Raw genomic sequence first — 139,419 nt, forward strand, 5'->3', positions numbered from 1 at the left:
TTGGAATCCCTGGAATCCTGTGGCAGCAGTTCCGGGGTTTTCCCCCTAAGGATCAGGTTTTGGGAAAGGAGGATTGTCCGTCCTTAATTTCACAGGGAATGGTGGTGCTGAGGAAGGCGTGGGAAAGATGGAATTGTGTCACCTGTTCCTATGGGGACAGGATTGTGGGGGCAATGGGATCTCAGTGGAAGGATGGGATCACCAATTCCATGGAAAGATTGGGATCCCCAGTCCTATGGAAAGATTGGGATCACCAATCCAATGGAAAGTTCGAAATCACAAATCCTATGGAAAGATTTGGATCATCACATCCGATGGAAAGATTTGGATCCCCAATCCCATGGAAAGACTGGGATCCCCAATCCCATGGAAAGACTGGGATCACCAATCCTATGGAAAGATTTGGATCACCAATCCCATGGAAAGACTGGGATCACCAATCCCAGGGAAAGATTGGGATCACCAATCCCATGGAAAGATTTGGATCCCCAATCCCATGGAAAGATTTGGATCACCAATCCCATGGAAAGACTGGGATCACCAATCCCAGGGAAAGATTGGGATCACCAATCCCACCCTGCTCTTCCTGCATTCCCAGCCAGCCAGGTGGGAATTTTCCCAAGGATTTTTTGGAATTGTTCACATCCAGCCCGACAGCACCAGGAAATTAAATTCCAGGATAACCCCAGGGGAGGGATGAGGAAAAATGGAAAATTCTCCACGGTGAGCTCCTTATGCTGAGAGGGGGGAAAACAGGAAATTTTGGGAATGATTTCACTCCTTACTCCGGTTCAGACCCTGAATTTCTGTGGAATTCCGCTCATTCCAGGGGATGTTACCCCGCTGTACTCGCGGTGAATTTCCCATTCCCGGGATTTCCGCGGCGATTCCCGCCCGGCAGCGCCAGGAGAGGGAGCCCGAGGCGCTCCCGGATCCAGGAATTCTCCGCTCCACCGGGAGAATCCAGCGGGATCCGCTCTCCCCGTTCCCGGGACACGCTGGGGGCCGGGAATTCCAGCCGGGATTCTGCTCCACAGCTCCGGGAATGGGGAACCGGGATCCAGTCCTGCTGGGAATTCAGGGATGTTCCTGGGAATTCAGGCATCTCTGGTCCCGCTGGGAATTCAGGGATGCCGCTGGAAATTCAGGGATGTTCCTGGGAATTCAGGGATCTCTGGTCCTGCTGGAAATTCAGGAATACTGCTAGAAAAGCCCAGATCCTGCCCCAGGAGATTGGAACCCTTGGAATTTTTTCCAGGTGCTGAGCATCTCCCTTTCCCGGGATCTGCAGCAGGATCAGGGATGTTCTCCAGGAAAACAAATCCAGGTGGGAGCTTGGATGGGATCCCACCGAACATTCCAAACCTGAGGCACAAAATCCCTGTTTGGATCCCAAATGGACTAAAACCCTCCCTGGCATTCCCAAATCCGGGATTTGGGATTGCTGAGCTGTTCTGGTGGAGCCTGAGCTGTTTTATTTCTCATTCCAGAGGAATTCCCTCCAGGAAAGGAATTATCCCATCCTTGGCAGGACCAGCAATGCTGCAAATTCCCAAATTAATTCCCAAATTCCCTCCCCATTCCCCAGCTTTCCCAACTCCCAACCCCTTTCCCAAATTTCTGGGGCTCCTCCCCAGCTGCATTTGGGATTTGGGAGATGCTGGGATTTCCCCCACCGTGAAAAATCGGGATCCATCCAGCAGCAGATTCCCGGGATCCCCCCAGCTCCAGGCACCTCCCCCACCTTCCCCTTCCCAGTTTACCTTTCCCAGTTATCCCAGTTCAGTTTTTTTTCAATTTTTTTTCCAAGGATTCATTGGGATAATGAATTCCAGCAGCTCCAAGTGCTGCAGCCAGGACACGGAGCTGCTCCAAAGTTTTGGAAAAATCCGGGATTCTCCTCCTGGATATTCCCTGTCCTGAGCTCTGCTGCATTCCAAGCACCCTCCGGGATCCTTCGGATCCAGCCCAGCTCCCGGGAAAATGGGGATTTTTTGGGAAAAGGTCAGGGCTGGGTGGGTCGGGATTTAAGAGGTGGCTGATGTCATTAATTCCCCGTTAATTGCATTAACCTTTCCCACACTTTCCAGCCCAGCTCACGTGGGTTATCCTTAAAAATCGTTGATTTCCAAGGAATATCTGGGATTTTTTTCCTCCCTTTGTTATCAGATCTGTTGGGTTTTTACAGGGGAACTTGGCCCTGGAATAAAACTCATTTTCCATCGGGTTCTTGGTGGGATAATCTCCTTATAAAAGGGAAATCCGTGGATTTTGGGCTGTGTTTTTCTTCCAGGAGGGCTGGGAGTGCCTTTGGAATTGGCTTGGTGTTGTTTGAAATAAACAAAATTAATTGGAGGGAAAAATAAATAAAAAAGATATTTTAAAATTTTTATTTTTACAGTTGTAAATAGAATTAACATAAGCACATTAATAATAATAATAATAATAAACATAGTAATAATAATAACATTAATAATTATGATGATGATGATTAATAATAATAATAATAATTAATCCTGGAGAATTCCAGGCCTGGGCTGTAGCCTGGTTCCATTCCCCGGAAACAAGGAGATAAAATGTTGTTTCTTCCCTAAGTATTTATCCCCAAAATTCATCTGTGATTCCCAGAGATTTTGAAATGCTGAGAGAAAATTCCAAATATTTGGGATTTGGGGCATGCAAGGTGACACAGGCCATGGGTAGGAGGGATGTTCCTCAATTTAATTATTTAATTAGAATTCCCCAAATTTCTGCAAATGGATTTGGAATCCATGCCAAGGGGAGTGGGATTTCCTTGGTGGAGAGATCAAGAATTGGAATAAAATTCTCCAGAATTTCATCCTGGATTTTGGAGTTATTTGGAAACAACAGGGAACATTGATGTGCTAAATTTAAATTATTCTGAGTGTCACTTCCAGCTGGGCCTGGAAAATGGAGCAGCCAGCCCTGCTGGTGTCACTGTGCAGAATAAAAAAAGGGGGAAAAAAATGTCCTTTCCCACGTGGATGGATCCTTCTGGAAGCTGCAGCAGCCTGGAATATCCCAGAATATTGGAATATCCACGGGTTATTGGATTTCTATGGAGTTTCCATCCCCTTGGATTGCTGGAAGTGAAGCCAGGCCTGGGTGGGGTGGGATGGAATGGGATTTATGGGATGGGATCCATGGGATGGGATAATGGGATAATGAGATAATGGGATAATGGGTTGGGATGGAATGGGATGGGATGGGATGGGATGGGATGGGATGGGATGGGATGGGATGGGATGGGATGGGATGGGATGGGATGGGATGAATGGGAAGGGATTGATGGGATGGGATCTATGGGATGGGATGGGATCTATGGGATGGGATCGATGGGATGGGATGGGATGGGATGGGATGGGATGGGATGGGATCGATGGGATGGGATGGGATGGGATGGGATGGGATGGGATGGGATGGGATGGGATGGGATGGGATGGGATGGGATGGGATGGGATGGGATGGGATGGGTTGGGATGGGATGGGATGGGATGGGATGGGATGGGATCGATGGGATGGGATCGATGGGATGGGATGGGATCAATGGGATGGGATCGATGGGATGGGATGGGATGGGATGGGATGGGATCGATGGGATGGGATCGATGGGATGGGATGGGATGGGATGGGAAGGGATCGATGGGATGGGATCGATGGGATGGGATGGGATGGGATGGGATGGGATGGGTTTTAAGCTCCTTCCCAGCACAGCATTCCAGGATTTCCTGGCACTGTCGGGATGGGAGGGAGCCCAGACCATGTCGTGACAGCTCCCAAAGGGTTAAAGCTGAACCGGATCCGAACCGGGCTCGCCAAGGGTTAACCGGATTCGAACCGGGCTCGGCAAGGGTTAAGCGGAGCGGACACGGATCCGAACCGGGCTCGGCAAGGGTTAAGCGGATCCGAACCGGGCTCGGCAAGGGTTAACCGGATCCGAACCGGGCTCGGCAAGGGTTAACCGGAGTGGATCCGAACCGGCCTCGCCAAGGGTTAAGCGGATCCGAACCGGGCTCGGCAAGGGTTAAGCGGAGCGGACACGGATCCGAACCGGGCTCGGCAAGGGTTAAGCGGAGCGGCCCCCCCGCGGCCGGGCCGCTCCCCGGGGGCGGTGCGGGGCTGACATCACATCACATCGCATCGCGGCCCCGGAGCGCCGAGCCCCGGCCGAGCTGCGGGCAGCGCTGGGCGCGGGCAGCGGGCACACCCCACCCTCCTCCTCCTCCTCTTCCTCCTCCTCCTCCTCCGTCTCCTTCTCCTCCTTCCCCGCGGCTCCGCTGCTCCTCGCCGGCCGCCAGCCGCATGAGTGTCCCCAAGGTAAGGAAGGAGCTGCGCTCCGCCGCTCCCGGTGCCCGCAGGTGCCGCTCGGCCCGGCCGTGCCCCTCCCGGCCCAGCCTCCCGCTTTTCCTGCCCCCGATTCCCGGGATTCGATCGCGGCCGAGCCCCTCCCGCGGCCGCGGCCGCTCCGGCCCCGCAGCTCTGCTGCAGTTTTAACCCTTGGAGGGGGCGGTGGTGGAGGGGAGCATCCCCCGGGCAGCGGGGAAGCGCTGCGAGCGGCGCTGGGGTTCCAAAGGGAGCGGCTCCCGAAAAAACGGGCATCCCAAAAACCGAGCATCCGCCCCGAACTGCGCATCCTCCCCGAACTGCGCATCCCGAAAACCGAGCATCCACCCCGAACCGAGAATCCGCCCCAAACCGAGAATCCGCCCCAAACCGCGCATCCCCCATAAACCGTGGGTTCCCCGAACCGAGCATCGCCCCCCGAACCGAACCTCCCCCAAACCGCACATCCCATAACCCGAACATTTCCCTAACCGAGCATCCCCCCCGATCCGAGCATCCCAAAAAACCGAGCGTTCCCCAAACCGCACATTCCCCAAACCGAGCGTCCCCCAGGCCGAGCATCCCCCCCAAACTGCGCGTCCCAAAAACCGTGCATCCCCCAAAACGCAGCTCCAGCACCCCCGGGGGTCGCGCATTCCCCGGGACCCCTCCCAAAGGCTCTTCCCGATTTCCCGGATTTCTACAGGTGGCTGGAAGGGCGTGGAAAACCTCGGGAATGGCGCTGGGATTAATGGGGTGGGAGGGGGCAGGGGAGGCCCCAAATCCATCCCGGAGCAGCTCCCGGATTCCCGCGGGCAGGGAGGGGTTTGCTTCCCGAGGGTCGGTCCCGTCTTTTCCCATCCCAGGATCCCTGGGAGTTGATCCCACTTGTGCCCCTGGAATGATCCCAAACCTCTGGGTCCTGCTGGAATTGGAGCAAATGGGCCAATTCCAGGGGATCCCAGGGATTTGGGATCAGGGAGCTCCAAACCTGAGCCAATTCCAGACTGGGGAATCCCTGGGATTTGGGATCTGGGAGCTCCCTGAGCCAATTCCAGACTAAGGGATCCCTGGGATTTGGGATCAGGGAGCTCCAAGCCCGTCCCAGCCCGAGGGTGTGGCACAGCCATGACTCTGGGAGGTCACCACACATTCCAGGGAATTTTTGGGAAGAATCATGGAGTGGGATGGGTCTAGAATGACCTCAGTGGGCTCTGGGAATGGGATTGCTGATCCCATAAAAGCCACATGGATTGGGACAGGCTGGAATATTGGGAATGTCCAGATAACCCCAGTGAAAACAGGGAGGATCCCTCTTTCCCAGATTTTCCTTAGGATGTCACCAGTGTTGCCTTTGAGGTTGGGTATTTCCAGGTGGAATTCCCAGTCCATGCCAGAATCCCTGGAAAGGTGTGTTCGCAGCAATTCCAGAGAGGGATAGATGAGCAGGCCAGAATTTGGGATATAAATCCACAACTGGGCTCAAAGAACCCTGAATTCCCAGATATCCAGGGCTGCAGTTGGAAGGCAGGCTGGGAATTTGGAGTGCTCATTCCCACATTTTTATTTTGGAGTGGGCACAGATTTATTTGGGAAGCAGGTCCCAGGGAAAGCACCTGCAGCAAGATGGGGAATTTTCTGTTGATTTTCAGGAAATGGAAAAGTTTCCTGTCTTCTGTCCCAAAATTCCCTGTGTTCCATCCAAGCTCTCCCTATGGATTTTATCTCCTGGATAAAATGAAAATCCAAAGAAATTCCAGGAGCAGCTTCCTGACCTGGCACAGCATCGATCCCAGGGCTTTTCCAGGCAAAACTGGGCCATGGATCTGGGGAATGTCAGTGCCTGGATGTGGAGAGGGGAAAGGGAAGTGGGACAAGGAGCTGTGAGAGGATTTCCCGGGATGTTTGTGGCTCTCCAGGGTCAGGAAAAGCTCCAAAGCTGCAGGAAACGGTGGGATTTGGGGATGGGAATTGTTCCCACAGAAAAGCAGGAAAAGGGGGAGCCCCAGGGAATTCCTGGATCCACATCCTGCCCCAGCTGCTGTTGTTATCTGGGGCAGGAATTTGGGATTCTCCTGCAGCAACACCTCCCACGCTGGGGCCACTTCCCACGCAGAGCTGGAAACCTTGGATAAGCTTTTCCAAAGTTTGTAAATATTCCTGAGCAATTCCTCCTGCGAGGAAAATCCAGCTGAAAATCAGGAGCCATCCCAAGGAATCAGAGAGGGAGCACAAATTTGGGATTTGGAGGGGTGGGAAAAAGGCTTGGAGGGGGTTGGAATATTTCCTGGATCCATCCCTGTCCTGAGCCACCCCCTCCCTTCCCACAGGAAGGAGCAGCTGGAGCTGCAGCTTCTGGGGGAGTTTGGAACCAGGGAATTAAAAATAGGATGGATCCATGGGAATGCTGGGAGAGCCTTGCTCTGGGAGCTGCCCAAATTCCCTGCAATCATGGCATGGATACCATAGAATGGCCATTCCAGCTTTTTTTTTTTTCCCAGTTTCCAGAAGATCTGTAGGAATCTGGGATAATTCTTCCGTGCTGTGGAGTCTGGTTTGGTCTCTGTGCCTTGGAAAGGGAAAAGCATCCCAAATTTTGGGAATTTTTATCCCTCAGCCTGGGTGACTTCCCCAGGAAGCAGGAGGACCAGGAAGCTGCTGGAAGCAGGATTTGAGGGAGAGGGGATGTGAGGCAGGATGGGAGTGGAAATAGGAGGAAAGGAATTCCTTTGCCATGAAAATGGGAATGGAATCCTTGGGAATATCCAGGTGGGAATTCTGCAGTGAAGGAGGAGCTGGAGAATTTAACCTTGGCCCAGGTGCTCCCATTCCAGAGGCTGCTCCCAAATCCCAAATCAACAAATGACTGGGATCTGAGGGCGTGGCTATTTCAGGAAGATGGATTTGAAAATCTTGGAATTTTTCCCTGAAAGGAGAATGGTCCCAGGATGATCCCATGGCTCCTCTGGCTTGAATTGGCAAAATCATGGAGCTGGGATCCAAAGGAATGGGAACATCCAAAGAAATGGAGCCAAGATTCCAGAGAGAGGAAATTCCAATTATTCCCTCTCAGGATCAAATAAACGATGCCCTACAGAAGTTCTCCCTGGCTGGGAGGTTGGAACACTGGGATATTCCCAGTGGGAATTCTCAGTGTCCTCTGCTGCCTTGGAAGGGCAGATTCTGTGGCTGGAGCAAATGCTGATCCATGGAAAAGCTGATACTGGATCAATCCGTGATGGGATGGATGGGCTGGGCTGGCAGGGAATTGGGAGCTGGAGAACATGGATTGATTTCCTGGGAATGCAGGAGGAAGGCTTCTCTGGGAGGTTGCTAAAAATGGATTCGATGGAACAGCCTGTCCTTGAGAATTCCAAATATCCCAAAGGGGTCCAGGAGAGCTGGAGAGGGATTTGGGATAAGGGAAGGAGGGACAGGACACAGGGAATGGCTCCCAATGCCAGAGTGCAGGGATGGATGGGATATTGGGATGGAATTCCTGGCTGAGAGAGGCTGGGATGGAATTCCCAGAGAATTTGTGGCTGCCCCTGGATCCCTGGAATGTCCAAGGCCAAGCTGGACACCCTGGGATAGTGACAGAGAATCCATGGAATGTGGGAAGTGGGATGTTTCCTTCTCCTTTTTCCTTCTCCTTCTCCTTCTCCTTTTCCTTGTCCTTTTCCTTTTCCATCTCCTTTTCCTTTTCCTTTTCCTTTTCCTTTTCCTTTTCCTTTTCCTTTTCCTTTTCCTTTTCCTTTTCCTTTTCCTTTTCTTTTCCTTTTCCTTTTCCTTTTCCTTTTCCTTTTCCTTTTCCTTTTCCTTTTCCTTTCCTCCCCCATTCCCAAATTTTCCATAAAACCTGGGAAAAGCCCAGGTGGGATCACCAATCTGGTGGTTGGGAACAGGGATAAGGAGCTGTTGGAATCTGGAAGAGGAAAATCCCCGTTCCAATAAAAATTCCCCTCATCCAAAGCAACTCCAGCCCTCGGCTTTTTAATGAGCTTTAATTGGGATTCCGTGCAATTAATTGGGATTCCGTGCAATTAATTGGGACTCAATGGAATGAATTGGGGTCGTTAACGAGATCTCCAGGATCTGTAACTCACACCCATCCTGGCAGGCACATTCCCACCCCCCCTTCCTGCTTTTTTTCCATGGAATTTTATCAAACCGTGAATAGTCCCATTCATCCCCCTGCTCAATCCCGGATTCCTATCTCCCGAGTCATTCCCAAAATCTGGCAGTGGGGGGAAAAAAAAATTAAATCTCTGGATTTGGGAGGCAGCTGCTGCTGTGCCCCCCAAAATTCATGGATTATGGAGTTCCCGGAGCTGTGCCAAGCTGCTCCCAGAAATCCTGGGATCCTTTGTTCCTGCTGGGAAAAGCTCCCAGCACGGATCTCCAGCTGGAATGGGGATGGGAAAAGCTCCAGGAGTGGAATGACTGTGCCAGGGAAAGGCTGGAGCAGTCAAGGTGGTGTTGGAGCAGAAAAATTGGGATAAATAAATTGGGATCTGAGCCCAGATTGGGATCTGTGGGATGCAGGAGATTCCCAGTATGATGGGAAATTTGGGAATGCTGGGAATGGTGGCAGCCACATCCCTGTGTCCAAACTTAACATCCAAGTGGGTGTTGGAGCTGAAAAATTGGGATAAATAAATTGGGATAAATAAATTTGGATCTGAGCCAAGATCGGGATTTGTGGAATGTGGGAGATTCCCAATTTGATGGGAAATATGGGAATGCTGGGAGTGGTGGCAGCCACATCCCTGCATCCAAAGCTTTTCCAACCTCATCTTTTCCAAGCTCATCTAAAATCCAAGGAATTTTGGGATGGGAGCTGTGTCCACCCTCCCTATGGATCCAGAATTCTCATGGATGAGCCCTGGGCTCAGTCCAGCTCATTCCAAATTTTCCCCCTTTAAGTTAGGAAAAAGCCTGGAATATTTTTTTTCCCCTCAAGGAAACAGAATTCCATGGAGCTCAGCCCCATCCTGATGGGATTCCAACCGGGAATTTTCCTCTCTGGAAGTGCTGGTTTTTCCCAGCAACTCCTGCTCTGTAAATCCCAACAAATTATGCAAAATAATGATTGAAAAATATGGAAAAATTATGGGAAAAATCCACCAAAATCTTGGGAAGAGCGTGCTCCAACAAAATTCCCTGTGGTGCATCCTGGGAAGCTGCTGGGGATTTTTGGGATAGGGCACTGCCAGGAGCAGGGATCATTGTCATGGAGTTGATTCCATTTGGATTTGGGAATGGGAATGACTTAAAAGGCCGAGCCACATTCCAGGAATGTCCAAGGAAAGCTTGGATGGGGCTTGGAGCAATCTGGGATGAGGGAAGTCCCCATGGAATGGGGTGGGATTGAAGGTCCATTCCCACCCAACCTATTCCAGAATTCCATGATTTTCAGGGATACCAGCTGACCATTTGATCCCTGTGGATCCAACTCTTGGAATTCCACTGGGGGCTGGAGCAAATCCCAAAATCCTTCGGGTCGTTATTCCCGTTCCCCAATTCTGGCAATGCTGCGGTTTGGGATCCATCCCAGCTGGAAATTGGGATCCAAAGGGTTTCCTTCTTTTCCAGGCTCCTGGAGCAGCCCTGATTCCCTGAGCTCCGTGTCCATCCCGGGGATCCGGAGGCTTCTGACCAGTCCAGGATCAAGCAGGGCAGGTGAGGATCCCGAGGGATGGGAACATTCCCGGGATTCGGTGGGATATCCCAAATTTCTCCGCTGGAAACTGGGAATGTGGGGTTTTTTTAATCCATAGGACTGCTGCAGTTCCGTGGTTTTCCTCTCAGGATTTGACATCTTATCCTAAAAAATCAAATCTTTGCGGGAATGAGGATGAAGGAAATTAATTCAGGAAAAGTCCAAAATGTACGGAAAAATCAGCCTGGGATGAGAATTCCATGCAGGCTCATCCAGAGGGATCCCAGCTCCCAGTGGGATTATCCCAACCTCTGGAGAGGAGGGAACCCAAATTCCCCAAAAAAATCCAAAGAAAACTTGGGAAAAAAGTGGGATTTGAGGCACATTTTGGGGCAGGGGAGGGACATTGAGGCTGCTGCTCTGCCCAGGAAAACGAGGAAAACAAGGAAAACAAGGAAAACACAACAAGGCTCCCTTGCCTTGCTCCAGAGGGTTCAGCTCATCCCGGGAGCACAAGGAAAGGCTTGTCCAGGCTGGGATTCCTGGGATTGGGAAGGGGGGTTGGTGCCATTCCGTGACTTTCAGCCTCCCTGGAAACGGGAATGTGCAGCCTGGAATATCAGCTGGATCCTGCTTGTTTTCCTTCCTCTTTTCTGGATGGGATTCGGCGGTTGGAATTCCTTGATTTCTGCTGGGAAAGTCTGGGAAAAACTTCTCAAGAAATCCTTTTGGGTTTGGAGGCATCCCAGAGTGCTCGTTCTCGGGAATATTTGGAATTTTTTTGTGTGGAAAGGGAGAGCTGTCGGAGCTGTTCCCTGCTTTGGAAAAATCCCAGGAAAAATCAGTTTCCCAGGATAAATAAATAAATTTCCCTGTCCTATGCAAAGCTTGGGCTTGGAAAGGGAATTTTTCCAGCCTATCCCAAAGTTTCTGCTCCAGGTGGATTTTTCCTGGAATTTTTTTGTCTTCTCCTACCTGGCATCTCCCTAAGGAATTTTTTCCCCATGGGATCCCTTTTCCCTGACAATTCCATCCTTTTAATTTCCACTCTAAAGTGGCTTTCCCCCCTTTTTCCCATTAAAAATCTGACTTTGGGAATGATTGGATTGTTGGGATCTTCCCACCAGAGGATTTTCTTGGGGTAGATCCAAACTGCTGGATCCTGGCTGGAAAATCCCATTGGATCCAAGGATTTGGGATGGAATGCAAAAGAATTCTCATAGATGAATCCGTGGCTTACACTCATTCCAACGGGAAAAGCGACTTTTCCCCCTTCTCCAACTTCCTAAAAAAGTCGGGAAAAATCCTGGAATTTTTTTTCTCCTCAAGGAAATTCCAAGGAGCTGGAGGAGGGAAAATTCCTGGGGGTGGTGCCCCAGGGCAGCTCCAGGGGCTGGGAATGTTTTGTTCTCCATCCAGATCTTCCTGAGGTGGGAAGGATTTGGAAAACAGAGTGGGAGGACAACTGACCTTGTGTCTGGAATTTTTTCCAGAGGGAGAATTCTGGGATTGTCCTTGGCAGGTGGGGCCTGGGGAAGTTTGGGTTTCCTCCTTCAGAAGTTTTCCCAGATGGAAAACGATCCAGCCTCGGCTCCCTGAGAGTGCCAGGGGTGGTTTTTGCACCTTTCTGAGAATTCCATGAGATCCATGGGAATTTGGGAAGCAGCTCCATGAGCCAGGAGGGATGGGGATTCCTGGCCTCACTTGGAGCTTCTTCCCAGCATTTGGGAAGAGGAGAAGCCGTTCCCAGGATTTTGAGAAAGTCAAAATCCTTGAAAAGTCAAAATCTAAGAAAATCCCCAGCACTTCCAGGCTGGAAAAACCTCAGCTGGGAATCTCCCAGCTGGAATTGTCCCACCTCCCACATTCCATGGATTCTGTCGCTATCCCAGGCTGCTCCAAGCCCCATCCAACCTCACCTTGAACATTCCATGGATCCAGGGCCAGCCCTGGCTTCTCTGGGAATTCCAGCCCAGAGAATTCCTCCCCAACATCCCATAATCCTACTTTTTAAAACCATAAATCCATGATTTTCATGGAATTCTTTCATCCTCTGGAAGAGCTTTGGCAGCCATGTGGAATTCTCCAAAAGCAGGAGGAGGAAATGGGGTTGGAACCTCCAAAAATTCCCTGCTGGGGGCGGATCCCGGCCCTCCGGAGCAGCAGGAAGGGTTTGGGTGTTTTCCCTGGAATTCCTGGGAAATGAATGGAATTTTTTCCTTTCCCTTCTCTGCACAGAGCTCCATGAGGGACCTGCACAAGTCTGAGGTGCTGGGGAGCAAGCGTGGCCTGGTGAGTGTCTGGAGCTGGGAATTCCCACCTGGCTGCGACAGAATCCATGGAAAACTCATCCCACGCCATCCCAGAGCCTCCCTCGGGGCCAGATCCCCTCTGGAGATCCTCTGGAATGAAGGGAATTCATGGCATTCCCACCCCACATCCCACATTTCTTTGGGTTTTCCCTCTTGGGTTGAAGTGTCAAGATTGGATCAGGAATTCCAAACCCATGGTCGGGCTGGATTGGGAATTCCAAACCCATGGTCGGGTTGGATTGGGAATTCCAGCCCCATGGTGAGGTTGGATTGGGAATTCCAGCCCCATGGTGAGGTTGGATTGGGAATTCCAAACCCATGGTTGGGTTGGGTTGGAAATTCCAAACCCATCGTGAGGTTGGATTGGGAATTCCAAACTCATGGTGAGGTTGGATTGGGAATTCCAAACTCATGGTGAGGTTGGATTGGGAATTCCAATGGCTCAGGCTGGACTGGGAATTCCAGCCAGCTCCTGATCCCAAGTTTTCCCCTCCCAATGGAAAAAAATCCTGGATTGGGAGGGGAGGTGGCTCTCCCAGTGTGTTCTGAGGTTTTCCAGCCTGGATTTCACCCCTGGATATCAATCCCAAAAAATTCTAGGATATCAATCCCAAAATATCTCGTGGCTCCAGCTGGGCTGGATCTGGGATCACCCCAAATCCATTCCAACACAGACCAAATCCTTTGGGATTTCATCCCAAATCCCTCAGTCCTGATGCTCCCAGGTGCAGATTCCATGTGGAATCTGCTGGAAATTTGGGATCATGGCTCTATCCCAGGAATCCCCCCAGGAATGTGACACAGCAGCAAGTCCAGAGGGGATTTTTCCCCCCAAAAAATCCAAATTTTATCTTTTTCATCCCGTTTTCCACACAAGGGAATTGCAGGGTATCCATGGGGTGGGACTGGGCAGCTCCAGCTCCTTCCTGGTGATTCCAGATCCTTGATTTTCCTCTGGGAAAGCAGCTCCTGTTTGTGCCCAGCCTTAATGAGCCATTGATGCTGGAAATGTCAAACTCCAGCATTCCTGACCTTTCCCATGGAAAAAAACTTCCAGGGATGCGTCGGATCCGGAGGGAGGGAGGGAAAACAACCCCATCCCCAGAGCTGGGATCAGCTTGGATTTGGGATTTCTACAAAATCAAAAAAAAAAATCCTACAAAACTCAGCCTTGGTTTTATCCAGAAAATCCCAGACTGGGAATTTTGATCACAACAACAGGAAAACAGGGAATAGCAGGATTTGGGAAAAGCTCCATAGCCTGGATCCCCTTCCTGAAAACCCCAGAGTTTTCATGTTGGATTTTCTTTTCCTTCTTTTTTTTTTTCCCCCCCCACTACTCAACCAAATCCACCAGAAAAAACACCAGCAAATCCTGGAAAGATCCCTTTATTCCCACTGAAAACCCTCAGAACACCATGGTGACAACACAAAAGCTGCTGGAAGGGCACAATTCCAAGCGAGAAAAAAAGAAGCTGGAAGGGAGGAATTTTTGCTCCCCAAAAATTCCAGGTGAAGGCAGGGATGGATTTCTCCGTGAGCTCGGACGCTCAGGGCGGATTACCGGGAGCTATTTTTAGGATACCCAGGTTTTTTCAGGATTAGGGCTGGGGCTCTGCCTGTTGTTGTGGCCAGAGCTCCTCTCCTGATTTTTCCCTCGCTCCTGCTGTTTCCAAGACTCCCGAGGGATGAAAGGATCCTTTGAAAAGACAAACCCATGGAGACAAGAGCTGCTCCCGGGAAAGGCTGGAGCTGCCAGGAAAACAGGAAAATGTCCAAGCACGGCTGGGGGGTTGTTCCTGGGACCTTTTCCAGGTTTTCCAGGCATTGCTATTCCCAGGGAATGAGGGCAGAGCTGCTGGGGGGGTTCTTTCCTGGTTTTTCCAGGCATTGTTATCCCTAGGAAATGAGGGCAGAGCCGATGGATTTTTGCTCCTGGGATCTTTTCCCGGTTTTCCAGGCATTGCTATTCCCAGGAAATAAAAGCTGAGCTGGGTATTTCCTCCTGGGTCCTTTCCCACCAGGATCTTGTGGATCTTTGGGATCCCTGCTGGATCCTGGGCTGCTTCATGCAGGAAAACGTGGAATATTCCCAACTCTCCCTCCATCCCTGAGCGCTCCCATCCCGCCCCAATTCCCACTCTCCCGCCATCCATTTCCAAGCCATCACATTCCAAGCTGGAATTCCTTTGTCATGTGCACCCAGGCGTGTCCTGGATGAGCATTCTTGCTCCAAAGGGGAGCAGCTGGAATTCTGCAGCTCTCTGAGCCTTTGGGAGCCCTTGCAGCACTGGGGCGGTGCCGGAGATTTTTCGGGAATATTCATGTTGGAATGGGGTCACCCTGATGCTTCCACATCCCAGCAGGTAAAAAAAACAGGAGAGCAACCAGGAATGGTTTATTTGGGAATGCTGAGCTTTCTTTTTGAGCCTTCTGGAAGCCATTCCAGCCCTGGGAGAATTCTTTGGATTTTTTGGGAATGTTAATATCGGGATGTGCTCATCCCAATCCTTCCATGGTTAAAAATGCGAGAACAATGAGGAATGTGGGGATTTTTTGGGAATGCTGAGCTTTCTTTTAGAGCCTTTTGGGGGCCATTCCAACACTGGGAGAATTCTTTATATTTTTTGGGAATGTTCATGCCAGAATGGACCCATCCCGATGCTTCCACCAGTGGAATGACCGGGAATGCGTGGGTTTGGAATGTTTTGGGTTTTTTTGGGAATGCCGACCCCTGCGTCTCCCCCCAGATGTCATGGCGGCCGCAGTACCGCAGCTCCAAGTTCCGGAATGTTTACGGGAAGGCGGCGAGCCGGGAGCACTGCTTCGACGGGATCCCCATCACCAAGAACGTGCACGACAACCATTTCTGCGCCGTCAACGCGCGGTACCTGGCCATCGTCACCGAGAGCGCCGGCGGCGGCTCCTTCCTCGTCATCCCGCTGGAGCAGGTGAGATTCCCAACGGGAATTACCAAAAACGTGTCTAAATCTCTGATGGTATTCCTGGGGTTCCTTCCTCGTCATCCCGCTGGAGCAGGTGAGATTCCCAACGGGAATTACCAAAAACGTGTCTAAATCTCTGATGGTATTCCTGTCCTTCCTCGTCATCCCGCTGCAGCAGGTGAGATCCCTGATGGCAATTCCCAAAAATGTGTCCAAATTCCTGATGGTATTCCTGGGGTTCTTTCCTCGTCATCCTGCTGAAGCAGGTGAGATTCCCAACGGGAATTACCAAAAATGTGTCCAAATCCCTGATGGTATTCCTGGGGTTCCTCGTCATCCCGCTGGAGCAGGTGAGATTCCCAACGGGAATTACCAAAAACGTGTCTAAATCTCTGATGGTATTCCTGAGGTTCCTCGTCATCCCGCTGGAGCAGGTGAGATTCCCAACGGGAATTACCAAAAACGTGTCCAAATTCCTGATGGTATTCCTGGGGTTCTTTCCTCGCCATCTCGCTGGAGCAGGTAAGATTCCCAACGGGAATTACCAAAAATGTGTCCAAATTCCTGATGGTATTCCTGTCCTTCCTCGTCATCCTGCTGCAGCAGGTGAGATCCCCGATGGCAATTCCCAAAAACGTGTCCAAATCCCTGATGGTATTCCTGGGGTTCCTTCCTCGTCATCCCACTTGAGCAGGTGAGATTCCCAATGGGAGTTCCCAAAAAAATGTTCAAATTCCTGATGGTATTCCTGGGGTTCCTTCCTCGTCATCCCGCTGGAGCAGGTGAGATCCTCAACGGGAATTAAAAAAAAAGTGTCCAAATTCCTGATGGTATTCCTGTCCTTCCTCATCATTCCACTGGAGCAGGTGAGTTTCCCAATGGGAATTCCCAAAAAAGTGTCCAAATTGCTGATGGTCTTCCTGGTGTTTCCCAATGGGAATTCCCAAAAAAATGTTTAAATTACTGCTGCTCTTCCTGGGGTTCCTTCCTCATCATTCCGCTGGAGCAGGTGAGACTCCCAATGGAATACCTGAGGTATTGGAATGGGATAAAATCCCATTCCCGCCCAAACCATTCCAGGATTCTGGGATTCTTGGATTGCTCCCAAAATTCAGGCACTCCCTTGGGATATTCCTGCATTCCAAGCAGGAATTCACATCCCATCCACAGGCACCTGCAGCTCTGGGATGCTCCCAGCCTCATTCCCAGGAGGAATTTTGCCATGGAAGAGCTGCATTCCCAAATTCCCAGATGCCAGATTCCAGCTGGGAAGGGAAGCTGGGAGAAGCAGGAGCTCTCCCTGTTTTACTTCCCCCATCCCATCATTCCTTCAACCCTTTCCCTCTGCAACATTCCCGCCTCTCCCGAATTCCTCGTTCATTCCGGAGGCAGCTCCAGATGGAAGGAATTCTAATCAGGATTTAATTGCAGAGCACAGCTTGAGCCTCATTAATATTCCCAGATAAAAAAAAAACCCGGGAGCTTTGTCTGAGCACCCGGAGCGCTCCAGCTCCGGCCCCATCCCGGCTCCTTCCTCCCAGATCCCAGCTGGAATCTCCACCCACACTCCCTCCACCCTGAATCCTGAGGAACAACCCTGAATTCCCAGCAAATCCCACTTTTTTTCCTGGCAAAATCCCGTTGGGATAAAAGCAGGGATGGCATTTGCCACCTGTTCTGAAGGGATCCTTGAAATCCTGGGATATCCAGCTGATCAATCCCACCTGGAGCGGCCCTGGGTGCTGGAGGAGTTAATAAATTCCCAAATTTTTATTTTTTTTTATCCGGAGCCTGATTAGCTCGTTAAGGAGAGACTCATTTTCCTTGGAAACCAGCAGCTCCCTAATTAACTGGGATCCATAATTAGAAGCTAATGAAGGTAACCCGGATACGGCGGAGCCGCTCCGTGGATTTGCTGCCGTATTTTTGGATCTTTTCCCTGGATTTTGCCCTCAGCAAAGCTCCCGGAATCTGAGCCGGGCCATCTGCTCCTCCTGCTCATCCCAATCCACATCCCAGGATTTTCATGGGGTGATCCAAGGGATTGTGTGGGTTGGGAAGAGGGAGCTTTGTTCCTCCTTCCTCCCAGATTCCAGAGGCTCGGGCTTGGGAGTGAGTCTTGGGATGAAAATATCCCAAGGAAGTGGGTGAAGGATTGGGAAGAGCATGAGTGGCTCTGTAGGAACGGGAGAATCCCAAAATCCTGGAATGATTTGGATTGGAAAGAACATTAAAGCTTATCCCATTCCATGGATAGGACAGGGCTGGATTTGGGAAGGGAAAAAGGCTGGATTTGGGAAGGGAAAAAGGCTGGATTTGGGATGGGGAAAAGGCTGGATTTGAGAAGGGAAAAAGGCTGGATTTGGGAAGGGGAAAAGCTGGATTTGGGATAGGGAAAAAGCTGGATTTGGGAAGTGGAAAAGGCTGGAATTAGGATGGGAAAAGGGCTGGATTTGGGATAGGACAGGAACAATTCCCACCATCCAAGGATGCTCCAAGCCCTGCTCAACCTGGCCTTGAGGATTTGGTCCTGGAGACCCCTTGGAAAATATTCCTGTGTTTTGAGTCAGGGAACAAAATCCTTGGATGCTACAATTCCATGGGGAAGCAGCTCAGTGCCATTCTCCCAGAGCCAGGCTGGGAATGTTCCCCTGAAGAAGGGAAGGATCCAGGGAATCTCAGAGCCACTTCCAGGGCCCTAAGGAACTCTGGGAAAGCTGGGGAGGGATTTGGGATAAGGATTTTATTGGGATCACCATGGCTCCCTTTGCAGGGAATCACTTCCATGGAAACAGAGGGATTTTTGTTCCCTCTGGGAATGAGTTGTTTTCCAGAGGCAGCTGATGTTCTCTCCCAAAGGAAGTGGGAACGGGAAGGGGGAGCCTCTGTTTATCCGGAGGAAACTGAAATCCAAACTGCTGCTCCCGTCACTGCTGGGACTGTGGGAATGGCTGGAATTGGGATAGGGAAAAGGCTGGATTTGGAATGGGAAAATGGCTGGATTTGGGATGGGGAAAGGGCTGGATTTGGAATAGGAAAATGGCTGGATTTGGGATGGGGAAAGGGCTGGATTTGGAATGGGGAAAAGGCTGGATTTGGGATAGGAAAAAGACTGGATTTGGGATGGGGAAAGGGCTGGATTTGGGACAGAAAAAAAGATGGATTTGGGATAGAGAAAAGGCTGGATTTGGGATGAAACAGCGCTGGATTTGGAATAGAAGAAAGCATGGAATTCCCAAACCTCCCCGGGTTCCCTTCCATATTCCCTTGGGATTTTCCCTCCAGGAATGGGATGTGGAGGTGCTGCCCGACGGACGCTGCATCCATCCCTGAGATTTTCCATGTGGGATTAAAGGATGGAGCAGAATCCAGGGATTTCTCCACATTTGTGGAGCTTTCTAGGGAATGGGGAATTATTTTTCCAAATAATTTTCCCTTTTCCCAAAGGTTTTTCCCTTTTCCAAGCGCTTCAGCAAAGGGAGGGGCGGGAGCTGCCGGGAGATTTTCTCCTTCCAGCCTTTTCTGTGGAAAACCTCGGAGCTGACAGAGCTGGGAGAGCTCCAGGCTGTCCCTGTGGGGCTGGAATCTGGGTCACTGCGCTTCCCTCAGCCGGGGATCAGGGATCCAGGGATTAGGATTCACCTTGGATTAACTCCCAGCTGCCGGCAAGGTCCTGCTGAAAAACGGGAAAATGCAGCCGGAATCCTGGGGTTTTTTAGGGATTTTTCCCTTTTATTGCCTTTATTTTCCCTTTATCTTTTCCTTTTTGTTTTCCCTTTTCCCCACCTGGCACATTCCATGTCCTTTCCCCACTGTGTGCAACAAATTTTAATCAAAATTCCGGATTCCTTAGGAAGAAATGATCCCAAACGTGTCCCGAACTCAGTGTCGTCCTGATAAATTTTGGGGAAGATCCATCAAATCTTCTTGGAAAATGAATTTACTCGGCTGATTCCTCAAAATGAAAATGATGGAATTGGAATTTGTGCCGTTAAAAATTCTGTCCACCTGGAATTCCACGTTTTCTGCGGGAATTTCTGCTGCAGCCGGAGTGTGAATAAAGTCCTGGCTATGCAAATTGGAAATTTGGGAAAAACGGGATAAGCTGAGCCTTTGGATAAGCAATGGGGGCTGGAATATTTCCTATAACAGAGCTAAACCGGGAATTGTGTCCCAAGAATTCACTGGGAGGCAGAACTAAGGAATCACTGTCATTCCCTTGTTTCCTTTTCCTTTTCGCTCTGATCTTTGCGAATTTTCCTTCCTAAAATCCTCAGTGCAGCTGGAGGGAGAAAATGAATCCCAAGAAACCTTGGGACAGCTTTGGGGCCGTTCCTGGCCCTGATCCGAATTCCTGGAGCTGCCGAGGGCAGAATTCCCAGCACGTTCCTTTGTTCCTGATAAACAGAGCCAGGAGCTCGGCATGGGAAAAGTCAGGAAGGAAAATCCATGAAATATTCAGTGTCTGTGCCGAGCTGACCCAGTTATTCCGCACGCTCCGAGCGCGGCTCCGGCACGGAGCAGGGAAGGACACGGGGGTGGCACCCAGACAGGGAGATTCCTTGGGAATGGCAAGGATTCCTGCAGCCCATCCCAGTGGGAATCTTCCATAAAAGCTTTGGGAATTCCGCATGGAAAAGTCCCATCCTGTGGGGTCGCGGATTGAGGGTTAGCAGGAGCAGGTGATCCCAAAATTTTGGGGTTGTTTCCATGGAGGAGAACTTTGGAAAATGGTGATTCCAAAGTTTGGGAGGGGAATCCAGAATGTGGGAGGGAAATCCAAAATTTGGGAGTGAAATCCGAAGTTTGGGAGTGAAATCCGAAGTTTGGGAGAGAAATCGAAAATCTGGGAGGGAAATCCAAAATCTGGGAGGGAAATCCAAAATTTGGGAGGGAAATCCAAAATCTGGGAGTGAAATCCAAAGTTTAGGAAGGAAATCGAAACCTGGGAGGGAAATTCCAAATGCTCCAACTCCAGGCTGGGTTGGATGAGCTTGGAGCAAGCTGGGATAAGGGAAAGGGATCCTGGGCCATGGCAGGGACTGGGAATGGATTTCCTGGGAGATCTTCCCACCCAAATCCTTCTGGGATTCTGGGATCCAATGGCTGAGAGGCTCTGGAGCCTCTGGAGTCTCTTCCAGTCCTTTTGCCCATGGATTTAGTCATGAAAAGAGAGGTTTGGATATTGGGAAAATTCTCTCATGTCCCCATTCCTAGTGGATTGAAAATCCATGTGGATGTGGCCCCTTGGGACACAGATCAGTGATGGGAATGGTTGGACTCCATGATCTTGGAGCACTTTTCCAACCCCAGTATTCCATGATTCCATTAATTCCCACTGAGCCTGCCCCATGGAGTCTGGAGAAACCCAATCCCATCCATGGATTGGCCGGGAATACTGGGAATATTGGACAAACCCAATCCCTGGCTTGGCCCATCCCAAGATGAGCTGGATCTCCCCTCTCCAACAATTTCTCATCCCTGGAAACACCAATTTTTCCTGAAATCTGATGATTTTTCTGATGTTTTCCTTGATTTCCCATTCCAGACTGGCCGGATCGAGCCGAACTATCCCAAAATTTGTGGTCACCAGGGAAACGTGCTGGACATCAAATGGAATCCCTTCATTGAGAACATCATTGCCTCCTGCTCCGAGGACACCTCGGTGAGCTGGAATTCTGGGATGCAATTCCCAGATCCATCCATCCATCCTCCCAATCCCATTGATTCCCTGTTTTGATATTTCCATGGCATTTATTTTAGGAATGCTGAGAAACAAGAGATAAAAGCCAATCCCAAATTGGCTTTTTTCCACCTAATCCTGGCTCCTGGGCTGGAATTCCCTCCTGTTCTTTTTTTTCTGGACACAAATCCAGAGCTGGGGAAGGGTTCCAGATGGTAATTTCCATGAGGAGCAGCTGAGGAAGCTGCTGGGTTGATCCTGGAATTCCTGAAAGATTTTTTTTGGGAAAGAGCTTTGAAGGGCAGGAGTTGGGATCTCCAAACACCATTCCAGGTGCAGATCTATCTCAGTGGGATTTCCCCCAAGGATTCTTTATTTATCCTTGCGGAACCTTCAGCAGTAGGGTTGATCCTGGAATTCCTGAAAGCTTTTTTTCGGGAAAGAGCTTTCAGGGGCAGGAGTTGGGATGTCCAAACGCCGTTCCAGGTGCGGATCTGGGAGATTCCGGAGGGCGGGTTGAAGCGGAACATGACGGAGGCGGTGCTGGAGCTGTACGGACACAGCCGGCGCGTGGGGCTCGTGGAGTGGCACCCGACCACCAACAACATCCTCCTCAGCGCTGGCTACGACTACAAGGTCAGTGGCTTCCCTGGAATGCCCTTCCCAAGGGTTTTCCGGGATTTTGGCACCGCTGGGAGTCGCCTGTGGATGGCCGGAGTGGGATGGTGGGATGGTTTGGGTTGGAAGGAGCTTAAGGCTCATCTTGTTCTGTGTTTTTCATGGATCAGGGAGACATTCCATGGGTCAGAGAGAGCTTCCATAGGCCAGGGAGACATTCCATGGATCAGGAAGAGTTTGCATGGACCAGGGAGACATTCCGTGGATCAGGGAGACATTCCATGGGTCAGGGAGACATTCCATGGGCCAGGGAGACATTCCATGGGCCAGGGAGACATTCCATGGGTCAGAGAGAGTTTCCACAGACCAGGGAGACATTCCGTGGATCAGGGAGACATTCCATGGGCAGGGAGACATTCCATGGGTCAGAGAGTTTCCACAGACCAGGGAGACATTCCGTGGATCAGGGAGACATTCCATGGGTCAGGGAGACATTCCATGGGCCAGGGAAAGCTTCCATAGCCCAGGAACAGCTTCCACAGACTGGGGAGACATTCCATGGATCAGGCACAGCTTCAAAAAACCAGGAACAGCTTCCATAGATCAGGGATAGCTTCCGTAGATCAGGAACAACTTCATTGACCAGGGAGAACTTCCATTGACCAGGGAGACCTCCCAAAAACCAGGAACAGCTTCCGTTGACCAGGGAGACCTCCCAAAAACCAGGAACAGCTCTCATTGACCAGGAACAGCTTCCATTGACCAGGGAGACCTCCCAAAAACCAGGAAGAGCTCTCATTGACCAGGAACAGCTTCCATTGACCAGGGAGACCTCCCAAAAACCAGGAAGAGCTTCCACAGCCCAGGAGCACCCGCCACCATTCCCGGGTTGCTCCAAAGGCTCTTCCCACAGGTGATGATCTGGAACCTGGACATCGGCGAGCCGGTGAAGATGATCGACTGCCACGCAGACGTGATCCTCTGCATGTCCTTCAACACGGACGGCAGCCTCCTGGCCACCACCTGCAAGGACAAGAGGCTGCGCGTGCTGGAGCCGCGCTCCGGGAGGGTCCTGCAGGTGGGATGAGTCCTGCAGGTGGGATGAGTCCTGCATTTGGGATGAGTCCTGCAGGTGGGATGGGTCCTGCAGGTGGGATGAGTCCTGCATTTGGGATGAGTCCTGCAGGTGGGATGGGTCCTGCAGGTGGGATGGGTCCTGCAGGTGGGATGAGTCCTGCAGGTGGGATGAGTCCTGCAGGTGGGATGGGTCCTGCAGGTGGGATGAGTCCCACAGGTGGGATGAGTCCCGCAGGTGGGATGGGTCCTGCAGGTGGGATGGGTCCTGCAGGTGGGATGAGTCCTGCATTTGGGATGAGTCCTGCAGGTGGGATGGGTCCTGCAGGTGGGATGAGTCCCACAGGTGGGATGAGTCCTGCAGGTGGGATGGGTCCTGCAGGTGGGATGAGTCCTGCATTTGGGATGGGTTCTGCAGGTGGGATGAGTCCCACAGGTGGGATGAGTCCTGCAGGTGGGATGAGTCCTGCAGGTGGGATGAGTCCTGCAGGTGGGATGAGTCCTGCAGGTGGGATGGGTCCTGCTGGTGGGATGGGTCCTGCAGGTGGGATGAGTCCTGCAGGTGGGATGAGTCCTGCAGGTGGGATGGGTCCTGCAGGTGGGATGGGTCCTGCAGGTGGGATGAGTCCTGCAGGTGGGATGGGTCCTGCAGGTGGGATGAGTCCTGCCTGGAGTCAGATTTTGGGGAGGAATCCTGTGGAATGTTGGGGAAAAATATTCTTGAAGTGATGCAGGCGCTCCCGGCTCCCAGGGTGGTTGTGGAGGTGGTGGGAAGGGCTTGGACTCATCCTGAGCTGGAGGCTTTGATTCCGGTGTTAATCAATAATTTGTGGGAAATGTTGAGAATGAAGGGGAAGGTCCAGAGTTGGAGGCTTCAATTCCGGTGTTAATTGAGGATTTGTGAAATGTGGTGGGAATGAAGGGGAGGGCGTTCTCCTTGATCCTCGGGAAAATGGGAATTTTGGCTTGCCTGAAGTGCCAAGTGCCGAAGGACAGAGCTGGAATTTCCCCGGGATGAGGTGAGGGGAGCAAGGAAAGGTTTTCCCTGGGATGAGAGCTGGATCCAAGGGAATTCCAGAGCTCACTCCTGTCTTGCAGGAGGCCAGCTGCAAGAACCACCGCGTCAACCGTGTGGTTTTCCTGGGAAGCACCAAACGGCTCCTGACCACGGGAGTGTCCCGCTGGAACACCCGGCAGATCGCTCTCTGGGACCAGGTGGGTGCTGGGATCCTGCTGGGATTCCTGCTCCATCCCTGTTGGGATTCCTGCTCCATCCCTGTTGGAATTCCTGCTCCATCCCTGCTGGGATTCCTGCTCCATCCCTGCTGGGATTCCTGCTCCATCCTTGTTGGGATTCCTGCTCCATCCCTGTTGGAATTCCTGCTCCATCCCTGCTGGGATTCCTGCTCCATCCCTGCTGGGATTCCTGTTCCATCCCTACTGGGATTCCTGCTCCATCCCTGCCAGCATCCCGCTCTGTCCTTGCCAAAATTCCTGTTCCATATCCACTGGAATTCCTGCTCCATCCTTGCTCAGACCCCTGCTCCATCCCTGGCAGAATTCCAGCTCCAATCCCACCAGGATCCTGCTCCATCCCTGCCAAAATTCCTGCTCCATCCCTGCCAGAATTCCAGCTCCAATCCCACCAGGATCCTGCTCCATCCCTGCCAAAATTCCTGCTCCATCCCTGCCCAGATCTCTGCTCCATTCCTTATGGAATTCCTTCACCGCACTCGGGATCCCGCTCAGCACCACCATCGGGACACGGCTAACTCTGGAATTTTCCTGTTTTCCAGGAAGATTTATCCATGCCCCTGATTGAGGAGGAGATTGATGGGCTCTCGGGGCTCCTCTTCCCTTTCTACGACGCCGACACCCACATGCTGTACCTGGCTGGGAAGGTAGGGATGGATGCACGGAGCATCCCAGGAAATCCCCCAGCACTGCCCAGGGATTGGGGCTGGAATTTGTATCCTGGAATGGTTTGTTGTGGGAAGGGAGGTTCCAACTCCAGTTTCATGGATGTCCCTGCTGTGGGACACACATTCCATTATCCAGGGCTGCTCCAAGCTCTGTCCAACCCAGAACATTCCAGGGATCCAGCGGCAGCCACAGCTTCTCTGGGAATTCCAGCCCATCCTCTCCCCGCCCTCCCAGGGAACAATTACTTCCCAAAATCCCATTGATCCCTGCCTTCTAAATGCTCCTAATCTTGGCTTTTCCCAGTTTCTCATTTCCAAATCCATTCCCTTCCCTCTTCCCTGCTGCTCCAGGGTGATGGCAACATCCGGTACTACGAGATCAGCTCGGAAAAGCCCTACCTGAGTTATCTCATGGAATTCCGCTCGCCGGCTCCGCAGAAAGGGCTGGGTAAGGATGGAAAAGGTGGATGGGGAAGGTGATGGATTGAATGGCACAAGGGAAAGGGATTGGATTGGGATTGGATTGGGATTGGATTAGGTTTGGAATTGGATTGGATTGTGTTGGGTTTGGGTTGGGTTTGGATTGGATTAGATTGGATTGGGTTGAGTTGGGTTGGGTTGGGTTGGATTTGGTTTGGATTGGATTGGGTTTGGATTGGGATTGGATTGGACTGGTTTTGGATTGGATTGGATTGGACTTGATTTGGACTGGGTTTAGATTGGGTTTTGATTGGTTTTGAGATTGGATTGGATTGGATTGGGTTGGGTTGGGTTGGGTTGGGTTTGGAACGGGTTTGTGTTTAGATAGGTTATGAATTGGGTTTGGATAAAGTTCAGGTTTGGAATTTTCCATGCTGGAATTTCCTGGATGGCTGATCCCGGTGCTCTCTGGTTTGGGATTTTCCATGTTGGGAATTTCCCAGAAGGCTGATCCCGGTGCTCTCTTGTCTGGGATTTTCCATGTTGGGAATTTCCCGGATGGCTGATCCCGGTGCTCTCTGGTTTGGGATTTTCCATGTTGGGAATTTCCCGGATGGCTGATCCCGGTGCTCTCTGGTTTGGGATTTTCCATGTTGGGAATTTCCCGGATGGCTGATCCCGGTGCTCTCTGGTTTGGGATTTTCCATGTTGGGAATTTCCTGGATGGCTGATCCTGGTGCTCTCTGGTTTGGGATTTTCCATGTTGGGAATTTCCTGGATGGCTGATCCCGGTGCTCTCTTGTCTGGGATTTTCCATGTTGGGAATTTCCTGGATGGCTGATCCCGGTGCTCTCCGGTTTGGGATTTTCCATGTTGGGAATTTCCTGGATGGCTGATCCTGGTGCTCTCTGGTTTGGGATTTTCCATGCTGGAATTTCCTGGAAGGCTGATCCCGGTGCTGTCTGGTTTGGGATTTTCCATGTTGGGAATTTCCCGGATGGCTGATCCCGGTGCTCTCTGGTTTGGGATTTTCCATGCTGGAATTTCCCAGAAGGCTGATCCCAGTGCTCTCCGGTTTGGGATTTTTCCATGTTGGGAATTTCCCGGATGGCTGATCCCGGTGCTGTCTGGTTTGGGATTTTCCATGTTGGGAATTTCCTGGATGGCTGATCCTGGTGCTCTCTGGTTTGGGATTTTCCATGTTGGGAATTTCCCGGATGGCTGATCCCGGTGCTCTCTGGTTTGGGATTTTCCATGTTGGGAATTTCCCGGATGGCTGATCCCGGTGCTCTCCGCAGGGGTGATGCCGAAGCACGGCCTGGACGTCTCCGCCTGCGAAATTTTCCGGTTCTACAAACTCATCACCCTCAAGGGGCTCATCGAGCCCATCTCCATGATCGTCCCGAGGCGGGTGAGTCCTGGAATGTGGGAATGAGCAGGATCTGGAATGTCAGGGCAGGTCCAGAGCCGTGGACATGCCCCACTTTGGCCAATCCCATGTATGGCTCTGTTCCCACCATCCCTGGAGCTCTCCATCCTTACTCATCCCAGGGAATTTCACCCACAGTTTAATGGGAATGTTTTTAGGGTGTCTTTCTCCAAAGGGTTGGTCTCACCTGAGGTTTGGGACTTTTTGGGAAAATATCCCTTGCATTGGGGTTTTCTGGGAAGCAAATCCAGCTGCTGGCCAGGGCTGGATGGAGGATGCAATCCCAGGTTTTCTGCTCCAGCCAGCACTTCCCAAATTTCCTCCCTGTGCCCAGAGTTTCCCAACCATCCGGGTGTTTATTCCCTCTGTGGGGGAGGGAATTATTCCCCCGTGCCCAGGGAGTGGATTCCCAGATCCCATTGCTCTTCTCTTCCCGTTTTTCCAGTCGGAGACGTACCAGGAGGACATTTATCCCATGACTCCGGGCACAGAGCCGGCTCTGACCCCGGACGAGTGGCTCAGCGGGGTCAACAGAGGTAAAGCCACCAGGGGGGTATCCCAAAAATATCCAGGATGTGGGAAAGGGCCACCACTGATCCCGCTGATCCGCTGGCTGTCCCGCAGATCCCATCCTGATGTCGCTGAAGGAGGGATACAAGAGGAATGCCAAGATTGTCTTCAAGGCGCCGGTGAGGGAGAAGAAGAGTGTGGTGGTCAACGGGATCGATCTCCTGGAGAATGTCCCACCCCGCACGGAGAACGAGGTGGGACAGGCCTGGAGGGGCAGTGGGAATGGGAATGGGATCTGGGGGATGAACCTGGATAGGCACCGTGCATCCCAATGGAAGTGGGAGTGTGGGATCCCTCCAGGGAGGAGAGCCTGGGATCCATCCCATGGTCCTTTTCTGTGGTGGAAAACCAGGATCCATCCCACAGCTCTTTCCACAGTGGGATCCTGGGATCCATCCCATGACCCTTTCCCAAGGTGGAATCCCGGAATTCATCCCATGACCATTTCCATGGTGGGATCCTGGGATCCATCCCATGATCCTTTTCCATGGTGGGATCCTGGGATCCATCCCATGATCCTTTTCCATGGTGGGATCCTGGAATCCATCCCATGACCATTTCCATGGTGGAATCCCGGAATTCATCCCATGACCATTTCCATGGTGGGATCCTGGGATCCATCCCATGACCCTTTTCCATGGTGGGATCCTGGAATTCATCCCATGACCATTTCCATGGTGGGATCCTGGAATCCATCCCATGACCATTTCCATGGTGGGATCCTGGGATCAATCCCATGGCCATTTCCATGGTAGGAACCTGGGACTCTTCCCATGGTGGGATCCTAGGATTCATCCCATGACCCTTTCCCATGATGGACACCTTTTCCACAACACCTTCCATTATCCCTAGCTGCTCCAGCCTGGCCTTGGGCACTTCCAGGGATCCAGGAGCAGCCACATCTTCTCTGGGAATTCCAGCCCAGCCCCTCCCTACCCTCCCACCTGGGAATTCCTTCCCAAAATCCCATTCTTCTGTTCAAATCCATCGCTTGTCCCCAAGATCAGCCGAGTTCCAGCCCGTTCCCAGCACGGATCTGGCACGATCCTGGGATGAGCTGGTGTGATCCCACCAACTCCACCCCTTCATGTGCATCCTTGTTTTCCAGCTGCTCCGGGTGTTCTTCCGGCAGCAGGACGAGATCCGGCGGCTGAAGGACGAGCTCTCGCAGAAGGACATTCAGGTCCGGCAGCTGCAGCTGGAATTAAAGAACCTCCAGAACAACCCCAAGAAAAATTGACTCCAGGGACGTTTTCTAAAGAAATTCCTTTGTTTCTACTCCCGAATTCCTTGGATCCACTCACCCAGAACACAATTCCGGGATCCGCGGCTGCCGAGAGCCTGGAATCACGTCCTGCGCGTCTTGCCCGGCACTAATCCCGCTCTAACCTGATTCCTGGGAAAGCCTGGAGGCTCCCACTGAGGCAGAGCCGTGTCCTGTCCGTCGGGATGAGCCAGCCCGGGGCGGATTCCCGGGAAAGCGCCAAGCTTCCTTGCTATTAAATTTTTTTTTTTTTTTTTCCTATGCAAAAAATGTGACAGCGGGAGCAGAACTGGAAAAGGGGCGGGAAGTGGGAAGGGCTTGATCGTCAAAGGGGTGTCCAGGTGGGAATTCGGGATCCTTCCTGTGCTGGAAAATTGGGATCATTCCCGTGGGAGCAGGATAGGATCATTTCTGTGCTGGAAAATTGGGATCATTCCCATGGGAGGAGGACAGGATCCTTCCCATGCTGGAAAATTGGGATCATTCCCGTGGGAGCAGGATAGGATCCTTCCCGTGCTGGAAAATTGGGATCATTCCTGTGGGAGGAGGACAGGATCCTTCCCATGCTGGAAAATTGGGATCATTCCTGTGGGAGGAGGACAGGATCCTTCCTGTGCTGGAAAATTGGGATCATTCCTGTGGGAGCAGGACAGGATCCTTCCTGTGCTGGAAAACTGGGATCATTCCTGTGCTGGAAAATTAGGATCATTCCCATGGGAGCAGGACAGAATCCTTCCTGTGCTGGAAAATTGGGATCATTCCCGTGCTGGAAAATTTGGAATCATTCCCGTGGGAGGAGGACAGGATCCTTCCTGTGCTGGAAAATTGGGATCATTCCCATAGTGGGATCCCAGGATCCATCCCATGACCCTTTCCCATAGTGGGAACTTGGAACCATTCCCATGGGATCTTTCCCGTGATAGGAATTTGGGATCCTTCCTGTGGTGCAAAACCTGGAATTCTTCCTGAAGTTAGAGCCTGGGATTCATCCCAAGGTCCTTTCCCATGGTGGAAAACTGGGATCCTTCCCATGGTGGGATCTGGCTTCATTCCCATGGTGGGATCTTGGGATCATTCCTGTGGTGGGATCTGGGATCATTCCCATGGTGGGATCTTGGGATCATTCCCGTGGTGGGATCTGGGATCATTCCCGTGGTGGGATCTTGGGATCCTTCCCGTGGTGGGATCTGGGATCATTCCCGTGGTGGGATCTTGGGATCATTCCCATGGTGGGATCTGGCTTCATTCCCGTGGTGGGATCTGGGATCATTCCCTTGGTGGGATCTGGGATAATTCCCGTGGTGGGATCTGGGATCATTCCCGTGGTGGGATCTGGGATCATTCCCATGGTGGGATCTTGGGATCATTCCCGTGGTGGGATCTGGGATCATTCCTGGGGGATGCACCCGGAGCTTGCCGGGCTCAGCACGTTGGACAATCCCAGGGTTGCTGGAATTTGCCCGGAGCACAGGGACCAGCACCAGATCCCGTTGGTTTTTCCTGGAGATCCCAGTTCCTGGAATTCCCGGCGTTCCCAGTGCGGGTCAGTCCTGTCCCTGTCCCGCGTTCCCCGCTGTCATTCCTGATTATTTATGCTCCCACGGGATAGTGATGGAATAAAATCTTTTCAGGATACCAGAAATGTGTCCCCACTTTTCCTTCTCCATCCAGGGGCTCTGTGGGAGGGGGGAATTCCAAGGAAAATTCTGGATCAGGGAGGAGGGAGTAGCTGAAGATGGATCCAGGAATCCAGAATGGATCCTCATCCCAAAATTCCCATTTAGGATCCAACTCATTCCAGAGGGAGCTCCTTGTTCCCAGCCTGGCAAAACCAGGAGAGGATTTTCCAGAATTCTCCAGTTTTCCTGGGATAATCCCCCAGATCCTCCCCCATTCCCAAGGGAAAAAATATTCCAGGAGCTTCACTCAACCCAACCTCTCCCTGGGCTTCATCCAAAAGATTTTAAGGTGCTAAAAATCCAGGAATTCCTGGTTTTCCAGTGCTGCAATTCCTTCTTTTTAGGGAGCCAAAGGTGCTAAAAAGATCCAGGATTTCCCCACTTTTCCAGAGCTGCACTTCTTTGTTTTCCCAGAAAGAATTCCAGAGGCAGGATTTGTATCAAAAGCTTTATTGAAATTCCTCAAAGCCAAACAGACAAAAACTCCAAAGGTGGCTCTGCTGGGCCCCCAAATTCCCAAAAAAACCTGGAGCCGCTGGATTTCTACACACGGAAGCTTTCCTAGGAAATCCAAGTCACTTCCAAAGGGATTTTTTTCCTGCAGGATCTGTACATTCCCCAAGGATTTTCTGGGTTTTTTTTTGCCTCCCACAAGGTAAGAAAATACAATTTTCAGGAATTTCCATGGAATTTCAGGCATTTCTCCTGGAATTCCTGGTTTTCTGGGTGGAAAATTTGGGATTTTCCAAGCGGTTTTTCCTGGATTAGGGGTGGAAATTCCAAAGGGAGCTGATTGGGAAGGGAGGGGAGGAGTTGGTTTATTCCAAGGTTGGGCAATTTGGGATATTTTTTATAAAGATTCCCATTGTTTTTTTCATGCCTGCCATTTCCAGGGATTTGGCTGGGCTGGAGCCACGAAAATTCCCAAAGATTCCCCCCAAAAATTCCCCTAAAAACCCAAAAAATCCCCCCAAAAATAAAAAAGCAATTCCCAAAAAAACCTAAAATTCCCTCCCAAATTAAAGGAAAACTGGGAACACACAACACACAGGGATTGCAAAGTCACCAGCTCCGAACCCATCCCGAAAAATCCGACATTCCCAAAAAAAAAACCAATGTTTGGTCACTATTTACAAAGAGGGAATTCCCAAAGTTGGGAAAAGGGGCTGGAAATGGCAGCATTCCCACAAAAAAAAAAAAAAAAACAAAAAACAAACAACCCATGGAGCAAGGCACCATTGCCACCCCAGGGAGGAGGCCTGGCTGCCATTCCTGAAAAAAAATGTGGATTTGGGAATGGCAGAGGTGGGAAAATCCCGGCTCATCCATGGATTTCAACTCGGCTTTCTCCTTGTTTTGCTTCCAAGAATGTCCAAGCTCTGCTCCAAGAATTCCCAGCTCGGTTCCTACTCAACTCTCACAGTTGCAGGGATTCAAGGAAAAGGATCCAAGGAAAAAATTCCCAAAGAATCGGAGGAGGAGCGGCAGTAAAAATAGGATTTTATTCCCTTCCCACCCTCGCTGCTCCCGCTCGGTTCCCACAGCAACGTTACAATCCGGAAAAAAAAACCAAAAAAAAAAAAACCAAAAAAAAAACCAGGAAAAGAAAAGGAAATCCAAAGGGTCGGGAGTGGGAAAAGGGGGAATTCCGGGATAAAAACAGTCAAATCACAAGAGGGAATTTTTTCCAGGGAAAAGCTGCTCAGTCGTCCTCATCCCCCTCATCCTCAGGCTCTCGTTTCCTCTTCTGGCCCTGCTCTTCCTCTGGAAAAAAAAAAAAAAATAAAGAATTCCCATTATTCCAGGAGCCACATTCCTGCTTTTCTGGGAATTCCATTTTCCATGGAACTGAGGTGGTTTTTTCCTTAGGAAAAGTGGGATTGGTTCCATACCAGGCTCCTCCTCGTCCTCCTCGTCGTCCACCTCGCCGTCGTTGTAGCCTTCCTCATCCTCCTGGAATTCCAGGAAAAAACAGGATGGAAATCTGGGATCACACCAGGAGCTTTCCCAAGATCCCATTTTCCAAAGAGGGAATGTCCCTGGAATGTCCTCAGCAAGGATTTCCCAGTATTCCCAGTTTTTATGGAATAGCAGGAGCTGGCACTGAAATCCCAGGGAATGAATCCCCAGGAGCTGGGAATGGGGGAATGTGCCATTCCTGAATTTAGGAAAACTGGATTGGGATTTATGGGAGTGGGAAAAGCTGGATTGATCCAGAGCCTCCAAGGAGGACTGAGGAGGCTCAGGAACATTCCTGAGGGACAGGAGAGCATTTAGGGCTGGAGGAATGGCAAAACAAATTCCTAGAATCCCATTTTCCCTCTTCCAATTCCACTTTCCCCCCCTATAATCCCAGTTTTCCTTCCACAATCACATTTTCCTTCCTCCCATCCCACTTTCCCCTTTCCCATCCCTTTTTCCCTTCAAATCCCATTCTCCCCCCTATAATCCCATTTTTCCTCCAATCCCATTTTCCCCCCATAATCCCATTTCCCTTCAATCCCATTATCCCTTCCAATCCCATTTTTCCCCCCCTCAATCCCATTTTTCCCCTCCAATCCCATCCCCCCATTCCAGACTTCATCCGCCCCAGCACCAAATGAATCCTGGAATTCCTCAAATCCCAAATTTCCTGCCCAGCCCTTCCCAGCCAGATCCAGGAGATTCCCAGGGTGGAATTCCAAGGCTCACCTCCTCCTCTCCACTCACATCCTCCTCCTCCCCTTCCTCCTCCTCTTCCTCCTCCTCCTCATCCTCCACTACCTGAGCGTCGTCGTCGTATTCCTCCTCTGGGAAAACAAAATCCATGGAAAAAGTGGAGGTTTTTCTTTCAATAATTCCACCCAAAAGCTGGGAATCTGAGCAGGGAATTCCTTTGGGATAGCACTGGATTTGGGAGCTGGGGAATCCCAGCTTTTCCAGGAATGGACGAGGCAGAATTTTCCCATGGACACAAAATTCCAGCCTTTGGGGTGATTCCCAAAAGGAAAGCCCCTAAATCCAACCATTCCCAGGAGGCCCTGGAGTGTTTTCCATGTGTTTGGGAGTTTTTGGGAACCTTCCCAGAGTTCCCACTCAGCATTCCTGGGAAAAGTGCACATCCAGCTTTTCTGCTTCTGCTGTGCTGCTGGGATGGGAGAATCCAGCAAATTCCCTGGGATCAGGCAGATCCTCATCCTGGGATGGCTCTGGGGGCAGCCAGGGAAAGGTGGTGCCTACAGCACTGGCATTCCTGGAATTCCAGGCTGTTCCTTCCTCAGAGCTGGGAATTAACTGGAGCTCCCTGGTGTTCTCCATGCACTTCTTTCATGGGGCAGCTCCTGCTTTTTTTTCCATGCCCATGGAAACCCTTTTCCATGAGGATTTCCACAATTCCAGGACACTCCTTCTTATCCATGCTCACTCCTGCCCCCGTAATTCCTTCAGTCCCTTCCTGATCCCACCCCCTCCATTCCCAGATGGAGGAATGGGATTTTCCAGGCCCTGCCACCTCCTCCTCCCCTCATTCTTGCAGGATGCAGGAATTCCATGGAGCACATTCCCTCACCATCCTCATCCTCCTCCTCGTCATCCAGGCCCTCCACGTATCCCTCGATGTCGGAATCCAGCGCCTCCTTGTCGTCCCGCTCTTTCACTAGGGATAAAACTGAGCAAGTTGCTCCTTCAGGCCCTGCCCAGCTCCTTCCCCCCATTCCCTCATTTCTCTGGGACACTCAGATCCTTTCCCTCATTCCCTCAGGACACTGAGATCCTTTCCCTCATTCCTTTGGGACATGCAATTCCTCTCCTTGATTCCTTTCCCTCACTCCCTCAGGACACCGAGGTTCTTTCCCTTATTCCTTTCCCTGATTCCCTCAAAACACCCAGATCCTTCTCCCACCATTTTTTGGGACACTGAGATCCTTCCTCTCGTTCCCTCAGGTCCCTCATTCCCTTTCCCTCACCCCTCCATTCCCTCAGTGTCCTGAGCTCCCTTCCCTCATCAATTCCTCCCCCTCATTCCTTTGGGACACCAAGATCCTTCCCCTCATTCCCTCAGGCCCTTCCCTGATTCCCCCATTCCCTCATTCCTTCCCTCAATTCCTTTAGATCCTTTCCCTCATTCCCTCACAACACCCACGTCCTTCTCCCACCATTTTTTTGAGACACTGACGTCCTTTCTCTCATTCCCTCATTGCTCCAGGTCCTTCCCTTCATTCCCTCATCCCTCCCCTCAATTCCTTCATTGCTTCTCCTCAATTCCCTCAGGTCTTTCCCTCATTCCTTCTCAATTCCCTCAGGTCTTTCCCTCATTTCTTCTCCTCAATTCCCTCAGGTCCTTTCCCTCATTCCTTTGGGACACCAAGATCCTTCCCCCTCATTCCCTCAGGCCCTTCCCTGATTCCCCCATTCCCTCAGGATGCTGAGGCCCTTTCCCTCAGTTCCCTCAGGACACCCAGGTCCTTCTCCCACCATTTTTTGGGACACTGACATCCTTCCTCTCATTCCCTGATTGCTCCATGTCCTTCCCCTTATTCCCTCACTCCTCCCCACATCCCCTCACGTCTTTCCCTTATTCCTCCCCTCAATTCCTTCATTCCCTCCCCTCAATTCCCTTATTCCTTCCCCTCATTCCTCCCCCTCATGTCTTCCCCTCATTCCTCCCCTCAAATCCCTCATTCCTCCCCTCAAATCCCTCATTCCTTCCCCTCATTCCTCCCCTCAATTCCCTCATTCCTTCCCCTCATTCCTCCCTTCAATTCCTTCATTCTTTCCCCTCATTCCTTCCCCTCATTCCTCCCCTCAATTCCCTCATTCCTTCCCCTCATTCCTCCCTTCAATTCCTTCATTCTTTCCCCTCATTCCTTCCCCTCATTCTTCCCTTCAATTCCCTCATTCCTTCCCCTCATTCTTCCCTTCAATTCCTTCATTCCTTCCCCTCATTCTTCCCTTCAATTCCCTCATTCCTTCCCCTCATTCTTCCCTTCAATTCCTTCATTCCCTCCCCTCAATTCCCTCATTCCTTCCCCTCATTCCTCCCCTCAATTCCCTCATTCCTTCCCCTCATTCCCTCCCCTCAATTCCTCATTCCTCCCCCTCATTCCTCCCCTCAATTCCTTCATTCCTTCCCCCTCATTCCTCCCCTCAATTCCTTCATTCCTTCCCCCTCATTCCTCCCCTCAATTCCTTCATTCCTTCCCCCTCACTCCTTCCCCTCAATTCCCTCATTCCCTCCCCTCAATTCCCTCATTCCTTCCCCTCATTCCTCCCCTCAATTCCCTCATTCCTCCCCCTCATTCCCTCCCCTCAATTCCCTCATTCCTCCCCCTCATTCCTCCCCTCAATTCCTTCATTCCTTCCCCCTCATTCCTCCCCTCAATTCCTTCATTCCTTCCCCCTCACTCCTTCCCCTCAATTCCCTCATTCCCTCCCCTCAATTCCCTCATTCCTTCCCCTCATTCCTCCCCTCAATTCCCTCATTCCCTCCCTCATTCCCTCCCCCATTCCCTCCCCTCAATTCCCTCATTCCTTCCCCTCATCCCTCCCCTCAATTCCCTCATTCCTTCCCCTCACCCCCTCAGGTCTTCCCTCATTCCCTCCCCTCCATTCCCCCCATCCTGCCCTCACCATCCTCATCCTCCTCCTCGTCCTCCAGCCCCTCCACGTATCCCTCAGCGTCCGAGTCTGGCGCTTCCTTGTCGTCGCGGTCGTAGCCGTCCAGGTACGTCAGCTGCGGCAGCAGCTTGAACACGTTTTCTCTGTAATCGTTCAAGTTGGTCACCTCACAGTTGAACAGGTCTAAGCTCTTCAGGTTTTCCAACTTTTTCTGGGGGAAAAAAAAGGGATTCGAATGGTTTGATGGTGTAGGAATTCCCTACAAAGGTGAGGATGTCACGGGGAATGCGGTCAAGGGATTGCCGGGGGGGGTTTGGGCTCCCTGGAAATGGTAGGTATGGAAAAAAAAAATGGAATCGCTATAAAAAAATATCCCAAATTGTCTGATCTTGGAATAAATCAACTCCTCACCCCTTTTCCAATCAGCTCTCTCTGGAATTTCCACCCCTATTCCAGGAAAAACTGCTTGGAAAACCCCATTTTCATTTGGGATGGGAAAGGCTCTCCCTGGAGTTCTGCAGTTTCCAAATCCAAAGGAATAACTGATGGCCAGGGAATGATCCCAAAAGAATTCTTGCAGGAATGGAGCATTTGGACATAAGAACTTGGCTAAGAGAGGTTTAATCATGGAACTATTTTTGTTAGATTACGGAAAATGAAAAAAAACCACATGGAAATGGAATAGGAATTTCATTTCTGGTGGTTTTGTTGAATTTTTTTAGGGTGAAAAAGTCTGCAGTGCCCACAGAACTTGGAAACCCTAAAAATAAAATCCAAAAGAATTGAGAATTTGTATCAAGGCTTATCCATGAATAAGAACTATCAATCTTAGGAATATCCATTCAGGAAAAAGACCAGGATATGAGAAAACTGGGAGCACTTCTGCATGAGTTGAACAGCTCTGCCTTTTCCAGGTGCTGCTCCTGGAAGGCTTTAATGGGAATCGCTGTGGCTGGAGGTGGATCCGGAGCCTGTGGAATGCTGGGAATTCCCGCCGGGAATCGGGAGCCCGGCCCGGCAGCCACTAGAGGGAAGCAGCGGCTCACAGGGAACGGGACAGGGATCGGTTTGGGATGCAGCCCGATCCCGGAGCTGCCCGGGGTTTTGGGAAGGAATGAGGGGGAAAAGCTCCTCATCCCTGGAGTGACAGCGCCTGGAAATGCCCAAGGCCAGGCTTGGGACAATCTGGGATAGAGGAAGGAGTTACAAAGGTTTGGAAGAGGATGAATCTAATTCCTTGGAGCAAAGACTCCCCAGGATTTGGGATACAGGGAGCAGGAATAAGTGGGATTTTGGGAAGGAAGAATCTGGCACAGATTCCAAAAGTGACATTCCCTAGAAGTCCCCAAGGCCCAGCTTGGGACAACCTGGAATAGAGGAAGGAATTGTACAGGTTTGGAATGGGATGAATCCCATTTCTTGGAGCAAACCCCCCCCAGGATTTGGGATACAGGGAGCAGGAATAACTGGGATTTTGGGAAGGAAGAATCTGGCACAGATTCCAAAAGTGACATTCCCTGAAAGTGCCCAAGGTTGGGCTTAAAGCAACCTGGGATGGCAGAACAAATTCCAAGGGTTTGGAATGGGATAAATCCCATTCTTGGGAGCAAAAACTCCCCAGGATTTGGGATACAGGGGGCAGGAATAACTGGGATTTTGGGAAGGAAGAATCTGGCAGAGACTCCAGGAATGACATTGCCTGTAAGCACCCAAAGCCTGGCTTGGGACAACCAAGGAATTCCAAGGGTTTGGAATGGGATGAATCCCATTCCTGGGAGCAATCCCAACTCACCAGAGGTTCTATTGTCCCGAGATCTTTAATTTTGTTGCCACTTAGGTTTAGGTGCGTGAGGTTCGGACACTTCTCTGCCAACACTTCCAGGCCTCCTGAGATTCTGTTGTCGCTCAGCTCGAGCTGCAAAGGCCCAAAAAACACCCTCAAAAATCCCATCCCAAAAACTTCTCCACAGGTGGAGAAGGGGGAAAAAGGAGGGATTTACCTTCTTAAGTTTGTTTAACTTTGGTAAGTTTGCGACTGAGGTTAAGCCGACGTTGATTGTGCTGAGGAATTCCAGCTCCTCAAACTCATCCGTGAGGCCCTCGATTTTCCCTTCAAACGACCTGCAGTTGTCCAGAACGAGCTCTTTCACCTGGAAAGGGAAGAAATCCAGGGATAACATAAGGAATTCCAGGGAATTGGGAAGAATCAGGAGGTTTCCAGCAGAGAAATTCAGGAGTTTGGGGTTGGGTTGAGAAGAGAGTCAAGGTCGAGGCAGCTCCAACAAAATTCCCAAAATAAACTCCCAAACTGCACATTGGGGTGAAATTCAGATAAAAAACATCCCCAAAATAAGGAATATTAATGGATCTTTTCCCTCAATGCTGTTAAATGATCAGGATTCTCCAGAGGAGGCATTTGGGATAAATAGTTTTTCCCCTCATGATCTCCACACACACTCGGAGTTCCTGTCAAAAAAAAAAAAGTTGGAAAAATTGCAATGGAGGTGAATCCTCCTTTATCTGTGTCCCTGCTCTGTTATCCCATCCCAGCACCCCCAGACATGGAGCCAGGAGAGCTTGGGATCCTCACTGGGAAGCTCCAGGTGGGTTTTGCCTCAGAGGAATTTGGGAATTCCTCAGGGGAATGGGAATGGAACCAAGGGAATGGGCTCAGAGCTCACACTGAAGGACAAACAGCACAGCCCTGATCCAGGAGGTGGGATATCCCTGAAAAACAGGGAATTGGACAAAAAACCAGTGGATCAGACAAAAATTCCCTCAGGTGTAGAGCAGAGATTTAAGGCTGAGCTGGAAATAATCTTGGACATCAAGGAAAACTCTTTATCATGAAGGCAAATGACCCAACTGCCTGTTTTTCCCTTTTTTTTTAGAATCTTGGAATGTTTTGGGTTGGAAGGCACTTTAAAGATCATCAACTTCTCCATAGAATTTTTTAGGGAAGGTTTTTTCCTTCTTGCTCTTTAAGAAGTTTGGTGCACAAATGCCATATTCCCTTCTTCCCTGTTCCCAGCACTGGGAAAAGGCACAAATCCAACAAATCCATGGAAAAAAGCTCCTGGAATGCAAGAGGCTGAGTTTGGATGAGTTCAGAGATAGTTTGGGAAGAGCAGAGCACATTCCCAAGCCTTCCCAAGAGCAACATCATGTTGGTGGTAACTCCAGAATGGAAACAACAGCATTCCAAACAAAATTCCAGGATGGCTCCATGTCCTAGGAATGGCCAAGGAAATCCAGGCGTGCCAAAGGAGGAGGAAGTGGATTTGTGGGATTTTTCCCAACACCCCACAGCTCTCTGTCTTCCATGGCACATTCCCTTCCCATAAAATCTCAGAATTTCAAGGAGAAGCTTTGGGAGAGGCTTTCCACAGCACTTCTAACGGGGAACTTTTCCAAGGATTTGTCTCCCCAAAATTCCAACCGGAGATGAGAAATTCAGGGAATTCCTCATTCTAATCCCACCTGGAATGTGACCAACAGAATCTTGGATGAGCTTCCTACTCAATCCTGGGATTACCAGAGCAACTCCAATGAGCCAATTCCTGCTCCAAGATCATCCCCGAGCTCAAGAACCTCATTAAAATAATTAATTAATGACATTCCAATCAGTCCACGATCCAACCCCACAGCAGCTCCAAGCAATCCCATTCCCAGTGGGAAACAGGGAAGGATTCCATGGAATATCCCCCAGCAGCTGCTCTGGCCACAGCTCAGGAGCTGTTCCAGGTTTTTTTTTCCAGAGCCCTTGGAATTGTGCCCAGGGCAGGGAGGGCAGCAGGTGCCATGGCCTCTGGGGATTCCCATCCCATGGGATTCCCATTCCAGGGGGATCCTCACCTGCTGCTGCTGCTCAGGAATGAGGAGATGACCTGGAGCAGGATCCCATTCCACAGGGAAGGGAGAATTCCCAAGGTTTCCCATCCTTTCCCTGCCCTGGGATAAGCAGTGGATGGAATTCCTTGGGATTTGGGATATGGATAAAGCCCCCCAGGGTTTTTTTGGGAATATCCAATATGGGATTAAGTGATTCCTGAGGAAACCCACAATCCTTGGGAACACATTCTTTCACTCCAGCTCATCCTAAGTGGAATTCCCAACTGGAATCAAAGAATCCTTGGAAAACACCACTAAAGAACCCAGCCACTGATCCAATCCCATCACTTTTCCAGGGTTAAACCTTCCCTGGAAATACCAAATTCCCACTGGGAATATCTGAGATGGGATAAATTGATTTCCAACACCGAGTCATCCATGAGCATCTCCTGGCCAGGAAAGTGCTGGGAAGAGAATCCCAAAAATCCTGAGGAAGGGAGAGATGGTGCTGGAAAAGAGCCACAAAACAATTCCCAGGAAATCCAGCAGCCAAATTCCATGGAAATCCTGGGAATCATCCAGCCCAAAGAATCCCACAGCAGAGGCAGGGAAGGGTGTGATGAACATGGATACTGGCATCAGGATTCCATTAGCACAGATAGAAGCAAGCCCAGGAATTTTCTAGGATTTCTCCAAGCTCCAGTTTATGGGAATTCCCCCTATCCAAGAAATATTTTCCCTTCAACTGGACTCCAAACTCATCCTAAAAATCAGATCAGAATTCCACCTCTGCTGCAACTTCATTGGAAAAATCCCACCAAGAATTGAAAAATCCCGCCAAGAATTGAAATTTCCTTGGAAAAATCCCACCAAGAATTGAAATTTCCTTGGAAAAATCCCACCAAGAATTGAAATTTCCTTGGAAAAATCCCGCCAAGAATTGAAAAATCCCACCAAGAATTGAAATTTCCTTGGAAAAATCCCGCCAAGAATTGAAAAATCCCACCAAGAATTGAAATTTCCTTGGAAAAATCCCACCAAGAATTGAAAAATCCCACCAAGAATTTAAATTTCCTTGGAAAAATGCCACCAAGAATTGAAATTTCCTTGGAAAAATCCCACCAAGAATTGAAAAATCCCACCAAGAATTGAAATTTCCTTGGAAAAATCCCACCAAGAATTGAAATTTCCTTGGAAAAATGCCACCAAGAATTGAAATTTCCTTGGAAAAATCCCACCAAGAATTGAAAAATCCCACCAAGAATTGAAAAATCCCACCAAGAATTGAAATTTCCTTGGAAAAATCCCACCAAGAATTGAAACTTCCTTGGAAAAATCCCACCAAGAATTGAAATTTCCTTGGAAAAATCCCATCAAGAATTTAAATTTCCTTGGGAAAATCCCACCAAGAATTTAAATTTCCCTGGAAAAATCCCACCAAGAATTTAAATTTCCCTGGAAAAATCCCACCAAGAATTGAAAATCCCACCAAGAATTGAAATTTCCTTGGAAAAATCCCACCAAGAATTGAAACTTCCTTGGAAAAATCCCACCAAGAATTTAAATTTCCCTGGAAAAATCCCACCAAGAATTTAAATTTCCCTGGAAAAATCCCACCAAGAATTGAAACTTCCTTGGAAAAATCCCATCAAGAATTGAAAGTGTTTTTTTTTTCCCCATTTTTCCACTTTTTCGTTATTCTTTTAAGATTTGGGTTTTGCCTTCTGAGAATTCCTATTTTTTTTTTTTTTTTTTAATTCCAAAGTTTCTGGTGGAAATTGGGGCTGATCAAGGAATTTTTCCCATAATAAATCAAATTTTCAGCCTAATTTTAACCCCTCACCCACCCCTGCTTCCCAATATTTGGATTTTCCTCTGGATTTTCCCATGGGAATGAAGAGGAAAAGTGCCAAAACCTGCCCAGGTGAACACTTCCTGAAGGAAATTACCAGCAATTAATTAATTATAACTAAAATTATATTAATGAGAGAAATAAAATCATCATTTTGCTGTCATTCATAAATTTAATGAGATAAAAAGTGGGAATATCTGGGGGAAAAAAAGTCCAAAAACTCCCAATCTTACAGCATTAACATCCACATTATTCCTGACACTGAATTAATATAAATAATAAAGGGAAAATTAAGAAGTTAAACTACAGAAATGAGATTGAGGAAGGAATTTCTCCACAGAATCCACCTGAGGTTATTTTTAGGATGATTTATTAATCAGGATGTGACTTTCTGGGATTATCCAATAGAAAAGCCCAGAATTCCATGGAAAAAAAAAAAAAAAAAGAGATCCACGTGGAAATTATACCAAAGAAGCTCAGGAAAAAAAGCACAAAACTCCATCCACATCCAAAGATTTAATTCTGATTTCAGGAGAAATTAAATCAAAAAAGCAGCACAAAATTTAAAGAAATTCCCAAAACTCAGGGGGGTTTTCCCAGGATTTCTTGATATTCCACGTAAAATTGGGAAATAATACAGACACTCAAAAGTAACAATTCCCAAATTCATCCCGCCCACCCAAAAGTTCCTAAAATCCAGGAATAAATGACTTTGGCATCAATATTCCTTCCAAATCTCAATTCCGGAGGGTGGAATTAGCAGGATTTTCCTTTAATATTTTAAAGGAACAAAATCCATCCCACAAACTTCATTCCCTAAGAAACACGTGCACACAGCTGACAACACAACAACATTCCCAACTGGAATTTCCACCTCTCTGCCTAAAAGAAACGCTGGAAAATCGGGATTTAGAACATTTTGGGGGGACCAAAGCATCAAATTCCCTGAAAATTCCAAGGAAAATGAAGCAGAGAAAGGAAATTATCCCGATTTTCCAGCTCCTTGCTGCCCATTCCCAGCCCTGAGGAGCAGGGAATTCCCTCCAGCTCCGAGTTTTCCCAACTTTTTTTGGCGTCAGGCAAAAGTGAGCGAAAACAGCACAAAATCCAAGCATGGAAAAGAGGAGGAAATTGAGTTTATCCCTTTCGGAGGCTGTTTTGAAACAGCGTTTAAAATGGGGAAGAAACCTCCAGCAACGAGGGCGGTGAGGCGAAATGGGGGCAAAACCGAGCAAAAATAGAAAATTGTTTTTTTTTAAAAATCGTGAAAAAATAATGAAAAAAAAAAAAAAACCAACCAAAAACAAATGAGGGAAAACCAGGGGAAAAAATAGGATGAAAAGGAGCAAAACAGTTCCCAAGCCCATCGCTGCCTCCCCACAGGGCCCTGCCCAGGAAGGAGGCGGATTCCCCGCTCCGCACCCGGGGGAACCGCGGGGCTCCCCCGCCCTCCTTCGTACCTCCCTGAAAATTCACCAAAAGCCGATTTTTAGAAACGCTTTTTTAAAAAAAATATTTATGGGTTTTTTGGTTGTTTTTTTTTTTAACCCCAACGCGTCCCTCACGAATCTCCTCCCGCCCCGCGGCCGGCGACAAAATGGCAGCGCCGCCCGTCATGTCGGGAGGGCTCCGCCGCAACCTCCGCAGCGCCTCAGCCCCGGCGCCAGCGGGGCTCCCTCACGGCCCCGCGGGGCCGCCCGCGGCCGAGGCGGCGGCGGCGGCGGCGGGAGGAGGAGGAGGAGGAGGCGGCGGCCGTGAGGGGAAGGCGGGGAGGGGGGGGCAGCACAGAACATGGCGCCGCGTCCTACTTGCGCTGCGGCGCTGCCCCGCTCGCCTCACGGAGCCCCCCGGCCATGGCGGTTGCTCGCCGTTGAGTCTCCCCCCGCCACCTCCTCCCTTTCGCCGTCCTCCTCCTCCTCTTCCTCCTCCTGCTCGCCCAGGAGTTTTTAAACTTTAAAGCGCAGCTTCCGCCGCTCCGCGCCCGCCTTTGTCCCCCCCCCCCACCCGCCCCCCCGCCTCTCTCTTTCCCCGGAGCACACCGCGCTCGGTTCGGCCGCCGCGTCCCGCCGCGCTGCCCGCTGAGGTACGTTCGCCCCCAGCTCTCCCCCTTCCCGCAGCCTCCGGCGGCTCGGGCCACGCGGCGGGGCCGGGGCTCGGTGAAGCCTCCCCGGGCAGCGCTGAGGGCCCGGCGGGGCGGGGGGGAACGAGGGGAAGGGGCTTCCCCGCCGCGGGTTCGCGCCCCGCCTGCCCCCGGCCACCTCCCGCCCACTCTTTTTTGGGGTGGTTTTTCCTAATTTTCGTTTCTTTCCCTACCCTCCCCCTCGTTATTTTCTTGCTTGTTTCGGGGTTTTGTTGGGGTTTTTTGTTGATTTTTTTTTTTTTTTTTTTTTTTTTTTTTTGTCCTGCCAAAGTTTTTCGCCGTCCCCCGTTTATTCCGCCAGACGCGGAACAACAACCTGAAGTCCGGCCCCGGGGGAAGGAAGGGGGGGAAAAGGGGGAAGAAGGAAAAACACGCACACACATCCAGCCTTTTTGTGCGTGTGTGGGGATGGAGGGGGTGGAGAGTGCGTTGATTTCTTCCAATATTATTTTTTATTATTCTTATGATTATTAAGATTATTATTCAACGCTCGCGCTACCGGCAGCGATGCCCCATCGCCCGCAAAAGAAAAAAAAACAACAACAACAACAACAGGGGGGGAAAAAAAAAAACCCAAACCAAACCCAACCAACGCTAAGCGTCGGTTTCAAAATTCTTTCCTTTTATCTTCTCAGCATCTGGAGAGAGGGAGAGAGAGAGAGAAAGGGCGCGTTCATGAGGACTACAAAGTTACAAATATGGCTCCCCAGTCTCTCTTGCCTGATCACTGCAAAGAAATGAAGACGCACTTTAAACTAAACCATTCGCAACTCACTCGCAGTCCCTGCCTGCCTCTCCCTAGCCCAGCACCCTGCACAAATATTTGCCAACTAAACACGCCGAGAGAGAGAGCAGCGAGCAACTTATTTTTTATTTAATGCACGGCCAGCCCCTCTCCGAGGCATCGCAGCCCGGCACGGGCAGGAGCAGCCCCGGGGAGCCCCCGAGCGTCCCCGGAGCGCCCAAAGCGGGGGGCACAGCCCCCCACACACACAGGTAGGCACCTCAAGGGCAGCAGCGGCCCCGCCAACACCTGGCACGCTCCACCCCGCCAAAAAGGAAAAAAAAAAAAAAAAAAAAAAAAAAAATTAACCGTGGGATGCCTTTTTATTATTCTCGTCATTAGCGTTATTAGCATTAATTTTTTTTTTTTTTTTTTTTTTTTTTTGGGCATTGCATTGCTTACATCTGAGGGCGTCCTGTTCCGCAGCTCTAAGTGGATCCTTTTCTTCATGTCCATGTCCGTGGCTGGCGGCAGGCGCGGAGGGTGCGCGGCTCGGCTGGCGCAGTGACCCCGTGCAGAGCCCCCCGATCGCGGGGCGCGGAGGGACTCGGGCTCGCCCAGCGCCGCTCGGAAGCCCGAGCGCAGCACCGCGGCGCGCACTAACCTGATAACCGCGGGGGCGGGCGCTCCGGGGGCTCCGCCGGGATCGACAGCGCCATCGGCCAATCGCAGCGCCGCGCTGCCGCGTCTCAGCCAATCAGCGGCGCGAGGCGCGGCGGAAGCCAATGGGGGAGCGGCAGTGCCGGGCAGGGGGACAGCCCGGCGCCGAGCCCAGGCTCATTCCGCGCCGCCGCCTGATGGGGACGGAGCGACCGCGGCTTCGCCGCGCCGGGCACGGTGCGCGCTGCGCCCGCCGCCCGCCCGAGCCTGGGGGAGGCGTCGGCTCGGGGAGCGGCGGCCAAAGCGGAGCCGCCCGGCCAGGGGCGAGCAGCCAGGAGGGAGGGAAAGGTGCGGAGCGAGGCACGGCAATGGCGCGGGCAATGGCGCGGGCCCCGGCGGCGGGGGGCGGGCGGCGGGCGGAGCGAGCGAGGAATGGAGGGAGGGGCGGCGGCGCTGAGGGGAGGGAGAGCGGCCGGGCCGCCCTCACAGGGGTCCCCGCGGCCGGAGCCGCCTCAGCGGGCTGGGAGCGGCTCAGGAGGGGAATACCGGGAATACCGGGAATACCGGGAAGGGGCTGAGGGCACGGGGAGCTGCCGGGCCGCCCTCACAGGGATCCGCACGGCCGGGGCGAGCTCCGGAGGGGAAAGGAAAACGCAAAAGGAATGAAAGGAAAAAGCAAAGGCGGGAGGATCCCCGCGGGAAGGTCCCTGAGGGGCAACAGGGCCCAGCTGTGCTGAGGTGGAGCAAGGCCAGGAATCCTTCAGGTGCCAGGATTATTTTTTTGTTTTTCCTTGGAATGCCAGCACGAGGGGGATGGATTCAGGCTGGAAAAGAGCAGGGTGAGGTGGGATATGGGGAATTCCTGGAATTCCCAGAGAAACTGGGGCTGCTCCATCCGCAGGGGACAGCGGGGAGGTGTGGAAAGTCCTTTCCGATTCAAATCCCAGGAATTCTGAAGGAAAACGGGACACTCCAAGCACAGCAGAATAGGGATGGGAATGCTGGAGAAGAGAAGGATCTAAGGAATCCTCAGAGCTTTTTCCAGGAGAGCTGGGCAGGGATTGGGATTGGGATGGAGGGACAGGACACACATTCCCTGGAATTCCATCCCTGGAGGGATTGGAGCAGCCTGGGATAAAGGGAATGATCCCATCCCAAAGCATTCCCTGCTCTGCATTCTTTTCCAGCTGCTGCTGGGTGAGGATCCAAACCCTCTTTTCCAAGGATTTTGGGATTTCCAAACTCTTCCCATCAGCTGGAGCAGAACTCAGGTAAAAAGTGGTTTTATTCCTTCAAAAATTCCCATTTATCCCTTCCTGCTTTTCCTGGACTTGACCAGCTTTCCCTGGAAAATACAGGGCTGGAAAATCCCAAAGAGCTGTTGGAAAACGTCAAGGGAATGCTGAAAATCCTTCAAAAAAAAATCCTTGGAAAACTTGATTTTATCCACATGTTTTTACAGGGCAGGATGGAGATAAAGTCTCAGCTGTGAGCATGGAAAAATTCCAGGAATGTGGATGAAAACAGCAGGAATTCCATTGGGAATGGGATGGGAAAAGCTGGATCTAAATCGAGGTAAAAATTCCAATTTTAGGAAAATATTTGGATATTTGGGGTGGAATTTTGGGATTGGCTGAGAAATCCTTGATTGGAATGAATATTCCTTTTTTTTTTTAATATTTGGGATTTGGGAATGAGGCAAAATTTGATTTGAGCTCTGTTTAATTTCTCCTTTCCAGATGTGGCCAGAGGTGACTCCTGGGCTGAATCTTCAGGAATTTTTCATGGAATTTGTGCTCCTGGTGCTGCTGGAAACCTTTGGAAAAGAACTTTTCTCCTGGAAAAAAAAATTCCTGGGACAAGTTGGGATTCAAAAGGAATTTCTGGGAATCCAGAGCTGCTTTTATCTTTGTTTTTTTCCAAAGAAAAATGTGGATTTTGTTTGTGTGAAGGTGCTGAAAATTCCTTTTTCTTTCATTATTCAGTGAATTTATTTCCATTTCCAAGCTAAAATTCCATGTTTAAAGCTGTTTGTGCCTTTGTTTGTATTCCAAGAGGTTGGGAATTAAAGAAAAAAAAAAGGAATTATAATTTTGGGAATAAATTTAAAAGGATATTTTTCCAGGTTAAAACTTTCCCTCTGTGATTTTTAATTCCTGGGGTTTTTTTTTTCTGGTTTGTTTAAGGAATTTGGAATTTATAGGGTTGGTTTTTAATGGGAATTGTTGGGATTTTTCCTGGTTTGGTTTTATCAGGAATCTGGGATTTATGGGATTGGTTTTTAGCAGAAATTTGAGGTTTTTTTCCCTTGTTTTTAATAGGAATTTTTAATGGAATTCGTGGGATTTTCCCTGTTTATTTTTAAGAGGAATTTTAATTTGTGGGATTGGTTTTTTACCAGGAATTTTTAATGGAATTCCTGGGATTTTTCCTTGTTTATTATACCAGGAAATTTGAAATTAGTGGTATTTGTTTTTAAGGGGAATTTTTAATGGAATTTGTGGAATTTTTCCTTGTTTATTTTTACCAGGAATTTTGAATTTAGGGAATTATTCCTTGTTAATTTTTAACAGGAATTTCTGGAGTTTTTGTCTTTGTTAAATTTTTACCAAGAATTTCCAATTTCTGGGATTTTTTTTTCCTTGTTTCTTTTACCAGGAATTTTGAATTTATGGGATTAAGTTTTACCAGGAATTTTTAATGTAATTCTTGTGATTCTTCCTTGTTTATTTTTATCAGGAATTTTTAATTTGTGGGGTCATTTTTTTACCAGGAATTTTGAAATTCTTGAAATTTCTTTTTAATGGAATTTGTGGAATTTTTCTTGGCTGTTTTTTCAGGAATTTTGAATTCATGAGATTGGTTTTTACCAGGAATTTTGAATGGAATTCCTGATTTTTTTTTTCCTTGTTTATTTCACCATGAATTCTCAATTTCTGGGATATTTCCTTGCTTGTTTTTATTATGAATTAATTGATTTTTTAACAGGAATTTGGGGGATTTTTTCCTTGTTTATTTTTCCTTTCTTTTCCCAACATTCCTCCCTAAATTCCTTGGGAATTCTCCTTTTCCTGCCCCACATTCCCATGGAAAATCCCTGGGAAAACACCCTTGGCATTCCATAGGAATTTCCAATTTGTGGTTGAACCCCTTAAATTTGGAATTTTTGCAGCATTCCAAGGGAAAAAAAGTGGGAAAAAATCCCATTTAAAAAATGAGGAAAAGCTGATTTGAAGGTAAAAAATAAAGAAAAAAAATTCTGGGATGGCTCCAAAATTCCCTAAAATTAATATTATTTAAAAAATAATATTAAATGTAATTTTTTTTCCTGGGAAAATTAATGGGATAATTGGAATATTCCAAGATTTTATTGGCCTGGATCAATTGGTGAGTTTGGTAAAATTCCCCCAAAAAACACAGGATGAGTTAAAAATCCAAGGAATTCTGAGATAATCCAGAATTTAAGGAAAATGGGTGGGGAAATGGAATAATTTTGAGGTAGAACCCACAGTTTTTTGGGAATTAAATCAGTTTAGATGTGGGAAAGGCTGGAAAATCCTGAATTTTGGGGGAATTTTTGCAGAAATCCATGAGGGGGATGAGGAAAAAAAATGGGAAAAAAAAAAAAAAATTTACAGATCCCTGAAAAATTTGTGAGGAAAAATTTTTTTTGGGGGGATAAAATCTTCCAGGGAATTCCAGGAAATTGAAGGATAAAAAAGATTTTGGAAGTGAGCTGAGAAAAGGGAAAAACTGGGAATGGCAGAATTCCAAGGAATTTCCTGGAGGAGAATCCTTTTTTTTTTTTTTTTTTTTTTTTTTTTTAATTGATGAAGCCAAAATTCCCAAAAATTCAAAAAGATTCCAAGGGAACAAAAAATTTGGGAATTCTGCTCAAATCCTGGCAGTTTGGGATGGATCCAGAGGGTTTTGGTTTTTTTTTTTCTGGCTGTTTTTCCAGGAATTCCACTCTTGAGTTTTTCCTTTTGGGAAATTTCCCCATTCCCACCTTTTTTTCAGGGATAAATCCCATGGGAATGTTGGGATAAAGAAATGGAGATCCTGGGAAAAGGCTGGATTTGGGATGGAAAAAAATGGATTAGGGAGAAAAACTGGATTTGGGGTGAGGTAAAAAACTGGATTTGGGATGGGGAAAAACTGGATTTGGGGTGAGGTAAAAAACTGGATTTGGGATGGGGAAAAAACTGGATTTGGGATGGAAAAAACTGGATTTGGGATGGGGAAAAAACTGGATTTGAGATGGGACAGGGCTGGATTTGGGATGGAAAAAAGTGGATTAGGGATAGGGAGGAAAACTGAATTTGGGATGGGGAAAAAGCTGGATTTGGGGTGAGGAAAAAACTGGATTTGGGATGGAAAAAAAATGGATTAGGGATAGGGAGAAAAATTGGATTTGGGGTGAGGAAAAAGTTGAATTTAGGATTGGACAGGGCTGGATTTGGGATGGGGAAAAGATGGATTTGGGATGGGGAAAAACTGGATTTAGGATTGGACAGGGCTGGATTTGGAATGGGGGAAAAACTGGATTTGGGATGGGGAGAAAAACTGGATTTGGGGTGAGGAAAAAGTTGAATTTCAAATTGGACAGGGCTGGATTTGGGATGGAATAAAGGTGATTTTGGGATTCTAGGATTAGGGATAGGGAGCAAAGCTGGATTTGGGCTGGGACAGGGGTGAGGAAAAATCAGAATTTGGGATGGGACGGGGCTGGATTTAATCCAGTTTATCCCAAGATGCTGGGGATATTTGGAATTTTCGGGATCCAGTTTAGTGCTCCTCCCGGTTATTCCCAATGGGATCCGGGGGTCTGGCTGCTGCTGGAATGTGGGAATCAGGAATATTTCATCTGCTCCTGACATTCCCATGGCAACCCCATCCCAGCCAGATTTCCTCCAGAGGGAATAAAAGGCTGGAAGCTGGAAAAGACATTCCCGGCGTGTTCCTGACGGGCAGGAATTGGGGATCGGAGCCCGAGAGCGGCGGCTCCGGGTGGATTTGGCAGGAAAACAATTCCCGAGGGATGGATTGGCACAGGGAACTGCCAAAGGGATCAACAGCAGCTGGAAAAAACCAGCATTGGGATGGGCGGGATCTGGGAAAGCAGGGCCAATGGCAATCAGGTGGGAGGGGGGATTTGGGATTTATTCCAGAGGGAAATCCCGGCTGGATCCCTCAGAACGCCGAGGGTTGTCCCGGGATTTCCCTTTGGAGTCTCCACGGCTCCTTTGGAGGTGAATGGGAAAGGTGGGAGATGGGAAAAGGCTCCTGGAAGTTGCATTTTCCTTTGGATCCTGGGGAAATCTGGGATGTTGGGGAGTGCTGATGGATTTTATGGAGTCTGGGGGATTGGAGGGAACTTGGAGGGAATGGGATTGGGAATGGAGGGAATGAGAATGAGAGAAAGGGAATGGGAATGGGAGAGGAGGGAATGGGATTGGGAATTGAGGGAATGGGATTGGGAATTGAGGGAATGGGAATAGGAGAGGAGGGAATGGGATTGGAAATTGAGGGAATGAGAATGAGAGAAAGGGAATGGGATTGGGAATTGAGGGAATGGGATTGGGAATTGAGGGAATGGGATTGGGAATTAAGGGAATGGGAATAGGAGAGGAGGGAATGGGATTGGGAATGGAGGGAATGAGAATGAGAGGAGAGAAAGGGAATAGAAATGGGAGAGGAGGGAATAAAAATGGGAATGGAGGGAATGGGATTGGGAATGGAGGGAATGGGAATGAGAGGAGAGAAAGGGAATAGAAATGGGAGAGGAGGGAATCAAAATGGGAATGGAAATGGGAGAGGAGGGAATGGGATTGGGAATGGAGGGAATGGGAATGAGAGGAGAGAAAGGGAATAGAAATGGGAGAGGAGGGAATCAAAATGGGAATGGAAATGGGAGAGGAGGGAATGGGATTGGGAATGGAGGGAATGGGAATGGGAGAGGATCCCTGCTCAGCTTTTCTGGGAAAAAGGAATCCCCAGGGATGCTCCCAATGTGAGCCCCCTGATTATCCCAGATTTTGGGCTGGGCAGCTCCATGGAAATTTGGGATTCCACGGGCGGGCAGTGCTGCTGGAACCCAGCTGATCCCTGCAGGATCCAGCTTTGGGATGCTCCATGTGGGATGGGTGGGAGCTCCCCAAGGGCTTGTTGGGATTTAGGGATCGCTCCGGAGCCATGGGAGCGGCGGCGGACGCCGAGTGGCTGCGCTGGGTCAGCAAACAATTCGGGAATGTCGCTGGGAAGGAGAAGGAAATCAGCCTGGAAGAGTTCAAATCCGCCCTGCAGATCAAGGAGGTGCGGGATCCTGGGGAAAGGGATCCCTGGGGAAAGGAATTTCTGGGAAGGGGGGAAGGATCTGTAGGAAGAGGGAATGGGAAGAGAAGAGGAATCAGTGAGAATTCCCTGATCGATGGGAATTCCCTGATTCCCTGATCCACAGGGAACATTCCCTGATCCATGGAGAACATTCCCTGATTCCCCAGTTCCCTGCTCCATGGGGTAATTCCCCAATTCCCCAATTCCCTGATCCATGAAGAACATTCCCAATTCCCTGATCCATAGAGGGAGAATATTCCCAGATCCATAGAGAACATTCCCAATTCCCTGCTCTATGGGATCATTCCCTGATCCATGGAGGGAGAACATTCTCAATTCCCCAGTTCCCTGCTCCATGGGATCATTCCCAGTTCCCCAATTCCCTGATCCATGAAGAACATTCCCAATTCCCTGATCCATAGAGGGAGAATATTCCCAGATCCATAGAGAACATTCCCAGTTCCCTGCTCCATGGGATCATTCCCTGATCCATGGAGGGAGAACATTCCCAATTCCCCAATTCCCTGCTCCATGGGATCATTCCCAATTCCCCAATTCCCTGCTCCATGGGATCATTCCCAGTTCCCTGCTCCATGGGATCATTCCCAATTCCCCAATTCCCTGCTCCACGGGATCATTCCCAATTCCCTGCTCCACGGGATCATTCCCAATTCCCTGCTCCATGGGATCATTCCCAATTCTCCAATTCCCTGCTCCATGGGATCATTCCCAGTTCCCTGCTCCATGGGATCATTCCCAATTCTCCAATTCCCTGCTCAATGGGATCATTCCCAATTCCCCAATTCCCTGCTCAATGGGATCATTCCCAATTCCCCAATTCCCTGTTCCATGGGATCATTCCCAATTCCCCAATTCCCTGCTCCATGGAATCATTCCCAATTCCCCAATTCCCTGCTCCATGGGATCATTCCCAATTCCCTGCTCCATGGGATCATTCCCAATTCCCCAATTCCCTGCTCCATGGGATCATTCCCAATTCCCTGCTCCATGGGATCATTCCCAGTTCCCTGCTCCATGGGATCATTCCCAATTCCCCAATTCCCTGCTCCATGGGATCATTCCCAGTTCCCTGCTCCATGGGATCATTCCCAATTCCCCAGTTCCCTGCTCCACGGGATCATTCCCAATTCCCCAATTCCCTGCTCCTGGGATCATTCCCACTTTTCCCTCAGTCCTTCTTTGCCGAGAGGTTTTTCTCTCTCTTCGATTCCGACGGGAGTGGCTCCCTGAGCCGGGAGGAGCTGTTGGGATCTCTGCGCCGGCTGCTCCGCGGGAATCCCACGGAAAAGCTCCGGTTCCTCTTCCAGGTGTACGATGTGGATGGTGAGAGGAGAAAAATGGGATTAGTGGGGATTTTTTGGGGAGAAAATTGGGATTTGGTCTTCTCTGAGTATCCTGAGGTGAGGCTGCTGCCCTCGTTCCGTGTGGGAACGGGAAAATTCCAGCTGGAAGTCAAGGATTCCATTGGTCACACTTGAGGATTTCCCATCAGCCAGGATTCTGCTCCAATCCCAACTCCCATCCCACTTTGCCAAAACTGTGGGATTGTTCAGGTTGGAAAAGCCCTTGGAGATAGAATCCAATCATTCCCTGTCCCTTCCAATGCCACCCTTTCCATGAGTATTCCCAAATATCCAACCAGAGCCTCCCCTGAATGCCATTCCCATTATCCAATCATTTATTGCTGGGAACAAAGCCTGACCCATGCAGGATTTTCCTCCCTGCGAGGAAAATTCCTGGATTAGGACTGGCAAATTGGGATGGAGATGATTCTGTAGGACTGTGGGATGTTGGGATGGAGATGATTCCATGGGGCTCTGGGATATTGGGATGGAGATGACTCTGTAGGACTGGCAAATTGGGATGGAGATGATTCTGTAGGACTTTGGGATGGAGATGATTTTGTGGGGCTGTGGGATATTGGGATGGAGATGATTCTGTAGGGCTGTGGGATATTGGGATGGAGATGATTCCATGGGATATTGGGATGGAGATGACTCCATGGGGCTGTGGGATATTGGGATGGAGATGATTCCATAGGATATTGGGATGGAGATGATTCTGTAGGGCTGTGGAATATCAGGATGGAGATGACTCTGTAGGACTGTGGGATATTGGGATGGAGATGATTCCATGGGATATTGGGATGGAGATGACTCTGTAGGGCTGTGGAATATCAGGATGGAGATGACTCTGTAGGACTGTGGGATATTGGGATGGAGATGATTCCATGGGATATTGGGATGGAGATGACTCTGCAGGGCTGTGGAATATCAGGATGGAGATGATTCCATAGGATATCAGGATGGAGATGACTCCATGGGGCTGTGGGATATTGGGATGGAGATGATTCCATAGGATATCAGGATGGAGATGACTCCATGGGGCTGTGGGATATTGGGATGGAGATGATTCCATAGGATATCAGGATGGAGATGACTCCATGGGGCTGTGGGATATTGGGATTCTCCTTTTCCAGGCAGTGGCTCCATCGATGCCGAGGAGCTGCTGCTGGTGCTCCGGGGCTGTCTCCAGGAGAGTTCCCTGGCCCTTCCCGAGGAGCGGCTCGGAGCCCTGAGCCAGGCCCTGCTCCAGGCCCTGGACCGGGACCACAGCGGCTCCATCACCTTCCCCGAGCTCCAGGAGCAGCTGGAAGCCTTCCCAGAGCTCCTGGAGAACCTGAGCATCAGGTGGGGAGGGAACGCTGGGATTTCCAGGAAAGAATTCCATGGGGAGCCCTCAGTGGGGCTGGGAGCAGCTGGAGAGGGTTGGGATTGGATGAGGGATGGGTTAGGATGGGGCAGGGTTTGATTTTGGGATGAGGTTGGGATGGGACAGGGTTTGGATTTTGGGATTGGATGAGGGATGGAGCAGGGTTTGATTTTGGGATGAGGTTGGGAGGGGGAACAAGGTTTGAATGAGAGATGGTTTGGGATAGGGCTAGGTTTGGATTTTGGGATTGTGTAGGGATGGTTTGGGATGGACCAGGGTTTGGATTTTGGGATGAGGCAAAGGATGAGTGCAGGTGTGACTTGGGATGGGGTTGGAATGGGGACAGGGTGTGCATTTTGGGATGGGGCAGGGTTTGCATTTTGGGATGATTTAGGATGAGTGAAGGGTTTGGATTTTGGGATGGTTACAGGGATGCTGCCACTCTGGCTGTAGGGCTGGGTACCACCCCGGGCCCCAGCCCCCCATTCCCATCCAAACCCCCATTCCCATTTTCCCAGTGCCGCCAGCTGGTTGAAGCCTCCCAGTCCCAGCCCCGCTGAGCACTGGCTGTGCTGCTTTTCCCGGGAATCCCGCCGGGATCATGGGCCCGGGCTGTGCTGCTTTTCCCGGGAATCCCGCCGGGATCATGGGCCCGGGCTGTGCTGCTTTTCCCGGGAATCCCGCCGGGATCATGGGCCCGGGCTGTGCTGCCTGGGGCTCTGGCTCGCCCTCTCGGCGCTCCTGCTCGCCCTGGGGGCTCTGGGGCACCGCGATCGCGGCCCCGCGCTGGCGCTGGCCCGGGGCTGCGGGCAGAGCCTCAACCTCAACTGCGCCCTGCTGGCCGTGAGTGCCCCGCCACACCGGGGGGACACCGGTGGGACACCGGGGGACACGCTGGGAGGGAGCCGGGAAGGGTGGGAGGGTCCTGGGGTGTCCTGGAGGGATGCTCGCCCGAAATTTCCCCAGCGTTTTCCATGGTCCCTCAACATTTCCCATTCCCCCAGGAACTGCCAGTTCTCCTCCGACATTTCCCATTCCCTCTGGAATTTCCCATTGTCCTCCAACATTTCCCATTCCTCCTGGTATCTCCTTATTCCTCTCCCCCCCCCAATTCCATTTGCCCCCCGGTATCTCCGGTTGCCCTGGCCCATCCCCTCGCCCCCTGCTCGTCCCTGTCCTCATCGCTGCTCCCTGCCCTCACCCCCTGTTCTGTCTCGTCCCTGTCCCTCTCTCCTGTCCCTCTCTCCTGTCACCTGTCCCTCTCTCCTGTCCCTCTCTCCTGTCACCTGTCCCTCTCTCCTGTCCCTCTCTCCTGTCCCCTGTCCCTCTCTCCTGTCCGTCTGTCCCCTGTCCCCGTCGCTGTTCCCTGCTCCCTGCCCTCACCCCCTGTTCTCTCCTGTCCCCTTCTTCACCCCCTGTTCTCTCTCGTCCCTGTCCCTCTCTCCTGTCCCCCTGTCCCCTGTCCCTCTCTCCTGTCCCCCTGTCCTGTCCCTCTCTCCTGTCCCCTGTCCCTCTCTCCTGTCCCCTGTCCCTCTCTCCTGTCCCCCTCTCTCCTGTCCCCTGTCCCTCTCTCCTGTCCCCCTCTCTCCTGTCCCTCTGTCCCCTGTCCCTCTCTCCTGTCCCCTATCCCTCTCTCCTGTCCCCTGTCCCTCTCTCCTGTCCCTCTGTCCCCTGTCCCTCTCTCCTGTCCCCTGTCCCTCTCTCCTGTCCCTCTGTCCCCTGTCCCTCTCTCTTGTCCCCTGTCCCTCTCTCCTGTCCCCTGTCCCTCTCTCCTGTCCCTCTCTGCTGTCCCCTGTCCCTCTCTCCTGTCCCCAGGCTCTGGTCCTGCGCCGCTCCCTCACCTGGCTGCGCCGCTCCCCGCTGGCCGCGCTCTTCCCGCTGGAGCTTCACCTGCGGGGCCACGAGCGGGTGGCGCACCTGGTGCTGGCCCTGGCGACCGCGCACGCGGGGGCACACCTGGCACACGTGGGTCAGTGCCGGGGACACGGGGACACGGGGACACGGGGACAGGGGTGCGGGGTCGCGTCCCGGGATCCCGGGAATGGGATCTCTGGTGTCCCGGGGACGGGGGATTGTGTCCCGGGATCCCCGGGATGGGGGATTCTGTCCCGGGATCCCGGGAATGGGATCTCTGGTGTTCCGGGGATGGGGGATTGTGTCCCGGGATCCTGGGGATGGGGGATTGTGTCCCGGGATCCTGGGGATGGGATCTCTGGTGTCCCGGGATCCCGGGGATGGGGGATTGTGTCCCGGGATCCCAGAGGTGAGATCTGTCGTGTCCCAGGGTCCCAGGAATGGGGGATCACGTCCCGGGATCCCAAAGAAGGGTGCCCGTGTCCCGGGATCCCAGGGATAGAATCTATCGTGTCCCGCGATCCCAGGGGTAGGGGATCGTGTCCCGCGATCCCAAAGAAGGGTGCCCGTGCCCCAAGGAGTAGGGAATGCCCTGGAGAAGGGGTGCCCGTGCTGGGGGTGCTGCGAGGGCACGGAAACGACACGGACAGGGCAGGGACAGGGGACAGGGCAGGGACAGGGGACAGGGCAGGGACAGGACAGGGACAGGGGGACAGGGCAGGGACAGGGGACAGGGCGGGCGCAGCAGCCACGGGCTGTGATCCCCCTCTAGCGGCTCCCGCCGAGGCACCGCTGCCCCGAGCAGGATCCCAAATCCCGGCATTCCCAAATCCTGGCATCCCGCATTCCCAAACCCCGGTATTCCCACATCCCGGCACTCCCAGTCCCCGTCCCGGTCCGTGCCGGTCCTGAGGCGTGCCCTGTCCCCAGGCCTGGCCCGGCGGGACTGGCAGGTGGCCCTGGGCGAGCTGGTGCGGCGGGCGCGGCCGGGGGCGGGCGGCGTGTCCGGCTCGGCCCCGCAGACCGGGCTGGCCCTGCTGGCCCTGCTCCTGGCCATGCTCCTCGGCTCCAGCCCCTGCGTGCGGCGCGGCGGACACTTCCAGGTGATCCCATGGGAATTCCCGCCTGGAGTGATGCTCATGGGTGATCCTGAGAGCCCCCTGGGCACTTCACAGTTTGGGGTTCCTGGGATTTTCTTCCCAATGGGACACGGGGAGTGGTTTCTCGGGGGTATTGGGAAGGAATTCCTGGCTGGGAGGGGCTGGGATGGAATTCCCAGAGAAGCTGGGGCAGCTCCTGGAGTCTTAGGAGCGTCCCTGGAGCAGCCTGGAATGGTGGGAGGTGTTGGGATTGGAAGTGGATGGGTTTAAGGTTCTCTCCAAGCCAAATCCCAGCGATTCCAGGATTTCCTTGGGCTGCCTTTTCCCACTGGGATACCCAGACAGTCCCACCATTTGGATCCAGCACTTCCCAATTCCCATTCCCAGGTTTTTTACTGGAGCCACCTCTCCTACATCTCTGTGTGGTTCCTGCTGCTCCTGCACGGTCCCCACTTCTGGAAGTGGTTCCTGATTCCTGGCTCCCTGTTTTTCCTGGAGAAGGTTCTGGGCTGGGTGTGGCGCCGGGCGGAGGATCTGCACATCCTGGAGGCCAAGCTGCTGCCCTCCAAGGTGGGAATGCATCCCAAATCCCAAACATCCCAAATCCCATCATCCCAGATCCCAGACATCCCAAATCCCACCAGCTGCTGCCCTCCAGGGTGGGAATGCAACCCAAATCCCAAACATCCCAAATCCCACCAGCTGCTGCCCTCCAGGGTGGGAATGCAACCCAAATCCCAAACATCCCAAATCCCATCATCCCAGATTCCAGACATCCCAAATCCCACCAGCTGCTGCCCTCCAGGGTGGGAATGCATCCCAAATCCCATCCATCCATCCATCCATCCATCCATCCATCCATCCATCCATCCATCCATCCATCCATCCATCCCAAATCCCACTGTCCCACCTCCTCCTGGGACTCTGGCAATGAAGGAGCAAACATGGAAAATCTGGAGGTTGGACACAAACTGAATTTCATTTATTTCCAAGCCTTTTCCCATTTTTTTTCAAATGAAAATTCACAGAGCAACTGGAGCAGGACAGAAACTCCTGGAACTCAGAACGTTTTCCCAAAATCCCATCGATTTTAACCGGGAATGGGGAACAAACCCAACAGGAGCCAGAACCTGGAATTTCCAGTGCGCTTCCCATGACAGAAACCAGTGGAAAAGATCCTTTGGACATTCCCAGTTTTGCTGCCCCTGTTTTCCCACAGGTGACCCACCTGGTGATCCAGAGGCCGAAATCCTTCCGCTTCCAGCCGGGGGATTACGTCTACCTGAACATCCCGGCCATCGCCGCCTACGAGTGGCACCCCTTCTCCATCAGCAGCGCCCCCGAGCAGCCAGGTGCCCTGGGCACCTCCCAAAATATCCCCTGACATCCCCTGGGATCTGCTTTCCACCCCCTGGGATCTGCTTTCCACCCCCTGGGATCTGCTTCACATCCCCTGGGATCTGTGTTCTATCCCTGGGATCTGCTTCCCATCCCTGGAACATTTCCCACCCCTGGGATCTGCTTCCCATCCCTGGGATCTGCTTCCCATCCCTGGAACATTTCCCATTCCCCAGGATCTGCTTCACATCCCCTGGGATCTGTGTTCTATCCCTGGGATCTGCTTCCCATCCCGGGATCTGTTTCCCATCCCAGGAACATTTCCCATCCCTGGGATCTGCTTCCCATTCCTGGGATCTGCTTCCCATCCCTGGGATCTGTGTTCTATCCCTGGGATCTGTGTTCTATCCCTGGGATCTGCTTCCCATCCCTGGAATGTTTTTAACCCCCAGGATCTGCTTCTCATCCCTGGGACCTGCTTCCCATCCCTGGGATCTGTTTCCCATTCCCTGGAACATTTCCCACACCCTGGGATCTGCTTCCCATCCCCAGGATCAGTTTTCAACCCCCAGGATCTCCTTCCCATCCTTGGAATCTGCTTCCCATCCCTGGGATCTGTTTCCTATCCCTGGAATATATTCCATCCCCAGGATCAGTTTTCCACCCCTGGGATTTGATTTCCATCTCTGAGATCTGTTTTTCACCCCGCTATCTGTTTCCCATCCCAGGATCTCTTTTCCATCCCTGGAATACTCCCCATTCCCGGGATCCATTTCCCATTCCTGGGATGTGTTTCCCATCCCTGGAATGTGTTCCACCCCCAGGATCCCTTTCCCACCCCCAGGATCCCTTTCCCACCCCCAGGATCCCTTTCCCAGCTCGGATGGGGCTGGGATCAAGCCGGGTCATGGGAGGTGCTTCCATGGGATGATTTGGGTTTGAAGCCCTTCCCAATCCCAAGAATTCCAGGATTTGGGGATTTTCCCCTCAGAAACCCTCTGGCTGCACATCCGGGCTCGGGGCCAATGGACCACCAAGCTCTACGAGTATTTCCAGCAGCTGGAATTGCATGGCCCAGAGCCAAATCCACCTGGGAAGAGCCAGCACTGGGAACAGGTGGGATTGGGATTGGGATCAAGGCAAAGGGATGGGGATGGATCCCATGGGATCATCCCAGTTGGCAGCCAGGGAATCCCCAGGGATGAACATTCCCTGTTTGTCCAGAACTGAAGGATTTGTGTCCCATGGAATGGGAATTTGTGTCACGTGGAATGGGATTTGGGATGGATGGGATTTGGGATTGATGGGAATTTGTGCCCCATGCAATGGGATTTGGGATGGATGCATGGCATGGTGGGATTTGGGATTGATGGGGTGTTGTGCTCTATGGAATGGGATTTGGGATGGATGGATGGATGGATGGATGGATGGATGGATGGATGGATGGATGGATGGGATGGGATTTGGGATTGATGGGAATTTGTGCCCCATGCAATGGGATTTGGGATGGATGCATGGCATGGTGGGATTTGGGATTGATGGGGTGTTGTGCCCTATGGAATGGGAATTCCTGTGACCATGCTGGAGGCCCAGCAGATCCCAGTGCTGATTCCCAGCCATTGCTCCCAGGAAGGATCTGTGGCCTCTGGCAGGGATGGAGCTGTGGAGCTGACAGCATTCCGAGCCTCTGGAGCTGCTTTCCCAGGAAAAGACCCGGAGCAGGGGGTGAGCACTGCCCCAATCCCAGGGCATCCACCAGAGAGTGGATCCCAAATGGGATAAAGCTCCTGAAAAAGCTCTTTAGAAATAAATTCCTTGGATATTATTGTGAGATTGGCAGCTGGAATTGTGTGTGCAGCCCAGTGGGAAGACACCCCAAACCCAGAGAATTTTGGGAATGCTTGGGAAGGGGGATAGTCACTGCTCCCTTCCCCTCACAGGGCTCCGGGCCTGGGGTGACCCCACGGAGCTGCAGAGTCAAGGTGAGGATGTTCCCACTTTTCCTGGATCCTGGGAAATGGGCTGGGATCAGCATTCCTGAGTGTCCCTGTATCCACATTCCTACAATCCCTGTATCCACATTCCTACTATCCCTGTATCCATGTTTCTGTCCATCCCATCCCTGTTTCTGTTCATCCCATCCCTGTTTCTGTCCATCCCATCCCTGTTCCCACCATCCCATCCCTGTTCCCACCATCCCATCCCTGTTCCCAGCACTCCATCCACATTCCCACCATCCCATCCCTGTATCCCTGTCCATGGATGATCCCACCTGGGGCTGATCCAAACCCTACCCCGCTGGAAAACTCCCATCCTCTCTCCCACAAAACGCTGGGAATCCCCAAATTCCTTATCCCTTCTCCACCTGGGAGCCATTCCAGCACCTGGAACTGGCAGATCTCCCCTGAACTGGGATGTCTCCCTGACTTTGTGTCTCTCCTGAACTGGGATCTCTCCCAGTGTTTCCTGGATGGTCCCTATGGCACTGCGAGCCGGCGGATCTTCACCTCGGAGCACGCCGTGCTCATCGGCGCCGGCATCGGCATCACGCCCTTCGCCTCCATCCTGCAGAGCATCATGTTCCAGTGGGTCCCCTGGCAGCTGGGAATACCCCAGGGATTGGGGAGGCATGCCTGGGTACAGCTCTCCTTGGGATTTGGCCCGTTGTGGTGGGACCTCCCTCGCTTACCAGGATTTTCTTTGGGAATTTGGGGTGTGGGAAAGGTGATGGAGGGAGTTTGGGCATGGGAGGGAAGGGGCAGGAAAAAGGAGGAAAGGGGAGGAAAGGAGAGAGGAAGGAGCAGGAAAAAAGAGGAATGGGCAAGACAATTCAGAAAAGGTAGGAAAAGGTGGGAAGGGGAAGGAAGAGACAAGCAAGGGACAGGAAGGAGCAGGAAAAGGAAGGAAGGGACAGAAAGGGGAAGGAAAAGGCAGGAAGGTGAAGAAAGGAACAGGAAAGAGCAGGAAAAGTAAAGAAGGAGCAGGAACAGGAAGGAAGGAGCAGGAATGGGCAGGAAAATTCAGGAAGAGGAGGGAAGGAGCAGGAATGGGCAGGAAAATGCAGGAAGAGGAGGGAAGGAGCAGGAATGGGAAGGGAAATGCAGGAAAAGGAGGGAAGGAGCAGGAATGGGCAGGAAAATGCAGGAAGAGGAGGGAAGGAGCAGGAATGGGCAGGAAAATGCAGGAAGAGGAGGGAAGGAGCAGGAATGGGAAGGGAAATGCAGGAAGAGGAGGGAAGGAGCTGCAAGGAGCAGGAAGGGCCACTCCCTGTGCAGGTACCGGCGGCGGAAGCAGAGCTGCCCCAGCTGCCATTTCTCGTGGAGCGAGGAACGGCGGGATCAGGAGATGACGCTCCGGAAGGTGGGAATGGGAATGGGAGCAGCAGGGGATGTGGGATCCAGGCTCACCCTGCGATGGGGCTGCAGGGTCCCAGGGGGAGAACCTGGGAGCATCCCTCACATCTGGGGGGTTTGGGATTGGGGGCTGGATTTGGTGTTGGGATTTGGTGTTGGGATTTGGTGCTGGGATTTGGTGTTGGGATTTGGTGCTGGGATTTGGTGCTGGGATCTGGTGAATGCCCAAGCAGAGGCCTTCCCACGTTTCCAGGTGGATTTCATCTGGATCACACGGGATCAGCAGCACCTGCAGTGGTTCCTCGACCTCCTGGCCAAGCTGGAGTCGGAGCAGGCAGAGCTGGAGCCGGGAGGTGAGCCGGAGCATCCGGCGTCATTCCCAGGAAAACCCTCCCCCCAATCCAGGCTCTGCAGCAGGGCTGAACCCCTGGAATTCCAGGGAATTTCCTGGAGCTGCACCTGTACATGACCTCGGCGCTGGGCAAGGGGGATGTGAAGGCTCTGGGGCTGCAGCTGGCCCTGGACCTGCTGGCAGCGCAGGAAAAGCGGGATTCCATCTCCGGGCTCCGCAGCCGCACCCAGCCCGGCCACCCCGACTGGGCCAAGGTCAGGGACCCTCACCCCACACCCACCAGAGCCCTGATCCCGGGAATGGGAATGCTGAGGGCTGGAGAGGGTGAGGGGTGCCAAGGAAGGGGTCAGAGAATCGGGGAGTGGGGTCATGGAATGGGATCATGGAGTGGGGAATGGCATCAAATTTGGGGAGTGGGATCGTGGAGTCAGGGAATGGGATCATATTTGGGGAGTGGGATCATGGAGTCATGGAATGGGATCAGATTTGGGGAATGGGATCATGGAGTGGGGAATGGGATCATATTTGGGGAATGGGATCATGGAATGGGATCAGATTTGGGAAAGGGGATCATGGAGTCATGGAATGAGATCAGATTTGGGGAATGGGATCATGGAACGGGCTCAGGGTGGCTCAGCGGCGGGTCCTGCTGCAGGTGCTGGGCGCGGTGGGAATGGGATCATGGAAAGGGCTCACGGTGGGAATGGGATCATGGAACGGGCTCAGGGTGGGTGGGTCAGCGGCGGGTCCTGCTGCAGGTGCTGGGCACGGTGGGAATGGGATCATGGAACGGGCTCGGGGTGGGAATGGGATCATGGAACGGGCTCGGGGTGAGTGGGGGTCAGCGGTGGGTCCTGCTGCAGGTGCTGGGCGCGGTGGGAATGGGATCATGGAACGGGCTCGGGGTGGGAATGGGATCATGGAACGGGCTCAGGGTGGGTGGGGGTCAGCGGCGGGTCCTGCTGCAGGTGCTGGGCGCGGTGGGAATGGGATCATGGAACGGGCTCGGGGTGGGAATGGGATCATGGAACGGGCTCGGGGTGAGTGGGGGTCAGCGGTGGGTCCTGCTGCAGGTGCTGGGCACGGTGGGAATGGGATCATGGAACGGGCTCGGGGTGGGTGGGGGTCAGCGGCGGGTCCTGCTGCAGGTGCTGGGCGCGGTGGGAATGGGATCATGGAACGGGCTCGGGGTGGGAATGGGATCATGGAACGGGCTCACGGTGGGAATGGGATCCTGGAACGGGCTCAGGGTGGGGCTCAGCGGTGGGTCCTGCTGCAGGTGCTGGGCACGGTGGGAATGGGATCATGGAACGGGCTCGGGGTGGGTCAGCGGTGGGTCCTGCTGCAGGTGCTGGGCACGGTGGGAATGGGATCATGGAACGGGCTCGGGGTGGGTGGGCTCAGCGGCGGGTCCCGCTGCAGGTGCTGGGCACGGTGGGAATGGGATCATGGAACGGGCTCAGGGTGGCTCAGCGGTGGGTCCTGCTGCAGGTGCTGGGCGCGGTGGCGGCCGAGCGGCGCGGGAGCGTCCGCGTTTTCTTCTGCGGCTCCGCGGCGCTGGCCAGGGTCATCCGGGGGCACTGCCGCACCTTCGGCTTCCGCTTCTCCCACGAAAACTTCTGACAGGCTTCAGCCTCACCTTCCCCAAGGAAAACTGCTGCCAGCAGCTCTTCCACCCTTCCCTGTCCGGCATCCGACCCCGCTGCGTCCCAGCCCCGATCCGCTGGGGCCGAGTGGGTGGGATGGAATTTTGGGGAAGTTTTCCTTTGGATGTCAGGAATAAATCAGGAAAAGATGGGAATGTTTCCTTTGGATGTCAAGAATAAATCAGGGAAAGATGGGAAAGTTTCCTTTGCATGTCAGGAATAAATGAGGGAAAGATCCAAAAGTTTCCTTTGGATGTCAGGAATAAATGAGGGAAAGATCCGAAAGTTTCCTTTCAATGTCAGGAATAAATGAGGGAAAGATCCGAAAGTTTCATTGGGATTTGAGAAATAAATCAGGAAAAGATGGGAATGTTTCCTTTGGATGTGAGGAATAAATCAGGAAAAGATGGGAATGTTTCCTTTGGATGTCAGGAATAAATGAGGGAAAGATGGGAATGTTTCCTTTCAATGTGAGGAATAAATCAGGAAAAGATGGGAATGTTTCCTTTCAATGTGAGGAATAAATCAGGAAAAGATGGGAATGTTTCCTTTGGATTTGAGGAATAAAAGAGGTGGGAATGTTTCCTCTGATCTGAGGAGGAAATGAGGAAAAGATGGGAAAGTTCCTTTGGGATCTGAGGAAGAAATGAGGGAAAGATGGAAATGTTTTCTTTAGATTTGAGGAATAAAAGAGATGGGATTGTTTCCTTTGGGATCTGAGGAATAAATGAGGGAAAGATGAGAAAGTTTCCTTTGGGATCTGAAGAAGAAATGAGGGAAAGATGGGAAACGTTTCCTTTGGATCTGGAGAATGAATCAGGAAAAGATGGGAAAGTTTGCTTTTGGATCTGAGAAATAAATCAGGGCAAGATGGGAATGTTGGGGGTTGATGGAAGCAATTCCAGCTCCTTTGCAAAAACAAGGGAAAACTGGGATGGGAATTGATGTCTGAGAGGTGCTGCTCCTTCCAACCCGGAATCTGCGCTGGACTGGGACTGTTTTCCTGGTAAATCAAGGGAATCCAGCAATCAGGAGCTGGCGAGACCGTGGATAACAATTCCTCCTGGAATTCCTGCTTTTCCATGCCTGGAATCTGCTCTGTAGCAACAGCTCCTGGTGGGCAAGGTGCAGAATTCCTGGGATTAGCGTTGGATCGAGGTGGGATCACATTCATCCAGTGCAGGGGGATCTCTGCCGGCTTCATCCCGAGCTGGGGGGATTTTAGGGAAATTATGGAATTCTTGTTGGAAAAGCCCTTGGAGATGATGGAATCCAAGCACGCCAAGTGCCACATCCAAAGGGTTCCAATGTGATTCCAGCCCTGCCTGGAAGCTGCTCCATGGGTTCCAATCCCTCGGGATGTGATTCCAGACCTGCCTGGAAGCTGCAGCTTTTCCAGGTGGGAATTTTCCAGGTGGGAATTTTCCAGGTGGGAATTTTCCCAACGTTCCCAAAGCTATCCTGGCACAGCCCGAGGGCAGCAAAGCCGCCTTGCGCAGCCCGGTTCGTTTCATTCATTATTAGTTCATAACTAATTAATGATTAATTAAGGATTAATGAACCCCCGTTCATTAGCACCGCCCACCTCACGCGGCCTCGCCACGTGACCGCGCAGTGGGCGTGGCCACCCCAACCAATCAGCGCCGCGCTCCGCCCTGAAGCCCCGCCCCACAATCGCGGCGTTCTGATTGGTCGCCGCCGCTCTCGCGGGAAGCCGGGGCGGGGCCGCTCCCGCCGGTGCCAGCGGTGCCTGAGGCGGTCCCGGAGCGGCCTCGGGGGTTCGGGGCAGCGCCCGCAGCGCTCCCGGTGCCCCCGGAGCCGCCGGGGCTGCGGCGCCGCCGCCCCGCCCAGCCCCGCCCTGCCCTACCCGGCGCCGTTGTGGCGGCAGCACCGCCGCGCCGCGCTTTCCTATTGGCTGGCGCGCCGCCCCTCGCGCGCTCCTATTGGCTGCGAGGCGCGAGGGCGGGGCCCCGGCGCGGCATCTCCGTGCTCCCCCCGCTGCCCCGCGCGGGGGTTCCGCCGCCCGGCAGGCCCTGGGCGCAGGTACGGAACGGGCCGGGATTACCGGGAATTCCCGGGATAACGGGGATGGTGGGAATGATGGGAATGGTGGGAAAATCACGGCAAGGAGAGAGAGAGAGAGAGAGAGGGGGCAGTGGGATCGAGCGGCGCTGGCGGGGCTGGGGCCGCCTCGGGGTCGCTGCCAGAGCCTGGGATGAGGGAATGGGAGCGCTGGAAATTTGGGATTTGGGAATTGGGGAATGAGAACTGAGGAAATGTGGAGTGCGGGAATAGGGGCTGTGGGATTCGGGAATTTGGCCTCTGGAATTCGGGAATATGGGCTCCGGAATTGCGGGGACTCCCTGAGGAATTGCCTGGGAATACCAGGGTTTCCCTGGGAATCAGGAGATTTTCATGGAATTCTGAGGATTTTCCTGGGAATACCAAAATTCTCCTGGGAATACCGAGATTTTTCAGGGATTCTGAGGATTTCCCTGGGAATGCAAGGATTTTTCTGGGAATACAAGGGTTTTCCTGGAATTCTGAGGATTTTCCTGGGAATTTGAGAGTTTCCCTGGGAATACCAGGATTTTCCTGGGAATTGCAGGATTTTCCTGGAATTCTGAGGATTTTCCTGGCAATATCAGGATTTCCCAGGAAAAGCTCCATCTGGGCCTGCTCCAGCTCCATTTTTCGTGGTTTTCCCTGCAGGAATCCCAAGAGGAATCTGTAAATTCCAGGATTTTTGCCTCTGGAAGTCCGGAATGCACTAGAACTCCAAAAATTGCAAAATTTCCCTTTTCCTAAGGTAAGAGTGGAGCTCCTTTCCCCATTCCTGTTTATTCCTGGCTTTGTTGGGACACCTGGAGTTTCTATCCCGGGTTAGATCCCACATTTCCATGTTTTTCCCAGGAATGTTGGCACTGACCATGGACAGGGGCACCATTCCCATCCAAAACATCCTAAATCAGCCTCCTAATCCCATATTTTTCCATGTTTTCCCAGGAATGCTGCACCATGCACTGTCTGACCATTCCCATATGGAACATCCCAAATCCATATTTCCAATCCCGTATTTTTCCATATTTTTTCCAGGAATGCAGCACCATGCACTGACCATTCCCATATGGAACATCCCAAATCCATGTTTCTAATCCCACATTTTTCCATGTTTTCCCAGGAATGCTGCACCTTGCACTGACCATTCCCATATGGACCATCCCAAATCCCCATCCCAATCCCATTTTCCATGTTTTTTTGCCCAGGAATGCAGCACCATGCACTGACCATTCCCATATGGACCATCCCAATCCCATTTTCCATGTTTTTTTCCCCAGGAATGCAGCACCATGCATTGACCATTCCCATATGGACCATCCCAAATCCCATTTTCCATGTTTTTTTTCCCCAGGAATGCAGCACCTTGCACTGACCATTCCCATACAGACCATCCCAAATCCCCATCCCAATCCCATTTTCCATGTTTTTTTGCCCAGGAATGCTGCACCATGCGCTGACCATTCCCATATGGACCATCCCAAATCCCATTTTCCATGTTTCTTTCCCCAGGAATGCAGCACCTTGCACTGACCATTCCCATATGGACCATCCCAAATCCCCATTTTCCATGTTTTTTTTCCCCAGGAATGCAGCACCTTGCACTGACCATTCCCATATGGACCATCCCAAATCCCATTTTCCACGTTTTTTCCCCAGGAATGCAGCACCTTGCACTGACCATTCCCATATGGACCATCCCAAATCCATGTTCCCAATCCCATTTTCCACGTTTTTTCCCCAGGAATGCTGCACCATGCACTGACCATTCCCATATGGACCATCCCAAATCCCCATTTTCCATGTTTTTTCCCCAGGAATGCAGCACCATGCACTGACCATTCCCATATGGACCATCCCAAATCCCATTTTCCATGTTTTTTCCCCCAGGAATGCAGCACCATGCACTGCCTGGCTCTGTCACCCTGACCACTCCCATCCAGGAAATCCCAAATCCCCATCCCAATCCCATTTTCCATGTTTTTTCCCCAGGAATGCAGCACCATACACTGCCTGGCTCTGTCACCCTGACCACTCCCATCCAGGAAATCCCAAATCCCCATCCCAATCCCATTTTCCATGTTTTTTCCCCAGGAATGCTGCACCATACACTGCCTGGCTCTGTCACCCTGACCACTCCCATCCAGGAAATCCCAAATCCCCATCCCAATCCCATTTTCCATGTTTTTTTCCCCAGGAATGCTGCACCATGCGCTGCCTGGCCCGCCTCAGCTCCAAGGCTCTCCTGGTTCTCTGCTCCCTCCTGGCTCTGCTCTCTCTGCTGCTCTGGACCCGCTGCTCCCACCATTCCCAAATCCCCCCGAACCCCCCGGAACGCCGCGGGATCCCCGACAGCGAGGAAGCCTCGCCCCAGGATCCGCCAAAAGCTGCGGGAATTGCGGGAATTGCGGGAAAAGCGGCGCCCAGGTACGAGGAGATCGACTGCATCATCAACGAGGAGCACACGGTGAAGGGGCGCCGCGAGGGCAGCGAGGTGTTCCTGCCCTTCAGCTGGGTGGAGAAATATTTCCAGGTGTACGGCCGGATCGCCCAGTCCGACGGGAATGAGCGCTTCGAGTTCTCCCACAGTTATTCCAAGGTTTACGCCCAGCGCGCTCCATACCGGCCCGACGGCGTCTTCATGTCCTTCGAGGGCTACAACGTGGAGCTGAGAGACAGGGTCAAGTGTATCAGCGGAGTGGAAGGTGGGGAATGCCTGGGTTTGGGACTGGGGTGATCCCAAAAAATTCCTGGAAGTGCTCCTGGAAATAGGCTGGATTTGGATTTGGTGGTGGGAATGTGGGATGGTGATAGGGTCAAGTGTATCAGCGGAGTGGAAGGTGGGGAATGCCTGGGTTTGGGACTGGGGTGATCCCAAAAAATTCCTGGAAGTGCTTCTTGAAATGTGTTGGAAGTGCAGAGTGACCTGGATTTGGGAATGTGGGATGGTGATAGGGTCAAGTGCATCAGCGGAGTGGAAGGTGGGGAATGCCTGGGTTTGGGATTGGGGTGATCCCAAAAAATTCCTGTAAGTGCTTCTTGAAATAGGCTGGAAGTGTGAAATGACCTGGATTTTGGGGCTGGGAATGTGGGAATGGGATTTTGTGATGGCATCTCCAGCACTGGGATTTTCAAGGATGAGCTGATGGGACAGGACCCAGGGAATGGCTCCCAGTGCTGGAGGGCAGGGATGGATGGGATTTGGGGAAGGAATTCCTGGCTGGGCTGGAATTCCCAGAGAAGCTGTGGCTGCCCTTGAATCCTTGGATTATCCTGGGTTAGTGGATGTGTCCCTGCCCTTGGAAAAGCTGGAATGGGACAAGACTGAAATTCCCATTCCACAATTCCCTAAAAGTCAGAAACACCACACACAGAGAATTCTGAATTTTATCATCAAAGTGCCCAACCCTGTCAAACCCCATTTCTGCCGCTCCCACAATTCGGGGCTGCAGAGGAAAAACTTCTCCCTCATTCCAACCCCTTTTCCACGTGTTTTTTTTCCCGGGCAGGAGTTCCTCTCTCCACTCAGTGGGGCCCTCAGGGCTACTTCTACCCCATCCAGATCGCCCAGTACGGGCTGAGCCACTACAGCAAGAACCTGACGGAGAAGGCGCCGCACGTGGAGGTGTACGAGACGGCGGGGGACGGGAACAACGGGAACAACGGGAACAACGGGAACAACGGGAACAACGGGAACGGGGCCTGGACCGTGCCCAAGGGCTGCTCCCTCGCCACCGTCTGGGACAAGGCCCGGCTCACCGGAGTCAAGCAGTTCTCCTGCCCAGGTGGGTGTTTCTTGGGAATTCTGGTGGGTGTTGGGAGTTGTGGCGGGTGCTGGAGCAGGGAGTGGGAGTTGTTGGGTGCTGGGGTTTTGTTTGGCCTTTGTTGCCAGTTCTTCGTTCCAGTCCTTTGATCCTTTTCGTTCCCAGTTCTTCATTCCTAATCCTTTAATCTCAGTCCTACACTCCCTACCCCTCTTTTCCCACCCTTTATTCCCAATCCTTTTCATTCCAAATCCTTCTTTCCCAATCCTTCATTCCCGTCCTTCATTCCCATTCTTTCATTCCTAATCCTTCATTCCCAGTTCTTCACTCTCAATCCTTTTCATCCAAATCCTTTTCATTCCTTATCCTTATTTACCAATCCTTCATTCCTAATCCTTCATTCCCAATCCATTAAATTCCCAATTCTTCATTCCAAACTCTTCATTCCCAGTTCTTCAATCTCAATCCTTTTCATTCCAAATAGTTTTCATTCTTTATCCTTCATTCCCAGTCCTTTTCATTCCCAGTCCTTTTCATTCCCAGTTCTCCTCGTTCCCAATCTTCCTGATTCCCAGTTCTTCATTCCCAGTTCTTCAATCTCAATCCTTTTCATTCCACATAGTTTTCATTCTTTATCCTTCATTCCCAGTCCTTTTCATTCCCAATCCTCCTCATTCCCAATCTTCCTCATTCCCAATTCTTCATTCCAAGTTCTTCAATCTCAATCATTTTCATTCCACATAGTTTTCATTCTTTATCCTTCATTCCCAATCCGTTTCATTCCCAATCCATTTCATTCCCAATCCATTTCATTCCCAATCCATTTCATTCCCAATCCATTTCATTCCCAATCCATTTCATTCCCAATCCGTTTCATTCCCAATCCTTCATTCCAAATTCTTTATTGCCAGTTCTTCATTCCCGATTCTTCATTCCCAATCCTTCATCCCTTATCCCTCATTCCAGATCAAATCAGCAATCCCAGAACCACTGAATTACTGAAGGGCTGCCCTAAAACCCTGGGAATCCCTCCATGATCGGAGCAGGAATCTGCTCCAAACCTTTGCAAACAGGAACCTTCTCAGGCTGAGCCCCTTTTCCCGGGTTCCCTTTTCCAGAAAGCTCCGAGGGCGTTTCCCTGGAGCTCAACAACGGCCGGGATTTCATCATCTCCCTCGACCTGAAGCTGGTGAGCAACGGCAGCGTGTCGGTGGTGCTGGAGACCACGGAGAGGAACCAGCTGTTCACGGTGCACTACGTGTCCAGCACGCAGCTCATCGCCCTGCGCGACCGCCACGTCTTCTACGGCATCGGCGCGCGCAGCGGCTGGAGCACGCTGACCCGCGACCTGCTGACCGACCTGCGCAAGGGCGTGGGGCTCTCCAACACCAAGGCGGTGAAGCAAACCAAGATCATGCCCAAGAGGGTGCTGCGCTTGGTGGCCAAAGGCCGCGGCTTCCTGGACAACGTCACCGTCTCGGCCACGGCGCACATGGCCGCCTTCTTCGCCGCCAGCCGCTGGCTGCTGCGCAACCAGGACGAGCGCGGCGGGTGGCCCATCATGGTCACCAGGAAGCTGGGAGAGGGCTTCAAATCCTTGGATCCGGGCTGGTACTCGGCCATGGCGCAAGGCCAGGCCATGTCCACGCTGGTCAGGGCTTACCAGCTGACCAAGGAGCCGGCGTTCCTGAGCGCGGCGCTGCGGGCCACGGCGCCCTTCAAGCTGCCGGCGGAGCAGCGCGGCGTCAAGGCGGTGTTCATGGACCGGCACGACTGGTACGAGGAGTACCCCACCTCGCCCAGCTCCTTCGTGCTCAACGGCTTCATGTACTCCCTGATCGGCCTCTACGACCTGAAGGAGACGGCGGGCGAGAAGCTGGGCAAGGAGGCGCGGCTGCTCTACGAGCGCGGCATGGAGTCGCTCAAGGCCATGCTGCCGCTCTTCGACACCGGCTCGGGCAGCGTCTACGACCTCAGGCACTTCATGCTGGGCACGGCGCCCAATTTGGCGCGCTGGGATTACCACACCACCCACATCAACCAGCTGCAGCTGCTCAGCTCCATCGACGACGCGCCGCTCTTCAGGGACTTCCTCAAGAGGTGGAAGAGTTACCTGCGAGGAGGCCGGGCTAAGCACAACTGAGCATTTTTTTTTGTTGTTGTTTTCTCCCCCCCTCTCTCTCTCTCTCCATCCTTCCACGCCTTTTTGATGGATTCTTCCCAGAAAAAAAAAAAAAAAACAGGAAAAAAAAGTGGGCCTTAAAACCGCTCCGGCGCGGGAAGGTTTGGGATTGGGATGCGACTCGGAGGTTGAGGTTGGGTTTTGTTGGGATTGGTTGGTTTTTTTTTTGTCCTTTTCCCAGGAAAAGGTTTGCAGAAGCCATAGAAGTCTTGGAAGTGTGGTGGCTGCCTGGAGGGCTCACCCAGGGCCTCTCAAAGTGGGATTTTGTGTCCGTGTTGGAGCAGCTCCCGTGGGATGAGCGCCGTCCACGGGAATCACTCGGAGCCTGGGAGTGCAAAGTGTGGCTTTAAAGGGGGGGGGTGGTTTTCCTAGGGATTCGCTTTTTTTGGGATGAAAAATCCGCAGGTGGGATTTTTTTTTTTGCCGGTTTTCTGCCTGGAGATCCTGGAGCTGGAGGGGTTTTTCATGGAAAACACACGTGCCCGGCATCATGGAAGCACAACTGGGAGCCTGGAGCACACAGCCCCAGGTCACCAGCACCAGTGTCCCCTCAGAGCTGGGATCCCTTATCCTGGTCCCTGGAATTCCCTCAGAGCTGGGATCCCTTATCCCAGTGTCCCCTCAGAGCTGGGATCCCTTATCCCAGTGTCCCTTTGGAGCTGGGATCCCTTATCCTGGTCACTGGAATTCCATCAGAGCTGGGATCCCTTTCCCTTATCCCAGTATCCCCTTGGACCTGAGATCCCTTTTCCTGGAGCTCCATGTTTTCTATGGGATTTTGGAATTCCATCTGAGAAGTTCCTTGGAGCTTTGGGGACATTTTTGGGACATGGAGCTCATCTGGAGTTCCTCAGGAAATTCAAGAATTGGGGAATTTTTGTTTCTCTCCTGCTCCATCCAGCAGTTCAACAGTTCTATCCCAGAGGTTTTTCCAGCTCTCCCTGTGCTGGAATTCCCAGAGAAGCTGTGGCTGCCTCTGGATCCCTGGAATGTCCAAGGGCAGGTGGGAGCAGCCTGGGACAGTGGAAGGTCCCCATGGAATGGGATGAGCTTTAAGGTCCTTCCCACCAAACCATTCCACGATTCCATGATCCCACTCCTGCCCGATCCCGAACTCGTGGATGGACTTTGGGAATTCCCACTGCTCCCATTCCACGTTGGAGCTGATCCCAATCCCAGAATCCCAGGCACAAGGACAACACCCATCTCCATCTTTTTATTGCTTTCACTTTTTGAGGTTTTTCCTTCTTTTCTCACCGACCTTGGAGCGACTTTTTCCCGGCTTTAATCCGCGAGCTCCGGTCGGATCCGTCCATCCGATGGATGGTGGAGGAGAAATTCCAATACCAAAGGTAGCAGAGGGGAATTTTTTCCATGCCCATGGAAACCCAATGGACACAAACCCACCCCAAACCTGGGATTCCTTCCCAAAAAAATCTTCTCCTTCCCAAAAATCCTCTCCATCCTCCCCGCACGTGTTCCTTCCGTTGTTTTCCCAGTTGGAAATCCCAGAGAGATTCCTTGGGTGCTGCTCCAGGATGGTTTTGGTGCCTTAGAGAGGCCAGAATTCCTCTTGGTTGGGATTTCCAGGAATCCCCACCAGCAGCTGTAAATCCATGGAGAATCCATGGGAATTCCTGATATTCCTTAAATTCCCTTGTGCATTGGAAGAGGATCCTTGGCCGTGGAGCCAATACCCAAATCCTCATGGAATTCATTCCACTTTGGGATCTTTTTCTTCATTTTCCATCTTCAAACTCCCAGAGATCTTTGGGACCAAGACCAGCTTTGATCCCAGATTTTCCTCTGGAGATGCCTTGGCTCTTCCCATGGGATCCTCTCTCTGTGGCTCCCCTGGAAGTTTGGGATGGGCATTCCAAGGTTGTCCCTCCTGCCCTTCCATCACCTTCAGCACAGGTGGAGCTTCCAGGAATCCCCACCAGAAGCTGTAAATCCAGGAGGAATTCCTCAAATTCCGTTGTGCATTAGAAGATGATCCTCCATGGAAAACTTCATGGAATTCATTCCAATTCGGGATCTTTTTGTTCATTTTTTCCACTTTCACACTCCCAGCGAGCTTTGATCCCAGATTTTCACCCGGAAATCCATTGGCTTTTCCCATGGGATCCCCTCTCCCCACCCCAACAACACAAGCACAACCCTCCCTGGAATCCAGACCTTCCCTGGAATCCAGGGATTCCCTGGAAGCCGCTCATTCCCGTTCTTCTCCTCCCCGGGCGTGGCTTGGCTGGGATTTTGTTGGATTTTCCGGGATTTTTCCCGAGGATCCCGATGGAAAATATGCAATAATTTGTTTACAGGATGCTCCAGGCAGGGCACTCCTCCAGGAAGCTCTTTAAGCACAATGTGCACAGGATAGTTTTGTATTCCGCCCCTCCGGAATTTTTTGGCGGGAAGAGGTTCTCCTACGTTTCTATGGGACATTGGGAATGCTTGGAAAGCTTTCTAAGACTGGGAAATAAAATTTTTTTATCTTAAGAAAAAAGAAAAAAACCACCTTGGGATGTTTCTGTTATTTGGGGGATTTTTCCAAATATTTTATTTTCCGAGTATTTTATTTCCCGAATATTTTCTTTCCCGAATATTTTCTTTCCCGAATATTTTATTTCCCGAATATTTTCTTTTCCGAATATTTTATTTTTTCCAAATATTTTCTTCTCCAAATATTTTCTTTTCCAAATATGTTCTAAGTTTGTTTTTTTTCCTGTGGTGGGTTTGAGGTGTTGCATTTTTAAGGTGTTTTTATTTCTGGAAAAGTGGGAAAATACGGATTTTTCCTGTTAATTAAGAGTTTGGTAATTGAGGGAAGGATATAAGTGGTGGATTCCTGGTGGGAATAATTCCTGGTAAATTCCAGCTCGTTTGGGAGTTTTTTTTGGGGGGGATTTGTTCAATGAGGATTTTAATGGAGTGGTGGTTAAAAATATTCCAATATTGGGAATGGGGAAATGCAACTCCAGGGAATCCCAGAGCCCCTTGCAGGAGTCTTAAGGGATAATATTTCATAATACTAAATAAATATAAATAATATTAGTAGTTAGTAATAATAATTAATAAATAACAATGATAATAAGTAACAATACTAGCACTAATTAATAATTAATAATAATAAATTATAATTGCTAGTAATTAATAATAAACTGAGCCCACTCATCTCCCTCCATCCCTCTGGAATCTCCCACTCTCCAAACTTTGGGAAAAACCATTCCCAGCAGCAGATTTTTGGGAAGCAGAACGGGATTTGGGATTTTGTGGGAAAAGCAGAGAATTTTTGGGAAGCAGAACGAGAAACTCACCAGGTCTTGCTCTGCGGAGGAATTATTCCCATCCAGCTGGGAAAATTCTGGGAATGATCCGGGAGGGTTGGAATTCCCAGGCTGCTCTGGAAGAACTCCGGGAGCGGGAGATGCACGGCCAGGGCTGGGAATTGGAATTTTTTTTTTTTTTTTTTCCTGCTTTTTTTCCACTTCCTCGCCGCTGGATCCCATCCCGGCCGCGTTTGGCCGCGCTTATTTCCGGGTTTATTTGGGAACCTTTCTTTCCTTGGACGAGGCAGGATTCATTCTCTCCCAAAACCTGGGAATTGCCGGGTTGCGGGATCGTCCCTGGAGAAGCCGCGCCCGGGAATTCCATGTGGGCAGTGTTTGTATCCAGCTGAGTAATCCCGGCATTTGGAGGCAGCGCTGGAAAACGCCGCATCCCCAGCAGCGCCGTAAGTCCCGGGATTTTTCCTCCCCTTTTCCCGCAATCCCAACTTTTCTCGCTGATCCCAAAGCTCGGCATTGGCGGGAAGTTCGGGAATTCTGGATAGCAAAAAAAAAAAAAGAAAAAAAAAAAAATTAAAAAAAAAAAAAAGGAAAAGTGCCGGGAGCGCTGGAGCACCGGGAGCATTCCCGGCCCTCCCGGTGCTCGCGGAATTCCCGGGAAGTTTCACTCGGGAGCGGGAGCGGGATGGGCTCCGGGATCCCCCAATCCCGGCTGGGAGAGGGCGCATTTCTGGCCATGGAAAAGCTGCTGCTCCCAGCGGATCGCAGCGAATTCCAGCGGCAACAACAACTCCCACAAAGCCGCCCTTGTCCCGCCGGGAATGATCCTGGCACGGCCCGCGCCGCTCCCGGAGTTTTCCAGCGCTGGAAGGGGCGTTCGGGGCTGGTCCTGAATTCCTGAATATTCCCGGCGATGGAAAAGCGCCGCTGGAGCTGGCACGGAGCGAGGGATGTGCCAAGGGGAGGGATTTTCCATAGGGAATGGTATCCCATATGTGATATGGGGAGGGATTTTTCATAGGGAAAGGTGTGCCACGGGAAGGGATTTTCCATAGGGAATGGTATCCCATATATGATATGGGGAGGGATTTTTCATAGGGAAAGGTGTTCCATAGGGAAAGGAAAGGAAAGGGAAAGGGAAAGGGAAAGGGAAAGGAAAGGAAAGGAAAGGAAAGGAAAGGAAAGGAAAGGAAAGGAAAGGAAAGGAAAGGAAAGGAAAGGAAAGGAAAGGAAAGGAAAGGAAAGGAAAGGAAAGGAAAGGAAAGGAAAAGGAAAGTTGTGCCATGGGCAGAGGACGGTGACAAGGACAGGGCCGGGCTCCTGGCACCAGGGAGGGTGGCGGTGCTGCCAGGTTGGTGCCAGGAGGGGACATTGGTGCCAGGAAAGGACATTCCCAAGGGGACCTTGGGATGAACCGGGAACTCCCGGGCTGGAGCTGCGGCTGCAGGACCCGGAGAGCCCCGAGAGGGGTCGGGTGGGGCTGGGGGGAACCGGGGGGAGCGGGAGGAGGAGGAGGAAATTAAGGAGGAGAAGGAAGAAGAGGAGGAGGAGGAAATTAAGGAGGAGTAGGAAGAAGAGGAGCAGGAGGAAGAGGAGGAAGAAGAGCAGAAGGAGGAGGAGGAGGAAGAAGCTGTTGCAGCCACCTGAGTGAAGCCACAGCACTGACAGAGGTTACAGCCCCTCCATGTCCCCATCCCAATCCCATCCCCATTCCCGGCTGGGAAGAGCCCGAGGAGGAGGAGGAGGAGGAGGAGGAGGAGGAGGAGGAGGAGGAGGAGGGGGAAGCAGGGCTGGGTGTGCCCGGCCCCAGTGACTCACTGAGCTCCGAAACCACAAATTCCTGCCTGAGGCCGGGCCTGGAGCCGCCTCCTGCATCCCAGAGCCACGGGGAACGGGGAATTGGGATTGGGGAATGGGGAACAGGGAACAGGGAACAGAAAATTGGGAATGGGGAACAAGGAACAGGGAAGAGGGAAGAGGAGCAGATTCCAGCCTGGCCCTTGAAACTCCCAGGTATCCGGGGCAGCCACAGCTGTTTGGGGAATTCCTGCCCAGCCAGGAATTTCTTCCCAAAATTCCATCCATCCCTGCCCTCTGGCAGTGAAGCCATTCCCTGTGTCCTATTCCTCCATCCCTTATCCCAGTCCCTCCCAAGCTCTCCTGGAGCCCCTTTAGGCTCTGGAAGAGTCTCTGAGCTTTTCCTGGAGCTTCTCTCAATTCAGGTCCCGTTTCCACCATGGAAAACCACTGGAATTCCATGGGATCCAGGGGCTGCAGACTCCAGCAGCTGCTCAGTGGTTCCAGACCCCGGGAAGCTCCTGATTCCCGTCTAATCTTTAACCAGAGGCATTTCCAGCTGGGTTGTGTTGCTTCATTGCTCTCCTGCCTCGTTAGTTTTTCCCTCCCTCTCCGGCCGTTCCCGGTGTTCCGGAGTTTTCCTGGCGCTGCTGGTCTCAGGGCAGAGGTAGAGCCTGGGGTGGGAGGAATCCAAAGGGAATTCCAGGGGCCAAGGGGGTTCTTTGGGAATGGCTCAGTGGCACATCCAAAGGCTGGATTCCCACTGGGAGGTTGGGATGGGCTGGAGCAGCTGGAGTGGCAGCTCAGGATGCTGCAGAGCTCTCAGAATCCTGGGAATCCAGAACCTTGGATTCCTCTGGATGCTGCTGGGATGAAGTTGAGCCAGTGCCTGGAGCAGGAGCTCCCTTCCTGCTTTCCTGCTCTGGGTGGTCCCTGGCAGGAGGGAAGGAGGGATCATGGATTTTTCCCTTTATTCCCAGAGTGGAGACGGCACTGCAGGATCAGGTAAGAGCCAGAGCTGGGATATTCCATGGGAACAGGAAAGGGGATCCAGCAGGACCCTGTGTCCCTCCTGCTTCCCAAGGGGCATTCCTGCATCCAGGAATCTCAGTGGGATCCCAGCTGTTCCCACATCCCTCTGGAATTCCTGTCCCTCTGGGCAGTGGGATCAGCCATCTCCCGCTGCTCCTTTGGGATCCCAACAGCCCTCGGGGGGTGGATGCTCCCTGTTCCACAGGATCCAATTCCACACCCCAGGAATTCTCATCCCCTCCAGGACCGTGCAGGAGCAGTGCCATTCCCGTGGGATGTGGCCAGGAGGGCTTTGAGGTGCCATCCCATGGGAAGCTGAGCTGGAAAATCCCCGGGATCCGGAGCTGTGACCATGCTGAGCCCCAAACCCCGACTGCTCCGCGCCCACCAAGTGCCCGAGGTCAGCGGGAATCCCCTCCCTGATCCCCAGGATCAGCAGGATTTGGGATGGGACAGGAACAGTGTGGGGGCCACCCCAAGGGGGCCACGGCTGTGTCCCAGCTCTGGAATTTTGGGGATGCTCCCCATCCACTCCTATCTCCATTCCCATTCCTATTCCTGTTCCCACTCCCATTCCCATTCCTATTCCTGTTCCCATTGCCATCCTCATTCCTGTTCCCATTGCCATTGCCATTGCCATGCCTATTCCTGTTCCCGTTCCCACTTCCATTCCCATTTTCCCATTCCCATTCCCATTCCCATTCCCATTCTCATTCTCATTCCCATTCCCATTCCCATTCTCATTTCCATCCCCATTCCCATATTCCCGTCCCTGTTCCTATCCCTATTCCCATTCCCATTTTCCTGTCCCCATCCCCATTCCTGTTCCTATTCCAATTTTCCCGTTCCCATTCCCATTCCTGTTCCCATATCCCCATATCCCCATATCCCCATATCCCCATATCCCCATATCCCCATTCCCATTTTCCCATTCCCATTCCCATTCCCATCCCCATTCCCATATCCCCATCCCCATATCCCCATCCCCATCCCCATATCCCCATCCCCATATCCCCATCCCCATTCCCATATCCCCATTCCCATATCCCCATATCCCCATTCCCATTTTCCCATCCCCATATCCCCATCCCCATTCCCATATCCCCATCCCCATTCCCATATCCCCATTCCCATTTTCCCATTCCCATTCCCATATCCCCATTCCCATATCCCCATTCCCATATCCCCATTCCCATATCCCCATTCCCATATCCCCATCCCCATCCCATCCCCCCAGAGCTACCGGGAGCTGGGAATTCTCTCCGGGTACCGCCCGCCCCGGAGCTCGGCCTCCCAGTGCCTGCTCAGCCTCTTCGGGATGAACAACGAGACCCTCAACATCTGGACACACCTGGTGCCTGCTGGGTGAGTGCTCCGGGCCCTGGGACACACCTGGGCACACCTGGGACACACCTGGGCACACCTGGGCACACCTGGACATACCTCGGCACACCTGGACACACCTGGACACATCTGGGAAACACCTGGGACACACCTGGGCACACCTGGACACATCTGGGAAACACCTGGGACACACCTGGGCACACCTGGGCACATCTGGGCACACCTGAATACACCTGGTGGATGCCCCTTAACACCTGGGCATGGCTGGTGGGTGTCCCTTAACATCTGGGCACACCTGGGGATGCTCTCAACACCTGGGCACACCTGATGGGTGCTCTCAACACCTGGAAACACCTGGGCACACCTGAATGCATCTGGTTGTGCCCTCAGCACATCCGGTAGGTGCCCCTTAACACCTGGGCACACCTGGGCACACCTGGGGTAGCTATCAACACCTGGGCACATCTGGTGGGTGCTCTCAACACCTGGGCACACCTGGGGATGCTCTCAAGACACACCTGGCCACATCTGGTGGGTGCCCCAGCACCTGGTGCCTACCTGGGTTTGCTGTCTATATCTGGGCACACCTGGGGGTGCTCTCAACACCTGGACACACCTGGGGGTGCCCTCAAGGCACACCTGGGCACACCTGGGTGTGCTGTCAACACCTGGGCACACCTGGGCACACCTGGGGGTGCTCTCAGCACCTGGGCACACCTGGGGGTGCTCTCAAGGCACACCTGGGCACACCTGGGTGTGCTGTCAACACCTGGGTACACCTGGGCACACCTGGGGGTGCTCTCAACACCTGGGCACACCTGGGGATGCCCTGAAGGCACACCTGAGCACACCTGGGTGTGCTGTCAACACCTGGGCACACCTGGGCACACCTGGGTGTGCTGTCAACACACCTGGGCACACCTGAGCACACCTGGGTGTGCTGTCAACACACCTGGGCACACCTGAGCACACCTGGGTGTGCTGTCAACACCTGGGCACACCTGGTGACCGTGACCCCCTCCCCGCTCGTTCCCCCAGGTATTTCCTCTGGCTGCTCCTGGCGCGGCTCCGGGATTTTGGGGCGGACGCGGGGGCGGGGCCGTTCCTGGCGTACCTGGGCACGTGCGCGCTGTACCCGCTGGCCTCCGGCGCCGCTCACACCTTCGGGGCCATGGGCGGGCGCGGCCGGCACCGCGCCTACTGCTGCGACTACGCCGCGCTCAGCCTCTACAGCCTGGGTGAGCCGGGCTTAGGGGCTCCGGGACTGAGCCGGGTTTAGGGGCTCCGGGACTGAGCCGGGTTTAGGGGCTCCGGGACTGAGCCGGGTTTAGGGGCTCGGGGACTGAGCGGGTTTAGGGGCTCGGGGGATTGAGCCGGGTTTAGGGGCTCGGGGGCTGAGCCGGGTTTAGGGGCTCCGGGACTGAGCCGGGTTTAGGGGCTCCGGGACTGAGCCGAGTTTAGGGGCTCGGGGGCTGAGCGGGTTTAGGGGCTCTGGGGATTGAGCCCGGTTTAGGGGCTCCGGGATTGAGCCCGGTTTAGGCTGGGACTGAGCCCGGTTTAGGGGGCTCTGGGACTGAGCCCGGTTTAGGGGCTCCGGGACTGAGCCCGGTTTAGGGGGCTCTGGGACTGAGCCCGGTTTAGGGGCTCCGGGATTGAGCCCGGTTTAGGGGCTCCAGGACTGAGCAAGGGGTTGTGGGGTTTGGGGAACTGAGCTCGGGTTTATGGGATTTTGGGAATTTAGTCTGGGATTATGGGGTTTTGGAAATTCTGGGAACAGGAGGAACCCGGATTTATGGGATTTCGGGAATTGAGCTCGCGTTTATGGGGTTTCAGGAATTTAGTTCGGGTTTGTGGGATTTCGGGAATTCTGGGAATGGCAGGAGTCCAGGTTTATGGGATTTTGGGAATTCCGGTATTGGGAAGAGCCTGGGTTCATGGGATTTTGGACATTTATCTTGGGTTTATGGGATTTTGGAAATTCCATAGGTGGGAGGATAGCCCAGATTTATGGGATACCACATCCCTTAGGGGAGGTTTGGGGTCAACTGGCAATTCCAGGATATCCATCCCTCTGGAATACTCCCTGTTCTGGAGATTCCCAGCCCTTCCCCATGTTCCAACCTGGGTGTCACAGCTGAGCCCAGGAGGATGAGGAATTCCAGGGGAATTCCAGGGGAATTCCAGGATTCCTGCTGTGCTTCCAGGCTCAGCCCTGGCGTATTCCGCCTACGTCTTCCCCTTGGAATGGCTCGGGAGCACATTCCATGATTTCTACGTTCCCATGGCCGTGTTCAACTCCGTGCTCAGCACTGGCCTGTCCTGCTATTCCAGGTGGGATCCAGCAGCACCAGGAATTCGGGATGGAGGGTTTGGTTATGGATCAGGCCACCCAGGAGGTTGGGAAGGGGAAAGGGAATTTTTCCGTTGGGAAATGCAGAGAAGTCAATGATGGAAATGTGGGATAACGGGAGAAGCTTGGGTTCTGGGAGGTTCCAAAGGGGATTTATGGAATCCTGGGATGGTTTGGATTGGGAGGGAACTTGGAGATGATTCAGGTCTGCTATCTCAAGTTTCTGGAGAAGCTGTGGAATTCCCTGTGTATCCCAGAGTATCCCCTGTGGAATTCCCTGTGTATCCCATGTGGAATTCCCTGTGTATCCCAGTGTATCCCATGTGGAATTCCCTGTGTATCCCATGTGGAATTCCCAGTGTTTCCCAGTTTATCCCAGTGTGGAATTCCTGGAATCCCATGTGGAATTCCCGGTGTTTCCCAGGTTTCTGGAGGCAGAGCGGCCCTGCCTGAGCAAAGCTTCCCGAACTTTGGCCTTTGTGTATCCCTACATTTTTGACAGCATCCCAGTTTTTTACAGGGTGAGTATCCCATAAAATCCCTGGAAATTTCAGCTGCCTCAGCCTGGAATTATTTGGGAAAACAGTTCCCAGCTCGGGGTTTGAAGGGCAAACAAACTCCGGCAGGAAAAGGCTCGCGGATATTTTTTCCTGCTCCGATTGCCGGCGGATTCCTCTGACTTCAAAGGGCTGGAAAATTCCTGCCTTGGGAAGATGGGAGGGGCCTTTTCCAGGGATTTAACTGGAGCAGGGTGGGAATTTGGGCAGGCAGGAGTGAGGGTGAGGGGGGTGGGGAACTGGGAATGGCTGTGGCTCCTTTGGGATGGAGGGATGGATGGATGGATGGATGGATGGATGGATGGATGGATGGATGGATGGATGGGTGGATTGAAGGATTCATGGATGAATGGACTGAAGGATTCATGGATGGATGGATGGATGGATGGATGGATGGATGGATGGATGGATGGATGGATGGATGGAAGGATTCATGGATGGATGGAAGGATTCATGGATGAATGGACTGAAGGATTCATGGATGGATAGATGGATGGATGGATGAATGAATGGATTGAAGGATTCTTGGTTGAATGAACTGAAGGATTCACGGATGGAGGGATGGATGGATGGATGGATGGATGCAGGGATGGATGCAGGGATGGATGGATGATGGATGGATGATGGAGGGATGGATGCAGGGATGGATTGATGATGGATGCAGGGATGGATGGATGGATGGATGCAGGGATGGATGATAGAGGGATGGATGGATGGATGGATGCAGGGATGGATGGATGGATGGATGGATGGATGGATGGATGGATGGATGGATGAATGGATGGATGATGGAGGGATGGATGGATGGATGGATGGATGGATGGATGGATGGATGAATGGATGGATGATGGAGGGATGGATGGATGGATGGATGGATGGATGGATGGATTTTGGGATGGATGGATTTTGGGATGGATTTTGGGATGCAGGGATGGATGGATGATGGATGGATGGATGGATGATGGATGGATGGATGGATGGATGGATGGATGGATGAATGGATGGATGGACGATGGAGGGATGGATGGATGGATGGATGCAGGGATGGATGGATGGATGATGGATGGATGGATGATGGATGGATGGATGGATGGATGGATGGATGGATGGATGGATGGATGATGGATGGATGGATGGATGGATGGATGGATGGATGGATGGATGGATTTTGGGATGGATGGATTTTGGGATGGATGGATGGATGGATTTTGGGATGGATGGATTTTGGGATGGATGGATGGATGGATGCAGGGATGGATGATAGAGGGATGGATGGATGGATGGATGGATTTTGGGATGGATGGATTTTGGGATGGATTTTGGGATGCAGGGGTGGATCGGTCCCGCGTTCCCGCAGCTCTCCCGGAGCCGCTCCGAGCGCTCCCTCGCGCTGCACTCCCGGCACAGCCTCTGCGCCCTCCTCACCCTCCTCAGCTTCACCTCCCGCCTGCCCGAGCGCCTGGCGCCCGGCTGCTTCGACCTCATCGGTGAGAGCTCAGGGAACGCCGGGAATGGGACCTGGGAACCCCGGGAATGGGACCTGGGAATGCCAGGAATGAGACCTGGGAATGCCAGGAATGGGACCTGGGAATGCCGGGAATGGGACCTGGGAATGCCGGGAATGGACCCAGGGAATGCCGGGAATGGGACCTGGGAATGCCGGGAATGGGACCTGGGAACGCCAGGAATGAGACCTGGGAACGCCGGGAATGAGACCTGGGAATGCCAGGAATGAGACCTGGGAATGCCGGGAATGGGACCTGGGAATGCCGGGAATGGGACCTGGGAATGCCAGGAATGAGACCTGGGAATGCCGGGAATGGGACCTGGGAACGCCGGGAATGGGACCTGGGAATGCCGGGAATGGGACCTGGGAACCCCGGGAATGGGACCTGGGAATGCCAGGAATGAGACCTGGGAATGCCGGGAATGGGACCTGGGAATGCCAGGAATGGGACCTGGGAATGCTGGGAATGGGACCTGGGAATGCCGGGAATGGGACCTGGGAATGCCGGGAATGGGACCTGGGAATGCCGGGAATGGGACCTGGGAATGCCGGGAATGGGACCTGGGAATGCCGGGAATGGGACCTGGGAACGCCAGGAATGAGACCTGGGAATGCCGGGAATGGGCCCAGGGAAAGGACCCAGGGAACCCAGGGAATGGACCCAGGGAACCCCAGGAATGGACCCAGGGAATGCCAGGAATGAACCCAGGGAATGTTGGGAATGAGCCCCGGGTATGCCAGGAATAAACCCCAGGGGAATGCCAGGAATGGACCCAGGGAATCCAGGGAATATATCCCAGGGAAATACCAGGAATAAACCCAGAGAATACTGGGAATAAACCCAGGGGAATGCTAGGAATAACCCCATGGGATCCCAGGAATTAACTCAGGGAATGCTAGGAATAAACCCCAGGGAATCCAGGGAAAAAACCCAGGGGATGAACCCAGGGAATCCAGAGAATGAACCCAAGGAATGCTAAGAATAACCCCATGGGATCCCAGGAATAAACCCTAGGGAATCCAGGAAAAAAATCCCAAGGAGATACAAGGAATGAACCCAGGGAATGCCAGGAATAAATCCAGAGAATCCAGGGAATAAATCCCAGGGGAAATGCCAGGAATAACCCCATGGGATCCCAGGAATAAACCCCAGGGAATCCAGGGAATAAACCTCAGGGAATCAACCACCTCACCGAGCCACAGACATTGGGAATAGGAATTTGTAGGATGGTCAAACCCCAGAAACCAGGAGCAGGAATTTGTAGGATAAATATTCCATGGATACCAGGTGAAGAGGGCTGAGCATGACTCAATCCTGGAATCCTGGAATTCTGGGATGCTTTGAACACCATCCCAGAGCGCTCCAAGCCCCCGGAACATTTTGAGGATGTGGAACCCACCTGGTCCATCCAAACACCTGTGGAATTTCTGTGGAATTTCTGTGGAATTTCCGTGGAATTTCCGTGGAATTTCTGTGGAATTTCTGTGGAATTTCCCTGGAATTTCAGTGGAATTTCAGTGGAATTTCCATGGATTTTCCGTGGAATTTCCATGGAATTCTCGGAGTTTTCCATCACAGGGCACAGCCACCAGCTTTTCCACGTCTGTGGGATTTTGGGGACGCTCTTCCAGCTGGAAGCTGTCTCCATGGACATGGAGGAACGACAGGGTCTCTTCCCACTCCCCTCTTCCCTGGAAACCTTCGGATCCCTGGGAATGGGAGCAGCCTCCAGCCTGGCCATCCTCGGGATCTGCTTCCTCAGCCTCCGCTCGGAGCCTCTTCCCAGGGAAAAATCCCACTAGAAACAGGGATTGCCTCGGGTTTTTCCATCCCAGAGGTGTCCATGGGGATGAGGGGGAGTTTGATCAGCTGGAAACATTTCTTTGGGCATTTCCCCAGGGAAAACTGCACTGGTTTTATCCTTGGATGGGCTGGGAGATGATTCCCATCCCGTTGTTATCCGCAGGGAAAGCGTCAAATAATCGGGATTTGATCCCTGAAAAGGGAGGGAAAAAAATGCTGCTGCTTCCCAAAGAATCCAGGATCCCTCAGGTCTGACTTGGGGAGAAATATAGGGAATGTTGGCATCCTGCTGGAATTCCCCTTTTCCCCTTGGAAGTGGAATTCCTTTGGAATTTCAAGCCTTGCACTCAGCCCAAGTGCCTGGAAAATTGGGATGGAGGGAATTGGAGTTTTAATTCCTGCTATTTTTACTCATTACCAGGGAAAAGGGATTCCAGGAGAGCTCCAATGGGATGATCCCACAGGAAAGATCTTCCAGGGTCTGATTCTGGGAAATCCTGGGAAGTTCATTCCCATGGGAATCCCACAAAGGAATTCCATCCTGTTCCAGGTATTCCTGGGATGGAGTTTTAAAGAATTCCCAGGATTTTCCCTCTTGTTGTTCCTTGTTTTCCTTCCCTGCTGCTCCTGGATTTTGCAGGAAGAACTTGGAACTCTCAGTTTTTTCCAGGATCCAGGTTTTCCTCTTGGATTTTTCTGCCATTTGATTCTTTGGGAATATTTTCCTGGATAATTCCACGGGTCTTCCATTAATTTCCTTTAATTGCTTTTGCTGCACTTTGGGAGCTGCTGGAATTTGGGATGACACAACAAAATCTGGGATGAACGGGTTAAATAAGGGATAAATCAATCCTTGGTAAAGCTGGCTGGGATTTTCGGGATATTTATAAGCACTGGAATTGTTTTTCTTACAGTTTTATTAAATTAACACAAATCACTGATTTTAATCTGCTTAATAATAAAAAATATTTCTGGGAAAACGAATCCCTGTGGAGATCACTGCTGATAATTCCAGAGTTTATTTACTTTGGGAGATGCTGTGACCGGGGAGGAATCCAGCTGGGGTTGGAGAGCCAGGAAAAAACGTGGGGAATCATCCCAGAATTATTCCAGGTCGTTCAACTTTTGGACTGAAATCCTCCCGTCCTCTGAAATGTCAGGAAATTTGGGAAAACTGGGATGGAATGCCAGAATTCCACAGGATCCACCCATGGAATGGGTGATGCTGGATCTTGGAGTGACACAAGAGAGGATTTTTTTTCCAGGTTTTTTTTAACAAAAAATCTCTGGATTTTCCTCAATTGCCTTCCCAGGAGAAATGCAAACTCTGTGTCCAGTTGTTCCAAGGAAATAAACTGGGATATTTCTTTGTGGAATGTTGATCCGTGGCAAATCCCAAAGAAATCTGGGAATTTTGGGATCAAATTCCCTCATCCCTCCTTGGAAAAGCTGGAAAAGAGCAGGAATTTCAGGCTCCTCCAGGTCATTTTATCCCCCATTTTTAAAAAAATATCCTTGAAGAGAATTGTGGAAAAATTCAGGAATTTGGACTAAAAATGGGAATTCTCTGGAATTTAAAATTAATTCAATCCCCTTCCCCATTTCCCCATTGGAATCCATTCCCTTGGCAGGAAATTTTCTTCTCTCTGGACTTGTTCTGCTGGATTTTTTCCACATGTCCCAACACCACATTTCCATGGATCATTTCCCACAGGTTGGGAATTAACTCGTTTCCAACGGGTTGGGAATTAATTCCAACAGGTTGGGATTTAACTCATTTCCATCAGGTTGGGAATTATTTCCAACAGATTGAGGATTAACTAATTTCCATTGGGTTGGGAATTAACACATTTTCCACATATTGGGGATTAACTAATTTCCATTGGTTGAGAATTAACACATTTTCCACATACTGGGGTTTAACTAATTTCCATTGGGTTGGGAATTAACTGGTTTTTCACAGGTTGGGAAATCCTTTCCTTCAAGTTGGGAATTAACTAACTTTCCACATATTGGGGTTTAACACATTTCCATGGGGTTGGGAATTAAATGAGTGACTGATTCACCTCCAGGCAGGCACACAGGGAAGCCCTGGCTCTGAAAACGATCTGCGTTCCACCAGTTTTCTTGAAAAATCGGAATTAGGCGGATAAAAAAGGAGGAAAAAAACCGGAAAAGCCGGGATCAGCCGGGACCGGGATTCGAACCCGCGGCGTCTCCCACTCCACCACCGCCACCAGCAGGGGGCGCCCGCGCCTCGAGCCACGCCCCTCGGCGTCGCCATGGTGATGCGTGCGCGATGACGTCGGAGGCGGCGCGCGCGCTGATTGGCCGGATTTGAATCGCGGCGGGCGCGCGGCGGGCGCTCGGTGCCAGCCCCGCAGCGCGAGCCCCGGGCCCTGTCGCGACAGCGGCCGCGACATGAAGGCGGCGTGAGTGGCTCCGCAAGCCCCGGGGCGGCGGGAGGCGGCGGGGCGGGGGTCCCGGGGTGGGATGGGATGGGGGTCCCGGGGATGGGGCGGCTCCCCCCGCTTCCTTCGCCTCCCGGTTCTCCCCGTCCTCTCTCGGCCGTTCCCGGTGTCCCCTCACGGATCTCTCCCCTCAGTAGGGCCAAGACGCCGCGGAGGCCGAAGAAAGCCACGAACCCCACGCTGAAGGACCCGGTGGGGGTGAGTGCGGGGCTCATCCCGAATTCCCTCATTCCCACCTCCCAGAACTCCCGGGATTATTGCCGGGCTCATCCCGAATTCCCGAATTCCCAGCTTTATTGCCGGGTTTATCCCCGTTTCCCTCACCCCACGCGTACTGCCGGGGTCATTCCCGGTTTATTACCTGTTTTTCCCCATCTCAGGCATTTCTGGGATCATTGTCAGTTTCATTCCCGTTTATTTTCCCCATTCCCGGTTTCATTCCCGGTTTATTTTCCCAATCCTAGTTTCATTCCCAGTTTCGTTCCCAGTTTATTTCCATTCCCAGGTTCATTCCCAGTTTATCCCCAATCCCAGATGTACTCTGAGTTTCATTCCCAGTTTATTCTCCCCAATCCCAGGTTCATTCCCAGTTTATCCCCATTCCCAGTTTCCCCATTCCCAGTTCCATCCCCAGTTCCCCATTCCAGGTGTACTGCCGGGTTCATTCCCAGTTCCATCCTCAGTTTCCCCATTCCCAGTTCCATCCCCACTCCCAGTTTCCCCATTCCCAGTTCCATTCCCAGTTTCCCATTCCCAGTTCCATTCCCAGTCTCTCCCATCCCAGGTGTACTGCCGGGTTCATTCCCAGTTTTCCCATTCCCAGTTTCCCATTCCCAGTTTCCCATTCCCAGTTTCCCATTCCCAGTTTATCCCAGTTTATCCCATTCCCAGTCTCTCCCGTGCCAGGTGTACTGCCGGGTTCATTCCCAGTTTCCCAGTTTATCCCAGTTTATCCCATTCCCAGTCTCTCCCATCCCAGGTGTACTGCCGGGTTCATTCCCAGTTTCCCAGTTTATCCCAGTTTATCCCATTCCCAGTCTCTCCCGTCCCAGGTGTACTGCCGGGTTCATTCCCAGTTTCCCAGTTTCCCATTCCCAGTTTATCCCAGTTTATCCCATTCCCAGTCTCTCCCGTGCCAGGTGTACTGCCGGGTTCATTCCCAGTTTCCCATTCCCAGTTTATCCCAGTTTATCCCATTCCCAGTCTCTCCCGTGCCAGGTGTACTGCCGGGTTCATTCCCAGTTTCCCATTCCCATTCCCAGTTTATCCCAGTTTCCCAATCCCAGTCTCTCCCATCCCAGGTGTACTGCCGGGTTCATTCCCAGTTTCCCATTCCCATTCCCAGTTTATCCCAGTTTCCCATTCCCAGTTTCCCATTCCCAGTTTATCCCAGTTTATCCCATTCCCAGTCTCTCCCATCCCAGGTGTACTGCCGGGTGCGGCCGCTCAGCAGTGCGGATCAGCAGTGCTGCATCGAGGTCATCAACAGCACCACGGTGCAGCTGCACCCGCCCGAGGGATTCCGCCTGTTCCGCAACGGCGAGTACCGCGAGGTGACCCCACCTGACCAAATACTGACCAAATACTGACCAAATACTGACCCAAAACTGACCCAAAACTGACCCCAAAACTGACCAAATACTGACCCAAAACTGACCAAATACTGACCCAAAACTGACCCAACACTGACCCTAAACACTGACCAAATACTGACCCCAACCTGACCAAATACTGACCAAATACTGACCAAATACTGACCCCAACCTGACCAAATACTGACCAAATACTGACCAAATACTGACCCCAAAACTGACCCTAAACTGACCAAATACTGACCCCAAAACTGGCCCAAAACTGACCCAAAACTGACCAAATACTGACCCCAAACACTGACCAAATACTGACCAAATACTGATCCAACACTGACCCCAAAACTGACCCTAAACTGACCAAATACTGACCAAATACTGACCCAAAACTGACCAAATACTGACCCCAAACACTGACCAAATACTGACCAAATACTGACCAAATACTGACCCAAAACTGACCAAATACTGACCCCAAACACTGACCAAATACTGACCAAATACTGACCCAACACTGACCCCAAAACTGACCCTAAACTGACCCAAAACTGACCCAACACTGACCAAATACTGACCCCAAAACTGACCCTAAACACTGACCAAATACTGACCCCAAAACTGACCAAATACTGACCCAAACCTGACCCCAAAACTGACCAAATACTGACCAAATACTGACCAAATACTGACCCCAAACACTGACCCTAAACACTGACCAAATACTGACCAAATACTGACCCAAAACTGGCCCAAAACTGACCCAAAACTGACCCAACACTGACCCTAAACCTGACCAAATACTGACCCCAAAACTGACCCAAAACTGACCCAACACTGACCAAATACTGACCCCAAAACTGACCCTAAACACTGACCAAATACTGACCCAAAACTGACCCAAAACTGACCCAACACTGACCAAATACTGACCAAATACTGACCCAAAACTGACCAAATACTGACCCAAAACTGACCAAATACTGACCCCAAACACTGACCAAATACTGACCCAAAACTGACCCCAAAACTGACCCAAAACTGACCAAATACTGACCCAAAACTGACCCCAAAACTGACCAAATACTGACCCAAACCTGACCCCAAAACTGACCCAAAACTGACCAAATACTGACCCCAAAACTGACCAAATACTGACCCAAAACTGACCAAATACTGACCCGAATACTGACCAAATACTGACCCAAAACTGGCCCAAAACTGACCAAATACTGACCCCAAAACTGACCCAACACTGACCCTAAACACTGACCCTAAACACTAACCCAAAACTGACCCAAAACTGACCCAAAACCTGACCCAACACTGACCCTAAACACTGACCCCAATACTGACCCCAAACACTGATCCAATACTGACCCCAATACTGACCCCAATACTGACCAATACTGACCCCAATACTGACCAATACTGACCCCAATACTGACCCCAATTCCCAAATTCCTGCTCGCAGTTCCCAAATTCCTGCCCCCCCAATTCCTGCCTGGAATTTCCCAAATTCCTGCCCCCAATTTCTGCCCCTAATTCCCAAATTCCTGCCCCCAATTCCTGCCTGCAATTCCCAAATTCCTGCCCGGAATTCCCAAATTCCTGCCCCCAATTCCTGCCTGCAATTCCCAAATTCCAGCCTTGTTGGAACAACCTGGTTTATTGGGAGCCTGCCCAGCATTCTGAGATTCCATGAATTCCTTCTCCCTACTCTCCAAATTTTCCCCGTGGCTTGTGGGAATTCTTGCACCACAAAAATCCATCCAGGACAAAAAAAAATAAATCCCTTCCTAATCCATAAAATATGTGGGAAGCACCATTCCCTCACATTCATTCCATGGGCAGGGAAATCTCCCAGCATCCCAGATTGATCCAACCTTACACATTCCAGGGATAAGGAATCCACAATTAAAACCCAAAATAAATCCAATTTTATGAGGGAACAGCTCCACTTTAGCCACAGTGGATTTTCCTTAGCTTGGATTTCTGGGGGGAGAAATTCAAAACTGGGAATTCTGTGCTCTGTGGGATCCACTGCAGGATGTGGAGCTGGAATTCCAGGGTGGTTTTCCCTCTTTTGGCAGACACAGTATTCCTTCAAGGAGGTTTTTGGCACTCTGGTGGTGCAGAAGGAGCTTTTTGATGTGGTGGCCAAACCTCTGGTGGAGGATCTGATCAGGGGCAAAAATGGTGAGCAGAGTTCCTGTCCTGTCCCCCATTCCCAGAATTTCACCATTCCCAAGGTTTGGTTGGGTTCTTCCCTTGAAGAAATGAAGGAAAAATTGGGAAAAAAAAAGTCAAATATTTAATTAATTAGGGAATTTCATCCCACTGAAATTGCCAATCTATTCCTGCTGTTCTAATGGGATTTCAGCTTGGAGGAGCCATTCCCTTGGAAGCTTTTTTTATGGGATAGGAATCCTGGGATGGGAATGGATGATCCCAAGATTTGGTTGGAATTGTGGCTCAGCTCCTCACACAAAATGGGATTTCAATTCTCTTGGGCTCTTCCCTTGAAGAAATGAAGGAAAAATTGGGAAAAAAAAAAAGGAAAATATGTAATTAATTAGGGAATTTTATCCCACTGAAATTCCCAATCTATTCCTGCTGTTCCAGCAGGGGATTTCAGCCTGGAGGAGCCATTCCTTTGGAAGTTGTTATGGAATAGGAATTCTGGGATGGGAATGGATGATCCAGTGCTATAAAATTGTTGTTGGAGTCACCTGGTTTAGCAAAACGTGTCCCTGCCTTTGGCCATGGGATTGTCTTTAAGGTCCCTTCCCACCCAAACCCTTCTGGAATTCCATGAATTATGCATCCAAATCTTTCTCCCTGCTCTCCCAAATTTTCCTGTGGTCTGTGAGAATTGCAAATTGCCAAATCAGAATTTTGGGGCTTTTAGCAAAGCACATTTTCAACTCCTAAAAAAAACCCATCACTTCCTAAACCATCAAATATATGGGAGGGACATTAAAGCTAATCCCATTCCATGGGCAGGGGAACCTTCCACTCTCCCAGGAAAAGTGGAATATTCCCATCCAGCCTGGAATATTCCAGGGATGTGCCAGGGCTGATTTGTGACTCTTGGAGAAGGTGATGGATATTCCCAGCTGTGACCATCAGCACTTTGGATGATGTGGCCTATTGGAGGCAGAATTTTTTTTTTTTTTTATTTTTGATTATCCCATTGATTTCTCCCTTTTCCTTGCATTCCCAGGTCTCCTGTTCACCTATGGAGTGACAGGCAGTGGGAAGACCCACACCATGACAGGATCTCCAGGGGATGGGGGGCTCCTGCCCCGCTGCCTGGCCATGATCTTCAACAGCATCGGCCCCTTCCAGGCCAAGAGATTTGTGAGTGCCTCCCCACATCCTCCCCACTGCCCCAAATCCCTGCTGGAAGGCTTGGAAAGGGAAAAAAATCCCAATTCCAGAGTCCTGGTTCCAAAAGGGAATGAATTGCTAAACCATTCTGTGCTTATTCTCCAAGCCCATCCTAGGAAAAACCTGTTCAAAACACATGGAGAGGAATCCAGCCAGGAATGTTTCAGTACTGCTGGCCAAGGTGTTCCCTTCCTCATTAGGATGGGTGATTAATAAGCATATATTTAATTAATTAGGCAGTTGTATCCCACTGAAATTCCCAATTTATTCCTGCTGTCCTAACAGGTGATTTCAACATGGAGGAAGCCATTCCATGTTTTTTTCCCTGGAAACAGTGAAAAACACTCCATATTTCCATATTATTCCACTTCATTGCAGTAAATCCCATCCTACCAAAAAATATTTGTCTCCTCATGAAATTAGGGACATTTTTCCAAAGGTGTGCCTATAATATACTGAAATAACCTGAAATTCTTTTCTAAAACATTATTTTGCAAATTCCTTGTGTCAGATCTTGCTGGGTCGAGCACCAATGAAGGGCATAATAATAAATTAATAGCAGCCTAATCAGACTAATTAATACTTTGTTGGCCAGCACCTGGATGTTGGAATTGGCTGAAATTCCTGTTTTTTCCCTCAGGTTTTCAAGCTGGATGACAAGAACGGGGTGGATGTGCAGAGTGATGTGGATGCTCTGCTGGAACGCCAGAGGAGGGAAGCCCTGCCCACCCCAAAAACTCCAGCTGGGAAGTGAGTGACTCTGGGAATAGCAGAGGGAATTTATTCCCTAGAAATGGGATTACAATCCTCTCAGGCCCTTCTCTCAAAGAAATGAAGGAAAAATTGGGAGGAAAGAATGGCAAATATTTAATTAATTAGGTAATTGTATTCCACTGAAATTCCTAATCTATTCCTGCTGTTCTAACAGGAGATTTCAGCTTGGAAGAAACCATTCCATAGCTTTTATTCTTGAGTTTTTGGGCCTTTTTCCCCTCAGGATTTTGACCTTTTCCCCCAGAATCCCAACCATAGAAGTTCCTCAGTTGGATCATGAAATTCCCTCCATGGGATTGTGGAATTCCAACCATGGATCATGGAGTTCCAACCATGGAATTCCCTCTGTTGGACCATGGAATTCCCTCAGTTGATCATGGAATTCCAACCATGGAATTCCCTCAGCTGGATTGCAGAATTTCCACAATGGAATTCCATCAGTTGATCATGGAATTCCAACCATGGAATTCCCTCCGTTGGACTGTGGAATTCCAACCATGGAATTCCATCAGTTGACCATGGAATTCCAACCATGGAATTCCAACCATGGAATTCCCTCCGTTGGACCGTGGAATTCCAACCATGGAATTCCAACCATGGAATTCCCTCCGTTGGACCGTGGAATTCCAACCATGGAATTCCATCAGTTGACCATGGAATTCCAACCATGGAATTCCCTCCGTTGGACTGTGGAATTCCAACCATGGAATTCCATCAGTTGACCATGGAATTCCAACCATGGAATTCCCTCCGTTGGACCATGGAATTCCAACCATGGAATTCTCTCCATTGGACCATGGAATTCCAACCATGGAATTCCAACCATGGAATTCCCTCCGTTGGACCATGGAATTCCAACCATGGAATTCCATCAGTTGATCATGGAATTCCAACCATGGAATTCCCTCTGTTGGACCATGGAGTTCCAGCTCCTGGCCCTTCACAGCACCCCCCACAGAGCAGAATCCTCCCTCATTCCCCCTCCCAGCCCTCCGGCTCCCCCGGGAATTGCAGATCCAGCTCCTGTCTCCCCAGGAGGCCGCTGGATCCCGAGTTTGCCGACATGATCGACGCCCGGGATCGCTGCCGGGCGGCCGAGGTGGACGAGGACAACGTCTACGGCGTCTTCGTGTCCTACGTGGAGATCTACAACAACTACATCTACGACCTGCTGGAGGAGGCTGCCGTGGACTCCATCAAACCCAAGTGAGCCTGGGGATCCCAAATCCAAACCCCAAACCGGCATTTTCCCAGCCTGGCCTTGGGAATCGGCGCCAGACTCTGGAAGAGGGGGATGAGGAAAACGTCTGTGGTGTCTCTGTGTGCTGATATCCACCACCTGCTTTGGGCCCTTCAAACCCCAGGGAGTTTGGGAATTACAGATTCCCAATCCTGGAAGGATTTTCTAGGATTTCCACTGGGGTTTTTTGGTTCTAGCCTTAGGGAGCTTGGCTCAGAATTCCCAGATTCCCAATCCTGGAAGGATTTTCTAGGATTTCCTCCATGGTTTTTTTGTTCTAGCCTTAGGGAGCTTGGCTCAGAATTCCCAGATTCCCAATCCTGGCAGGGTTTTCTAGGATTTCCACTGGGGTTTTTTGGTTCTAACCTTAGGAAGCTTGGCTCAGATTCCCAGTCCTAGGATTTTCTAGGATTTCCACCTTGTTTATTGGAGTTCTAACCTTAGGGAGCTTGGCTCAGAATTCCCAGATTCCCAATCCTGGGAGGATTTTGTAGGATTTCCACCATGATTTTCTTGGTTCTAACCTTAGGGAGCTTGGCTCAGAATTCCCGGATTCCCAATCTTGGAAGGATTTTCTAGGATTTCCACTGGGGTTTTTTGGTTCTAACCTTAGGATGCATGACTCAGAATTCCCAGATTCCCAATCCTGGCAGGGTTTTCTAGGATTTCCACTGGGGTTTTTTGGTTCTAGCCTTAGGGAGCTTGGCTCAGAATTCCCAGATTCCCAATCCTGGAAGGATTTTCTAGGATTTCCACTGGGGTTTTTTGGTTCTAGCCTTAGGGAGCATGACTCATAATTCCCAGATTCCCAATCCTGGGAGGATTTTGTAGGATATCCACTGGGGTTTTTTGGTTCTAGCCTTAGGGAGCTTGGCTCGGAATTCCCAGATTCCCAATCCTGGCAGGGTTTTCTAGGATTTCCACTTTGATCTTTTTGGTTCTAACCTTAGGGGTCTTGGCTCAGAATTCCTGGGAATCACTATTAAAAACACATGGTAAAGAATCCAGACAGGAATATTGCAGTGCTGATGGCCATGGTGCTCCTTTCCTCGTTAGGCTGGGTGATTAATAAGCAAATATTTAATTAATTAAGCAATTGTATCCCACTAAAATTCCCAATCTATTCTAGCAGGTGATTTCAACTTGGAACAAGTTGCTTTTTTTCCCCTGGTAACAGTGAAAAACACTGATTTGTTTCCCTATTGTTCCACTTGAGATCAGTAATTCCCAGAAAACCAGAAATTAGGGATATTTTTTAGGGTTATTTTGTGATAATTTTAAGAGATATTTTTAAGGGATATTTTATAATAATTTTTAGGGATTTTTTTAGGGGTATTTTGTGATGCCTAAAATCAGTAGGAAAAATCTGCAAATTTCTCTTGGAATCCATGGATTGAAATTCCAACTCCATTAAAGGACCCCCTCAGTCCTGTGTTAATTAAGGAGTGGTTGATTAACAAAGACTAATGAAGGCAAAGCAAACTGGGAGCTGTCTCCAGGGTCCTCATTCCAGAAGGATTTGAATCTCTGGGAATGCTTTTAAAACCATTCAGTGTTTAAAAGCATTTTAAAATAAAATTATTTTTTTAACATCAAAATTTTAATTTAAATTTTAAGCATAAAAAGAAAAATATTAAAAGGTGCTTATTCCCAAAGCCCATCCTAAAAAAAAAATAAAAAATCTGGGATTATTTCTCCCTCTGGTAGCTGCAGTGTGGAAAGATTTGAGGCAGAAATCAAGGATTTAATATTTTTTCCCCATTTTTTTGGTAGGTGGAACAGTTGCAACACTCCTGTGAGAAATGGAGACTTTGTGTATGTGTCCAATGTCTTATTCCCATTATTCCACTGCTGCTTGCCTTGAGTAGAAACAGAAAATTCCTGCTTTTCCTTGCTTTCCTAGGAAATCTAGGATGCTCTCCTTGTTTCTGTGTGCTTGTAGAAAAGCAATAGCTGCCACCAAAGCAATTAATTGCAATTAAATAGCTGCTAATTAGAGAATAGCTGAAGTGTCACTAATCCTGGCTGTGTGTCCATGTCCTGTATTCCCTCTTCCAGCTTTTAGATGGAGAATTGACCTTCTCCCCTCAGAATTTTGGATTATTTTCCCTCAGAATTTTGCATTATTTTTCCCTCAGCATTTTTTTCTCTTTTTCCCCTCTGATTTTTTTACCATTTTTACCTCAGAATTTTGTATGATTTTCACCTCAGAATTTTTGCACATTTTCCCCTCAGAATTTTGACCCTTTTCATTAGTAATTTTTGACCTTTCCCCTCAGCATTTTGGATTCTTTTCCCCTCAGCATTTTTGGTCTTTTCCCCTCATACTTTTGACCATTTTTTCCCCCTGAATTTTTGATGTTTTGCCTCAGAATTTTTGGACATTTCCCCCTTATAAGTTTGTCTTTTTCCCTTCAGAACTTTGACCTTTCCCCTCAGTTATTTTTGAACCTTTTTCCCCTCAAGATTTTTGGGCCCTTTACCCTCAGCATTTTAGATTATTTTCCCCTCAGCATTTTGAATTATTTTCCCCTCAACATTTTGAATTATTTTCCCCTCAGCATTTTGGATTATTTTCCCCCTGAATTTTTGAACCTTTTCCCCTCAGAATTTTTGAACCTTTTCTCCTCAGAATTTTGACCATTTTCCCCTCAGAATTTTTGCCGTTTTCCCCTCAGAATTTTTGCCGTTTTCCCCTCAGACCTGTGACCCTTTTCCCTCCAAATTCTGAATTTTTCCCCTCCGAATTTTACCCTTTTGCCCTCCAAGAATCTCTGCATGGCAGGAAGCTCCCCAGGCGACCCCACCCTAATATAATTTATTTATTTTCCCTTTTTTTCCCCCATCCCAAAGACCTCCCCAATCCAAAACCCTTCGGGAAGACCAGAACCACAACATGTACGTGACGGGCTGCACCGAGGTGGAGGTCAAATCCACAGAGGAAGCTTTTGAAGTCTTTTGGAGAGGTAAAAAATAAAAAAAAATCTTGAAATTCAGGGTTGATCCCAAACCCCTTAAATATTATCCACGAGTAAATTCCGCTGGAACAGCTCCATCCAACCTTGGACCCTTCCAAGGATGGAGCATCTCTGTGCATTTAGGGTTTCACCAGCTCTTCCCAGTATCCCTCAGCTGTGAAATGCTGCTGGAGGAGGTGGGAATTTTGGGATTGCAGTGGGATTTTTTGGGGTTTTTGGGGTGTGTGAGCAGGGCAGAAGAAGCGGCGCATCGCCAACACGCAGCTGAACCGGGAATCCAGCCGCTCCCACTCCGTGTTCATCATCAAACTGGCACAGGCTCCTCTGGATGCAGATGGGGACAACGTCCTCCAGGTCAGTCCTGGGTTATTCCAGGAGGATTTTATGGAATTTGCCTCAGAATCAGCTCCCGTGCCTCAAGTTTGGAGGGGTTTTTTTGAGATTTTTTTGGAGGAGTTAATGATACGTTTGGGGTTAAAACAGAGGATGAAGCTGCTGATTTTTAATGATAAGTTTGGGGTTAAAACAGAGGGTGAAGCTGCTGATTGGTTTTTACATCTTCCTTTGTCTGGGAATCTCAAATTTTGGGAATTTGATTCAACAGCTTTTAATCCCAAGGCAGAAGGGATCTGCCAAACTTACCCCCCAAAAAAAAAATCTGTGCCAACCCCTCTGAGCTTGTATCCAACACATTCTTTGGAAGTGGTTTTTGGGATGAGGTGTCCCCCATTCCCTTTGGAGGGAATATGGAGGGATCCAGGATCTCTTCTGTATCCCAGGAAAAGGAGCAGATCATCCTGAGCCAGCTGTCCCTGGTGGATCTGGCTGGAAGTGAGAGAACCAACAGGACCAAAGCTGAGGGGAACAGGCTGCGGGAGGCAGGTAGGAACCCCCTGCTAATTAACCTTGCTAATTAAGCTCCTGCTAATCCTGTCTCCAAGGGAAGAATCCCAGGAATTCTTGAAGTGCTGTGTTAGGGTTTGATGACCTTAAATCTTCCCGTTTGGAAAGCACAAGTTTGCAGCAGCACTTCTGCCACTTCAGTTAATTAGAGAAATTATTAGCAAATATCATTAATTAGGCAGTTTATTCTTCAGAATAATTTGGGAATGTGATTCAAGGGCTGCTCATGGAGGTTTTTTTTCCCCTTGTGTCTGCTTTTTTTAGGGAATATCAACCAGTCATTGATGACTTTAAGGACGTGCATCGAGGTTCTGCGGGAAAACCAATTGTACGGAACAAACAAGGTGGGCAGCCCTTCCTTAATTACCCTTAATTATCCTTGGATTTCATCACCTGGGTAAGGAAAACTCACTGGATTTTCCTTGGCCTTTATTCCCAGATGGTCCCATACAGAGATTCCAAACTCACTCATCTCTTCAAGAACTATTTTGATGGAGAAGGGAAAGTTCGGATGATCGTGTGTGTGAATCCCAAGGCTGAGGACTATGAGGAAAGCCTGGTAAATTCCCTTTTTCCATCCTCTCCTGCTCTTCTTTTCCTGTTTTTCCCTGGATTATTGTGCTCCAAGAAATGTAAACAATTGTAATTGGTGTTTGAATGCTTCAATTATAATTTTGTGGAATAAATCTGCTCTCCAAGTCTTATTTTCCCTGTTTGCACCCGCTCCTTGCTTGGAAAGTGGGAAAAGTTTTTGTTCCTCACAGAATTCCTGGTAAATTTAAATTCCCTTTTTCCATCCCCTCCTGCTCTTCTTTTCCTGTTTTTCCCTAGATTCTTGTATTCCAAGGGATGTAAGGAATTATAATGGGTGTTTGAATGCTTCAATTGTAATTTTGTGGGATAAATCTGTTCTCCAAATCTTATTTTTCTTTTCATATTACACCTCCTCCTTGCTTGGAAAGTAAGAAACATTTCCTTCCTCACAGAACTCCATGGAGCCATATTTAGGTGTTTAACCCCTCCTATTCCAACAATTCCAGCTGTTCAATTTTGTGTCTCTTCAGGTGGGACCTTTCAGGAAGATCCCAAACCGCAGCCGGCGCTTCCACCCGCATAATTCCTCCTTTCCCAATTTAACCACCCAAACCCCTCTGCCAGCCCCAAATCCGGGTTCTCCTGGTGTTTTTTCCCTGTTTCCCTGCAGCAAGTGATGCGTTTTGCAGAGATGACCCAGGAGGTGGAGGTGGCCAGGCCCCTGGACCGGCCCCTGTGCGGGCTGACGCCGGGGCGGCGCCTGCGCAACCAGGCATTCCGAGAGGAGCTGGCCCGAAAGCTGGAGCTCAGGGGAGGCCCTGTGGGATCAGGTGAGGGAATTCCACCCTGGCAATGTTCACCTGGGAAAAGAAAAGGGCTCAGGGAAAATTTAGAGTCGCTACCAGAGTCTATCCCAGGAGGGTTGGAGAGGGATGGCACAGGGAGTGGTTTCACATTGGGAAGGAATTCCTGGCTGTGGCTGCCCCTGGGTAAGTGTCCAAGGCCAGGTTGGAATGTGGGACAGTGGGAGGTGGATCTGCCCATGGAATGGGATCACTTTAAGGTCCTTTCCAACCCAAACCATTCCATGATTCCAGCAGGGTTTTCTGTTAGGAATTAAATTTTAAACCAATTCAGTTGAGCCTTAACTGTGCCAGAGGAACCTCAGTACCCTGGGAGCTGCTGCTCTTCCCTCTTCAGTGTCCCTGTGGAGGTTTGCAAGGAATTCCATGGGACTGGGATGAATCCATGGCCCCAATATTCCAGCTCCTGACAGAACATTGTGGGATGTTCCTGGATGTTCAGGACCTGATTTTATTAAAACAAGGAATCAAGGATGTCACATTTAATCCTCTCCCATCCATTACCTCTTTGGAAACCTGTATCCAAATTCATCCATCATTCCCAGTTTTCCACCATCCTGCCCCTTTTCCATTGGAATTTTCCCATCCTACTGATGGATTTTTCCATCCTGCAGGACCAGAGGAGCCATGTGCTGCTGAGCTGTTTTTCCAGAGCTTCCCTCCCCTGCCTCCCTGCGAGCTCTTGGATATCAACGATGACCAAACACTCCCAAAACTGATCGAGGCCCTGGAGCAACGCCACAAAATGAGGCAGATGCTGACAGAGGAATTTGCCAAAAATGGTAGGAATTTGCCCCAGATTGGAGCATCAGGACAAAACTCAGATTTGGTGCCCTTATTATTCCTCAAAGCATTCCCCCTTGCCCCAGTTTTCTTGTTTAGATTAATAGTTTCAACCTTTTTTGTGAGGAATTTTAGGCTTTAAATTGGTTGGGTAAAACAGAGTTTTGGATGTTCTGGGGATAAAGGTGAAGATTACAGATAAAACAGAAAATATCCACATTTTCTTCCAGTTCTTGCCTTTAAAACAATGCTGCAAGAATTTGACTCCAGTGTGTCATCCAAGGAAAATTATATCCAAGGAAAACTGGCTGAGAAGGAGAAAACCATCACAGGGCAGAAGACAGAGCTGGAACGGCTGGAGAAGAAAATTAAAACCTTGGAGTACAAGGTCAGCTGGGTCATTTTGGAGCATAAATCCCTTTTTTTTTATTTTAATGGATCATTTGTCAAATTCAGGAATAAATATTTTGGGGGGAGGGAAATTTTTTTGTCTTTTTTACAAAGTGAAGCTTTTAATACAATGATTTAGAATTGAAAACAGAGATTCACCAGGGGTAATACAAGCAGGAATCCCTGGATCAGAGGGTTGTGTTCCCACCCAAATCCTTCCTCTCTTCCCACAGATTGATATTTTGGAGAAAACAGCCACGATTTACGAGGAGGACAAGAGGAACCTGCAGCAGGAGCTGGAGAGCAAGAGCCAGAAACTGCAGCGGCAGGAGTCAGACAAGAAGAGGCTGGAGGCCAGGCTGCAGGGAATGGTGACTGAGACCTCCCTCAAGTGGGAGAGGGAATGTGTGAGTGCAGGAAAAGAAGGATAAAGTTATCTGGGATTTGGGGTGTGGGGTGTAGGGATGGTTGTAAGGAGGGGGTTTGTGGGAATTCGGGGTTGGAAATTGCTCTTTGCGTTTGTGGAGGTTCTTGGGTGGATCTGGTGGGGAAAGGAAAGGAATTGAGGGGGAAGGAGAGAAAATGGAAAGGAATTGGGGAAGAGAAAATGGAAAGGAATGGAATTGAGGGGAAGGGAGAGAAAAAGAAAGGAATTGAAGGGGAGGGAAAGAAGGAAAGGAGCAGCTGGTGGGGGTGGGGTCAGGCTCTGCTTCCAGGGAACAGGGACAGAGGAAAGGGAACAACCTCAGGCTGAATACTGGCAGAATTCCCTCCTGGAAAGGGTTGTAAACACTGGGGTTGCCCAGGGAGGTTTGGAATCCCCATCCCTGGAGATATCAAGGAACACCTGGATGTGGCACTCAGGACTCCAGACTGAGTTCAGCCCCAACTTGGACTGGCTGATCCTGAAGGGCTTTCCAGCCTCAGCAATTCCATGTTTCCCATGGCTTTCCCTGTCCCTGCAGGAGCGGAGGGTGGCAGCCAAGCAGCTGGAGATGCAGAACAAGCTGTGGGTGAAGGATGAGAAGCTGAAGCAGCTCAAGGCCATCGTCACTGAGCCCAAAGCTGAGAGGCCAGAGAGGCCTTCCCGGGAAAGGGATCGGGAAAAGCCTCTCCCCAGATCTGTGTCTCCCTCCCCCGCGCCCGTGAGTCACCCCCAAACCTTCTGGACTTAGGGAAGAGCATTTTTAGGGATGGAGTGCAGGGATTTTAATCATTGTAGCCCCCAAGCTACAGAGTTGGAGCAGCTTGCTTTGAATTCTTTGTCTGCTGTTTGTTCTTCATCCATTCTCCCACCTCCCAATATCCACAGGAACGGGAAATCCCTGGATCTGTCTGTCCCTGTGTCTCACTGATGTTTCCCTTCTCTCCAGAACTGTGGTGTCCTTGCTGAAGTTTGAGCCCAGAGTCTGGAGCAGCTTGAATTCCCTGTTGTCCTGTTTGTTCTTCATCCATTCTCCCACCTCCTTAGGAAGGGGGGAAACCCCTGGATTTTTTCTGTCCCTGTTTGCTTGGAGTCTCCCATGTCTCACTGCTCTCTCCCTTCTCCCCAGAGCTGCGGTGACCCCGCTGAGCCTGGGGACAGCCGGGTGGCCCCGCAGCTGCCCAGGCGCTCCAACTCTTGCAGCAGCATCTCTGTGGCCTCCTGTGTGCTGGAGTGGGAGCAGAGAGGCCCTTCCTGCGAGCCAGCCAACATTCCCAAACCCAGGAATAAAGCAGGAGCAGAGCCAGGCTCAGCCTGGCCCAGCCCCGCCAGGAGGAGAGGGATGTGCTGGAACCGAGTGCTGGAAGTGCCCAGGGATAGAGAGGAGCTAGAGCAGGAAGAGGATCCGTGCTGCAGGGTTAGTCCTGGCCTAGTGGGGTTGAGCCCAGCTTTACAGTTCTCTGCCTTTTAGCCTGGCTTAAAGGTTTTCTAACCCTAAGCCCGGCTTAAAGGTTCTCTGCCCTTGAGCCTGCCTAACATAGAGTAGAGCTGTCCTTAATATGCCCTGCTGGTCCCAGACTGAACCTGGCTGCCCTCGCTGCCCTCTTGGTGTTTGGAGCTCCCTTGGAGGTTGAGAATTCCCACTTTTAGGGAGCTCTGAGGTAGCCACACTCTGCTCTAGCCATTGGTGTCCTCATGTTTTTCCTGGCTTTTCCTTTTCCTGGTGTTTCCTTTTCCCAGTGTTTCCTTTCCCCTTTTCCTGGTGTTTTTCCCTTTTCCTGGTATTTCCATTTTCCCAGTGTTTTCCTTTTCCCGGTGTTTCCCTTTTCCTTGCCATGCCTTCTCCAATCCCTCCTGCAATTGTGCCCATTCCCAGTTCCCATTCCCAAGTCCCATTCCCAGTTCCCATTTCCATTCCCAGTTCCCATTCCCTGTTCCCATCCCAGGTGGCTCCGGCGGCCCCGCTGCGGCCGCGCCGTTCCCGCAGCGCCGGCAAGCGCTGGGTGGATCACCGGCCCCCATCCCTGCCATTCCCAGTGCCCATTCCCAGTGTCCATTCCCAGTGCCCATTCTGTGTTCCCTGTCCCCATTCCCTGTTCCCATTCCCCGTTCCCATTCCCTGTTCCCATCCCAGGTGGCTCCGGTGGCCCCGCTGCGGCCGCGCCGTTCCTGCAGCGCCGGCGAGCGCTGGGTGGATCACCAGCCCCCATCCCTGCCATTCCCTGTTCCCATTCCCAGTCCCCATTCCCAGTCCCCATTCCCAGTCCCCATTCCCTGTTCCCATTCCCTGTTCCCATCCCAGGTGGCTCCGGCGGCCCCGCTGCGGCCGCGCCGTTCCCGCAGCGCCGGTGAGCGCTGGGTGGATCACCGGCCCCCATTCCCAGTTCCCATTCCCTGTTCCCATTCCCTGTTCCCATTCCCTGTTCCCATCCCAGGTGGCTCCGGCGGCCCCGCTGCGGCCGCGCCGTTCCCGCAGTGCCGGCGAGCGCTGGGTGGATCACCGGCCCCCATTCCCAGTCCCCATTCCCTGTCCCCATTCCCTGTCGCCATTCCCAGTCCCCATTCCCTGTTCCCATTCCCTGTTCCCATCCCAGGTGGCTCCGGCGGCCCCGCTGCGGCCGCGCCGTTCCCGCAGTGCCGGCGAGCGCTGGGTGGATCACCGGCCCCCATCCCTGCCATTCCCAGTCCCCATTCCCTGTCCCCATTCCCTGTTCCCATTCCCTGTTCCCATTCCCCGTTCCCATTCCCTGTTCCCATCCCAGGTGGCTCCGGCGGCCCCGCTGCGGCCGCGCCGTTCCCGCAGCGCCGGCGAGCGCTGGGTGGATCACCGGCCCCCATTCCCAGTCGCCATTCCCAGTCCCCATTCCCAGTCTCCATTCCCAGTCCCCATTCCCTGTTCCCATTCCCTGTTCCCATCCCAGGTGGCTCCGGCGGCCCCGCTGCGGCCGCGCCGTTCCCGCAGTGCCGGCGAGCGCTGGGTGGATCACCGGCCGCCGTCGCACGTGCCCATGGAGACGCTGCTGCAGCCGCGCGTGCCCAGGGCCATCACCATGGAGTCGCCCAGCGAGCGAGCCCTGGCCAGGTGTGACCGGTACCTGCTGACCCACCAGGAGCTCGCCTCCGACGGGGAGATCCAGACCAAGCTCATCAAGGTGACCTTGGGAATCTCATGTTGGAATTGTCAAAACTTAGTTTAAATTACTCCAGGAATTCCTGGAGGTGGCACTCGGTGCTCCGGGCTGGGGACTAGGTTGAGGTCCAGACTGAGCTCATCAAGGTGACCTTGGGAATCTTGGGAATGTTACATTGGAATCGCTGGAATTTAGTTTGGAGTTTTTATTGTTGGGTTCCGTGATTTGTGGGATCCTGTGATTCATGAATCCCATGGTTTGTGGAATTCCATGGTTTGTGGGATCCCATGATTTGTGGATCCCATGGTCCACGAATTCCATGGTTTGTGGGATCCCACAATTTGTGCATCCCATGATTTGTGGAATTCCATGGTTTATGGGATCCCATGATCTGTGGAATCCCATGATTTGTGAATCTCATTGTCCGTTAATCCTGTGGTTTGTGGATTCTGTGGTCCATGAATTCCATGATTTTTAGGATCCCACAATTTATCTGTTTTCCTGTGAAAAAAGGCAATAATCCATTGGCAGTGAAATGGGAGGAGCTTATTTGTGTCTGTATCTCCTTGGGCTGGAATTCTGGGATGAATCCCATCCCAATCCTGCTTTTCCTTGTCCTTTTCCCATTCCAGGGGGATGTGTTCAAGACCAGGGGTGGGGGCCAGGCCGTGCAGTTCACAGACATCGAGACCCTCAAGCAGGAATCTCCCACCGGGTGAGTCCAGCCTCTGGAATCCTGGAATTCCCAAAATTCCAGTCATGGAACCTTTGATTTGAGCTTAAGGAATCCTGGAGTTCCAATGATGGAACCTTTAATTTGAGCTGAAATTCCCAGCGTTCCAATTGTTAACTTTTCATTTGAGTTTCTGGAATTCTGGAATTTCCAAAATTCCAATGGTGAAACCTTTCGAGTTGCTGGGATTTCCAAGGTTCCAATGATGGAACTTTGAGCTTCTGGAATTGTGGGAATTCCATGTGCCCATGTGGAACCTCTTCCAGGCCAGATGATCCAATGGGAAAATCCAACTTGAAATCTCATATAAACTTGGAGAAATTTACGGCTGCTGGAGCTGCTGGATCCAAGATTTTTTAAGGAAGACTAAAGAGGTTTTCCAGTGTTGGAATGTGGCAGATTCCCTGAGGTTTGTGCTGTAATTCCATAAATTCCCATTCCAGGCGGAAGCGCCGCTCGTCCCCTCCCAATCCCGACCCCACCGGCGACGCCGCGGACTCGGAATGGACGGACGTGGAGACCAGGGTGAGCTGGGAATGTCATCCTGCATCCTGGAATTCTGGGATAGAGTGGGTTGGGAGGCAACTTCAGCTCATCCCAATTCAGCCATTCCATGGGTGCTTCCTGCTATCCCCTTGGACATTGCAGGGCTGGACATCCAAACCCGTTGTCCTGGTTGGAAGAACAGGCGTCTGCCACTAAAAGCAGAAGCTTCTCTTTGAAATGGAAAATGTAAACCCCTTCCTCCAAATTATTACAATTTTGAAATTAAGGGGCCCTCAGGCAAAGAGATGGGAGTTAGGAATAACAGTTCTTTACTAGGAGAATTAAAATAGCAATGCAGTATTACACAGAACAATCCCAGCCCTGCCAGAGCCAGAATCCAAGCTGGCACAGTCAGTCAGTCAGGGTGGTGGCACAGTCCCATTCCATGGTGCTGAATCCTCCTGCAGGGGCAGATGTGGCTCAGCTGGAGCAGTGCTCCTGGAGAAGGTGCAGTTTCCTCTGAAGCTCCAGGGATGATGTGGAAGGGTCTGGTTTTCCTCTGGAATCCAGTGGAAAGATGGAATAACTTGGTGTCCAAAATCTCAGTTTTTCTCTGGGTAGGAAAAGCTTGGCTCCTGCCCTGGCTGGAGCATCTCCCAGTGGGATGATGGAATTTTATCAGCCATGCCCTGGGACTCAGTGGCCATGAACAGGAGATATCTCCTGGAGGGAGGATGGGCTGTGGGAAGATAAAGATGATTGCCCAGCTGGTTTAACAATGGCCCATTAACAGGAGATATCCCCAGAGTGATAAGAGTCACTGCCACACCCAGTTTTTAACAATGGCCCATTAACAGGAGATATCCCCAGAGTGATAAGAGTCACTGCCACACCCAGTTTTTAACAATGGCCCATTAACAGGAGATATCCCCACAGGGATAAGAGTCACTGCCACACCCAGTTTTTAACAATGGCCCATTAACAGGTGATACCTCCTGGATGAAGGGTGGGTCATGGGAAGGTAAAGATGACTGCCCCAGCTGGTTTTTAACACCTGAGCCATGAACAGGAGATATCTCCTGGAGGGAGGATGGGCTGTGGGAAGATAAAGATGATTGCCCAGCTGGTTTAAAGATGGGCCATGAGCAGAGAATGTGTGCCAGGAGATCAGGGGCACTGCCACACCGGGGTCAGCAGATTGCTGGTCACATCAGCCCAACACACCCATCAGGAATTTGGGAATGCTGGGAATGGTGGGAAGGGGTGGATCCTGACTTTGGTGTATTCCCAGTGCTCCGTGGCCGTGGAGATGAGGGCGGGGTCGGCGCTGGGACCGGGACTGCAGCACCACGCCCAGCCCAAGTGAGTGCTCCTGGGTTCTTTCCAAAATCTGGGAATGTTTTCCCCCCAACTTTGCTGCCCTTCCCACATCAGGTTTGCATTCCCAAGTGGAATATCAGGAATGGCAGCACGAATTCCCTGGATGACCCTTTAACCTCTTGCTCTTATTATCCATTGGGAATTTCCAATTTCTCATGATTGGGAAATTCCTATTTCTCAGAATTGGGATATTCCAATTTCTCAGAATTGGGAAATTCAGATTTCTCAGATTTGGGTAATTCCAGTTTCTCAGAATTGGGATATTCCAATTTCTCAGATTTGGGTAATTCCAGTTTCTCAGGGCTCCATGGGAAGAGGGAATTGCAGTGGAATTCCTGCTAAAATTCCAGCTGCATCGTTATGGAGCCACTAAGGAAGAGTGGAGAATTTCCTCTTTCCCAAATTATTAATGAGTCATCCCTGGGAATTCCAGCTCCATGCTCAACCCAAGGGAGTGCTCCTGGAATTATTTCCTGACATTTCCAGAATTTGGGAATGTTTTCCCCTCAGCTTTGCTGCCCTTCCCACTTTGGGTTTGCATTCCCAACTGGAATAGGATCAAGAATGCCCTGAATTTCCTCTCCAGCCCCTTTAACTTCTCACTCACATTATCCATTAGGAAATTCCAATTTTTTGGAATTCTAATTCCCTTTGGGAAGAGGGAATTGAGGAATTGGAATCCACCTTTGCTTCTTCTGCTGCCTAGAAACCCAAAGAAAAACCCAGAATTTTTTTTTGAGTTTTAAATTTTGGAATTTTTAGAAGCTGTGGGAGATTTGGGAGTGCAAAACCCTGGGAATGAGGGGGTTAGCTGCTCCCAAAATTCCTCTGGATGAATCCTGAAAATTCTCCGTGGCTCTTTCCCATTGCAGGCGCAGGAAACCCTGAATTTTTCCAGCTGGAATCCTGGATTTTCCCAGCCTGAGGAATTCTCTGCTGCCATTGCTCCTCAGGAACTGCTTTGTGCTCATTCCCAGAGGTTTTTAGGGAAGCTGGGAAATGGTTCCATGGGTCATCCCAAAGAAGTTCTGCATGGATCTGTCCTTTACCATAGATTTAGGGAACTCCTAAAGGTCCCTCTGGAATTCCAAATGGAGCTGGATCCTTACAGACAGAGCCACCAGGCTTTTCCCTGGGAGATTTTACCAGCTTTTTCCCAGTTTTTTCAATCCCAAATCCATCTTTTTCTGATCACTCCCTCTCTTCTGGGAGACCCAACTGCTGCTACAGTCCAGCACTTTAAGGGTGTTTTTTGGCCATTCCCAATTTTACTGGAACCAGGAAAAACTTGGGAATACCGATTTTCTTCTGGCAAGAATGAATTTGGAATATTTAAATTGTCAGAACATTCCAGGCTCACCCAAAATCCTGGGAGCAGTGGGAATTCACATCCCACCTGCTCTGGGGTGTGAGGGAAACTATGGAATGTTTTCCATGTGGGAATGGGAGGAAGAGAAAAGGGGATTTCCTCACAGATAGGGTGGGAATTGTCTTTCTGTGTGTCCCTGCAAGGTGTTCAATAAATCCTTTTATTCCAAGGCCTCTTCCTGGTTTTCAGGGAATTCCATGGGGAGCAGCTTCCCTGGTTTTGCAGAAAACCAGGAGCAAAGGTGGTTTTTGGGATGTTGAATCCTGGGATCTGCTTGAGTGCTGAAGTGAGGTTGGGACAATTTTATCCTCAAATTCCCACCAAAGGGAATTTGGGGACATTTTGGGACCATTTTGAGGAATGGAAAATCTTTTCTTCCCAAGGTTTGGAATCCTCAAATCCCAGAATGATTGGGATTGGGATTGGGATTGGGATTGGGATTGGGATTGGGATTGGGATTGGGATTGGGATTGGGATTGGGATTGGAAGGGGTTTTAAAGCTCATCCCAAGGGCAGGGACACTTTCCACTTTCCCAAACTGGCCCTGGATATTCCAGGGATCCTGGGGCAGCTTCTCTGGGAATTCCATCCCAAAATCCCACTCATCCCTGTCCATTCCCTCTGTCATGTCCCTCCTTCCCTTATCCCAAATCCCTCTCCACCTCTCCTGGAGCCACTTTGGGTCCTGGAAGGGGCTCTGAGGATTCCCTGGACCCTTCCCTTCTCCAGGTGAACATTCCCAGCTCTGGGAGCTCTGGAATTCCTCCAGGTCCTTCCCCTGCTGGGATTCCATGGCTGGAGCAGCTCAGGGGGGGACAAGGGGAGGAGTTTTCCATCCCCTGCAGAATTCCAGAATTCCAGAGGCAGCTCCCAGCTGGATCCAAGGGAAGCAGCTCTGCCAGAGCACCACTAGGTGGGGTGGGAAAACCACAGGATTGGGAAATGAATCCTTGGAATATCCCTGCTCCTGCCCCTTGCTGCTGCACTGTGGGGGCATTGGGATTGGGATTGGGATTGGGATTGGGATTGGGATTGGGATTGGGATTGGGAAATAATGGGAATGGTGCTGCTTCCTGAACCTTTTCCTTTCCTGGGATAGGAAATGAATCCTTGGAATATCCCATCCCTGCTCCTGCCTCTTGCTGCTGCACTGTGGGGGGATTGGGATTGGGATTGGGATTGGGATTGGGAAATAATGGGAATGGTGCTGCTTCCTGAGCCTTTTCCTGCCCTGGGATAGGGAATGAGTCCTTGGAATATCCCTGCTCCTGCCCCTTGCTGCTGCACTGTGGGGAGATTGGGATTGGGATTGGGATTGGGATTGGGAAATAATGGGAATGGTGCTGCTTCCTGAACCTTTTCCTGCCCTGGGATAGGAAATGAATCCTTGGAAAATCCCATCCCTGCTCCTGCCCCTTGCTGCTGCCCTGTGGGGGCATTGGGATTGGGATTGGGATTGGGATTGGGAAATAATGGGAATGGTGCTGCTTCCTGAGCCTTTTCCTGCCCTGGGATAGGGAATGAGTCCTTGGAAAATCCCAGCAGCTCCCAAACCTCTTCCTGCCATCTGGGAGGTTTGGGGTTGGTATCAGCATAGGGATAACCACTGGAAATGATGAGAAACTCTGGGAAAAGCTCTGATTTGTGGGATTGAATAAATTAATTAATCATTAATGAGGAGCCATCTCTTGGATTTGGATTCCATTAACCCAGTGACAGCATAAATCCCATTGGGAATATTCCAGTGGAAAACGGATACACCAGGAACTGATGCTCATGGAAAAGGTTTGGATGCAGGAAAGGGCTGAAAAGCACCAGGAATTCTGATTATGCTCCTTTGCATTTGGTCCCTTGCATTTAATATTTTTTTATTTTTTTTATTGCTTTTATTCTTATTTTTTAATTAATTTGAAATTTTTATTTTATTTTTATTTTTAGACTTGTTCCTAACTTGTTTATTTAAATTGTATTTTGATTTTATTCTTAATTTTTATTTTTATTTTTAGCTAATTTTAATGTTTAATTTTATTTTTAAGGTTTTCCTTCTTATTTCAATTATTTGAATTTAAATTTTGATTTTATTTCTATTTTGCTTTTACTTTCCTCCAAACCCCCAGCAAACAGGGGAGGTTGGAGGGGAAATGTGGGATTTGCATCCAAGATCTCCAAGTTTTCCCAGGCAGATCCTGATCCCAATGCCTTTAATTCCAGGGAAAAATTCCCTTTATCCTAACCAGCTTTATCAGGACAAAGTGAGCAACAAAATCCCAACATTTATCCCAAAAATCCATCCCTGGAGTGCTGGAATTGCAAGGAGAGATTTTTCCATGAGGTGTCAGTGTAACACCAGGATTCCCATCCCTGTTTTCCAGGGCTGGCAAATCCTCCCTGGATCAGCAGCAAATCCCAGCTCATTCTCAGAATGGGAATTCTCAGAATTCCATGGATGGAGGGAGGGTTGGATCCCATTCCATGGGGAGGGATCTCTCCTCTCTGGAGTCAATCCCTCTTCCCAGTGTCCCAAATTTCCATCCCACCCACTCCTCTGGGCTCTGCTCACATCCCAGAATTCCAGCTGGGAGTGCTCTTGCCCTCATCCTGGAAAAAATAAACAGGATTTCCCTGGAAAGGGGCTTGGGACAAGGGTGGAAGGACAGGACACAGGGAATGGGAAAGGGGAGATTTTGATGGGATCCATGGGATGGGATGGGATGGGATGGGATGGGATGGGATGGGATGGGATGGGATGGGATGGGATGGGATCCATGGGATCCATGGGATCCATGGGATGGGATCCATGGGATCCATGGGATGGGATCCATGGAATGGGATGGGATGGGATGGGATCCATGGGATGGGATCCATGGAATGGGATGGGATCCATGGAATGGGATGGGATGGGATGGGATCCATGGAATGGGATCCATGGGATGGGATCCATGGAATGGGATGGGATGGGATGGGATGGGATGGGATGGGATGGGATGGGATGGGATGGGATGGGATGGGATGGGATCCATGGGATCCATGGGATCCATGGGATCCATGGGATCCATGGGATGGGATGGGATCCATGGGATGGGATCCATGGAATGGGATGGGATCCATGGGATGGGATGGGATCCATGGGATGGGATCCATGGAATGGGATCCATGGAATGGGATGGGATGGGATGGGATCCATGGGATCCATGGGATCCATGGGATGGAATTCCCAGAGAAGCTGTGGCTGCCCCTGGATCCCTGGAATGTTCCAGGTTAGGTTGGGTAGGGATTAGAGCAGCCTGGGATAGATTTGTTCCTAATTTTGATTCCTAAACCTTCACCTCCTATATTTGTTCCTAAATCTGGGATCCAAATCTTTTATTCCTAAACCCCAGGCTCCTAATTATTCTTCCTAATCCTTGAACTTTCTCCTTTTCCTTCTAAAAGTGGGAATTCTGTTTTGTTCTCAAATCCTGGGCTCCTAATTTTTACTCCTAACCCTTCAATCCCAACCAATTCCACCCCTATCCAGGTTTTTCCAATTCAATCCAACCTGACCTTGGACTTTTCCAAGGATTCATCCACAGCTTCTTTGGGAAGCCTGTCCCAGTTTTCCCAAGGTTTCCCTCCAATGGAGATCCTGGGTGAGGATCCTCCTGCTTGGCCATGACCCCTGAGCATCCCCATCCCTCTCCAGCTCTGCTTCCCTGGAATCTGATTAATCCATGGAATATTTAATTAATTCCTCATCCCTGCCCTAGGAGTGTTTTCCTAACCCTTCCCATCTATCCAACCTTGTTTTTTTCCATGCTGGGCTTTCCCCCTCTCCTCTGTGCTCCATCAGACAGAGCAGTTTATCTGGAAAAGTGGGAAAAATCTCCCAAATCCCTCTTTAATCCTGGAATATCAGCAGGTAACGGGTTCAATACAGCACCAGGGTCATGGGGCTCTGATTCTGAGCCATAAACAAAACCTGGATTGAATTATTCCTGGGAAATTCCTTGATCCACACCTGATTAAAGCCTCATCCCATGGAACCAGACAGTTCCTTTGGATGTGGATCCAGATTAGATGGAGCTGGAGCCCAGCCCACCCCACACAGCTCATAAATTCCTTGGGATGTGCTGCAGCTTTGGAGATTTTTCCCTCCTCTGTTCCCTCTTCTCATCCCATTTAGATCCAAAGATTTACCTGGGATGCACCTGGAATATTCTGGGGTGGAATTTGGGGGGAAAAAAACCCCTCAAAATGACTCTGAGACTTTGGTTTTTCAACCAACTCCTTTTGCAACGTGTCCAAAAGAGAAAAATATCCCAGCTTTTCAAGTGGAGCCAGGGCTGATGTAAATATTTATGGAATATTTTATTACAATCCCAATTTACTCCTTGATTGGAAACATTTCCTAATAACCCCTCTGGAAAATCTAATTAAAGTGCAATTTAAGGGGTTTTTGCTTTGGGGTTTTTTTTTTTAAATTGTTGTTTTGCCAGGAATGTTGAGCCATAGGTCTGGGGGAGAGGTTGGAATGTCAGTGGGGTTGGATGTCCATGGAAAAAAAACCTGGATTTCAAAATTTAGGGAAAATAGTTTCTTCCTTGTGAAATCCTGGTTTTCCTTGTGAAATCCTGGTTTTCCTTGGGAATGAGGCAGCTCAATTCCAAAATGATCCTTGGTGTTTGGAGCTGCTGCTCCAAGAACTGTGGGATTCATACTTGGAATTTTCCAGTTCCTGGCTGAATTCCCAATTTTATTTAGCCAGTTTTATTTATTTATTCATTTATTTAGTTCCCTGATATCTCCCATAGCAGCAGCTCCTAACAAACCTTATTCATCTTTCCCCCACTTTTCCCCTCTGAATCCCTCATTCTGGATTTTCCCATCCCAACAAAAGGATGTTCCATCCAGTGAGGATGTCGGGAATGTTTAGGAAGTTTTCTTTTTATTCTACAGGCCAAAAAAAAAAATTCCTCCTCAGGAATTCCTTGGAGACCCAAGACTTCAAGCAGGAGGCACAGGCTCCTTTTAAATTTAAAATCGGGGAATGCTGGAATTCTAATGAGCCAGGAACATCACTAAATTCTGGGAAAGGCAATTATCTGCCTGGAAAACATGGGATTCATTAGGATGAAGATAAAGGCAAACTTTGGGAAGATAATTGGATCTTTTAAATCTCCATGTTCTTGATCCCTGCTCGTCTCATAAATATGGATTTTTATATAATCCCTAAAAGAAACCAGGCTCTGTTAAGAGGGAGCACAAAAAGTGCCATAAATGCTGGAATTTTGGACATGGAATCAAACAAAACCAGAACAAAAGGGAAGAGATTTGAGTCCAGTCCCATCCCCCTCTGGGAATGCTGAGCCTGCTGATCTCCATTGGTGATGGGAAAAGTCTTTTCCCAAAATCCCTGGGGTGGTGTCCTGCTCCATGGTCCTGGTGGGGGACCAGGAGATGCTTTCCATGGAAAAATTATCCATGTCTTTTAATGTCTTTTAATCCTTGTCCTGCTGTGGGTAAGATTTCCATATTTTTGTGCTCCTATTCCCAGAATCCCAAACTGGTTTGGATTGGGAGGGATCCATGGGCAGGGACATTTCCCACTATCCCAGGGTGCTCCAACCTGGCCTTGGATCTTCCAGGGATCCAGGGGCAGCCCAAGAATTCCATCCCAGCTCCTCCTCACCCTCCCAAACAGGAATTCCTGCCCAATATCCCATCCATCCATCATCCATCCATCCATCCATCCATCCATCCATCCATCCATCCATCCATCATCCATCCCTCCATCCATCCATCCATCCATCCATTCATCCATCATCCATCCATCCATCCATCCATCCATCATCCATCCATCCATCCATCCATCAATCCATCATCCATCCATCCATCCATCATCCATCCATCCATCCATCCATCCATCCATCCATCCATCATCATCCATCCCTCATCCATCCATCCATCCATCCATCCATCCAGCCATCATCCATCCATCCATCCATCCATCCATCCATCCATCATCCATCCATCCCATCCATCCATCCCTCCATCCATCCATCCATCCATCCATCCATCCATCCATCCCATCCATCCATCCATCCCATCCATCATCCATCCATCCATCCATCCATCCCTCCATCCATCCATCCATCCATCCATCCATCCATCCATCCATCCATCCATCCCTCCATCCATCCATCCATCCATCCATCCATCCATCCATCCATCCATCCATCCATCCATCCATCCATCCATCCATCCATCCATACATCCATCCATCCATCCATCCATCCATCCATCCATCCCTCCATCCATCATCCCTCCATCCATCCATCCATCCATCCATCCATCCATCCATCCATCCATCCATCCATCCATCCATCCATCCATCCCTCCATCCATCCATCCCTCCATCCATCCATCCATCCATCCATCCATCCATCCATCCATCCATCCATCCATCCTTTGGGTCCTGGAAGGGGCTCTGAACTTCCCTTGGATCCTTCCCTTCTCCAGGTGAACATTCCCAGCTCTCCCAGCCCTGGAGCAGCTCCAGGGTCTCCTCTGGAATTTCCCCAGCAGCTCCAGGTCCTGCTGGTGTTGGAATCCAGAGCTGGAGCAGCTCTGCAGGTGGTGCTGTGGATTTTTCCAGTGCCAAGGATTCTTCTGGGATCACTGGAATTCTCCTGATGCTTCCATGGGGATGTGACCCACAGGAGTGAGGAGCAGTGAAGGGACAAACCCCTGGAAAGACAAGGCCACCAACTCCTCCAGCCCTTCCCATGATTTGTGCCATTGGGAATGGAGGCAAGTCAGGCTTAATAATTAATCCAGGCTTATTTAAACCCGCAGCTCCTCTCAGTGCAGCAATGATCCATCAGACACGTTCTCCTTGTGTATCCAGGGTTGTTTTTAGTGGATACTTCAGGAGCAAAAGCTGGTTATTCCCTGTTTAATTAAACCTGTCATTAGTCTCAGATCCTGGGTCAATCCTTGGGAAAACCCGATGCCTTTCCCTCCCTCCCAATGATTAAACCATCGATCAAGAGCTGCTGTTTAATCTCTCTCCCCATAAACAGCCACTCTTCACAGCCCCAGCCAGATGGGCAGATAATTTCCAGCACAACTTGGAATCTATTGGAGTTTCTGCAAGCCTGGCTCGGAAAAAGCCTGGAATATCCCAGGGATGCCCGTGCAATCACACGGCCAATTTGCAGGAGTAATTACCTCAATTCCCAGTAATTGGCACCCCAGATGGTGTCGGGTGCAGGGGTGGCCACTCGTGCATGGAGAGCTGCGCCATGGGAATTGCAAATCCCAAATATTCCACGTCTCCCTGGAGCAGGAGGTGCCACGGTCAAGGTGGGTGCTGGAGGCATTTCCAAAGGACATGGAATGTGCTTGGTTGGAATCCCATAATGATCCCATAAGGATCATCCGAGTACAGCCCCGAGGATTTTGGGAAGTGTCCTGGAGGGTGTCTGTGAGTGACCAGAATCCAGCTGTGTGTCGCAGCTGGGGAATGCCGTGGGCAGCTGGAACAGGGTGCTGGAGTGGTGCTGCCAGCTGTGATTCCCACAGGATAAACTCGCCTCCAAAAGCCTTTCCTGAGGCTGTCCTGCAGTGAATCCATGTGCCATTCCACAGGTGTATCCATGTTCCATCCCATCCTTTTATCCACTTGCCATCTCATCATTTCATCCACGTGCCATCCCATTATTTTATCTCTGTGCCGTCCCATCCATGCATTCCTGTTCTATCCCATCCACACATCCCTGTGCCATCCCATACTTTTATCCCAGTGCCATCCCATTAATTTCAACCCAATGCCATCCCATACTTTTATCCCAGTGCCATCCCATTATTTCAACCCAATGCCATCCCATACTTTTATCCCAGTGCCATCCCATTATTTCAACCCAGTGCCATCCCATACTTTTATCCCTGTGCCATCCCATCCACACATCCCTGTGCCATCCCATTATTTCAGCCCAGTGCCATCCCGTTATTTTCTCCCAGTGCCATCCCATTATTTTATCCCAGTGCCATCCCATACTTTTATCCCAGTGCCATCCCGTTATTTTCTCCCAGTGCCATCCCATTATTTTATCCCAGTGCCATCCCATACTTTTATCCCAGAGCCATCCCATTATTTTCTCCCTGTGCCATCCCATTATTTTATCCCAGTGCCATCCCGTTATTTTCACCCAGTTCCATCCCATTATTTTATCCCAGAGCCATCCCATTATTTTATCCAACCCACCCACCCCCGTCCCATCCCACCCACAGCTCAGCATTCCCAAACCTCCATCTCCCTCTGCGGGCCCATCCCGGCGGCAGGAGGTGGATCCTTTCCCGGGAGCAGCCCCGTTCCCATCCCATCCCATTATCCCATCCCATCCCATCCCATCCCATCCCATCCCATCCCATCCCATTATCCCATCCCATTATCCCATCCCATTATCCCATCCCATTATCCCATCCCATCCCATTATCCCATCCCATCCCATTATCCCGTCCCATCCCATCCCATTATCCCATCCCATCCCATTATCCCATCCCATCCCATTATCCCGTCCCATCCCATCCCATCCCATCCCATCCCATCCCATCCCATCCCATCTCATCTCATCCCATCCCATTATCCCATCCCATTCCATTATCCCATCCCATTATCCCATTATCCCATCCCATCCCATCCCATTATCCCATCCCATTATCCCATCCCATCCCATTATCCCATCCCATCCCATCCCATCCCATTATCCCATCCCATCCCATCCCATCCCATCCCATCCCATCCCATCCCATTATCCCATCCCATCCCATTATCCTGTCCCATCCCATCCCATCCCATCCCATCCCATCCCATCCCATCCCATCCCATCCCATCCCATCCCATCCCATCCCATCCCATTATCCCATCCCATCCCATCCCATCCCATCCCATTATCCCATTATCCCATTATCCCATTATCCCATCCCATTATCCCATCCCATTATCCCATTATCCCATTATCCCATTATCCCATCCCGGGCCGTTTTCCCTCTTTATTGCGGAGCGCGGCTCCGGTTTAGGATAAATTCCAAGGAGCGCCGCGTTCCGCCGGCGCTGCTCTGACATTTACCCTGCGCCGGGCTCGATATTCCCGCTGATCCCACTCAATCTGCTCCCTGTGCAAACCCCGCGCCGCCTCCCCCCGGATCAATCCCTCCTCCAAAGGTTACCTGAAGGTGGCCGGATTCTTCTAAGCTGTTTGCAGAGCCTCCGTTTGCTCTGCTAACACAGCCTGGAACTGCTTCCAAGGATTCTGTTTGCCTTGGATTAGGGCTGTTTGCCCAAACACCTTCCCGAATCCAATCGGGGCCGGCCTTTCCAAACATTTGGGCACATCTGTCAATCAATAGCAGCAATCGGGTTCCTGATCCAAACAGCAAACTCGGCCAAATCCAATATTTATCCAAACTTTTACTGACTGGGGTTGGTTTTAAACAATCCAAAGCCACGGAGCAGCCGTTGGTGCCGAAAGGTCCTGGATAATGTGTAACTCCAGGCAAACAGAGCCCGATTCCAGCGAGGAGCAGGGAGAAACCAAACACTGGAATTATTGTCCCACTTTTATTGCGGATAATTTGCTTAAATGTCCAGCGATTATCTGCTAATAAGCCTGGGGTTAATTAGGCGGGGCCTAAGAGGGTTTTGGCTGAGCCTCGCTCAAGGGCAGGGTGCAATTCCCGAACTTTGGCCCTCGGGATGGGAGAGTGTTTGGGCAGGTGATTTGCGGGTGTTATCGGTGTGGAAAACACCTGAGTCCAGACAAAAAAAAAAAAAAAAACAGGGAAAAAAAATCCTGGGAGGACTCCAGGCAAAGCTGGATTGGAGCTTGAAACAAAGAGGAACAGGAGAGGCCAAATGTTTTTCGGGAGACACTGCCAGGAGGGAATGGCCGGCTGGGAATTGGCCCAAGGAGCTGTCTAAAACTGGGAGCTGTTTTGTATCTGTGGCCCAAAGGAACAGGAGATGCCAGGAATGACACCCAAACACGGGCAGGGCCTGGATCCAGCCCATGGGTGGGATCTGAGGAGGAAAAAAGGATGGGAATGTCTTCCCAAAGTCATGGAATCATAGAATGGTTGGGATTGGAAGGGCAGGGACAGTTCCCAGTGTCCCAGGCTGCTCCAAGCTCTGTCCAACCTGGCCTTGGACACTTCCAGGGATCCAGGGGCAGCCACAGCTCCTCTGGGAATTCCATCCCAACCCCTCCCCACCCTCCCAGCCAGGAGTTCCTTCCCATCTAAATCTCTCCTTTTTCCATTTCCATTTTCCAATCACCATTCATGTCAAAACTCACTCTCCCTCTTTTTTTAAATTCCTTTTCAGGCACTGGAAGATTAAAAAAGGAAAGAGAACATTCATCTTTAATTCCTGGTGTATGGAAGGAGAAAAGTGGGATGGAGAGTTCCACACAACTTTCCCTTTGGATACCCAAACATATCCTGGCGACAAGTGACAATTCTAATTCCAGAAGTCTCTTTCCAGGTGAGATGCTCCTGGAATCATCCTGAGGGAGCTGGAGAGTGGGAGCAGCTCACCCCTGAGGAGCAGCCACGGGTGTGTGCCCAGCAGAAGGGCCATGGAGGGACACACAATTCCCAAAATTTGGCAGATCCGAGGCTCCGGGGCAGCCAGAGCAGATGGCGGTGGCTCCGTGCCCTGCCAACCTTGGCAGCTGATGAACAAATTAAATCCTGGGAGTCTTGGAAGATTTGGGATCTGGGGACCTGAGATGAACTCCCTGCTTTTTGTTCAATGTCACCTGGAAGGGTTTGAGTGTGCTGGAATTCCGGCTGGGAGACGGGAATCGCTCCCACAGCGCCCCAGCCCATCCTGTGGCCATCCCTGCAGAGTTTGACTCCATGGGAATGCTGGGCTGGATCCAGGGGGTGGAGGATGGAGGGAATGTTTGGAAGCTCAGGAGATGCTCTGTGTGGATCCTGGCTGGCTCTGGAATTCCAGGGAGGAGCAGGAAGTGGAATTCAAGGTGTGTCCATGGTGCCGTGTCCTTGGATTGCAAGAGTCCCCAGGAATCCATGAGATTTCCAAGCCTTTCCATGCCCATGGAAGCAGATTTGCTGTTCATTTAAACTTCAGAATTCCATAGGGATATGCTCTTGTCTGGCCAATGTGGGTGGAGAGGACATGGAATGGTGTTGGAAAACCCCGGGAGCTCTTCTGTGAGGATTGAGCTTGGAAACACGGAACGTTCCAGAATCCATTGGCTGGGAATGTTGGAGGTCAGGACTGGACCCCACCAATGTGAGGACAGAAGGGGCTGGGCAGGAATCAGTCCCTGGAAAAGGGAATTGTGTCCAGGTAAAACCCAGGTGGAGACCATGGCAGAGTCTCCTGGAGGAGAAAATCTCTGGCTGAGCTCCCATTCCAAGGACTGAATCCCAAGGACTGTTGGGCATCCCTTGTCCTGCCACAGAGTCTTCCCTTCCCTTCCCTTCCCTTCCCTTCCCTTCCCTTCCCTTCCCTTCCCTTCCCTTCCCTTCCCTTCCCTTCCCTTCCCTTCCCTTCCCTTCCCTTCCCTTCCCTTCCCTTCCCTTCCCTTCCCTTCCCTTCCCTTCCCTTCCCTTCCCTTCCCTTCCCTTCCCTTCCCTTCCCTTCCCTTCCCTTCCCTTCCCTTCCCTTCCCTTCCCTTCCCTTCCCTTCCCTTCCCTTCCCTTCCCTTCCCTTCCCTTCCCTTCCCTTCCCTTCCCTTCCCTTCCCTTCCCTCCCCTCCCCTCCCCTCCCCTCCCCTTCCCCCCATCCATGGCAATACTGGGAAGCAGCAGAATCCTTGGAAAGGGGCCCAATCCCACAGAAAAACCCTTGGAATGCCGCGCAAGGTGAGGGGCAGCAGCGGCGCCGCTCCGGGGCAGTTCCGTGACCTTGGGATGTTCGGCGGAGCCGGGACCGTCACTGCCAGCGCTGCCTCCCCCCTCTCACGGGATCCCCCCGCCGGAATTCCAGCATTATCCCGCGGTGGGAAGGGATGGGATGGGATGGGGGCGGCTGCACACGCCGCTGTCTCCCCTTGTCCCGATGCTCCTCCGATCCCGCCGGGAGCGCCCGGAGCCGCGCTGGGAGCAGAGTCAATATTGGCTGAGCAAACAGCGCCGGGAAAGAGCCGCTGTTTGCGGAGCCGCGGGCTTGGGAGGCTCGGAAATCGGAACCATCCAAGGAATCCGGGGGTTTTCCAAGGCACGGAGTGGTTTTTGTGGAGGGGAGAGCGCGCGGCTCCCAGGGAAGCTCCTGGTTGCTCCTTTTGGGGTTGGAACAGAGGGTGGCTGCACTGTGAAGATCTTGACCTTGAATCCATTAAAAAAATGTGGGAATCCACCAGAGCCGAGTGCTGAAGCAGGAGGTGGAGTGGAGTTATCCATGGAAAAGCAGCGTCTGGAGGAGCTGGATTCTCCTGGCAGTCCCACAGTTCCTCTGGAGAGTTGTTCTTCCAGTGATGGATCCTGAAATGTCCAGGTTGGATGGGGTGTGGAGCAGCCTGGGATAGTGGGAATTGTCCTGCCCATGGAATGGGGTGAGATTTAAAGTCCTTTCCCACCCAAACCATTCCAGGAGTCTTCATATCCAAGGAAACTTTTCTGCTGTGCATGGCAGCACCTGTTCCCACTGGATTCCATCTGCATTCCCTACACCATTCCCCCTTGTGGGAATGCTGTGAGCAGCCACCAAACTGGGGCAGAAATCCCAAATCAAAATCCACTTTTAACCATAAATTTCCATAAATAATCCAAGATGGATCATCCCTTCTATTGTCTTGAGTTTTCCCTTCAGTTTAAAAAGCAGGAAGAAGAAAATAGAAATCCGGGAAAAAAAAAAAAGAAATTCGGGAAAAGAAAAAGAAATCCAGGAAAAGAAAAAGAAGGAATACAAGAAGGCCTTGAGGAGAAGGGATTTGCCTGTTTGTTTTCTCTTTTTTTATTATTTTTCAGGGAGGAAAGGGGAGGAAAAAGGCTCAAATCAGGGAAAAATGGATCAAATGAAAGGGAAAAAACGGGATCTAATGAGAGGAAAAAAAAGATCAAAAGAAAGAAAAATGCTGGAATTTCCTGGGAAGTGCTGTGGGAACAGCAGGGTTGTGATCCCAATCCCTGCCTGGGAGCATCCCATGTTTTTGGGATGCTGATTCCCATTCCCAAGCCTGGATTTTTAACCCTACAAAGGCCAGAGCTCTGCCCTCAGCCCTGCCCTTTTCCAGCCATCCCATTGTGCAAGATTCTCTCTGATCCCATCAGCTCCTGGCATCTCCTGGATGTTTAATTCCCTTTGGATGAAGGAAATGGAAAAATTGACCAACAATTCCACACATCCAAGGCTGGCCTTTGGAGCTGGTGTTTATGGAAAGCTCCCGTGCCAACCTCTCCTCATTTTTCCTGCTGCTCTGGCACCAGGAAGGACAAATATTTATATTCCAGCCTTTTCCGATTGTTTCCATGTTGAACAGCTTTCCAAGGAACTCTTCATGTGGTTCCAAGGATTTGCCATTAATTTGCACTTCCAATTGGATCCAGCTTTCCTCCAAGATCTTAAAGTTGGGGAGGATTTGTTTTGGGAATGTGATGCAGGACTGGGACCATTCAGGGGGTGGGAATGTCACATTCCTGTTTTATTTAAAGGATAATTAAGTTTGGAATAATATACTCCCAACCCCTGGAAGTGTTCTGTGGATTAGTGGAAGGTGCTTCTCAGAGGGTGGAATGGGATGAGCTTTAAGACCATTTCCCAAAAGAATTCCAGGATTAAAATATTTATTTATTCCTCCTTTGGAGAAATAAATGCAATGGGGAAATCCAGCTGAGTGTCCATCCAAATCCTGGGAAATGCTCTATGGGATTCTCAGGCTCATCCCATCCCATCCCATCCCATCCCATCCCATCCCATCCCATCCCATCCCATCCCATCCCATCCCAGGATTTGCTTTTCCCTCCTCTCCCCCTCTTTCAGCAAAGCAGGAAGAAGGGAAGCAGCTCCCTGATCTCAGACTTCCATATTTAATAAAGGGAATAAAAGATCAGAAACCTGGGAAAAATCCTTAATAATTCACCAGCCTCGAGCTGCTTCGTTACCTTGAATTTGTGAACATCCCAGCAGCTCCTGACACCTTCCCTGGCTCATGATCTAATCCCAAAAATACTGGGAATGTTGGCTGGATCCACCTGCCCTGCTTATGTTACAAAGGGATGTGCTCCCAGGAAAATGCAGCGGATTTGGCCTGGAATCATTTGTTAGGAAGAGAAAATAATTCCAGGGCTTTTCCCACCACCTGCTGGAATTCAGTTTTTTTGGGCATTCATTTCTTCCAGGGAGCCTGTTGGAATCCAGGGATTTTTGGGCATCCATTCCTTCTAGAACTCCAATCTGGGATTTGATCCTGCCCCACCTCTCCAGAGAATTTTCCTTGCTGAGTTCAGGTTGGGATTGGGGCAGCACCAGATCTTGACTCCTTTTCCTCCATTCCTGGTTTTCGGAGCTGGGAGGGATCACAGCTCCCAAGGTTGTGTTCCTGAGCTAATTCCAATGCCTGGCAGGTGCTGGAGTTTTGGGCTCAGGTAATTATCCTTGTGTTTTAAGCTGATTATGGTGACTTTGGAGCAGTGTCTGTTGGATTTCCCCACGCTCAGAGTTTGCTCAGCAGCTCCCAAAGTCAACACGGGTCTCATCAAACATTCCCAATTCCTCCCGTAGCCCTTTTCCCAAAAATCCCCTCCCAGGAGCAGCGAGGGGAGCTGGGGATGCGCTGCCCAGGTGGCACAAAGGAATTTGGGATCATCCCAAGCCAAGGAATTTGGGATGGAGGTGTGACCCTGCTCAGGATGTCACCGTGGAGGGGACACGATGCTCTGGGAAATATCCAAGCAAGGCAGAGACCCTCCAATGGCTCCTGGAAAACCAAAGGATTTTTGGGAAGGTCCCTGCAGATCCGTGAGGCTCCAGATGGAAATTCCCAAAATCCCAGGTCCAAGGTGTTGAAGGGACTGCAAGGAGCCCAGAATTCCTGCGGGATCCAAGGAGTGGAAAAACTCCTGGTTCCCGTGGGTGGCTCCCCCTGCTCCTCCCACTGCCCAGGATGGGACTCCTGTCCTGCATCCCATGGACTGGGCACTCAAATTCCAAAGGAAAAATGCTCCTCCTGCCATTATTCCAGGCTTGTCCAAGCTGGCCTTGGACATTCCTGGGAATTCCACCCCGGCCAGGAATTCTGTCCCAATATCCCACCTGAATCTCCCCTTTTCCACTCTGAAGCCATTCCCTGTGTCCTGTGCCTCCCTCCCTTATCCCAAATCCCTCTCCAGCTCTCCTGGAACGCTCTGCAAGTGGCTCTGATCTCCCTGGAGCTTCTCTCAGCAGGAATTCACCTTCCAATGGTCAACCGCAAACCCGAAAAAAAATCCATAAAAAACCCAGGAAGCGGCCAAGCAACCCCTCCAGCTCTCTGGGAACATCAATTCCCCGGGATTGGCAGGGAATGAAAGCATTCCCTGCTCCCTGCCAGCGCCGGGCTGAGGAGCCTCTGCTGCCGAGTGAAATCCCAACCTCGCTCCTGCCGCGCATCGCTAATGAGCCAAGAGCCCCGAGGAGCCGCGGCTTTCCCTCATTCCCACTCTGGAGCCGCATTCCCGCTTTTCCCGCCTTCCCTGGCACATCCATGAATATATATTGACCTTATTAGAGCAGCGGCAGCCGCTGCCGGCAGCGCCGGGGCCTCGTTTGCACTAATTAAAGCTGTCAGCGGGTAATTGACGGAGCGGCGGCAGCGCCGAGAGGAACGGCCGGGGTGGGAAAGGGGATGGGGATAAACGGGAATGGGGATGGACTGGGAAAGGGGATGGGGATAAACGGGAATGGGGATGGACTGGGAAAGGGGATGGGGATAAACGGGAATGGGGATGGGTTTGGGAAAGGGGTTGGGGATAAACGGGAATGGGGATGGACTGGGAAAGGGGATGGGGATAAACGGGAATGGGGATGGACTGGGAAAGGGGATGGGGATAAACGGGAATGGGGATGGACTGGGAAAGGGGATGCGGATAAACGGGAATGGGGATGGACTGGGAAAGGGGATGGGGATAAACGGGAATGGGGATGGGTTGGGAAAGGGGATGGGGATAAACGGGAATGGGGATGGACTGGGAAAGGGGATGGGGATAAACGGGAATGGGGATGGACTGGGAAAGGGGATGAGGATAAACGGGAATGGGGATGGGTTTGGGAAAGGGGATGGGGATAAACGGGAATGGGGATGGACTGGGAAAGGGGATGGGGATAAACGGGAATGGGGATGGACTGGGAAAGGGGATGGGGATAAACGGGAATGGGGATGGACTGGGAAAGGGGATGGGGATAAACGGGAATGGGGATGGACTGGGAAAGGGGATGAGGATAAACGGGAATGGGGATGGGTTTGGGAAAGGGGTTGGGGATAAACGGGAATGGGGATGGGTTGGGAAAGGGGATGGGGATAAACGGGAATGGGGATGGGTTGGGAAAGGGGATGGGGATAAACGGGAATGGGGATGGGTTGGGAAAGGGGATGGGGATAAACGGGAATGGGGATGGACTGGGAAAGGGGATGGGGATAAACGGGAATGGGGATGAACTGGGAAAGGGGATGGGATGGGGATAAACGGGAATGGGGATGGACTGGGAAAGGGGATGGGGATAAACGGGAATGGGGATGGACTGGGAAAGGGGATGGGGATAAACGGGAATGGGGATGGACTGGGAAAGGGGATGAGGATAAACGGGAATGGGGATGGACTGGGAAAGGGGATGAGGATAAACGGGAATGGGGATGGATTGGGAAAAGGGGATGAGGATAAACGGGAATGGGGATGGGTTTGGGAAAGGGGTTGGGGATAAACGGGAATGGGGATGGATTGGGAAAGGGGATGGGGATAAACGGGAATGGGGATGGGCTGGGAAAGGGGATGGGGATAAACGGGAATGGGGATGGATTGGGAAAGGGGATGGACTGTGGGATAAACGGGAATGTCCTGGACTGGGAATTGGTAGGGCAAAGGGATAGGATTTGGGATAAACATCCTGCTCAGGATGGGATGGTCATGCTCAGGTGTGGTTGGGCATTTTTCAGTGGTTTCTTTCTTGGGATGATTTTCTCTCTTTCCCTTCCTCCCTTTCCCCCTTTCTTTCTCTCCTTTTTTCTTTCCCCCTTTCCCTTTCCAGCTTTTTCTTCCTTCTTTTCCCTTCCTTTCCCTTTCCTCCTTTACTTTTTCTCCTTTTCTTCTCTCCTTTTCTCTTTTCCCTTTTCCCTTTTCCTCTTTTCTCTTCCTTCTTTCCCTTTCCCTTTACCCTTCCCCAGATTTTTCCCCTTGGAACACTTCCAAGGATGGCACATCTTGATTTCCCTGGAAAAGCTTTGCCAGGTCCTCCCCACCCTCCCTGGAATAAACTCCTTTCTCCCTGCAGTGCAAAAAGAGACTCAAAATCCAAACCTCCACCTCCCAAATCCACCCAATCCCCCTGGATCCCAATCCCTCCCTGCTGGAGCCACCCCTGGTCCCACACTGATCCCAGCAGCTCTGGGGTTGGATTTGTGCCCTGGGATTTTGAGCCAGGGCTAAATTTGTCCCGTTGACACTCAGGAGCAGTGACAGGCACAGGAGAGTGATGAGTTTTCCTTTTCAGTGCCAGAAAGATCAGCTGGGAAAAGCTTTCCTGCTGGATTAGCACCCTGAGGCCCCTGGAGCCTTCACTTCCAGCATGTGGGATCCATGGAGTGACCTCTGCCAGCTGCTGGGGTGGGAAAAAAAAGGGAAAAAACAATTTTTTAGGGATGGCAAAACGTGACAATCCACCAATCCAGCCTGGAACACCACAGGAATTCCCTTTATAAACACCTAATCCCCTGGCTGTCCCAAAAGCTGGAATTCCAACTTTTCCAGCAGCCTGGGGGTTATTTATAGCAGGAATAAGAGTTGGTGTTTTCCTTCTCCAGGAAACTTGGGAAGGGGACAAATGACCTCAGTGTGAAGCAATGGGATTTTGTGGGTTTCTGTGGAGAAAGAGCTCCAAAATTCCCAAATTCTCTGGGTTTGGACCCAGTCCTTGGATTCTGTGGATTCCCAAGTGAGACCAGACCCTCCAGGAATTAATTCCTTTAGGAAAAACCCTGGATGCAGCATGGAAATAAAAGCAGGGGGAATGGAGCTGATGACCATAAACCATAAACCATTCTGGGATTCCAGGATTTTGGATTTTTCCTCCTCCTTTCCCTCTGGATTTTTCCTTAGGATTTCTTCCTCAGGATTTTCCTTGGGATTTTCCTCAGGATTTTCCTTAGGATTTCCATCAGGATTTCTTCCTTGGGATTTTTCCCTGGGATTTCTTCCTTAGGATATTCCTCAGGATTTCTTCCTCAGGATTTCTTCCTCAGGATTTTCCTTGGAATTTCTACTCAGAATTTCTTACTCAGGATTTCTCACTCAGGATTTTCCTTGGGATTTTTCCTCAGGATTTCTTCCTTGGGATTTCTTACTCAGGATTTCTCACTCAGGATTTTCCTTGGGATTTTTCCTCAGGATTTCTTCCTTGGGATTTCTTCCTCATATTTTTTTCCTCAGGATTTTCCTTGGGATTTCTCCTCAGAATTTCTTACCCAGGATTTCTCACTCAGGATTTTCCTTGGGATTTTTCCTCTGAGTTTCTTCATTGGGATTTTTTTCCTCAGGATTTCTTCCTCTGGATTTTTCCTCTGGATTTTTCCTCAGGGTTATCATCAGGCTCTCAGGATTGATCCCACCTCTGGTGCTCCCTCCCTTCCCCATCCAAGGGGGAATTCCAGGATATTTTGCTCCCCTCTTTCCAGCTGCTGCCATTCCTAGTGCCTGTGTTGGTTGTGGTTCCCTTTGGAGCAGCAATCCTTCACAAAATCCAGCAGAGCCATCTGTGATTTTCCACTCCTGGATGGATAATTAGATTTGAGTGCAGGGTGGGCTCGGGGCTGGAATTTTTCCCAGGCACTCACAGCCAGGCTCCAGGAGGATTCCAGGCAGGAATGGAGCCATTCCCAACTGGGATCAGAGCACTTTGTCCCCATTACCCCCCTGGAACTTTTGGGGCCACTCTTATCACTTTTCTTTATTATTTTATTATTTTATTATTTTTATTATCTGGTGGGTTTTTTTGTGTTGTTTTTTTTTTTTTTTTTTAATATTATCACTTTTTCCTCCTCTGCTTGATCCCATATTTTAAAAGGATCTCCTGGATTTCCTTTGGGTCTGTGAGAATCCCTCATCATAGCCCAGAATCCCAAGGATTCATTAAACATGGGGTGATGGTGGCATTTCTGATGAAAAATGGGATTGTTCACCCTAGAGAAGGGAAGGATCCAGGGAGACCTTGGAGCAGCTTCCAAGGGGATCCAGGAGAGCTGGAGAGGGATGGAGGGACAGGACACAGGGAATGGCTTGAGGCTGGAAAAGGGGAGATTTGGGTGGGATACTGGAGAAGGAATATGAGGAGGACTGGGATGGAATTCCCAGAGATTCTGCCCCTGGAATATCCCAGGCCAGGATGGATGGGGCTGGTTCCTCCTCACACTCCCCTCCTGCCACACCAAAAGTTGAATTTTCCATGGCTGCCCCTCCCCAAAACCACCCCCTCAACATCATCCCGGGATAAACCAACAAATCCAGGGAAATCCCCTCATTTCCCCCATTTCCTGCCCCTTTGGGGTGGCTGCTCTGCCCTGCTGGGAGGTTGGGCTGATTTAGGGCTGATTTAGGGCTGGGCTGGATCCTGGCTGTGCTGGCAGCTCTGCTTCCCATCAATCTTCCCCAGGATTTCCAAGCCTCCCTTGCCAGCTGCTTCCCTGTTTCCAGCCCCTTTTCCGTGCAGTAGCCTAGGAAAATATTGAACCCGTGCCCAGAGCAACACCAGGATATGAAGGGGAAAACTTTAAGATGTTTTGTAACTCTTTTTTTTTTTTTTTTTTTTTTTTTTTTTTTTTTTTTTTTTTTTTTTTTTTTTTTTTTTCCCCAGGACTTGCCAACTCTTAATTTTTCCAGTTTGGAATAAGAGCCTTGGATCCATCTGTTTGCTGTCAACCAGTGTTTGTTTGGAAAGGGATTTTATGGATTTTTTCCAGCTCTCACTCCTGTTCTTCCACCCAGTTTACTGAACTCCATAAATGTCAACTCTGGCAGTTTTTTTGGGAGAGTTTTGATTTAGGATTTAATCAAAACGGAGCCGTCAGTGCCTTTAATCAATGGGGATGGAGATCAAAACCAAAGGAATGGGAGTGAGGAATGAAATATTTAATGGATCCCTTTGAAAGTGCCTGATTCCCGACCTAATGGCTACCAGGGATCATTAGGACAAACTTCCCCAAAAAATAACCTCCAAAAACTCGCCCTGTTTTTTAAAGATTAAAAGGGGGAAGGCAATTTAAGGCTTAAAAGCGATTCCAGCCTTTTATCCCATTAAATATTGAAAATAAAGCAGCGCAGGCGGCTCTGGGGCTGCTGGAGCTCCCGGAGTTGGTGTTCAGAGATCCTGGTGCCAGTTTGGGCTGCAGGGATGGCCCAGGCTGGGCTCTGCTCCCTGTGGGATGGGGGCACTGGCATTCCCTGCCCCATGGGATGCATGGATTGAGTGTGGAAATAAATCAGCCAAAGGTGGGAAGTGCAGTCATGCTCCATCCTTTATCCCTCCAGCTCTTCATCCTTCCAAACTTCCATCCCTCTATCGCTCCAAACTTTCATTCCTCCATCCTTCCATCTCTTCATCCCTCCATCCTTCCATTTCTCTATCTCTCCATCCTTCCATTCCTGCAAACTTCCATCCTTCCATCTCTCCAAACTTCCATCCTTCCATCTCTCCATCTCTTGGTCCCTCCAACTCTCCATCCCTTCATCCTCTGTCCATTTCCTTCAACCTCCATCCTTCCAACCTCCCATTCCTCCAATCCTTCAATCCTCCTTCCTCCATCCCTCCATCTCTCTGGGTTCGGCTGAGTTCGGCTCAGTTCGGCTCAGTTCGGCTGAGTCCGGCTGAGTCCGGCTCAGTTCGGCTCAGTTCGGCTCAGTTCGGCTCAGTTCGACTGAGTTCGGCTCAGTTCGGCTCAGTTCGGCTCAGTTCGGCTCAGTTCGGCTCAGTTCGGCTCAGTTCGGCTGAGTCCGGCTCAGTTCGGCTCAGTTCGGCTCAGTTCGGCTCAGTTCGGCTCAGTTCGACTGAGTTCGGCTCAGTTCGACTGAGTCCGGCTCAGTTCGGCTCAGTTCGGCTGAGTCCGGCTCAGTTCGGCTGAGTTCGGCTCAGTTCGGCTCCTCTCGGCTCGGCGCTCTCGGGCGCCCCCTGCTGGCGCGCTCTTGGTGCGCACCCACGATCGTGGAAAGCGAAAATCCTGGGATGTTTTTGGGTGGGAAGGGACCTTAAATCCACCTCCCACTGTCCCAGCCCGGCTTTGGACACTTCCAGGGATCCAGGGGCAGCCACGGCTCCTCTGGGAATCCCATCCCAGCCGGGAATTCCTGCCCAGTATCCCACCCATCCCTGCCCTCCCCGTGCCCTGTCCCTCCATCCCTTGTCCCCAGTCCCTCTCCAGCTCTCCCCCCTCTATTCCCATGGACAAAACCGGGATTGTGGGACACCTGTGGCTTCAAGGAGCAGCTCCCCCGGCCTCCTTCTGGCACCGCTGCGTTTTTAATCAGCTTTTTTTCATTTAATTTTCAACCTCTTTCTTCTCCTCTTTCTTCTCCTGGCGTTTTTATCTCGGCTTTGGATGCACAAATCCCGATTATTTTGTTCCCGGAGTCAGCGGGATGATCAAGGGGTTTGCAGCCTCCTGAATTATTCAGGATATTGGAGCTCCTCACTAAATATTTTTGCTTCCAGCCTGTCAGGGAGAAGATCACAGGAATATTTTGTTCATTCCAAGATCTCTCTGACGGGCAAAGCGCTGCCATCATTTCCAAAGGTGCTCATTAAGGGAAGGGCTCGTCGTTAATTAGAGCAGGAGCAATGTCATTGTCACCCCCAAAGTGGCTTTGGGGACACGGGGCTGGCTGGGAATTTGGATATCCTGGGATGGAGACTCTTGGCTCAGCTGTCCCTCATTCCTGGGAGGGATGGGATCCCAAAATCCCAGAATAGGTGGGGTTGGAAGCGGCCTCTGCCCAGGCCAGGGTGGGTGACACAGGGCAGGTGACACAGGGACACATCCAGGTGGGTTTGGGGTGGCTCTGGAGAGGGGACAATGGCACATTCCTGGTGGGACAATGAAATGTCCCTGGTGGGACAATGAAATGTCCCTGGTGGGATTTGATGGGACACTGGAATATTCTTGATGGGACAATGGAAGATCCATGGTGGGACAATGGAATGTTCTTGGTGGGATTTGGTGGGAAAAATGGAATGTCCTTGGTGGGATTTTGTGGGACAGTGGAATATCCTTGATGGGACAATGGAAGATCCATGGTGGGACAATGAAATGTTCTTGGTGGGATTTGGTGGGAAAATGGAATATCCATGGTGGGACAATGGAATATCCATGGTGGGACACTGGAATGTTCTTGATGGGACAATGGAATGCCATTGGTGGGATTTGGTGGGATAGTGGAATGTCTGTGGTGGGATTTAGTGGGACAATGACATGTCCTTGGTGGGACAATGGAATGTTCATGGCGGGACAATTGGAATGTTCATGGTGGGACATTGGAATATCCTTGGTGGAACAATGGAATGTTCTTGGTGGGACAATGACATGTCCGTGGTGGGACATTGGAATGTCCTTGGCGGGACAATGGAATGTTCCTGGTGGGATTTGGTGGGGAAAATGGAATGTCCTTGTTGGGACACTGGAATGTCCCTGGTGGGCCACTGGAATATCCTTGGTGGGATTTGGTGGGACACTGGAATGTCCTTGGTGGAATTTGGTGGGACACTGGAACATCCCTGGTGGGATTTGGTGGGACAATGACACATTCCTGATGGGACAACACCACATCCCCGGAGCTGCTGCCACACCTGCCACTTCCCCACCAATATTTTTAGGATTCATGGCATTTCCCCCAAACCATCCCAACCCAAACCTCCCCAAGATCTCCCCGTTCCTTCCCCTCGGCTCCTCTCCCCGACCTTCCCTTCCCACGCGCCGCATCCCAGGCTCCACATTCCCACCCCCATCCACCCTCTTCTTGTGGTTACAACAGAAAAATTCCTCGGATTGGGAATATTTGCATATGTATTCCCTTCCTTTTTCACAGCACAGCCTGGCTGCCAGATGGGGAAAACCAACAGAGCCTCCAACATTTTTCCTGTGCCGGCAACCGCGGCGGAAACCAGGAGCTTTTCCAACTTTGGGATCCTTTCACAGGGATTGGGGAAAAAAAGGAGGGAAAACCACAAGGAATCAATTAAAGGACATCCTAAAGTTTAAAGATTCCTTTGTAGCCTTTGGAAAAATGGGATGGTGACTCCAGAAATTCCTATTTTTCCTGGGTTTCACCTCGTATCCAGCACACGGATGGAGTGTCCTGAACCCAATGGGTCACACCAGGATTTATCCCAAAAACTGGAGAGGTTTTTTGGGGGAAAAGACTTTTCCTTGGAATTCCGATTTTCTGGTTTCTTCCCAAGCTCAGATTTCAGTGTTTGGGGTATAATGGTGATTTTTTTGGGGGATATAATGATGTTCTTTGGGATTTTGAAGTGTATGAAGGTGGGGGACTTATGATGTAATGATGCTTTTGGGGGCATAATGGTGGTTTTTGCGATATAATGAAATTTTTTGAGGATATAATGATATTTTTTTGGGGATACAATGAATTTTCTGGGATATAATGATATTTTTTGGGGATAAAATGAATTTTGTGGGATATAATGATATTTTTGGGGGATACAATGATTTTTGGGGATATAATGATGTTTTTTGGGGTGTAATGTTGATTTTAGGGGTTATTATGATGCTTTTTAAAATACAGTGATGAGTTTTAAGGTACATTGAGGGGTTTTAGGGTGCAGTGATTTTTTTGGGGGTATAAAGATGAGTTTTAGGATGTCATGACAATTTGTCGAGTGAAATTATGAGGTTTAGGGTACAATTATGTTCTTTGGGGTACACTGATACTTTTTAGGGTGCAATGCTGATGTTTTGGAATGTAGCAATGATTTTTTTGGGGGGGTCTAATAATTTTTATGATGCATTTTAGGACTTTTAGAGCACAGAGTTCCTTTGGGGGTGCAATGATTATTTGGGGTGCCACGATGTCATTTTGGAGGTGCCTTGAGGGGAAAAAAATGGATTCTTTTGGGATATAATTATAACTTTTGGGACCTAAAAGTGTTGCCCCACATCCCTAAGGTGGTCTGGGATCTCTTCCATGTCGGAGAGCTTGTAAGGTATTAATCACCCACCCTAATTATTTTGGAACATCCCAAATTACCCGGGCGGAACAGCAGGAAAACAAGCAGAGCCTCATTCCAGGAATTCATCATCTGCTCATTCCTTAAAGCTCCGACAACAAAAGGGATCCAAATGTCCCTAAACGATTCCCGATGACACGCAACGGGAATTTCCCGGCGTTATTCAGGAAATGTCACGACAAGGGCGCTTCCCCCGGGATTAATTGGCTGCTGAGTGGTTGCACGTGTTGTGTTGGGAGTGCTCGATCCCAGGCTTGGAATGCTGCGGGAGACAGGAAAAAAAACCCACCAAAAGACACCCCAAAAAGAAATCCCCGAAAAAATAATATTTTAAGGAAAAAAGGTTGTTTTGTATTTTTTTTTTTCTAAAATTCCAAGCTGGATTTTTAAAGCAAGTTCCAGGTTTTATTTTGGGGGTTTTTGAAATACTTTTTTAGGATTTTTTTGGGGATTGTGGAGCCATCCAGGATCTGTAAATCCAGGAGCAGCTGAGGAGCTGGGAGGGTTCATAAAGCCAAAAACAGCGACAGGGCCTTGATAGAAATTCTGGGAGAATGAGGAACCCACGATGATCCACAAAATCCTGGAGGGCCAATAAAAACAGGGAATAGCAGGGATGTGAATCCCTGTGGGAGCATCCCAAAACTGCTGGGATCGCAGCAGTGGATCAACTTTGATGTCCCATCCCTGGAAATATTCCAGACTGGAACAGAGGGAGGTGTCCTTGTCACGACAGGATCAAAATCCCAACCCAAACCATTCCAGGATTCTCTGCAATCCCATCCCACAGACACAGCATTCCCAGGGTTGGGGACAGGGACACTTTGCACCCACTTTATTTCTATCCTGTGTTTTTTTTTCCTGTCTGGGCACAGGATAACTCTGCCCTGCACAATTCCCTGACTTTGTGTTCCGTCAGATTTTAAATAGCAGAAGGGAAATAATGGGAATTTTTGGTTGGATGGGCTGAGGCTGAATCCGACCTTGAGTCCGCGCTCTCCTGACTTTGGAACTCCAGAGGGACACGGAGCATTGCCTTTCCCATTTTTTTCCCCCCTTTTAAAACAAGAGATAAATCCCTGGAGCCCTGGAGCAGGAATTGCAGCCGCGGCTCCCGTGATCCGTGAGGAGTTTTCACAGCTTTCCTTTCAGCTGGAAAATTGCTCCAGTCGGCTGTGACCGGCTCGGGAAGAAGCTGAAGCTCATCCCGTCCTTGCCAGGGCACCTGGATGAGCAGGGAAATCTTCCCAGCACAAATCCTGCAGGCTGGAGGGGGCACATCCAGCTGGGAATGGTGAGGATGGATTTGGGATAATTTGGGATCTGCAGGTTTGGCTCAACAGAGCTTTGGGAATATCAATGGGAGAATCACAGAGTTGAATTTTTCCTGATTTTTATTTTTTCTTTTTTTTGGGGGGGGAGGATGCAGTGATTCCCAGCTGGAATTTTGGAGGCAGGAAGATCCTGGCAGAGGAGCACATCCATCACTTTTGGGAGATTTTGGGAATCCTTTTATGCTGAGGGAGGGAAGACCTTGGCAATGGACAAGCACCTTCCAAATCCCGATGGAAAAGGGAGCAAATCCCACTCTGCACTCGTTTGGGAGGGGATTTAAGATCCCTTCCCACCCCAAACCATCCAGAATTTTGGGATTCCACAACCCGTGTCCCTGAGTCTGCGCTCGGGCGGGAGCGCGGCTCGGACAGTCGGGATTGAGTTGTCTCGGGATCCTTTGGGATCAGCTCCAGCCACAACCCGCCCTGGAGGTGCCACCAGCGAAAATAAATCTGCCTAATCCCGAGGAATGAGCGGGAACAGCGGCAGCTCCGGGGAGATTAGAACCGAGTTTTGCCTTACAGCGCTTGGAAGGACCGGGATTTACCGGGAAACCGAATCCCGTTAATTAGCATTCTGCTAATGGCAGCGCTGGATAAATATAGCGCTGCCTAATCCCAGCGCCAGGAGCAGCTTGACATATTTAGATGGTTGATACCAAAGCCATTAACGCCTCTCCGTGGGAAATCTATTCCCGGCGGGGCTGGGATCGGGATTCTCCCGAGCCCATCAATCTTCCCCTCGCCCCGGTGGATCCTCGGGCACCGGCTGGATGTGCCTTCCCAAAAATGTGTTTGCATCTGTCAGAATTCCAGCTGGCAGGAGCAGCCGGAGGTCAGCACAGCTCCCAGAGGGAAATTGGGATCTCGGGGCTGGAGGGTTGTTGTGTCCGTCGGGATGTTGTCGGTGTTGGAGGGGGAATTTATCTGGAGAGCTGCTGGAATTTCTCCAGGGTTTAGTGAGTTCCAGGAGCATCAAAGGGTGGGGAAGTTTGGGAATTTGGAGAGGTTAGTGGTTATTTGGTTATTAAGCCCTGATTTAGGGGTGGTTATTGGTTTGATTAACCCCCCCCCAGAGTTGTGGGAGAAGGGAACACATTCCTATAAAACCTGAGGGGAGGGAATTCCAGCGTGGGGGGAGCTCAGGACTGGGAACATCCCTGAGGATCCACTGTGTGTGTTCTTTGTGGAATTATTGGTGTGATTTTGGGAAGAATATTCCCTGTGAGGGGCTGGGATGGGATTCCCAGAGAAGCTGTGGCTGCCCCTGGATCCCTGGAATTTCCAAGGCCAGGATGGAGCAGCCTGGGAAACTGGGAGGTCCCTTTCAACCCAAACCATTCCCTGGGAGTGGGAACATCACCAGACTGGGATAAAAACCTGGAAAAACACCAGTTTTCCCACGGGAAGTCGGGATCCAGGCAGATCCAGCAAGACCCTGGCCTGAGCATCCCTTCCCTGTGGGATAAACTGGGGGATCCATTTCCTGAGTGCTCCAAAAACGTGGAATAAACTCCAGGAGAAGGGAAAAACACTCAGAAACGTGGAGCTGGGAGAGCTAGTTTGTATAGAAAATTTTGGGGGTTTTTTTGTGCACCTGGGAGGTTTCATTCCTCATAAAAGCTGCACTTGGCTCATGGATTGGGAATAGCACTGATCTCATGGATGGAGCCAGACGTGTGTCAGCCTCATTCCAGGAGCACAGATTCCCCAACATTATTCCCACTTCCAATTTTGGGGTGGTTTTTAGCCAGCCTTGAAACTCCAAAGCAGATGCAGGTGGCAGCCAAAGGATTTTGGAATGTTCTCAATATGTAAAATCATGAAATAAATAGGGAAAGATCCTCGGAAGCTGAAGGGAAATTTGGGATCAAGGTTGGGAAATGCAGTTGATGGGAAGAAAAATATCCTTTTTTTTTTTTTTTTTTTTCATTCAGAAAGGAGGTGTGGGGGTGTAAAAATTCCCGATCCTAAAAATGGAAAATGGCCAGGGTGATTTGTTCCTCAGAGCTGGGCAGCTGGAGGCAGCTTTGGATGGAATCCTCCTCCCAAGGGAAGGGGAGCAGAGGAAAAGGCTCTCCAAGGAAGAAAGGCTTTAATGAGCTGCGAAGCCCTGATCACCCACGGAGAGCCGAGATTAATTAGGAGCTGCTGAAAGCCGAGCTCAATTAGGAGTTTAAGCCGCTCCTGAGGCGTGTGCAGGGTCTGAGTGCGGGAAGTGCCGGGATCGCCGCTGGATTCCTTCCCTTGGATTGCCCGGGATGGAGAGCGAGGCTGTGCCCGCCAAACCTGGCCCAGCTCCTCCAGGTGTTCCCATCCCCTCCAGGTGTTCCCATCCCCTCCAGGTGTTCCCATCCCCTCCAGGTGTTCCCAGCTCCTCCAGGTATTCCCATCTCCTCCAGGTGTTCCCATCTCTTCCAGATGTTCTGTGTCCCTTTGGAATGCAGTGCCTGGGTGCCAGGGGGAAGGGGAATGCCCTGGAGAAGAGCCCCTGTTGGATTCCCAGCTGGATTTCCCCATTTCCAGCATTCCCAGGGGTTCCCTGCCCGTCCTGGCTCCATCCTCAGATCCTGGGGTGAGATCCCAGTGCCTCCATCAGGATTTGGGATCCCTCAGCCTGGGAGGGAGGGAGGATTGAGCCCTGGTGCCCCTGTGAATCCATGAGCTCCAGCAGCTCCTTTTCCCAAGTTTCTCTCAGTGCTGAGGGATGGGTTTGGGTGGCCACAACATCCCAGACCACAAATTCTTTGAAGGAGAGAATTATGGAATCCTGGAATGGTTTGGATGGGAAGGGAGCTCAAAGCTGATCTGGTGACAACCCCTCCCATTGTCCCAGGCTGCTCCAAGCCCCAATATCCAGCCTGGCCTTGGACACTCCCAGGCATCCAGAGGCAGCCACAGCTTCCCTGGGAATCCCATCCCAGCCAGGAATTCCTTCCCAATATTCCCTGAGTCAGTCTGAAGCCATTCCCTGGGTCCTGTCCCTCCATCCCTTGTCCCTCTCCAGCTCTCCTGGAGCCCCTTTAGGCCCTGCAAGTTTCCCTCAAATCCTTCCCTTTTCCAGAGCCTCTCCACCCTCCCAAGGAGGAATTCCTTCCTTATTTCCAACCTAAACTTCCCTTCTTTTACTCTGAACCCACTCCAGCTCCCAAGGAAACTTCCAGGATGTTTCCCAGCCCATCCCCAGCTCTCCCCCCCATGTGCACAACCTAATAAGGAGCACACGCAAAACATCCTAAACCCAGGAAATTTATGGAGCATGACCCAAATTGAATTCTCCATTACAGCAGGATAATTGATTTTTTAGAAGAGAGATTAAATTTATTTTCCGCCTCACTAACGAACAGCCAGATTTCCCTTAATTGCTTGGAATGCAGAGTTGGGATGATTCATTAAAGGCAGAACATGCCTGGGTACATTACACTGTGACTAAAGCTTCCCTGCTTGGAGCAATTAAAAGGGAGAAATTCGGGATCTCACAAGGAACTGAATAAAAATTCCAGCTCGGGATGTCTTATTAAGGAAAAACTCACAAATTCCCCCTGTCCTCCAGGGAATCATTTGGTGATTCTTTTTTATTTTTTTTTTTTTTTTCTCCCCTTGCTTGGTGTTGTTTTCTCCTCGTGCCAACCCTAAAAAGAAGTGGTGTCTACGAGACAGATTTCGTGCCTGGCTTCACAGTTTAATTTTATCAATCACAACATTTAGAACCCAAATTGACAGCAGCCAGGAGACATCCCCGGATTCCGAGGGGAGGAATTTTGGGCGGAATCTCGGAACATTTGGTAATTATAGACACATTGCAAAAATAAAGGTAGTGGTGGAGGAAAACAGGAGTGGAGAGGGAGGAGGCTGGGAGCTGGCAGGGATAAATGAGGATTGTTTGGCACATTTGAATCCAATCCCACCCAGGCTCCGAGGGCTGGTGGAAAAAGTGGAGATGGATGCAGAGCCCAGGCTGGGATGGACACAGGGATTGGGATCCTTGGAAAAGCGTTGGGATGCTCATTTTTGGCATCACCTCACAGCAGGGCAATAATTCCCACTGCCAAGGTGGGTGGGATATTGGGAATATTCCCTGGGAGGATGGGCAGGCCCTGGCACAGAGCAGCTGTGGATCCTTGGAATGTCCAAGACTGGGTTGGATGGGGATGGAGCAGCCTGGGATGGTGGGAGCTGTCCCTGCCCATGGAATGGGGTGGAATGGGATGAGCCTGAAGGTCCTTTCCAACCCAAACCATTCAATCCATCCAAACTGGGGAGGTCTGAAACTGGGAAGAACTGGATGGTGCAGGATGCTGGATCCATCCTGATGGATGCAGGGAGAGATCCCAGGATTTCCCATTGGATGGAGGATTGGAGGGTTTCAAGCAAACCTTTCAGGCCTGGATGTGCAGCCCTAATGGGAATGAAGCCCTGATGTTTTGTCTCCTGAAAAATGGAATATTCCTTCTCCATCCCTATCCCAGCCAGCTCCATCCCTCTCTGCTTCCCTTGGATGCCTTAAAAGCTGCAGGATACCAGGAGGATTCCTGCTCCAGGAGGGAATAAACCACTCCAGGAGGGAATAAACCACTCCAAGAGGGAATAATCCACCCCAGGAGGGAATAAACCACTCCAGGAGGAAAAAATCCACTCCAGGAGGGAATAATCCACCCCAGGAGGGAATAAACCACCCCAGGAGGGAATAAACCACCCCAGGAGGGAATAATCCACTCCAGGAGGGAATAAACCACCCCAGGAGGGAAAAAAACACCCCAGGAGGGAATAATCCACTCCAGGAGGGAATAAACCACCCCAGGAGGGAATAAACCACCCCAGGAGGGAATAATCCACTCCAGGAGGGAATAAACCACCCCAGGAGGGAATAAACCACCCCAGGAGGGAATAATCCACTCCAGGAGGGAATAAACCACCCCAGGAGGGAATAAACCACCCCAGGAGGGAATAATCCACTCCAGGAGGGAATAAACCACTCCAGGAGGGAATAAACCACCCCAGGAGGGAATAATCCACTCCAAGAGGGAATGAACCACCCCAGGAGGGAATAATCCACCCCAGGAGTAGCTGCAGAGGGATGACAGCAATTCCATCCTGATCCA

General features: G+C 50.8%; 6 protein-coding genes and 1 long non-coding RNA gene across 22 annotated transcripts; 6 read left to right on the plus strand and 1 right to left on the minus strand.

Annotated features, from left to right (window-relative positions):
- Window positions 1-4,154: 4,154 nt before the first annotated feature.
- On the plus strand, window positions 4,155-29,307 carry CORO2B (coronin 2B). 2 transcript variants are annotated; one of them, XM_079317612.1, is made up of 14 exons: window positions 4,155-4,338; window positions 9,940-10,026; window positions 12,245-12,298; window positions 15,069-15,269; window positions 20,812-20,928; window positions 21,433-21,582; window positions 22,478-22,642; window positions 23,737-23,853; window positions 24,435-24,539; window positions 24,912-25,008; window positions 26,279-26,391; window positions 26,855-26,945; window positions 27,034-27,173; window positions 28,088-29,306. In XM_079317612.1, exons 3-14 carry the CDS (start codon window positions 12,251-12,253, stop codon window positions 28,217-28,219), a joined length of 1,476 nt encoding a protein of 491 aa, XP_079173738.1. In that variant the 5' UTR covers window positions 4,155-4,338; window positions 9,940-10,026; window positions 12,245-12,250; the 3' UTR covers window positions 28,220-29,306. The 2 variants fall into 2 exon arrangements, with proteins under 2 accessions (XP_079173738.1, XP_079173739.1); XM_079317613.1 differs by lacking the exon at window positions 12,245-12,298 and having other exon boundaries at window positions 28,088-29,307.
- Window positions 29,308-30,356: 1,049 nt separating this feature from the next.
- Window positions 30,357-45,072, minus strand: ANP32A (acidic nuclear phosphoprotein 32 family member A). 4 transcript variants are annotated; one of them, XM_079317859.1, is made up of 8 exons: window positions 44,527-45,072; window positions 37,518-37,667; window positions 37,310-37,432; window positions 35,530-35,728; window positions 33,470-33,556; window positions 32,614-32,711; window positions 31,815-31,875; window positions 30,357-31,686 (listed from the first exon to the last, which is right to left on the minus strand). In XM_079317859.1, exons 1-8 carry the CDS (start codon window positions 44,578-44,580, stop codon window positions 31,625-31,627), a joined length of 834 nt encoding a protein of 277 aa, XP_079173985.1. In that variant the 5' UTR covers window positions 44,581-45,072; the 3' UTR covers window positions 30,357-31,624. The 4 variants fall into 4 exon arrangements, with proteins under 4 accessions (XP_079173985.1, XP_079173984.1, XP_079173986.1 ...); XM_079317858.1 differs by having other exon boundaries at window positions 33,470-33,568; XM_079317860.1 differs by lacking the exon at window positions 33,470-33,556.
- An 827-nt stretch (window positions 45,073-45,899) lies between these two features.
- LOC306807869 lies at window positions 45,900-46,856 on the plus strand. Its single transcript, XR_013775843.1, has 3 exons — window positions 45,900-45,995; window positions 46,187-46,299; window positions 46,464-46,856. It is a non-coding gene; the product is annotated as an uncharacterized lncRNA (long non-coding RNA).
- Window positions 46,857-50,919: 4,063 nt separating this feature from the next.
- LOC306807983 (NADPH oxidase 5-like) lies at window positions 50,920-63,413 on the plus strand (the record flags this gene model as incomplete). Its single annotated transcript, XM_079318060.1, has 16 exons — window positions 50,920-51,039; window positions 52,254-52,404; window positions 53,561-53,771; window positions 54,312-54,636; window positions 55,609-55,762; window positions 56,578-56,750; window positions 57,135-57,317; window positions 57,967-58,099; window positions 59,077-59,201; window positions 59,715-59,810; window positions 60,026-60,067; window positions 60,546-60,670; window positions 61,361-61,445; window positions 61,692-61,791; window positions 61,878-62,044; window positions 63,282-63,413. The coding sequence occupies 16 exons, from the start codon at window positions 50,920-50,922 to the stop codon at window positions 63,411-63,413; spliced, it is 2,322 nt and encodes a 773-aa protein (XP_079174186.1).
- A 1,742-nt stretch (window positions 63,414-65,155) lies between these two features.
- GLCE (glucuronic acid epimerase) lies at window positions 65,156-72,182 on the plus strand. 2 transcript variants are annotated; one of them, XM_079318306.1, is made up of 5 exons: window positions 65,156-65,479; window positions 66,149-66,245; window positions 67,692-68,199; window positions 69,004-69,279; window positions 70,377-72,182. In XM_079318306.1, the coding sequence occupies exons 3-5, from the start codon at window positions 67,704-67,706 to the stop codon at window positions 71,399-71,401; spliced, it is 1,797 nt and encodes a 598-aa protein (XP_079174432.1). In that variant the 5' UTR covers window positions 65,156-65,479; window positions 66,149-66,245; window positions 67,692-67,703; the 3' UTR covers window positions 71,402-72,182. The 2 variants fall into 2 exon arrangements, with proteins under 2 accessions (XP_079174432.1, XP_079174433.1); XM_079318307.1 differs by lacking the exons at window positions 65,156-65,479; window positions 66,149-66,245 and having other exon boundaries at window positions 67,688-68,199.
- Window positions 72,183-75,078: 2,896 nt separating this feature from the next.
- Window positions 75,079-85,678, plus strand: PAQR5 (progestin and adipoQ receptor family member 5). 2 transcript variants are annotated; one of them, XM_079317614.1, is made up of 8 exons: window positions 75,079-75,173; window positions 77,801-77,956; window positions 78,794-78,921; window positions 79,939-80,138; window positions 81,105-81,231; window positions 81,675-81,771; window positions 83,165-83,294; window positions 84,894-85,678. In XM_079317614.1, the coding sequence occupies exons 2-8, from the start codon at window positions 77,909-77,911 to the stop codon at window positions 85,115-85,117; spliced, it is 954 nt and encodes a 317-aa protein (XP_079173740.1). In that variant the 5' UTR covers window positions 75,079-75,173; window positions 77,801-77,908; the 3' UTR covers window positions 85,118-85,678. The 2 variants fall into 2 exon arrangements, with proteins under 2 accessions (XP_079173740.1, XP_079173741.1); XM_079317615.1 differs by lacking the exon at window positions 75,079-75,173 and adding an exon at window positions 76,635-77,294 and having other exon boundaries at window positions 77,327-77,956.
- A 1,756-nt stretch (window positions 85,679-87,434) lies between these two features.
- Window positions 87,435-108,725, plus strand: KIF23 (kinesin family member 23; the record flags this gene model as incomplete). Of its 10 annotated transcripts, none has more annotated exons than XM_079317630.1 (24): window positions 87,435-87,550; window positions 87,727-87,787; window positions 89,014-89,142; window positions 91,269-91,374; window positions 92,402-92,538; window positions 93,209-93,318; window positions 94,378-94,548; window positions 96,356-96,397; window positions 97,436-97,548; window positions 97,793-97,914; window positions 98,340-98,442; window positions 98,728-98,807; window positions 98,903-99,022; window positions 99,668-99,827; window positions 100,475-100,642; window positions 100,874-101,031; window positions 101,267-101,440; window positions 101,999-102,178; window positions 102,587-102,874; window positions 104,379-104,609; window positions 105,221-105,303; window positions 105,765-105,846; window positions 107,099-107,169; window positions 108,060-108,725. In XM_079317630.1, the coding sequence occupies exons 1-24, from the start codon at window positions 87,540-87,542 to the stop codon at window positions 108,073-108,075; spliced, it is 2,916 nt and encodes a 971-aa protein (XP_079173756.1). In that variant the 5' UTR covers window positions 87,435-87,539. The 10 variants fall into 10 exon arrangements, 8 of the variants coding, with proteins under 8 accessions (XP_079173756.1, XP_079173761.1, XP_079173758.1 ...); XR_013775810.1 differs by lacking the exon at window positions 96,356-96,397 and having other exon boundaries at window positions 87,457-87,550; window positions 108,060-108,564; window positions 108,667-108,725; XM_079317628.1 differs by having other exon boundaries at window positions 87,464-87,550; window positions 87,724-87,787; window positions 108,060-108,213.
- Window positions 108,726-139,419: the final 30,694 nt, after the last annotated feature.

Source organism: Erithacus rubecula (genome assembly GCF_903797595.1).
Source record: "Erithacus rubecula genome assembly, chromosome: 14".
Classification (NCBI taxonomy): domain Eukaryota; kingdom Metazoa; phylum Chordata; class Aves; order Passeriformes; family Muscicapidae; genus Erithacus; species Erithacus rubecula.

What these genes read in the sequence shown, in the direction of transcription:
- CORO2B (XM_079317612.1), top strand. Translation starts at nt 12,251, where the DNA reads ATGAGGGACCTGCACAAGTCTGAGGTGCTGGGGAGCAAGCGTGGCCTG. An exon ending in TGGGGAGCAAGCGTGGCCTG is followed by an intron (nt 12,299 to 15,068) that starts GTGAGTGTCTGG and finishes GTCTCCCCCCAG; the next exon opens with ATGTCATGGCGGCCGCAGTA. An exon ending in TCGTCATCCCGCTGGAGCAG is followed by an intron (nt 15,270 to 20,811) that starts GTGAGATTCCCA and finishes TTCCCATTCCAG; the next exon opens with ACTGGCCGGATCGAGCCGAA.
- ANP32A (XM_079317858.1), bottom strand. Translation starts at nt 44,580, where the DNA reads ATGGACATGAAGAAAAGGATCCACTTAGAGCTGCGGAACAGGACGCCC. An exon ending in GGAACAGGACGCCCTCAGAT is followed by an intron (nt 37,668 to 44,526) that starts GTAAGCAATGCA and finishes TTCCCTTTCCAG; the next exon opens with GTGAAAGAGCTCGTTCTGGA. An exon ending in CGAGGAGGAGGATGAGGATG is followed by an intron (nt 33,569 to 35,529) that starts GTGAGGGCAGGA and finishes CAACTTGCTCAG; the next exon opens with TTTTATCCCTAGTGAAAGAG.
- GLCE (XM_079318306.1), top strand. Translation starts at nt 67,704, where the DNA reads ATGCGCTGCCTGGCCCGCCTCAGCTCCAAGGCTCTCCTGGTTCTCTGC. An exon ending in GTGTATCAGCGGAGTGGAAG is followed by an intron (nt 68,200 to 69,003) that starts GTGGGGAATGCC and finishes TTTCCCGGGCAG; the next exon opens with GAGTTCCTCTCTCCACTCAG. An exon ending in CAAGCAGTTCTCCTGCCCAG is followed by an intron (nt 69,280 to 70,376) that starts GTGGGTGTTTCT and finishes TCCCTTTTCCAG; the next exon opens with AAAGCTCCGAGGGCGTTTCC.
- PAQR5 (XM_079317614.1), top strand. Translation starts at nt 77,909, where the DNA reads ATGCTGAGCCCCAAACCCCGACTGCTCCGCGCCCACCAAGTGCCCGAG. An exon ending in ACACACCTGGTGCCTGCTGG is followed by an intron (nt 78,922 to 79,938) that starts GTGAGTGCTCCG and finishes TCGTTCCCCCAG; the next exon opens with GTATTTCCTCTGGCTGCTCC. An exon ending in GGCCTGTCCTGCTATTCCAG is followed by an intron (nt 81,232 to 81,674) that starts GTGGGATCCAGC and finishes GGTGTTTCCCAG; the next exon opens with GTTTCTGGAGGCAGAGCGGC.